At 48.2% G+C, this 121,896-nt stretch overlaps 2 protein-coding genes across 7 annotated transcripts; one reads left to right on the forward strand and one right to left on the reverse strand.

Annotated features, from left to right (window-relative positions):
• Positions 1–15,642: 15,642 nt before the first annotated feature.
• Positions 15,643–92,191, forward strand: Pard6g (par-6 family cell polarity regulator gamma). The gene is made up of 3 exons (XM_070038790.1): positions 15,643–15,799; positions 49,939–50,161; positions 89,569–92,191. Exons 1-3 carry the CDS (start codon positions 15,728–15,730, stop codon positions 90,408–90,410), a joined length of 1,137 nt encoding a protein of 378 aa, XP_069894891.1. The 5' UTR covers positions 15,643–15,727; the 3' UTR covers positions 90,411–92,191.
• Positions 92,192–94,384: 2,193 nt separating this feature from the next.
• Adnp2 (ADNP homeobox 2) lies at positions 94,385–121,642 on the reverse strand. 6 transcript variants are annotated; one of them, XM_070038784.1, is made up of 4 exons: positions 121,565–121,642; positions 112,513–112,633; positions 102,332–102,421; positions 94,385–99,632 (listed from the first exon to the last, which is right to left on the reverse strand). In XM_070038784.1, the coding sequence occupies exons 2-4, from the start codon at positions 112,618–112,620 to the stop codon at positions 96,279–96,281; spliced, it is 3,552 nt and encodes a 1,183-aa protein (XP_069894885.1). In that variant the 5' UTR covers positions 112,621–112,633; positions 121,565–121,642; the 3' UTR covers positions 94,385–96,278. The 6 variants fall into 6 exon arrangements, with proteins under 6 accessions (XP_069894885.1, XP_069894887.1, XP_069894886.1 ...); XM_070038786.1 differs by having other exon boundaries at positions 121,561–121,633; XM_070038785.1 differs by lacking the exon at positions 121,565–121,642 and adding an exon at positions 120,635–120,706.
• Between the last annotated feature and the right edge of the window lie 254 nt (positions 121,643–121,896).

Genomic DNA, 121,896 nt, shown 5'->3' on the forward strand with positions numbered 1-121,896 from the left:
CATCAGATCTAACAGAAAAGATTATTTTTTCCAGTTGGAGCATATGGTACAAGTGAAGTGGGCCTGCAGACCGGTTTATCATGGAGAAAGCACAAAGATTTCCAATTTAAGAGTATGTCATGGTTAACTGGGAGTATCTCTGTCTTGACTAAAAGATATGGCATTTTTTCATGTGGAATTAATAATATGGAAGATAACCACTGGGAATGGGAGAGAAAGATTAACAATACTTTATCACTTACTGAAAGTATCCAAAAAATTTCAAATTACTGGAAAGTAAACTACATTTTTCTATGACCATGTTACTACAAAGCCAACAAAAGTACATTGACTTTCACCATAGATATTAGCACTACACAAATCTGTCTTGCCCCAAACTAAAAGCATTTCCCTTTTGAGAGTCTGAATGTCAAAGAGGGTGCTATTTGGATATTGAGTTTTGAGAGATCAGTGTGTAGACATTATTAAATCAGTGTATAGATAGTAGTAAAAGGTCGCACGGAGTTGAAGGTGTGCCTCAGTATAGAGTATGTACTCACCAAACATGAGACCCTAGGTTCAATTCTCAGGAGACCCAGGACTCAATCCTCAGTTTTAAAAGGGGTGGGGGAGCCGGGCGCTGGTGGCTCACGCCTGTAATCCTAGCTACTCAGGAGGCTGAGATCTGAGGATCGCGGTTCAAAGCCAGCCCGGGCAGGAGAGACCGTGAGACTCCTATCTCCAATAAACCACCAGAAAACCGGAAGTAGCACTGTAGCTCAAGTGGTAGAGCGCTCGCCTAGAGCTGAAGAGCTGAAGGGACAGCACCCAGGCCCAGAGTTCAAGCCCCACGACCGACCAAAAAATAAAAAAAATAAAAATAAAATAAAAATAAAAAGGGGTGTGGGGGGGGACTTCTATGCATCTACCCTGAACAACAGGAACCAATATACAAGAACATGTGCACCTCAATGTTTATTGCAGCACTGTTCACAATAGCTAGGATATGGAAACAACCCAGATGCCCCACCACAGATGAATGGATCCAAAAATTGTGGTATCTATACACAATAGAATATTATGCAGCCATTAGAAATGACAAAATAATGGCATTTGCAGGGAAATGGATGGAGCTAGAAGAAATCATGTTGGGCGAGGTAAACCAAGAGCAAAGAGACAAACGGTACATGGTCTCCCTGATAAGTGGATGCTAAATCCACAATGTTAGGTGATATGACAAAATTAACAGGACTTAAGAAACAAAGAACTTCCACTCATCTGGTAGAACCACTACTAAATATCCCTATGCTGCTGATCACATGTATGGTATATATGTGTACACCGTTATATGTTATAGACCGTGATAGAGAATTTGCTCCAGGAAAGTTAGAATGAACTTGTGACTTTAAATGAGCATCATTATTCCACAATACTGTGAAATTTGGGCAATTATGTAATCAGTTAATCAAAATTTAAAAAAAAGAACCTCAGGGAAGGTAGGCAGGGAAGGGATGGTAGGGGGAAAACAATGGAGGGGGTAACAATGCTCAATAGGAAGTGTACTCATTACCTTGCTCATGTAACTATAACCCTCTGTATAGTATCTTCACAATAAAAAATTTAAAAAAATTAATCACTAAAAAATAAAAAGGGGGAGGCAGAGAATAGTACATGGACATTATTATACTACTGTACAGAGACTATTGTATGAATATTGTGTTAGTATTAGAGGCCACAGTGTGGATACTCCATTAGTGTAAGAGGCAACCATGGGAATATTTATATAAGTGTTAATGGTTACTGAATAGACACGATATTAGGAGCTAGGTCGTGGGTATCCAATCCAAACAGAAATAATGTTGAATTTCACTTTATAAATCATGTCCTTCCTCTGCTGGGCTCTCTGAAGTTGTGATGTGGAGGGAAGATTTCTATACACCACAACACAACAGCTGCAGGTGCCTCCCTGCCGGTGAGGTAGGAATGAATATCTTTTTTCTTTTTGTAAAGAAATTTTATTGTAAAGGTGATGTACAGAGGAGTTATAGTTACATGATTCCGATAATGAGTACATTTCTTTTTGAACAGTGTCACCCCTGTCCTCAGTCTCTCCCAATTTTTATTCTCCTGACTTCCCTCCCCCCCAAAGTTGTATGGTTCATTTCCAACATAGTGTCTAGTGGGTTTCACTGCTTAACTGCTTCACCCTTTGTCTCACTGTTTCTGTGTTTCCCTTCTTCTCCCCAAATCAGATAAACTCATATACAAGACAAAGGGTACAGAGATCAAAACCATCAACAAAAGGGATTACTCCCAAAAGAAAATGGACAGAAGAAAAGACAAAGAACTGCAAGTAGTATAATAAAATACTTCTTACTTCCATTTCTTGGAATTCATTTTGAGAAGCATCGTTCTATATGATCATATGCACATAGCTATTGAGCCCTTGTGATCCTCTCCTAATAATATTCTCTTGTGTTCTCACTGTGTGAATGTTTAGATTGCTGTTAAATTAATCATGTCCAGGTATAATTTTAATCATGTCCAGGTATAATTTTATAATTTTACTGTCCATTGGATTTACCTTTAGATTTATAGGCACATTTTAGTTATTACAAATGATGGAAACCATGCAGCCAGTTTCTTTGGGTCTGGCTTACTTTGCTTATTATAAGTTTCACACCAGCTAGAATGGCCATTATCAAGAAACCTAACAATAACAGATGATGGTGGGGATGTGGCCAAAAGGCAATGCTACTACACTGTTGGTGGGAATGCAAACTTGTTCAACCACTCTAGAAAGCAGTATGGAGGTTCCTCAAAAGAATAAACATAGAGCTTCCCTATGACCAAACAATCCCACTTCTGGGCATCTATCCAATTGACCACAAACCAGGCTACACTAAAGCCACAAGCACAACCATGTTCATTGCAGCATTCTTTACCATAGCCAAGATATGAAATCACCCTGATGTCCTTACGTGGATTAATGGATCAAGAAAATGTGGTATATATGGGGCTGAGAAGTTGGCTCAGTGGTAGATGACTTGCCTTGCATGCATGAGGCCCTGGATTCGATTCCTCGGCACCACATAAGCAGAAAAAGCCAGAAGTGTTGCTGTGGCTCAAGTGATAGGGGGCTAGCCTTGCACTGAATTGCTGAGGAACAGCACCCAGGCCCAGAGTTCAGGCCCCACGATCAACAAAAAAGAAAAAAGAAAACAAAAGGAAAAAAAGAAAATGTGGTATATATGCACAATGGAATTCTATGCTTCCATCAGAAAGGACCTTGTCCTATTCATAATGAAATGGAAGACTAGGAATAAACTTCTGTCCTCTGAACTCTGCTCAGGTACACTAGAGGTTGTGCTGGGTAAAGAAAGTTGAGTGCATCAGGTGTCAATAGCTCATGCCTGTAATCCTACTTACTCAGGAGGCTGAGATCTGAGGATTACGGCTTGAAGCCAGCCCAGGCAGAAAAGTCCCTGTGAGATCCTTATCTCCAATTAACTACTCAAAATCTGGAAGTAGAGCTGAGGCTCAAAGTGGTTGAATGCCAGCCTTGAACAAAAGAGCTCAGAAACAGCACTAAGGCCCTGAGGTTAAGCCCTGCAACTGACAAAAAAAAAAAAAAAGAAAGAAAAGAAAAGAAAAGAAAAGAAAGGCTAGGCACCTGTGGCTCATGCCTGTAATCCTAGCTACTCAGGAGGCAGAGATCTGAGAATCATGGTTCAAAGTCAGCCAAAAATAAATAAATAAAATTACACCCTATGTTGAGAAACCTGCATTGCAAACTTGTGTCCAAACAAAACCCACCCTGTAAGTACATACAATGGCTCCATTTGCTATTCTATACATGAAGTTCTGAGAATCTCCTTCCATAGCTGGATGCATACCAACCTGGAGTGCATCCATGCAATGAAACAATTCAGCAATACTGAGTAGAAAGGACTGAACTGTATGCCCTCACAGAGGCATAGGTGAGCCCCACCTGCACACCCACGGTGCAGTTCCTTACAAGACATGTTAGGAAAGACAGAACTGCCACAGTAATACATAGACCAATGGTTCCATGAGTGGGATTTGAAGGATTCTGGGTGACTCTCCCTTTGTGGCTATTTGGTAATGAACATTTGAGAAGATCATTATCTAATAAAGTTAGACTTAATTATTCAGAATGTGAGAATGCCCAAAGATGGAATCTACAATGTGAGAAAGAATGTAACTCCATTACAAATACATAGAAAAATTCACTGCAGGCAATAGGCTAAAAACACAGACCAAAGTCAGTTACCAGGGGCTCACATCTATAATCCTAGCTACTTTGCAGGCTAAGATCTGAAGATCATGGTTCAAAGCCAGCCCAGGCAGATAAATTCCAGACACTCTTATCCCAAATTAACCAGAAAATGTATGTATATATACCCAACTGGAGGCGTGGCTCAAAAGTTAAAGTGTTAAACATAAATACAAAAGCCAAGACAGGGTACAAGACCCTGAGTGCAAGCTCTGACACAGTCACAAAAAGAAGTGCAGGACGTAGTCACCTAAAAATGAGTTAAATGGAAGAGCCTTAAAAAAGGGATTTTGAAACCAGGCATAGTGGCAAATACCTATGATCCCAGCTATGCCTGAGGCCCAGATTGAAGATCATGGTTTTAGGCTAGCCAGGAAGATCTCATCTGGTGAGGTCTTGATAACCATGTGTGGTTTGCACATTGCAATCCCAGCTTGCAGGAGGCTGACACAAGAGGACTCTGGTTTGAGGCCACCCTGGACAGACAATTCAGACCCTACTTGAAAAGCAAGCTAAAGAAAAGGAGGGCACTGGAGGTGCAGCTCCAGTGGTACAGTGCACAAGAGCCTGAGCTCAAATCTCAGTACTTCCAGGAAACAACGTCTTGGAACAGACGGCCATGTGAGAACATGGCCAAGGGATGCAGTCTCTGAAGAGCAGGCCCTCAGCAACAACTCGGTCTGTGACTCTTCTCACCGCATGCGGACACACGTCTAAGGGTGAGGCCCCCATGCCTCACAGGCAGTGCGCCAGCCAAGTGGCATCAAGAAGCAGGGCCGTGCCTTTCCACCCACGGCAGCTCAGTGGGGCAGACTTCAGGATCCAATGTCCAAAAGTCAGTTGCTTTCTCTATGATCCAGCAAACCCACTCCCAGGGAATTATTTGGTGATCACAGAAAGGGTTGCCCAAAGGGATTCTGAGCCAGGCGCCGGTGGCTCACACCTGTCACCCTAGCTACTCAGGAGGCTGAGGTCTGAGGATCGCGGTTCAAAGCCAGCCCGGGCAGAAGTGGTGCTGTAGCTCAAGCGGTAGAGCGCTCACCTTGAGCTGAAGAGCTGAGGGACAGTGTCCAGGCCCAGAGTTCAAGCCCCACAACCGACCCAAAAAAAAAAAAAAAGCAGGAAACCTAAATAAATGTCTCATAAACAGGAATTTGTTAATCAAATCACAATTTCCTCATTTAATGCTGCCATGAAAAGTGTCATTGAACATTTTACTAGAAAATGTCCAAAACACATCTAGTCCAGAATGAATGGACTTTCCATGCCTTCATTTGGGATTATTGTTTGGGCCAAGAACTCAAAGCCAGAAAATATGAAATTCTCCTTAAAGCCTGTATTTGTCAGCACACAAAAGGATAAAATTCAATGCATTTAATACATCAGACATTATCTTTGGGACAGCCATAAACTACCTCTTACCCAGAATACATGTTGAAGTGGACAAGAGGAAAAGGGTTCCCAGCATCCTCTCCTACAAGACCTACAAGGACTTTGAATCACTGTACCGCCTTGATGGGGCATATCAAGATGATGATGTCAGAGACTAGAACTCACAGCTAAATTAGCCATGCTTTTCTGCCAGGAAATCATATATCATGTGTTCACTAACTCAGCATAGGAAAGCTGGACAAATCAACAACAACAACAAAAATCTGGTATTTTGAACCCATGCTTAGAGTAAGCCTTAGAACTACATCTATTTTTCATGCCCTAGGTTGTATATTGTATGCTGAAAATATGCTTTGTGATTTAAGCGCAAAGCCAGGTTAGTTTGGTTATGCTCACTGCCTTGCAGCTTCCCCCGGGTCACATGTGCAGCATGCGTGGGTCAGCAAGCGAGGTTGAAACACTGATCAGCCTGTGATGGAAGCCCCAGGATGGACAGACGTCCCACAGACCACTGTATGATGTGAACAGATGTGATCAACAACTTCCGCATGACTTTGGAATGAGAGGAATGTACGCCGCTCTGGCTGAGGGCGGTTTCTGTGAGAGGAGCTACTCTAAGTCTTTGCTCACCCAGCCTCCCACGGGCTTCAAAGCTTCTTCACCAAAAAGGCAAGAAAGTCCTTCTGGATCAGGTGGAGAACAAAGCTGGAAAGAAAAGAACGGCATCTTGGGATAAGATTCATGTGATGATGAAATGAAAAGGCTGTATTTTACAGTGCCCTTTGTTTATTTCAGCTGAAATGGTGCCATTTCTCACCTCATCCAGAGAATAGGACAAAAGTCTGCAAATGCAATTTCATACAATCCAAATGTTACCACAATGCTTCCCTATCACCCAAAACTCATACGTTAGAGAGTTTTCTTAGAAAATGTGTTTCCACTACAGATGTTCAACACAAGAGGGACTCCCTAAAAAAGTAAGCCTTAATAAAAACATATTCAACAAGTAGTTGACAGACCTGACTTTTAAAAACAAAACACAATCAACCTAGAAAAACACTAAGTGTTCGGGGGAAGATCAAAGGGGTATTGGATACAAACCTACATGTTTTCTGCAGTGGCCTGAGAAGGGTTCTTAGAGAGGCAGGTCCCTCTTTCCCCTCCCCGGCCACTGCAGCAAGCACTAGGGGAGGTGGCAGGGTCTCCCCACGAATGCCAGGCCTGGCTGCTGGCTAGTGCACCCTCTTCTGTCATGAGGAAGGGGCTCAGGACTCTTGATCTATAAGGTCTGTGTCTCCCCCCGGCCCGTCATCACCCACCTGGAATCCCTTTGCTAAGGGACAACCCTAAAATGCCAGCTGCTGGCCCTCTGATTTTATGTAATCACCATTAGAACCTGTTTATGACTAATGGGACAGTTAATGTGAATTAATCACTATTTGATACTCATGTTATGTAGCCTCTTCCACAGAACATTCCTCCTTTGGGAAGGACCCCAAAACCCTAGAGCCATTGTGTCCTCTGCACTTCGCTGAGGCCATGGGGCACAAGACGGAGCGATCCATAACCGTGTCTTCATCATCTCCCAGACCAGACCTCCTGTGGAAGGACAGCAGCAATAGTCAGTTTGCCTCCCACCAGTCTGCAGGGCGGCTCTGAAAGAAGTCTGATTGAAATGAACACCAGACAAGGACCACGATGAGACGCTGAGGGCACTGGGAGACACCAGGGCACCAGCAGGCCAATGGGAGAACTGGAACTGGGGGAGGTGCCAAAGGCTGTGCATGTGCTAGCGGACTGGTGGGCAGCAGGAGATGCAGAGAAGGGTGAGAGACAGGGGTGTGCACGGGTGATGCGGCACAGCAGGAGGCCCGCAGCACTCGCAGGGCTCCGGCAGGCCACTCCTGGCCTGATGCTCACCCTGTAACAAGTAGGACTCGCTCCTAGCAAAACGGTGGGCAGGGCATCTCTGCCCTTGGTGTCTGGGCTGACTTCAACTCTTGTCCAGGACCCCGTGCTCCAGGGCTGACTGGTGTTCTCAGCTGTCCCTCCTCTCATCCTTCCAGGATACTCTGGCAGCAGATGAGATGCAGTGAAATCAGAATCGAACACTCTGGGCACTTTGCTTTAAGTAATAAGAAAAAGGACTCTACCAATGAAATGGATATTTTATAGTTATAATTTTACTTCAATTTTGTTTCTTAAGAAAACATTTTAGGGATTTTTATACCAAAGTATTATTTTCAAAAATAAAATAACAATATTCTCAGCACAATTTGATTTTATGCACACAGATGAGTCTTACATCATTTACATTTCTTTGAAGTGTTAAGAAACCCCAGGGCCGAGCCCAGACTGCTGTTTGTTTTTGTTGGTTTCACAGCAGGCTGACTTTTCCTGGCCTTTATCTCTACTCAGGGACCAGGAACAAAAGCAACATGAGTCTGCACAACAGAATGTCTACAGAAATCTGCAAATCTGGGTTCTTACAAATCTGCAAGTGGCAGGGAGTTAAGGCAGAGAAAAAAAAACGAAAGTGCACATTAAGCTAGGCATAGTGGACATAGTAGACACATCTGTAACCCCAGTATTCAGGAGAGTAAAGCAGAAGGACCACAAGTTTCAGTACAGCTCCAGCTACAAAGCAAGAACATAAGAAGAAAGAAAGAGAGAAAGAGAAGAAGGAAGGAAGGAAGGAAGCAAGGAAGGAAGGAAGGAAGGAAGGGAGGGAGGGAGGGAGGGAGGGAGGGAGGGAGGGAGGGGAGGGAGGGAGGGAGGGAGGGAGGAAGGAAGGAAGCAAGGAAGGAAGGAAGGAAGGAAAAGAAAGAAAAGAGGGATGGAGGGAGACAAAGAGAAGAAAATAAGGAAGGAAGAAGGAAAAGGAAAAGAAAACATACAAATGTACACTGATTTCTTTAGAAGGTCCACAGATTCTCGGAAGTGCTGAGTCTAAGAGGTGCAGACAAAGAGGAGGAGGCAGTGTTTGTCTCATTCAAGGAAGTTTTGTAAACAGGTGAAATTAGTTCATACCTATAATCCTAGCTATTTAGGAGGCTAAGATCTGAAGATCACAGTTGGATGCCAGCCTGAGCAGAAAAGTCCATGAAACTCTTATTGCCAAGGAACTATCAAAAAACTACAAGTGGGGATGTGTGTCAGGTGGTTGCGTGTCATCCTTGGGTGAAAAAGCTAAGAGACAGCACCCAGGCCCGAAGTTCAAGTCCCAGTACAAAAAGAAAAGACTAAAAATGTAGCCAAGTGCTGTTATCCTCCCTTGGCAGAAGCAGTGCAGCCATAGACTGCCAAGCCCTGTGTCACCAGCTCCTGGATCAAGGCACAAATCACCACTGTGTTTACTTGATTATTTACTCTGTGTCTACCAACAAGCTCAATGGCAGGCATGTTGCTTCTCTTTCGGAGTAAAAACACAGGATTCAGTGTCTACCTGTTTCATTCATATCTCCATGCTGGGACTGCTGGCCCTTGAAGCCTCTTGGCCCAACCACGGCTATGGGTCATTTACACTCTGCTGTGTAAAGATTCACAGGCACACTCAGGGCCCAGAGACCCTTGCTCTATGTGCCTGTTGATGTGGCCTCCTTGCTTCTCGTCTTCTCTTTCCTCTTGAAGAAGGTACTGAGGGAGAAAAGATGACGTCTGACACTGCTACATGGTAACAGCAGATACACAGGTACCTCCTGGTGGGCGGCTACTCTAAGGTCAGAAAGCAGTAAGTGTTCAGTCTTCATAACAAACCTATGTGGTTGGTGAGAAAACCAAGACAGAGGCTGCCCTTAGCTGAGATCCAACCCAGGTATTGCATGTGCACACCTCTTCGGCAAGCTACCTCAGCTTACTCTGACAAAGGACCTCTTACAGGTTTCTCTTTTTGCTTATGTGGTGCTGAGGAATTGAACCCAGGGCCTCATGCATGCAAGACAAGCACTCTACCACTGAGCCATCTTCCCAGCCCCGTCTTACAGATTTCTCTTGAGCTATGAATTCATGAAAAACGGAAGGCAAAATGGGAAGACCTAGACTAGCAGAAGTAGTAACTCAGTCAGGAAAATCAGGACACGGAGGGACTGGGGAAAGGGAAAGTGGAGCAGGGGCTAGAAGGAAAAATGTCTGGGTCTTCGAACCTTCCATAAGCCAGCTCTGCCAGGAACCAGGAAGGAAAGCAGCAAGCCTTTGAGATGAGAAATAAGGAAGTCTCACATTTGGTCTGGTTCCCTAGTACATTTGTACTACCAGCTACTCAGAAGGCAGAGGCAGGGTCGCGAGTTCAAGGCCCGCCCAGGCAAAGCTAGCAAGTCCCTATCCCAAAAGCAAAGATGTACAGCCAGGTACCCATGGCTCATTCTTGTAACTCTAGCTACTTGGGAAGGAGATACCAAGAACATCACATCATGAATCTAGGATAACTCAGACCAAAAAAACAACAAAACAAAACAAAGTGCACAAGACATATCAAGAGTAAAAGTCCAGAGTACAGTGGCCCCTAGCAATGACAGGGAACATACATAGGAGGGTGCCAGTCCATGCCAGTCCAAAACAATTTTAACAAGCAACTCACGGCATGGGGATAGGCAAGGGAGCTCCAAGGCCAAACAAGTAGCACCTGACACAATGTGAGGCTAACAGGCGTTGAGGGGAGGGTCCTTCCCGACGGACAGTTTTGAGTGGCAGGTGTGGTGACACAACTACCTTCCCACGGCACAGTCCATCCCAAGGTGCATCCTGTGGTAATGTTACTAATAATATAATATGCAGCGCCTAGCGTGAAGTCTTAATTAGAGGTTCATCTAAGGACAGAGGAGGACAGGCTGTCCATGTGCAATTTAGAGACTTTATTTTGCTGAGCAAGTGTCCTTGTCATCAGCTTATCTGGCCTGCAGAATACCCATTGGAACTTTAGGGTAGTCGCAGGCAGGGTGTGGTCCTGGCGTCCGTGGACCTGACTCTCTCTGCCTGCTTCGCTCTGACAGTAAGGGTCATAACTGGAGCACACACACACACTGCTACAGTTGGCTCCATTAACAGTTGACAATTTGAGGGATTCTTTTTCTCTACATAGCTTCAATTGAAGGGTTTTTGTTTGGGTTTCGTTTTTATTGCTTATAGGCCTTGAACTCAGGGCCTGGACCTGAGCTCTTTTGTTCAAGGTTAGCTCTCTACTACTTTGAGCCACAGTGCTACTTCTCATTTTCTGGTGGTTAGTTGGAAAATAAGAGTCTCACAGACTGCTCTGCTGGGCTGGCCTTAAACCATGATCTTCAAAACAGCTTCCTGAGTAGCTAGGATTATAGGCATGAGCCTCGGGTGCTTCCCTCAGAGTTTGACCAGATACAAGGCAGCCTACTCCACATCAGTCACAGCTGCTATAAGTAGATACTGGGTATACACACTCCAGACCAATCACAGATACTATGACTAGATACAGGATATCCCTGCTCCAGACCAGTCACAGCTGCTATAAGTAGATACAGGATATCCACACTCCAGACCAATCACAGATACTATGACTAGATACAGGATATCCATACCAAACCAGATACTCTGAGTAGATTCAGGGTATCCACACTCTAGACCAGTCACAGCTAGTATGAGTAGTTGAGAACCTCTCTCAAGTTCACCTACGATTTCCTGCTCTGAGTTGCTGTGGGCATTACCCCAGTCTGCCATATGCTCACACCACAGGGAGACTCCTGAAGGGCCATCTGGACATGAGCAGCGGTACCCTCCGCTCCCTTCCCAGGCCGGGACTTGGGAGTCAGCCGCCTCAGGCACAGGGATTTGGGTCACTATGCCACAGGCTGCTCAGATGAGGTCATTTTGTGCTTCTGTGCTTCCTTTTCACACAGCCTGATTACAGGAATCCATATTCATGGCAGGCTTTTGAAGGTATATGGAATCAGGAGAAGGCCCCTGTCATCCCACCCATGAGTGGGGCCTTACAAATGACCACCTCATATTCCTGGGCATGCGGGCAGGGTGCTCAGGGTCTGGGTTCTGGGTCCTAGATGGCAGGAAGTGTAGCTGAGAGGGCATGGCTTCCTTGGCCTCCTCAGGAAGGGGGTGGCTCTACGCAGCTCTCGGCACGCAGTGTCCAGAGAACGAGGCGTCCTCACCCTTCCTACCTTCTGAACTTGTGTAGCCAGGGGTGCAAGGAGACAACAGCCTCTGGGTCATTTGTCTAATTTATCCCTTTCTGCCCACAGATGCAACCCTAATGCCTGATAGTATAAAACCCATGAAACAGGATGAGGCTCTGACTTCCCAGATGTGAGCAAAGGCCAGTAACCATCTGCCTGGGCCTCTGACTTCTGCCACATGTGTGAGGAGGGCAAGTAAGAGAGCTGTTGAGGACTCTCCCGGCTGCCGAGGCCCAGGCCCAGGCCATCCAGGAGTGGGTAACAGAAGGCCCTCAAGCCTGACCAATCAAGCAGAAGGGAGTATCCTCCTAGGAGACAGGAAAGAGCCAGGCCCCAGAGCTTTAGGAGGCCAGCACTATCATGGTACAACTTCTTGGCTGGGTCCCTCTTCATGATGGGAGCTGTCCTGTGCATTGTCCCAGCTTCAGCAGCATCTCTGGCCTCCTCTAGCCAGTAGCACACCCTCCCTTCCTGACAGTGGGTGCTTCCAGACGTTGCTAAGTATCTTCTGCTGGAGTGGAGTGCATAAGAACCGTTGTGCATGCCAGATATGGGCACTCTTGTGGCTTCCTGTGGCCTGCCACTGGTGTCACCACACGTGCACACCAGCTCGCTTGCTAGCCAGGCTTCCCTGGCTGGCAACTTCTCTGTCACAAGGAGCTCCACAAAGCTCTGAGGACTGGCTTCAGCAACTACTCTTAAGTCTGATTTCTCCTGCAACAGATGAAGTTTCTTAAAAAAAAATTATTTTAAACTTCTTTGTGTGTTTCGCAGTTTGAAAATCTGGAAACTTTTCAGATTGCCAATCTCCTTTCTTTTTGATGAGAATTTTCCCAGTTACCATCTATCTAGAAATTTGAGATTTTGAGGTCTACTGTTATTTATTTTTTGGAGACTCAGGACCTAAGAAATGTATTCTACAGGGTGTTAATCATTTAGCAGAGATTGCTTTCTTGCTGTGACAAAATCACACTCAAAATCCTGCTTCAGCCTCCTGAGGGGTTGAAAGTACAGATCGGTACTACTATGCCCAGCTATGGCTTCCAGTTTTGGGACAGATTCTTTGAGTCAGAGTTGAGGAAGATTAGGACCCCCGGTGAGGTGTCTGCCTCAGTCTGAGGGAGGGGCTTCCAGCCCTGCGGCTAGATTGTAAACAGGTTTTCTCCGGCATACTGTGGCTGCTCACTGAGAACTGGCTCAGGCACATCAGCTTCCTCCTGCTTCCGACTGCTCCCCAGCCCAAGCAGGACCCAGGCATACCCTTCTGGAATGTCACTGTGCTCCAGTCACCTTGGAGGCTGGTTCAAATGCCACTGTGACTCGGGGCCTCAGTAAAGGGCCGCTGAGGAGCTTAGTGAGCATGTTGGCCCCAGACCTCACGCAGACCTCCCATCAGGCTGCCTGAGAAGCCGGTTGGGAGCTGCTTGAAACTTACAGAGTCTCCCCACTGCAGAACCCTGAGCCTGCTTGGTCTCTCATTTCTAGCCCTCCCCAGAAAGCTACCATTACTCGATTTTTTAAAGGTTTGGGGTGGAGCTCATCCTCCAATGGGATGCCCCCAAACATCTTCCATCTGCAAAACAAAGTTCCCTTGGAGTAGGCAGCTTGCCCTTAGGCGGCGGCCTATGACTTCACAAGCCTAAAGGCTGTGTTTGGTTTAGACTGCTTTCCTTCAAAGAAAGTCAGCACTTTATCCAGGCTGCTTGCCAAATGTGCACCGCTTGGCATTTCTGCTTGCTGGCTTACTTCACGTGTGCCTGTTTGGGACTCAGTCTACCTGTCTGGTTCTGGGTAGTTGAGTGTTTCTTAAGAGCAGAAACTTTGTGACCATAGGCTTTGGCACGTAACTGTATGAATATGTACCAAAATTACATGAAAATCACACTGGGGGATATAAATTGGCAAACTATCAAAGGCTTTAGAGATACATGTACTTTATGGCCTAATAACTCCATTAAGAGTTGATTTTTAAAGAAATGACCAGAAATCAGTTTAAAAACAATGTGTAAACTTTGGAGATAGCTTTTACTCTCCAGTAGCACAGGATAATCGTTCGTTGTGCTCGTATTCACACACTCGACTTTCCAAACATGTTTCCTACGAACATGTAAAGAAAACGTCCACTGTCCGTCTCGTGGTGACAGCCGCAGGAAAAGCGTGGCCATACTTTATAAAGGACAGGATGCCGGGGCGAAGCTCCGCCGAAGGCTGGTGGGGTTGGTGCTGAGGGCTTGATGGAGGTCATTTCACTCCCAATTCCCTTATGCTGAAAACTAGTGCCGCCCAGCTCCGCAGGAGGCTGAGGGCCGAGGACCGCGGTTCGAAGCCAGCCCCGGCGGCAAGGGCTGCATGAACCACCCGAGAACCGGAGGGGGCGCCAGGCCCCGAGTTCAAGCCCCACGACCGACGGACACACATGACTTAGCCATCAACCGCAAAGGCCGACACAAAGCCCCGCGGCCGATTCTACTTCGCACGGCCGCCCGGGGTGTCTGGCGGGCCCGGTTCCCGGCGGCCCCACGGGGTCCCGGGCCGCGCGTTCCGGCGCCAGGCCCCGGCTTCCGCGGCGCTCCCCACCGGACCAAGGCCGACCGCGGGCGCGGGGTGCCAGACCCTGGGGAACGGGTGTGGGGCAGGTAGGTCAGCGGGGCAGGGGTCACCGGAACGCGCGCGGCGAGCGCAGGGTGGCCGGGCGCGGGACGGGGCGGGGCGCGGGACGGGGCGGGGCGCCGGGGGCGGGGCGCGGGACGGGGTGGGCGCGGGACGGGGCGGGGCGCCAGAGGCCGGGGTGCCGGGGGGGCGGGACGGGGTGGGCGCGGGACGGGGCGGGGCGCCGGAGGCCGGGGCGCCGGGGGGCGGGCGCGGGACGGGGCGGGGCGCCGGAGGCCGGGGAGGGGCGCCAGGGCGCGGGACGGGGCGGGGCGCCGGAGGCCGGGGCGCCGGGGGGCGGGGCGGGGCGCCGGGGGGCGGGCGCGGGACGGGGCGGGGCGCCAGAGGACGGGGCGGGGCGCCGGGGGGCGGGGCGCCAGAGGACGCGGCAGGGCTCCGGGGGCGGGGCGCGGGCCGGAGCGGCGTGCGGGGCGGCGGCGAGGGGCGGCGGGAGGCGGGCCGGGGCGGCGTGCGGAGCGGCGGCGAGGGGCTGCGAGGGGCGGCGGGAGGCGGGCCGGGGCAGGACGCGGGCGGCCGGGCGCAGGCGGGGCGGGGCGGGGGCGGCAGGGGACGGGGCGGGGCGCAGGCGGGGCGGGGCGCGAGCGGGGCGGGGCGCGGGCGCAAGCGGGGCGGGGCGCGAGCGGGGCGGGGCGCGGGCGCAAGCGGGGCGGGGCGCGGGCTGGGCGGGGCGCGAGCGAGGCGGGGCGGGGCGCGGGCGCAAGCGGGGCGGGGCGGGGCGCGAGCGGGGCGGGGCGCGGGCGGGGCGGGGCGCGGGCGGGGCGGGGCGGGGCGCGGGCGGGGCGGGGCGCGAGCGAGGCGGGGCGCGAGCGAGGCGGGGCGGGGCGGGGCGGGGCGCGGGCGGGGCGGGGCGCGGGCGGGGCGGGGCGCGGGCGGGGCGGGGCGCGAGCGGGGCGGGGCGCGAGCGAGGCGGGGCGGGGCGCGGGCGGGGCGCGGGCGCGGGCGGGGCGGGGCGCGAGCGAGGCGGGGCGCGGGCGGGGCGGGGCGCGAGCGAGGCGGGGCGGGGCGCGGGCGGGGCGCGGGCGGGGCGCGGGCGGGGCGCGGGCGCGGGCGGGGCGGGCGCGCTCCGCCCAGGCGCGGCCCCTGGAGAGCCGGAGGCGCGCGGCCAGCTCAGCTCCGGCCCGCCGCACGCAGAGCCGCCGCGCACCCGGGAGAGCGCGGGCCGGGGGCTGGCGCCCGGGGCCGTTCCGGGGCCGCTGCGCGGCGAGGGCGGCGGTGAGGCCGAGGGGCCGACATCATGAACCGCAGTTTCCACAAGTCTCAGACCCTGCGCTTCTACGACTGCAGCGCGGTGGAAGTCAAGAGCAAGGTGAGCCCGCGCCGCCCGCCCGAGCCCGAGCCGGGGCCCGGACAACTTTCGAACTCGGGCGCCCCGCGCCGCCGCTCGGGTCCCCGCCGTGCTTCCCGCGCCCCGCGCCCACACAAAGCCCGGCCGGCCGGGGGCTCCGGGGAGGCCGGGCGCTCGCGCGGGACTCGCTCCCGGAGCTGCTCTTTTGTTCCACGAGCGGGAGGCGCCCCGGGCGCGCCACGCGCCGGAGGGGAGGGCGGCGTTTCCGGGGCGTTCGGGCCGGGGGCTGCTCCGACTCGAGGCCGCGGCGGAGCCTCGAGGGGCCCGGGACCAGGGAGGGCCCCGGCCGCGCCAGCTCCTTGTCTCGGGGCGGCCGCCGCTCCCCGAGCCGGGCCCCAGTCCCGCCCCCAGCCTCACCCTGGCGCTGGGCTCCAGGCCCCTGCGCCCCCGGCCCGGAGCCCCGGCCTCGGTCCGCCCCCAGCCCCTGCTGCCCTCCCGCAGTCCCTGCGCCCCGGCCTCGGTCCGCGCCCCCCCCCCCCCCGCACATCTCCGGGGCCCCGGCTCGGCCTCCCAGACGCGCGCCCCGGCCCAGGCGCGGCGCGTCCTCACCCGACCACGACCCACTCGTGGGCGCGCGGCCCAGACCCGGGCGCCTGGCCCCTCCCGCGCCGGCGCCCGCGGAGCGTGCCCGGACTCGCGGGTCTCGTGGGGCTGGGTTGCCGCCGGGATCTGGCCTCCGGCCCTCGGCGCGCGGCCCCTCCGCGGACGCCGGGTCTGGGCCGGTGGAGGTGCGGGCCGGCGTCCCGGGGGCCTCCGGCCTCGGAGGTCCTGGGGAGGCCTGAGCCCCTTCTGACCGCCTGGCGCCACGGGCCGGGGCGGAGCGGCCCCGACACGGCCCACCGGCCCGTCCGAGCACGGGGCGCCCGCCGGCCCGCAAGCCGACCTGCACCCTCCCCGCAGCGGCCAGCCGCGGACCGCACGGAGACCTGCAGCACGGCGGGTCCACAGCAGCCGCTAGGCACCGGAGTTAACTCCGTCCCACTTCTGTTTTGAGGTTGCTGGGCTCGCACGCTGTGGCGAGAGGAATGTGGGGTTCCGGGGTCCTTGGCTAAACCTGCCCGATGGTGACACCTGTGCGACCATCCCGGGCAGAAGGACGCGGCCATGTGCTGCACACGCTCTGCGCGCAGGTGCGAGTCTGGGTCTGTGCGCTGTGTGAGCACTAGCACGGCCAAGGTCCAGAGCCATTCACACTTCACTGTGTGAGCACTGGCACGGCCAAGGTCCAGAGCCATTCACACTTCACTGTGTGAGCACTGGCACGGCCAAGGTCCAGAGCCATTCACACTTCACTGTGTGAGCACTAGCACGGCCAAGGTCCAGAGCCATTCACACTTCACTGTGTGAGCACTGGCACGGCCAAGGTCCAGAGCCATTCACGCTGCACAGCCAAGGTCCAGAGCCATTCACGCTGCACAGCCAAGGTCCAGAGCCATTCACGCTGCACAGCCAAGGTCCAGAGCCATTCACGCTGCACAGCCAAGGTCCAGAAACCTTCATTGGAAGGGTCCCTCCTGGTCCGTGGCAAAAGTGACTTCAAGTGTGGGTTGGTTAGTAGTAAACATGCTCCTCTGTTGTGTGTAGCAGGTGCAGCACTGTGCCTTATAAGACACACAGCCAGGACAGGTCTGGAGGAAATGGCCTCACCAGACCTCACCCTGAAGTTCAGGGCTGAAACTCTGCAAGCTACTGGGGCTGAGAGTAGGAGTCTGACTTTACCTCCTGAACTTTATTGTACCTACCTCCTTCAGCTTCATTCAACAGAGAGGTGCCACCACACATGTCCATAGCTTCAACTTCAGGTGTAGTGAATGCTGTCCTGGAGGTAAATGGCAGAGCAGAATTTTGCCTAGACCTAGTAAGGTCACAGGAACCTAAACACTGCTGGATTGGTTGTCACATACACCCCTCACGATAGGGTCTGACTTACTGCTTGTCCAAAGGTCCACATGACTTTTCGTTGCACACACCCTCCCACTCACTCCCTTTGTGGTTTCTTTGTGTTACCATGGAGTCCATGTCTGCAGAGGGGTTGTTGTCATAATGCAGGAGGCAACTTTCATGACAGTGAGGACTTCATGCAACATAAACGTAGCACAACAGCACTGTGGGTTTGCTTGTGGGGAAACGGCCGTCTGGGAACTGAGTGCTTTCAGGAAAATCATGTAACTTTTTGGGACTCAGTTGGCTCATCTGTAAAATGGCATTATAGCTGATCTGTTTACCTCCAAAGATGAAGTGAGGCAAAAGCAAAGTGCCATAGCCAAGGGAGTTCAGGGCGTGAGATGAGGATCCGGTGGCATTTTCAGATACTTGATCTGAAAGCTGCCTTAGGCCTCTCAGAACAGTCATTACCCATCTACCATAGACAGTCAGTGCCTGAGCCACTGTGTGTGCAGAGAGGACAGGAATGTGGGAGTTTACCCCTCACACTGCTCCAGCAACTCATTTCTCCCTGAGCACTTCTGATTACCTGGTTCTGGCTGCTCTTCCCATTTACCTTTGGCTCTGCCCCTCTCCTCATAAGACCTCCAGCCAGGACTGTGCAGGTGTGTAAAGGAGGGTGTTACAGGTTGGGGAAGAAGAAAATATGCGTAGGCCACCATGAAATGATAGCAGGAAGGCCAGTGCTGGGGGAGGACATAGGGGCAGAGTGATGGGGATGAGTTTTCATTTGACAAGATGGAAAGCATTGCCATCAGGAGCTCAGTAAGATCTTTCACTCAATATCACCAGCCCTACAATGATCTGTTTGTGCTTAGGAGACCTAAAGCAACACCAGCCTCCCCTCTCAATCGCCTTGCAACCCAGGCCAAATGCATTATTGCTTCAAGTTGTTTTCCATACCCTTGGTGCCATTCTACACCTGGCTTGGCTTCTGTCCCCTAAACCAGGGTTTGATCTCTCTAAGACTCAGCCTCCAAGCCAAGGTCTCTGCCCAGTTCGCCTCTGCTCCCTCTGGCACCTGTCTCGATGCTTGTGCGGGATTCCTGTTTCAGGCAAGGTCAGGGGCACTGCTGACACTACACAGGGCTCTGTGTGCCCATAGCATCTATGAGAATAGCATACTAAAGGTTTTCATCCTGCTGTGTCTCACGGTTTAGAAAGTATTGGGGCACAGAGAGGGCAATTCCCCTGATATTTCTCCTATTCCCAGGTGAGCCACCATTAAATGTTGCTTTGTGGACTTCTGATGGTTTTGTATCCTATTATTGTCTATAGAAGTAGAACTATATACCACATTATTATGCAGCCTGCTTCCCATCTCTAATTTGACATTATGTTGTGAATGTTTCTCCATGTCAATATTTTAGAAGACACTTTCTTTGCCAGTCCTGGGGCTTGAACTCAGGGCCTAGGTGCTGTTCTTGAGCTTCTGCACCCAAGGCCAGTACTCTCTCACTTGAGTCACGGCTCCACTTCCAGCTTTTTTGGTAGTTAATTGGAAATAAGAGTCTCATGGACTTTCCTATCAAACTGCAGTCCTCAGACCCGAGCAACTGGCTCTCAGATTTTTAAAAATGATTACATAGTATTCCATCTCATGTTCCAAGTCAGCCCAGGCAGGAAAGTCAGAGAGACTACATTTCACTGGAAGAAGCTGAGCATGGTGGCACATGGCTGTCTTCCCAGCTATGCAGAAAGCATAAAATAAGCAGGTTATGGTCCAGGCCCATTCCTAGTCAGGAAGCAAGACATATCTTAAAAATAACCAGTGCCAGGGCTGGGAAGGTGGCTCAGTGGTAGAGCGCTTGCCTTGCATGCATGAGGCCCTGGGTTTGATTCCTTAGCACCACATAAACAAAAAGAAAAAAGCCGGAAGTGGCGCTGTGGCTCAAGTGGTAGAGTGCTAGCCTTGAGCTGAAGAGCTGAGGGACAGCACCCAGGCCCAGGGTTCAGGCCCCATGACCGGACCCCCAAAAAAAAAAATTACCAGTGCCAACTGGGAGAGAGCAAGGGAAGGGTGACACTGTCCAGAAAGAAATGTATTCATTACCTGATTTATGCAATGTAACCCCCTGTACATCAACGTTATAATAACAATTAAAAATGAAAAAAATAACCAGTGCAAAAAAAGCAGGAGTGGAGGGGAGGCGAAGGCATGGCTTTGTAGTCAGGTGCCAGCCTAGCAAGTGCAAATCTAGGCTCAAATCTAGGTACCAAAAACAAACAAACAAAAGCATTACTTTTATCAGGGTATATTAGTTACGGAGGGTGCCTTCACAATGACATTTCCTTGCACATTTGCAATGCATTTCAACCTGTCTGGCTCCCTCTATCACTGTCCCAACACAGTCTCAACACATTTCATTACTCTCTTTTCATGAATGCAAATGTCTAACTATATTTGTTAGACTTCATTCTTGTTAGCCCAAATCCCACCCACTAGTAACCATAACCACTAGATCTTATTTTTATTTCCCTGCCATTCAACCCCTGCATTAACATTTTTCATTAAGGTTCTTCATGCTGTTTTCATATATTGTTTTATGTATTTCTGTTTCTCCTTCCTTCCTTCCTTCCTTCCTTCCTTCCTTCCTTCCCTTTTTTTGCTGGTCCTGCGGCTTGAATGTAGGGCCTGAGCACTATCCCTGAGCCTCTTTGTGCTCAAGGCTATCACTCTACCACTTGAGCCACGGCACCACTTCTGGCTTTTTCTGAGTAGTTTTTAGAGATAAGAGTCTCACAGACTTTCCTGCCCAGGCTGGTTTCGAACCTCAGTCCTTAGATCTCAGCCTCCCTGTTAGCTAGGATTACAGGCATGAGTCACCAGTGCCTGGCAGTTTTATGTATTTCAAAATTATTTACCACCCCCCCGTCTTTCTATTTCCCTTTCCTCATCTCCTAAGTAGGCCCTTAGACTATGTTCTGTGTTTATCCATATGTATAAATATGTACACAGGTATGTATGCATTTGAGTATGTACATGTCTTTCAGGTCTAGCTTCCAGATATGATCACAAACATATATTTTGAGCTTAGTTTGTTTCCTCAATATGTTGTCCTTCAATTCCAGTCACTTTCCTGCAAATGATACTATTTCATTTTTTCCTTTATGGCTGTGGAATAGTCATACACATGTACATAATTTCACATCTTCTTTATCTTTATCTTCTTTATGTTGTTGGGCATCTCAGCTGATTCCATTGTTCGGCTGTAGTGAATATTTTGTATGTAGACTATATACGTTTGTGGCGTACGCAGATTCCTTGTTCTAGCTGGACATTGTGTCACCTTGTTGTAATCCCAGCACTTAGGAGTCCAGGCAGGAGGACCACAGATTCATAGGCAGCGTTGTCTCCATACTGAGTGCAGGTTAGACATGATTACATAATGAGAACCTGTTGCAAAAAATAAAACATAGAGCTAGGTACCACAGCTCGTGCCTGCAGTCATAAGTACTTAGGAAGTAGAGATCTGAAGATCACGGTTCAAAGTCAGCTGGGGCAGGTAAGTCTATGAGACTCTTATTGCCAGTTAACCATGAAAAAAGAAGTGGAGTTGTGGTTCAAGTGATAGAGTGTTAGCCTTGAGCTAAAAGAAAAATGTTCAGGAACAACATTCGGGCCCTGAGTTCATGCAGTAGGAGAAAAAAATTAAGGATTATTGGTTTTAAACTCATTATTTAGGACAAATCCTTAGAAGTAACTTGGTTGGGAGAAAGGTATATACATATTTTTTTTTGGGGGGGGGGTCGGTCGTGGGGCTTGAACTCTGGGCCTGAGCGCTGTCCCTGCACTTTTCAGCTCAAGGCGAGTGGTCTACCTCTTGAGCCACAGCACCACTTCTGGTTTTCTAGTGGTTTATTGGAGATCAGAGTCTCACAGACTTTTCTGCCTGGGCTGGCTTTGAACCGAGATCCTCAGATCTCAGCCTTCTGAGTAGCTAGGATTACAGGCGTGAGCCACCGGTGCCCAGCTTAGGTATATATATTTTTTAAGGCTTTGAATGCATGTTGCTAAGGATCCTCCCAGAAAATCTTTTACTAGTTTATGTCTTTTATTTGAATCTATCCTTCTGTTTCTCTTTCTACCCATCTCTCCTAACACTGCACATTTTTTCTCATTTCTTCCCAATTATGTAAGTAAAGTGGTGTTCTACTGCTTTGATTTATATTTCTAGAGCTGTTTCTGAATTGCCGGTTTATGTGCATTGGCCATTTGTGTATTTACTTTTAGCTACCTGCTTTATAGAAGGCTCAGGAAGGTTCCCACCAATATGGGCCTTGTGGAGCAGGGGTGCGGCTGTGGGACCCCTTCCCCGGAGAGGCTTGTCCCAGGCATTAAAGCAGGTCCTCCATGGTGAGTCACGCGTCAGGACCACCTTGGTGTCCTGGCTGTTCACGTTTAGCGTACAGTGTTCTGTGTCAGCATGTCTCCTCTGGTCGCCAAGATCTTATCTCCTCTGGTCTCCAAGATCTTATCTCTGACTGAGCTTACTTTTTGCCACCACAGTGCTCCAGGGACACACCTTTCTACCTGGCATGAGGCACCTGTGGGATGGAGCCTAGACCAGGCCAGGGCCTCCCTGTGGGTGCCTGGGGACCTGCCTCCTGTGGGCCAGTTGAGATCTGCCTGGGCATGGTTTGACTCACCTGCGCATCAGCCACGCCCTTTTGAGAGTCTGGTTTGTTGTATTTGTGAACATATTTATTTAAACAGGTTTGGGGACTTGGTTTGGGAACATCATATCTAGAGGAGACTTGTCAGGGTGGCATGGATAGTGTCACTGTCCCCAGATGGCTACTTATCTCTCTAGCTGTTAAGCCTACACTGACAAAACACCCTGAAACACTGCAGCTCACCAGGGCTCAGGACATTTTAGATGTAGGGCTGAAATTCTCTCCACTTTCAGAAAGGGAATGGCTATGCAGCCATTCGAGGTCTTGGAAATGCTAACAAATCTGCAAATCACAGAATTAACACAAAGGGAAGAGGCATGTCCTGACTTTTCTTAAAGGGGTACCCTAGATCTTTAGAGGCAAGGAGGAGGGAGCTTGGAGTGGCAGCAGCAGAACCTGACATTAGATTTGTCCAGTTTTCTGTGTCCATGTCATAGTAACATGTTTACTGGTTTGACACTTCCTCTCAAGAGATCTCAATTTTGTGATGAACCTGAGGCCCAGGGAGGAGCTCTGCTCCTTCACAGCCCTCCAGCGTCTCCCGGCATCCATCGGAGTTCTGCTCTCAGGGTAACCCTGGACACGTTGGGGAGGTAGTGCAGGGTTCAGGTTGGACACTGCCCATTGAACAGAGGTTGAATTCTGGAGCATTTCTTAACATCTGTTTAATTCCCCACCATATCTGATAGGTGTGCCAGACACCATTCCAAATACATTGTGGTTCATCCATCCCTGTCATGACCTGTGAGATGAGCTGGCTTATTTTCCCCACTGTGTACAAGGGATGTTGAGCAGTGGTAGCTTCTTTGACTTCCCCCAGGTCATACAGAGGGCCTGAAACTAAGGTAAGTCCTGCTTCAGTCCATAGTAACTACCATAACTGTCGGTGGTTGCTGGTTGGGGAGAGCTCATGGCTTTTCATAGGAGCAGTCAAGTCACAAAATCCAGACCAGGATGTAGACAGAAGTGTCCCAGCCCCACAGATGATCCTGGCCACCCAGGTCTCAAGAGCATGGGGACATGAGGGCAAGTCTTGTACTTCTGGTAAGAAACTTCCTTCCTTCCTTCCTTCCTTCCTTCCTTCCTTCCTTCCTTCCTTCCTTCCTTCCTTCCTTCCTTCCTTCCTGTCTTCCTTTTTCTCTCTTTCTCTCTTCCTCTTTCCCTCCCTCCCCCTCCCCTCTCTGTCTTGTTTTCTTGCTTTCTTGCTCTCCCTCTCCCTCTCCCTCTCCCCCCCCCCCTCACAACAGAATTTTTGCTACAAAATCTCAAGAGAAGCCCTCTCGTACCTGTCACCCATCCAGGTGTTTGTTCACTCTCTTATTGAGTGACTGTGCTGTGTTAGGCATGAAGTCTATGTGGGGTACAAGGCAGGTACTGTCTTCACCTTCATCAGGTGAGCAGATTTGGATGGAGTGCTGGGGTCCTTTGCCTTGATATATGTGTTACCCAGTCCCCAGAGTCACATGTCTACAAATCCAGAGGTCCAGACCATCCAGCAGAACTAAGCAATGTGTGTGGCCTCTTGGGTTACCCTTGTCTGGCTCTGCATTTATAGAGTCAGGGGTACCTGTCATGATGTCTTCTGGACAAGGTCTCAGATTGGTTCTTCTACAAGTGGCTGTGGTTTTATCAAGTTTGTGCTTTTCCTCATTTCGGGCTTTTTAACCCTTCACTCACATGTGTGTCAGGTTGAGAATACTCAATATGTGTATCATTTCTTGTGCATATCAGTGATATGCTTCAAGAAAAAAACTAAACCTCTAACATCTAAGTTCTCAATAAGTGTTCGCTGAGTTAAATTTGAGTAAGATATACCTAGGTTTTCCTGGTAGTTACTACTTTAGAAAGGGTCTGTTAGGGCACTTTTAAAAATACTTTTTTTGGGCTGGGAAGGTGGCTCAATGGTAGAGTGCTTGCCTTGCATGCATGAGGCCCTGGGTTCGATTACTTAGCACCACATAAGCAAAAAGAAAAAAGCCGGAAGTGGCGATGTGGCTCAAGTGGTAGAGCACTGGCCTTGAGCTAAAGAGCTGAGGGACAGCGCCCAGGCCCAGAGTTCAGGCCCCATGACCGGACCAAAAAATAAATAAATAATACCTTCTTTTTTGAAGAATCTTTAATATTTATTACAAAGGGGCTCAATCCACCTTGTTAGTTTATGAGCATAGTGCAAAACCTCTTGGTCAGGGTCATTCTACCCCATCGCTCTCAACCCTATCAATTGCCTTAATTTTCTTTTTCTTTCTTTTTTTTTTTTTTTGGTTTCTTGGAGATGAATCTCATGGGCTTCCCTTCCCAGGCTGTCTTCGAACCACGATCCTCAGATCTCAGCCTCCTGAGTAGCTAGGATTACAGGCGTGAGCCACCAGTGCCCAGCGGAGAAAATACCTTTCTGAAAAAGGTAGCAAACCCTTGATTTGCACTAGATTAAGGCATCACTGAGAGAGGCCACTAGGCTTGCCCACCCTGTGTCTGGGAAAGCAGCTAACCCATGGGGAAGTGGCGGGGGCTGGGAGAAGAGGAGCCAAACAAACTAGAAACATGAGATAGTAAAATTCATGTTACTATTTCCGCTGATGTCGCTGTCCCCTGGTTTCCTTACTGTTCCGCTTGTGGCAGCTCTGCATCTCTAAATTTGATGTGGCCTACTTGCCTCACCACCTGGCACCACCCGGTGAGCCACCCGGTCACCCTGGAAACAAGAGGGACCCGACAACTCCCCGGGATAGGGTGGCTTTCCTTCCTGGCACTCACAGGCTCCCGGGCAGTGTGGCTGTCCTGCAGCCCATCCAGCCTCCTTCCCTTGTCTGCCATCCTTAGACATCCTTTAGACCTAGGTCTGAATGTGGACCCCTCAGCCTCAGCATATCTGATGTCCTTTAGTGTTGTGTGTTACAAAAGGCCTTTGGATGCTTAAAGAGTTTAGAAGGATCATTAGCGTAGGGTGGACGCAGCCTACACACCAAGCCCTCCTGTGTGGCTCAGCCCAGATTCAATGACTACTTTGTTTCCGTCCCCAGTCCATTCAGTGACCTTCCAGCAAGCCAGATTGTGGTGGCTGCAGCAGAGGTGGCCGAATGTGTGTGATTTACTGTGTGGTAGGTCACTGCATCTTATCTCTGTTGAGTTCCCTCCTCTGAGGAAGGGGTGTGTGTTGCTCCGGCACTTGGCCTGGGTGAGAGTGGTTGTCTTGAACATCACTGTCCACACCCTTGATGGCACATGTTGTTAGGAACCTCACAGAATGGCCTTCACCAGTTCTATGGTGCTGTCTTCTGGTTGTAAATGGCACAAGGCGGCCGGTAGAGTCATCTTAATCATCGGCCATTTGGCACTAAGACTGTTCCTTCCCCATTGTACACAGACGGTGACTTGCCTGAATTTAGGATGAAGCAGGGCAGAAGCAGATCTGAGGGCTTGGGAGTCCTGGAGGATGTGAACCACAAATTATTAAGTATGTGTTGAGATTATTAATAGAGTAAATTAGTTTCTTACTGTGCATTAGCATACTGCTAATGTATGAAGGGGCTTGATCATATGATTGAATGGTTGCTTTTTCACATTTTATTGGCTGTCCATTAGTCCACAGCAACATGGTCTTTCTAGGGGCCCTGTGCTGGGCTGGGTGTTGTAGGGCCAACTGGGACAGAGATGAATGAGGGCCAGGCTGAGCATGGCTCACAGGTCAATGAACATCTCCTTGGTGCAGAGCCTCTGTATATGAGGAAGAGTGGACAACCTTCACTTGCACAGAGAACCTGAGCTTCTCAGCTGCCTCACACATGAAGCATCATAGAATCCTGTAGAGCCAAGAGCTTCTACTCAGCCTTCCCCACAGAGCTAAGCCTGGCTGCAGCAGGCCGCTCCTTGCACACAGGCTGCAAGGTGTTGCGTTTCCATGTCTTGTGAGTATAGAAGAACACTGTGAGAATTTCTCAGCTCCTCCTCAGAATCCCACCAATTTTCTATTTTATCACATCAGTATGCTTATCAGAGGTAGATCACGAATCAGGCAGTCCTTAGAGACAGGTACTCGCTGCCTCCGCTTCTGAGACAAGACAGAACTACAGTACCTGGGAATAGAATGCTGCCTTCAGGTGGCTTTCAGGTGTGCAGTTGTGGAAAGACCCTCACAAGAGCTGTGACAGAAATCTGGGGGCTGTCAGTGCTATTGTTTTTAGGTGATCAGTGGTAGAGGAATTTGGCAACGGAACTAGTGTTTGTATCCTGTTCTCCATGGCTAAAGGGCCTGTGCCACTAGTTTCCCCCTCCATCTGCTATCCTGGTCCCACCCCCTTGCGGTCTGAAGTAGAAGGGTATTGCCATGGGTCAAAACAAACTGCTCTGCCTGCAAGCTAGTCCCTCATGAGGCAGAGGAGGTGCATCCATCCCTGTGACATTAGGCCAGGCCCCATCAGCACTGTACATGTGCAGGAAGGAGAAGGGAGTAGATCCACTGTGGGAAGAGATTATCTGGGTCTCCCCTGGACCTGAGAGGTTGGTACTGAGGGTTGGAATCCTGATCACATCAGGCACTGGGTTTAATATAGAAACAGCACAAATGTGCTCTGTTTGCCGGAAGGTGACTTGTGAGTCTGGGCGGACAATAGCCATAGATGTCAAGGTGCTGCTGTGGTAAGAAGCAGTCTGCTGAAGAAACCTCACCCTCTTCTCAGGAGATGGACTCCCCTGGAACCTTGCATGGGGGGGTCTTGCCATGACCTCACAGTTGTCTGACCCACTGCTGTTTCCTAAATGTATGGCCTTGTTGGCCGCATAGCTCATTGGGATGAGGCTGGGTGGGGCCTCGGGTGCAGTGACCACTGACTAGCTCAGAAACAGCACTTTGTGCTTAGTGGGTATGATATTCTTCTTCCTGGAACTCCCCCTGGCAGGCCAGGCCCGTGAGAACCCGGCACCAGCAACGGCATGTGGAGGAGTATGTTGGGGTGTGGCGTCTTCTCGGAAGTGCAGATGAAGTCTGGGGTTATATAGTCTTGGGCAGCATTTGTACCAGGCCTCATGCTTAACAATCCGCATGTTTGTTACTGTTTCTGCTCTTGACACCTGACAGCATAAACAGTTTTCCTGCTGTGGAGACGAGGACCCGGAGTTCAACCAGGCCATAAATTCATGACAGAGGCACCAAGCTGTGTGTGTGTGCGCGGGCCCAGATTTTGAGTTACAACATCATCCTGCACCATCTAGTCTATGACCCATGCTTTTACCTCAGAGAAACAGGCAACACCTGCCTGTCCTGAGGTCAGTGTCCATCGACTCCCTCCACTCTACCTCCGGATGTGGGCTTTGGGGCTGGGCTACTTCCTAAATGGCCTCCTGCATCCTGTGAGATTCCCTCTCTCACAGCCTGGAACTGTGATCCTTTCCATGACCATGTTGTCAACTCTTTGTGTTTTGGCCCTGGGCGCGGTGTATCTATCTACGGGATGCAGGGAGTGCGGACCACGCACGCAGGCTTGGCACCTCACCCACTTCCTTCTGCAACACCACAGCAGCTCCCGAGTGGACCCACGGCATCAGCAGGCCCTGCCGGGGCGATTTGAACAACTATGGGGGAGCACAGGACAGCACACAGAGCTTCAGGCTCTCGTCTCTCATGGATTATAAAAGATTATTTTACTTCTTATGTGGCCCTGAAGAATAGCCTTCTTCCAGCAATGCTAGAGACAAGCAGGCCTCAGACTCAGGCTTCTCTGAAGTTAGGGAGTGTGGCTCGACTGACAGAGGGCCACGCCTGGCCCTGGCATGAGCAAGAACAAGTGTGTGAGGTCATAAGTGCCCGTGGAAGTTTTCAAGTCTGGCTGTCCAAGGGCTGAGCAGCAGCTGTGGGAGCCCCTGAGGCCACTCCTCTGGGCCCAGAGGTGCTGTCACCTTCTCGGCACTGGAGCGAGTCCCCTTCCCGCTGGCCCTGTGTGGGGACACACACCCCCTCCCACCAGCACCGTGTGAGCATCGACACATCATCGTGTCCTTCCTCAGCATTTCCAGAATGGCCCGTGAGGAGCGTCTTCATCCCAGAGTATCCAGGAGGCTCAGAGATGTTTAGTACACTCCTCAGAGTTACAGTACTCAGCCAATGAAGGGAACAAGACTGGAGCCTGGTACTGACTCTCAAGGCTGATGGTTCCTGACATGGCCGGGTCGTTTGAACCTGTGTCTGTAAGTCACCCTGACCCAGCCTCCAGCCTTCAGCAGTTCCCAGCCTGGCAGCCGCCTACTAGACTCTTCCACATACCATGAACACAGGCTGGAATGTTGCCTTTGCTTTGCAAACCAGGGTTCCAGCTGTGTAAAAGCCCCGGGGAGGTAGGGACAGATGAGTAGCTGCGTTCACACCCCATGCCTACATCCAGGCCATTCCCCAGCTCTGGAGTCTTTCTGTGCCCCGTATACACTTCCTGAGCAACTCTGCTTTGTTCATGCCATTCCCTCACCATCCACCCCTGTTGTCCCTACCTGTCATTGCTTCAGAACTCTCTTCATACCCATGTCTTAAAGGCTCCCTGACAGTCACTTTGTCATATCTGCTGGTTCTCCATTCTCAGTCCCATCCAGGCCTGCTGGGGTCAGGTCTGATTCCTCAGCATGGAGCGCATGTATGAGCTTGGGTCAGGTCTGATGCCACAGCATGGAGCGCATGTATGACCTGGGGTCAGGTCTGATTCCTCAGCACAGGGCATGTGTATGAGCTGGGCTCAGGTCTGAGTCCACAGCACGGGGTGGAATCGTGTATGAGCTGGGCTCAGGTCTAACTGTAGGGTTACATGAGCCCTCTCACAGGGAACCTGAGCGCAGGTGGTGCTCTGCCCAGCAATCACTCCGGGAAGTTGTGTCCCATGTCCTGCCCTTCCAAGCAGGACTACAGGTGTGACAGCTAAGCCATCATCACATGGGATTTCAGTGGGTGGATGGGGGACAGGAAGGGGTCAGGCTCCACCCTATCTGACTCATGGCTGGTGGCCCAATTTTAAATTGGATTCCAGTATGCTAGCCAGGAAGTCATCCTGCAGCCCTCCCAAGCTCCAGCCCATACCTTGCTGGGAAGGCAGCCCATGTTTCTTTTTAGACTCATTACATCATCTTTTCCTACGTAGAGTTCCTTCCAGGTGAGTGCACGTTCTTTGGCTTTGTCCCTCAAAGGTCTGAGGAAGCTTTTCTGCCACCCACCCCACTTCAAAAGCCGGGAGACATGTGGCCGTGGCTGTGGTCCACACCCCACCATCTTCTCGACAGTGACTGTGTCCTGGGCAGTCCTGTCCTGCGTGTGCCCAGTGAGAGCTGGAGAGTGAGATCCGGAAGGAGAGCTACTTCCACGGGTAGTGGGAGTGCCAGCCCCACCCTAGGGTCTCGGCACCTGTTGATATCTACTTTGCTGTGTCTCCCTGCGTCGCCTCTACGTGACAGTGTCTTCTGTGTCCAGCTTGATTTGCTTTTGGCCCAGGGTTGTCCCAGCTCCCTCGGCTTGTACATGGACAAAATACTCCTTGGCCTTCCTCCTCATCTCATCTGATTACTTCTTAGAGAGAGAGATTTTTTTTGGGGGGGGGGTCTGGTCGTGGGGCCTGAACTCTGGGCCTGGGCGCTGTCCCTCAGCTCTTCAGCTCAAGGCTAGCGCTCTACCACTTGAGCCACAGCGCCACTTCGGCTTCTTTCTTTTTGCTTATGTGGTGCTGAGGAATCGAACACAGGGTCTTGAGCATGCAAGGCAAGCACTCTACCACTGAGCCACCTTCCCAGCCCCTCATCTGATTACTTCTTTTTCTTACACACCCACTTTAAATTAGGACCTGTGTTCTTCAGTCCTTTGTTAGCATTCCACAGTTTGTAATTACACTTTTGCATGTGTGATTGCTGCTGCTAGACTTCCTGCTGGCCAGAAGACTTTAGTCCTCTGAAGAGAGGTTGTTTATTCAGCACCATCTAGTCCTCCAGCTCATAGATAGCCAGGTGTGGCTATAATTTTTCTGAGATAAATACCCAAAGCCAGCCCATATGTCTATCACTAACAGGGTACTTACTAGGCTGTTACAGTCTTGTTTTCAGTCTTGAAAGGACAGCGATTTATAAATCTTGCAAGGAGGCAGATTAGTCTCCTAAGGCCTGGAGACTGAGGCCCTGCTTCTCCCTTGGCTCCCTGGACTACAGATGCTGCTGGCTCTAGGACATCTCCAGGAGTAGAAGCGAGCAGACCCTAACACGACTTCAGCCCAGCAGGCTCTGATTGTTGTGGTCTGTTACACTTCTGCCTCAGAGCTCCAGCCTCGGCCTTACATCTTTCTGCTGTGTCGTGCCAAAGCAATTTTTGACTACGCAGGATCACAAACAAAATTAAGCATTATCAACTGTCTCTCTCACATTTGGTAGAGACTTCCCTGAGACCTTAACCCTGTTTAAAACATCACTTCTTTTGTCCTCGTAATGTTCTGCCTATGACCATGCTGTTTCTATTTGACGTTCTCTTACGGATCCCCTTTTTCATTATGATAAGTCATTGAGCATCTGTTGGTGCTTCTGATGACCTGAGATTGTCCTCCCCTTGTGGGGTGGGACCTGAGCGAGGGCCGGGGCCTTGCAGGCTGAGGCAGGAGCTGGGTGCGCCTGGCAAGGTGGGATTATGCAGGGTGGGGCCTGGCAGGGGTGGAGTGGCAGTCTGGAAGCCCTGTGGTAGCACAGATTTTGTTTAGTCTGTAGGATCATCGATGTGGGGGGGGGGGGAATTTACTTCAAGGTAAATTCATTTCACGGTAGTAACCCCTCTACTCTGCAGAGCGGGCTAGATGGAGGGGGGTGGGCATCCAGGATAAGAATGAGCACCCCTTGAGGGGTTTAAGAGTAGGGTAGAGTGTAGAATAGAGAAGGTAGGTAGAGTGCTGCTTCAGAGCAGAGGAGGAGCGGGGAAGGAGGCCCTCACTGACTGCCTTTCCCAGTGTATGGTAGAGGTCCTAGCAGGCTGGGGGCCCACCAGGGTGCTTGCAATCCTCACAACTAGGTAGTTGGCTTGATAGAGTTCAGCTTTCATGTCCTGCATGTTAAAGAAGAAAAAGACTCCCGTGGGTCCTTCTGGGCCTCACGCCCCTTTACATGCAGGAGCGGATACGCCGAGGCCCCGATCCTGAACGTTTCTGCCACCTGTCCACCCGCAGAGCTACCTCTGTGTTCTTGTTCTTCCTCTTGGGTGCTTTCCTTGACATACAAGGCAGCAAATGCCATTCCAACAGTGTTGGTTTATCTCCTGCTCCATGTTGGGACTAGAAATAACAGGAGAGGAAGAATTCACTGGCTGGAGCCTCTCTAGGACTCGGGTGGGCCTCATCCTAGGTGGAATGAAGAAAGCCGCCTGTCAAGGAGGTGTCCTCAAGCAGGCCTAGCCAGCAGGCCGTGGGTCCTTCCCAGAAGCAGGCTGGGAGTGCTGGCAGCCCAGACCCACCAGTCTGGCCCGACTGTAGGAGGCTGGATGACAAGGTGGCTATGGTGCTGTCCCTGTCTGTGACTCCACAGCCCCTTCCCTTGCTCTTCCCCTGGCTCTGAAATACTCTCCTACTGCATTTTGTCTTGATTGCTTACACTGCCTCTGCTGGAGGGCACAGGTTTCCTAAGGTTTCTAGGGTGCCCTATACTCCCTCCAGCACTCTGGGTGGCTCTGGGCACAGAGGTGTCTGAGACAGGTTTGTTGGGTGGATGAAAATGGAGTCACGTAGCACACTGTCCACTCACTTGCTCATGGAGTAAATGTACACTAGGCTCTTGTATACAGGTGTACACCATACTCTGTGAGTGAGAATGGAGCCCACATTTTCCTCTTAGGACTCTAAATTACACTTTTGCATGTGTGAAAGTTAGTTCTTGGGAAAAAGTTCAGAGACTAAGTGCCTACTTGTTGTTTGAAAAAATTCAAATGGAGACGTGTCACTCTAAGGGACACCTCTGTGAACGTGTCTTGGGCCTCTTAGCTCTGGTGGTTTGGGGTTCCTGGATGGCTCTCTTTCCAGTGGTATTTCTCAGCAGCTGTCTTCCTAGTGTCTGACCTGTTGAAGGTCAGGGTGTGGCAGGAAGCCTGGTATTCTCAGGACAGTGCCTGCCTGTAGCTTGCATGTAGTATAGGACTCAGCTTGTTGTTGTAGCCCTAGGTCCCCACTGAAGTTTAGCCAAAAACAGAAGTGAGTTGGCCACAGTGATTCACAATATTTCCTCTTTGGGTGATTTGGAAAGCCCCCCCATACCTTCAGTCAGCCGCTAGGTATGGCCTTGTTGTTTGCTCACCCAGTTTTGGACTTGGAAACATTGCGGCTTTGTTTTTGCAGGCACATGGGCCAGTTAGGGATCCAGAAGGGTTGAGGGTGTGGCACATACATGTGTACAGGACAGGGCTGGTGGGACCCGCAGCCCTTGTGTTTCCTGACATCCTCAGGCAATTTGCTTAGAAAGTTGCAGAGTTTTAATTTTAAGCTGGTTGGCAGGTTTAATTTATTAGATCGGAGAAGATTTGAGCACCTACTGTGTACTTGCAATCAGTGGTGAGCTCAACCCTGCCATTTGTGACATGGATTAAAAAGTTTGAATTTGTGGTTGCTTGGAGTTTACTTGGCCACTAAGCCAACTCAGGCTGGTGAAGACTACTCACTCATCTCTGGCTCTTCCGCAGGGCTTTCCTGACCAGCATGATACGGAGGGCCCAGATGGTCTCTGTTTTTGTGTGCCGCTTAGAGGGCAGGAGTGACTTCATCTTTCTCAAGAAGTAATTCAACCCTTCTCGAGTTTGAGAAGTACCACAACTTGTGGTACTTCTCCCTCAGCACCATTATGACCAAAAAAAGGAATGGTTTCACAATATACGAGTCAGTGAGGAAAGTACGGGGTGTGCCTTTGTGGATAGTTTGATACCATGGTTAGACAAAAGGGAAGATGGACAGTGCACATGTGTTTGCCTTTCTGTGCAGAAAATACCTTGGAAGACACATCAAAACTGTCAGGGAAAGGTTCATGGATACCCTTTGAGTTTGAGGCTATGTGGTTATAGCCGTATTCAAACCATAGAGAAAAGTGAACTGCACAGTATGGTTCATCACTAGTTCCAGTTTGTTCTGTAGACAGAGCTGTGAAATAATAGGACATATAGACTTTATTTCAGCCTGGAATTGAGTGACTCTGTGGCTCTGGAAATTATCTCATTCTTTTCAGTATAGGGACTTAGAAGAAATCTCCAGCTGGAAAGCTTATGATTGAAATGAGGGCATGAACATGGCCAAGTGCACACCCACCACCAGTGGACCCAGGTCTGCTGACAGTTTGCCAGGACTGAATCAGGACTCAGGACATCCCAAGCAAGCAGAAGGATTTTGCATTTCTGTTTCTTTTTTTGGGGGTCCAGTCGTGGGTCCTGAACTCTGGGCCTGGGCGCTGTCCCTCAGCTCTTCAGCTCAAGGCTAGCACTCTACCACCTGAACCACAGCGCCACTTCTGGCTTTTTTTTTCTTTTTGCTTATGTGGTGCTGAGGAATCAAACCCAGGGCCTCAGGCATGCAAGGCAAGCGCTCTACCACTGAGCCACCTTCCCAGCCCTGCATTTCTGTTTCTTTAGACAAATAAAGGATTTTATTCTTTTTAGAGCCATTTGTGCTCTATATCGAGTGTATTTTACTACACAGAATTAACTTTTAATGTGTGTTAAATTTAGATGTCCCTTTGGAGGTCTAAAGAAAAAGCAGATTTAACATGTAATATCTTTTAGTCCTGAAAATAAGACATAACCATAATACTGGTAATAAACTTCCCCTGGTGCTAGATTGCTATGATAAAAAGAGATTGCCAGAGTCCTGCAACTCCAGAGATACCATTCAGATAAACTGAGTTTCTGGATTGGAGAAGGAAGCCGGAGGAACTCCAGGTGAGGGAGGGCAAGTTCTACCTTGTTTGGAGGCCCTGCCCTCTGCCCTCCTTGCTGCCTACTCCGTGGTACCCATTCAAACTGGAAAAGCTTGCCCTACCAGCCGGGTTGGCTCAAGCCTCACCTCCTGTGCCTCCTCCGGAAGGCCTAGCGTTATGGAGTGCAGCCTGCCCGGGGCTCTTTTGTCTCCTCTTCTGCTGGACAGTATGCTAATAACAGGGGCCAGACCCCCGGTCCTGTGGGGTTTAAAGCCTCCTGAAGCACTTTCCTTTAGTGTGAACATGGCTTCCAATCAGCCTTCCGTTGACTTTTTATTTTGAGATAAACTCCTTTTTAAAATGACAGTCTACAAGGTATAATTAACATGGAATAAAATTCACACCTTTACATTGTAATCCAGTGGTTTCTAGTAGAGTCACAGAGATGTGTAGTCATTGACACTATCTAATTTTAGCACATTTTCTTCAGAAAGAAACCTGGGACCATATCCAGTAGCAGCTCCTCTTAATGTCTTCCTTTCTTAAGCCCAGTTATACTTAAGTACAGTTATACTTTCTGTACTGATTTGCCTACTCTGGGCACTTCATGTGAGTAGAACCATGTGGTATAAGGTCTTTTACATCTTGTATCTTTCACTTAGAATAGTTTATATGGTAAAATTTCTTCTTTGGTATAACATGGATCAGTGCTTCATTCCCTTGCATGGCTGAATAATATCTGGATATAAACATAGACACACATATGAGTTTTTTGTGTGGACCCCTGAACTCATTCCCTTGGTTATATACCTAGGAGGGAAATAGTTGGGTCGTCTGATAACTCTGACTAGCATTTTAAAGAAACTGCCAAAGTACCAAGATATTGTACCATTTTACATTCCTGCGAACATGTATGAAAGTGAAGATTACTCCACATTCTTACCAACATTTTCTTACCATTTTTAGTAGCCATCCTAGTCCATGTGAAATGACAATTTTGTGAGTCAGTTTTCTATCACTGTAACAAAATATAACTTGTAAAGAAAAAGGTGTATCTTGTCTTGTGGTCCCAGATGTTCCATGGAGGACCATACTCTGGTCAGCACCACATCATGGAGCATGGAGCCAAGCAGACCGCTCACCTGATAAGCCAGAAGACAAAAAAGGTCCCACTTGAGGGACCTCCGAACTCCCATTAGGTCCTACCTCCTGAAGGTCCACAGTACATCGCTTTAGCCCTGCCCTGGGACCACGCCTTCAACATATAGGCATCCAACTATAGCAGGATTGAGACGCACTTGATCTGCATTTTCCTCATCAGGATGCTGAGCATCTGTCCATGTGTTTATTGGCCACCTGTATGTCTCCTTTGAAGAAATGCCTATTCAAGTTTTTTGCCTATTTTTAATGGGTAGCTTGTTCTTATATTATTGCCTTTAAGGGTTCTTTATGTATTCTTGGTGTGCGTCCCTTATCAGATACCTGATTTGCAACTACTTTCTCTCACCTTAAGGAGAATCTTCTCACTATCTTGATGCTATCCTTTGAAGTGTACTAAGTTTTAAGTTTTAATGAAGTCTAATATATGGGTGGTTTTTTGTTTGTTTGTTTGTTTGCCAGTCCTAGGGCTTGAACTCGGGCCTGGTCCCTGTCCCTGAGCCTCTCTGTGCTCTAGGCTAGTGCTCTACCACTTGAGCCACAGCACCACTTCCAGCTTTTTTTGTTTATGTGGTACTGAGAATTGAACCCAGGGCTTCATGCATGCTAGGCAAGCACTCTACCATTGAGCCACATTCCCAGCCCATGGGGTTTTTTTTGTTATGTTTTAGAGATCATATCTAAATAATAATTACCTAACCTAAATATGGAAATTGATTTCTATGTATTCTTCTAAGAATTTTTTTAACTTTACCTCTCACATTTAATCTCTGATCTAAATTAACTTTTGCATGTGGTATGAAATTAAGTGTGCAACTCATTATATTGTACATGCATATTACTTGTCCCAACACAGTTCATTGAAAATATTTTTTCTTCCCCCTACTTCATGGTCTTGACATTCTTATCAAACATCACCTGATCATAAATTAAGAGGTTGGGGCTGGGGGTTTAGCCGAGCAGAAGGGCACCCTCCCGGCACGCGCAAGGCCCTGGGTTCAGTCCTCAGCCCTGGAAAAAAAAATTAATTAATTAAGAGGTTTTGTTTGTTGTCTTATTTTGTGCCAGTGCTGGGTACAAATCAAGAACTCAGAGTTTAGACTCTGTCCCTGAGCTTTTTTGCTCAAAGTAGCACTCTATGACTTGAGCCACAGCTCCACTCCTGGCTTTGGGGAGGTTAACTTTAGAAAAGGAATCTCACAGACTTGACTACCTGGACTGCTTCAAACTATGATTCTCAGATCTCAGCCTCCAGAGTAAGTAAGATTGCAGACAGGAACCACCAGGCCCGGCAAGAGGCTTTGTCTTGTTTTTCCATTTGTTTGGTGGTTTGTTTGTGGTACTGGAGTTTAAACTCAGGGCTTAGAGCTTGAGCCATATCCCCACCCTTTTTAATAACTTCTCCACATTTTGCCCACAGAAGGATCTTGAACCATGACCCTTCTCCCTATCTCTCCCGCATAGCGGGGGTTCTAGGGATGGACCACCGTGACCCAGTTCTTTCGTTGTGGAGGCAGGCTCCCCACTAACTGCTTGTCAGGACACTTGGTTTTGTTTTGTTGTTGTTTTTTTTTGCCGGTCCTGGGGCCTGAACTCTGGGCCTGGGCACTGTCCCTCAGCTCTGCAGCTCAAGGCTAGCGCTCTACCACTGGAACCACGGCACCACTTCCGGCTTTTTCTGTGTATGTGGTGCTGAGGAATCGAACCCAGGGCCTCATGCTTGCAAGGCATGCACTCTACCGCTGAGCCACCTTCCCAGCCCAGGACACCTGGTTTTGTCTGGCTTTGTTTTACTTTTTATTGTAAAGGTGATGTACAGAGGGTTGCAGTTACATGAGTCAGGTGTTGATACATTTCTTTTTGAGCAGGGTCACCCCTCCCTCATTTTCTCCCAGTTCAAGGCAGACTTTGAGCCACAACTCTCCCAGTACCCACCTCCCAAATAACTGGAATTATCAATGTGAGCCTCTGCTGCCACATTCTGGAGCTGTTATCTTAGTTTCACTTGAACATTGTTCATTGCTACTATATAGAAATAAAATTTGTTTTGTGTATGGATATTGTATCCTACAACCATTACATTCTGAGCTCTTTTCCATGTATTAGGATGTATTGTCCACCAATAAAAATGTTGTAACTTCTTCCTTCCTACTCTGATTCTCTTATTTTCTTGCTTAATTGTTCTCAGTAGAGCCTTCGGACAATGTGAAGGAGAAGATGTGAAAGTAAATGTTCATATTTTGTTCCAGATCTCAAGGGAAAATTAGTCATTTTTACCCATTAAATACGTTATTTGCTATGCATTTTAGTTGAAGCCCTCTGTTAGGATAAGGATATTTTCTTCTATTCCTAGTTAGTTTGCTGCGTGGTTGGGCTTTGTTTTGTCATAAAAGGTTGTTGTACCTATTTGGATCTTTTTGCGTCTATTGTGATGATCACATAGCTTTTGTCTTTTTGATATTGTATACCACACTGACAGATTTTTCAGATGTTCAACGTGTTCCTATATCTCTTTGGTTGTAGATATGTTTTGCTGGTATTTTTCTTTGAGAATTTTTGTGACTCTCCACAATGGATATTCATCTGTACTTAGATTTTTCTGTGATATTAGTATCAAGGTAAAACTGGCCTTGTTATTTTTGAAGTTTGTAAAGGATTGATACTAATTTTGTAAACATTTGGTAGAGGACACCAGGGAGGCTATCAGGGCCTGGACTCTTCTTTGTGGGATTTTTTTTTTTTTATTTCTAATTTTATCTCCTTATTTGTTTTAATCAGTTGTGGTCGTTTGTGTCTTTCTGGGCATTCATCCATGTCATTTAGGTCATATTCAGGTATTAATAGTATTCTCAAATGATCTTTTAAAAAAAAATGTATCTTATAATGGTTTTAGACCTGGGAGCTAGTTGCTCATACCTGAAATCCTAATCTCTCAGGAGGCTGAATCTGACTTTTCTGTCCTGGACAGAAAAAGTGACAAGACTCTTACCTGCAGTTAGCCAGGGGGGAAACAAAGCCAGAGGTGGAGATGTGTCCCAAGTGGCACAGAACCAGACAAGCAAAAAAGCCAAGTAAGAGTGCAAGACTCTGAGTTCAATCCCCAGTAATGGTAAAGACAAAACAAAACAAAAAATGTTTATAGAAAAATTGAAAAGATAATACAGAGACTTCCCATATACACTACATTCATTTTCTGTTACTGGTATCTAATGTTAATATGGGATACCTTGTAATTAATCTACCAAGACTGACACATTTTTAACTGAGGCCAATACTTTATTGGTACTTATTTTTTTACTTAATGTCCTTTTTAACCTAAATGTTTGAAGCTCTCATCCAGGAAATCACACTGCATTTAGTTGTTATATCTCTTTATGATCTTTTTGGCTTTGATTATTTCTCAAATTCTTATTTTTTGATTGCCTTACTAGTGTTAAATAGTACTGGTCAGATATTTTTGTAGAATGTCCCTCATTTGGTATTTGTCTGTTGTGTTTTCTATGATTGGATTGGGATTGTGGATTTGAATGAGGCCACAATAGTAATGAGCCATTTATATCACATCAGATCAAGTGTAAAAATTATCAACATGATTTATCACTGTTGATCTTGATCTTTTGGCTAAGAATATTTTCCAGGTGTCTCCGTTATAAAGTTATTTTTTCTTACCCTTTCAACTTCTGGGCACAAACTTACAATGTGCAGCCTACACTCAAGAGAATCATGTTTTCCCTCCTGAGAGTGGCTTACTGACATAATTTACTTAATCTTATTCATGGGATATGTCTACTCTACTACATTTATTTATTCAGCCTTTTTTTTTTTTTTTTGGTCGGTCGGGGCTTGAACTCTGGGCTTGGGCGCTGTCCCTCAGCTCTTCAGCTCAAGGCGATCACTCTACCACTTGAGCTACAGCGCCACTTCCGGTTTTCTGGTGGTTTTATTGGAGATAGGAGTCTCACGGTCTCTCCTGCCTGGGCTGGCTTTGAACCGGGATCCTCAGATCTCAGCCTCCTGAGTAGCTAGGATTACAGGTGTGAGCCACCAGTGCCCGGCTCAGCCATTTATTTTTATCAGTGTATACTCACGGAAATGTATTTTATGCTTTCTATTATTATTCAATACTATTTTATTTTGTTACTCAAATTGCTCCTGTGTGATTTTACATTTGGTTCCTGTTTCTTCTTTTTTTTTTTGGGTCCGGTCGTGAGGCCTGAACTCTGGGCTTGGGCACTGTCCCTCAGCTCTTCAGCTCAAGGCTAGCGCTCTACCACTTGAGCCACAGCACCACTTCTGCCTTTTTGCTTTTTGCTTATGTGGTGCTGAGGAATCAAACCCAAGGCCTCTGGCTTGCAAGGCAAGCGCTCTACCACTGAGCCACCTTCCCAGCCCTGGTTCCTGTTTCTATCCAACGTTCTCCCAAGTTTCTGGGTTTGGTTTTGCTTTTACTACTTCTTCACTTTCTGATCATATAAATTGGCCCAGAATCAATTTCTGTATTTTCTGTGCTATATGCTAGAGTTATACATTGTCTTCAAAGTCCTGGACACTGTTACTGGCTCACTTAAAATCACTAGTTCCCAAACATGAATGGTAATGTCCCTCTTTCATTCTGAATTTTAATAATTGGGATTGTTTATCTTTTTTTTTCACAACCAATCTGTTAAAATATTTGTCAGTTTTGTTGACTTCTTTTCAAAGATACAACTTAAAAAAAATTTCTTCACTTTTTATTCTTATTACTTTTGTGTGTGTGTGTGTGCCTCAGGCTTGAACTCCGGGCTTGGGCTCTGTCCCTGAGCTTCTGTTGCTTAAGGCCAGCACTCTACCACCTAAGCCACAGCTCTACTTCTGGCTTTTTGTTAGTTTACTAGAGATAAGAGTCTTATGAAGCCGGGCACCAGTAGCTCACACCTGTAATCCTGGCTACTGAGGAGACTGAGGTCTGAGGATTGCCGTTCAAAGCCAGCCCAGGCAGGAACATCTGTGAGACTCTTATCTCCAATAAACCACTCAGAAAAATAGAAATGGCACTGTGGCTCAAGTGGTAGAGCGCTAGCCTTGAGCTGAAGAGCTGAGGGACAGCACCCAGGCCCAGAGTTCAAGGCCCATGACCGACCAAAAAAAAAAAGTCTCATGAGCTTTCCTGCCTGGGCTGGCTTTGAACCACCATCTTCAGATCTCAGCTTTCTAAGATCAGATCAGCTCACAGGTGTGAGCCACCAGAGCCCAGCTTGAGCAAGGTGTTTTACAGTCTTTTGGGTCCACATGTGGTATTGTTCACACTGTATTTTTTTTGTCTTCTGCTTGGGTCTGTTCATTATTCCACACGGGATATTAAAATCTCCATTTACTATTTGTCTACTTCTTCAAGTTTGTCAGTTTTTGCTTCATTGTTTGGGACTTCATTGTTAGGTACATATATACTTATAGTTATTATGTCTTCTGAAAGATTAATCCTTTTATTTTTATAAAGTATCTCTAGCAACAATTTTTATACTAAAGTCTGTTTTGCATACTATTTGCAGGGTATATTTCATCCTCTTTCTTTCAATCTGTTTGTGTCTAGAGCACATCTCCTAAACACTTTCTATTGCTGGAACATGGCTATTGTTTTCTTTATGTATGTTGTGTTTAGTCCATTTTGCCTGTTTCTTTCTTAGGACTGAAATATTAAACTATTACATAAGTAGTTATTAATAAGGTAAGGCTATGCCTGTCATTTAATTTTTATGTATTTATTTTATTTTTGTTCCTGTCTTCCTCCATTGCAGCTTCTTTTATATAAAATAGATGTTTTTGTTGGCCACCAGTGGCTCACGCCTGTCATCCTAGCTACTCAGGAGGCTGAGATCTGAGGATTGAGGCTCAAAGCCAGCCTAGGCAGGAAAGTCTGTGAGACTCTTATCTCCAATTAATCACCAGAAAACTGGAAGTGGCACTGTGGCTCAAGTGGTAGAGTGCTCGACTTGAGCTGAAGAGGCCAGGGACAGCGCCCAGGCCCAGAGTTCAAGCCCCACGACCGACAATAAAAAAAAGATTTTTATGTACCACTCTTTTTTGTTATTTCTTTTACACTATTTTTTTCTAAAGTATTTTCTTGAAGCCAGCTCTAGGCTGGCTTCAAACTACAGTCCTCAGAGCTCAGCCTCCTGAGTAGCTAGGATTACTGGTGTGAGCCATCACAGCCAGCTTCTTGCCTCATTTTTGAAAGGCACTTTTACCATCCAGCTTGAAGTAGGTCATCCCATAGCAGTTGGGTCTCCATGGTTTCCCACAAGGCAGTTGTTTATCTTTGCAATTGTCCCTTCGTCAGGAAAGTGAACTCGGTGATCGAGTACATGCCTTAGCTAACTTGAGAGATGAGTTGGGAGAGGGCGATATTGATCAAGATGGATTGTACTCATAAATGGATGTTGAGTCAACACTTTCATACAACTACTTAAAGAAAACAAAAAATTATAGAACAAGAAAGAATAGACTAGATGCTTAACATAGATGAGTCCCCAGGTTTAATTCCTAGAATGTGCTTATGTGTGCTCTCTCTCTCTCTCTCTCTCTCTCTCTCTCTCTCTCTCTCTCTCTCTCTCTCCCCCTCTCCCTTCCCCGCCCTCCCCATATACACACAGATTCCTTTATTTTTTGGTGTTTTGATTATAATGTGAATAGGCATGAACCTTCTTAAAATTATCCTCCTTGCAGTTTGTTGAACTTTTTGGATACATAGGCTAAAGTTTTCAGTCAGATTTGGGGAGTTTGGGCTACAGTTTCTTCGGATATCCTTTCTGCCATTTTCTTCCTCTCCTGGGATTCCATGAGTGCTTGGTGATCAACCACAGATCTCTAAGATTGTGTTGATTTTTCTTTATTTTTTCTGTGTGCTTCTAAAGTTGGGTAATCTCAATTTATATATTCTCAAGAGTGCTGATTTTCTTTTTGTTGTTGTTGTTGTTGTTTTGGGGGGGTTGTCAGTTGTGGGCCTGTACTCTGGGCCTGGGCACTGTCCCTCAGCTCTTCAGCTCAAGGTTAGCCCTCTACCACTTGAGCCACAGCGCCACTTCCGGCTTTTTCTGCTTATGTGGTGCTGAAGAATCGAACCCAGGGCCTCATGCAGGCAAGGCAAGCACTCTACCACTGAGCCACCTTCCCAGACGTCAAGAGTGCTGATTTTCTTATCCCATCTCCAAAATTAGTTGTTGAATGCCTGTAGTGAATTTTTCAAGTTAGTTATTGTAACTTTCAAATCTAGAATTTGTTTGGTTCTTATGATCTTTACCTCCTTTTAAAAAGAAATTGGTTACTTTGGCTAAATACCTAATGGAAGTAATTTAAAAGAGAAGAAAGAATTATATTGCTTATGGTATTAGTTTGTGGTTCTTGGACAGAGTACCATGGCAGAAGAAGCCGGTGGAGGAAGAGGTTATATTCATCTCATGCTTACAGGAAGCAGGTGGGGGACTGACCAGGGGCCGGGTGTGACTTCAGAGGCACACCGCCAGGGACCGTCTTCCTCCATCCAGGCCCCGCCTTTAGTTTCCAGAGCCTCCCTGATTGCACTGCCAGATGAAGACTAAGCTCTCAACATACCAGCCTGTGGAGGGCACTTCATAGTCAAGCCGTAGCAATTGATACTCTCTCTTGGCAAGACCATTCTTAGACATTCCTTTAGTTTTTGAAAATGGTTTCTTCCATTCTTTCAAGTTAATTTAATAGTTAATCTTACATTTTATCTAGCAAGTGCAACAGCTAGGCCGCCTTATTAATACTTTTCCTTGACTGTGGCATGGGACACTTTTTCCCCTGATAATCTCATGATTTTGCTCAAAACTAAGTGTTTTAAATAATAAACTGTGTTAACTGGAAATCAAGCCCTCCTTCTCTTTGTTGCTACTGCTGTTGGATTATTAAATGTTGTTAAATGACTTTACTGAACTAGTTCTATAGAGTCTGTAGTCTCTGTCCTGTGTGACCTCAGGTCACTGCTCACTCACTTTTTTCTTTTATTTTTTGGGTCTGGTTGTGGGGCCTGAACTCTGGGCCTAGGCGCTGTCCCTCAGCTCTTCAGCTCGAGGCTAGCGCTCTACCACTTGAGCCACAGCGCCACTTCCGGCTTTTTTCTTATGTGGTGCTGAGGAATCGAACCCAGAGCCTCATACATAGAAGACAAGCGCTCTACCACTGAGCCATCCCAGCCCCAGGTCACTGCTAAATGAGCTGAATGTTTAGGTTGTGACTGGACAATGATTTCTTAAATGTTCTGAACCTCTGAGTCTCCTAGCCTTTGCTGAGGTACTGTATATGTTGGAGCATATCTCGAATATCACTGTGTTAGTCTCCTCTCCTCTCTCTCCTCTCCTCTCCTCTCCTCTCCTCTCCTCTCCTCTCCTCTCCTCTCCTCTCCTCTCCTCTCTCCTCTCCTTTCCTTGTCTTCTTTCTTTCTTTCTTTCTTTCTTTCTTTCTTTCTTTCTTTCTTTCCTTCTTTCTTTCTCTTTCTCTCTTTCTTTCTTTCTTTCTCTTTCTCTCTTTCTTCTTTCTCTCTTTCTCTCTCTACCTCCTTCCCTCCCTCTCTCTCTTTTTCTTTTTTCTTTTTTTGTTGTGGGGCTTGAACTCTGGGCCTGGGCGCTGTCCCTGTGCTTTTCTATTCAAGGCAAGCACTCTACCACTTGAGCCACAGCACCACTTCGCTTTTCTGGTGGTTAATTGGAGATAAGAGTCTCATGGGCTTTCCAGTCTGGGCTGGCTTTGAACCTCAATCCTCAGATCTCAGCCTCCTGAGTAGCTAGGATTGATTACAGGTGTGAGCCAAAAGCGCCTGGCTTCCTTCCTTCCTTCCTTCCTTCCTTCCTTCCTTCCTTCCTTCCTTCCTTCCTTCCTTCCTGCCTTCCTGCCTTCCTTCCTTCCTTCCTTCCTTTCTTCCTGCCTTCTCTTTCCTTCCCTCTTTTCCCCTCTCTCCCTCTCTCCCTCCCTCCCCCCCACCTCTCTCTCTCTCTCTTTCTTTCTTTCTTGTCCTGGGGCTTGAACTTGAACTCAGGTGTTGTCCCTGATCCCCTTTGTGCTCAAGACTAGCACTCTAGGGGCTGGGAAGGTGGCTCAGTGGTAGAGTGCTTGCCTTGCATGCATGAGGCCCTAGGTATGATTCCTCAACACCACATAAACAAAAGTCAGAAGTAGTGGTGTGGCTCAAGTGGTAGAGTGCTAGCCTTGAGCTGAAGAGCTGAGGGACAGCGCCCAGGCCCAGAGTTCAGGCCCCACAACTGACTAAAAAAACAAAAGGAAAGAAGACAAGACTAGCACTCTTACCACTTGAGCCATAGTGCCACTTCCAGCTTTTTCTCAGTAGTTTATTGAAGATAAGAGTCTCAGACTTGGGCTGGGAAGGTGGCTCAGTGGTAGAGCGCTTGCCTTGCATGCATGAGGCCCTGGGTTCGATTCCTCAGCACCACATAAGCAAATAGAAAAAAGCCGGAAGTGGTGCTGTGGCTCAAGTGGTAGAGCGCTAGCCTTGAGCTGAAGAGCTGAGGAGCTGAGGGACAGCGCCCAGGCCCAGAGTTCAGGCCCCACGACCAGCCCCCCCCCCAAAAAAAAAAGAGTCTCAGACTTTTCTGCTTGGACTGGCTTCAAACCATGGTCCTCAGATCTGAGCCTCCTGAGTAGCTAAGATTACAGGTGTGAGCTCTTGTGACAATCCACCTGGAAAGATGAAGACCTCCTGGACCCATGTGTGCACCAAAGCCTACAAGTCTGTGACTGTCTAGGTCTACAGGGATGTATAACAACTCTTCAGGGTCTCCTTAAACATCTCATTTCCCAGTAATTTTCTTTTTTTCATTTTTTGCTTTTTACATACCACATAAAATTAACATATTACCCAAATTAAGTGTATAAGTCAGTAGTGTTAACTATATCCATATTAGTGTTCAACCACCACCCATCTTCAGAGCTTTTTATGACTAGCAAAACTGAGACTGCCCCCACTAACAATGAACCCCATTCTTTTGCCAATCTCTGGCAACTAGCATTCTAATTTGTGATTTGACACCACCACCAGACATTGAAATTTAGAGTTTTCTTTTTACTGAGTTTTCTGTGCCGTTATTCTTGTAAGACTTTTGCTCTGTTATTTTGTTCTAACAATTTATAGTTGATACCTATCATTTTCTCTGCAATAAAATGCTTATAGAAGTTGGATGTTGAAGAGATTTTCATATGGTTGTACTTACTAAAATTATTTCCCAAACAATTGTCTAATGGCATAAAGTTTTAGTTTGCTGGGTGAAATTAATTCTAAAGACTAAGTACATTAATATGCAGCTACGATCCTAGCACTTGAGAGGCTGAGGCAAGAAAATCACTTATGTTCAAGATTGCAAGATGGGCCTGGGAAATACCAAGAGACTTTCTTAAAAAACGCAGAGGGGAGGGCTGGCCTAGATACACTGTAATTAACACTCCTCAACTATTTACTTAAAAATGGCTAGGATGGTAAATTAGAAATTACACTAAAAAGTCTAAATGGATTGTTTTATTAATCAATTTATAATAGAAGAACAGATGAAAAATTTATAATTACACTTTAAAAATTGTTTATTCCACAGAAAGTCTTTATTGCTAAATGACTAGAGCAGCATCAGTTCAGCAGCTATTTTTCATTGTGTGGATGTCAACGCCAGCGTAGACTTTGCTTAAATAAACAAACCAAATGCTCACAGAGTAATCCTGTGAGGGCAGATGAAGGGAGGGTTTCTGTATGTGCATGTCCTGGTGAGCAGGTGGGCAAAAGTAAATACTTATGGAGTTGTTTGTCACCAAAATTAGTTAGACAATCTATTCAATGACAGTTTAAGTAAAACAACTTAATTTTGTTGAAGAAAAATAATTGGAAATCACTTGACTTGCAAGATTGATTTCCTGATCATTAAAGCCATGTACTGTTCAAATTTCACTGAAGTAAGCAAAAAGGGCTTTGCCCAGAAGTGTGTATCAGTGAGTTGTGCTTACTGGTTCCTTCATTTGGAAACCCCTTGTTTAATATGATGCTATGTGGAAAGTAAAATACGATTGTTTACAATAAACTTCTTGTTGCTGTTTTGAGGAGCTGCAAATTGATTGAGCTTAAGGCTTCTGTTGGCTAGATAGGTGCTCTACAGCTGAGCCAGTCCTCCAGCCCAATAAAATGCATTTATCATAGTACATTTCATACTTTTTGTGAAAATTGTGGAGCTCATTAGATATGAAGAGGCCTACCTACTGCATGCACAGCTACAAAGCAAACTTGTTTTGTCTCAGGAAAGGACAAATGAGGAAGATTTACCCTGTAAAGGTACAATTTTGAGGGAAAACAGTTAAAATACTGAGAAGTAAGTTGTGGTGCATCGTGGGTGGCTGCCAAGTGCAGCTGAGGTAGAAATGTGCTAGAACGGGTGTGTGAGGTGTGCCCGTTAGTGAGTATGCTTCCTTCCGGGGACATCCAGTAGGAACTATACACATCGGAGTCAGAGCTGCACTTCAGATTTCATTACACATGGTTTCATTCATTTTTATTCTTTGCAAAAACAAGAGTGTGTGCTGATGCAGAAGTTGGTGGTAATAGAAGTGGTTCTGTAGCTCAAGTGGTAGAGCGCTCGCCTTGAGCTGAAGAGCTGAGGGACAGCGCCCAAGCCCAGAGTTCAAGCCCCACAACCAACCAAAAAAAAAAAACAGAAGTTGGAAGTAAGAAATGGGAAAGATGGCAGTTGCCCATTCATGAAAGAAATGTTTTGTGATTTGATTGGATAGCTGATACGACCTAAGATTACATTGTAGGCTTTATTCCCTTGTATCTGGAAGCTGTGTGGTCCCTTTGTCTGAAGGACCCTGCATGGTCTATACCCTTGCCTGAAGACCAGATCTGTCCGTATTCAGTATTTGAGTATCCAGTATGGAGAGGTGATGCGCTGGTCTGTGGGTGGTGGGTGCTGCGGTTCTGAGGGTTTGCTTTGCACCTCTAGTAAGCAGACCTCTAGTAAGCTCTTCCTTCTGATACTTCCAGGGCATAACACGTTCAGAGCTATGAATACTTCTTCTTCTGCAACTACTTCTTTCCCTACTGAGTAGGTAGAGGAGACTGCCTTTGTTTTATTTTATTATAGTGGCTTTAAGTAGTTGCACGAAGGAGTTGCTGTGTAACTGAGCATCTTGACCAATGTTACGCCTTCAGCTCTCCACACTTCCCTCCTAGCCCACGCCTCCCCTCACTTTTCTCAGTTTTGTAGGGCATACATTGAATTCTTTTTTTTTGGGGGGGGTCCAGTCGTGGGGCCTGAACTCTGGGCCTGGGCGCTGTCCCTCAGCTCTTCAGCTCAAGGCTAGCGCTCTACCACTTGAGCCACAGCACCACTTCCGGCTTTTTTCTTTTTGCTTATGTGGTGCTGAGGAATCGAACCCAGGGCCTCATGCATGCAAGGCAAGCGCTCTACCACTGAGCCACCTTCCCAGCCCCTACATTGAATTCGTGACTGCGTTCTTCCCCCGTTCCTCCTCACTCATCCATCCCTCTCCCCTCGACCCCACCCCACCCCTTATTAAGTAGCCATTGAAGGTAGTTCTCCCCAAACTAGCGTTGTGAGTTGTCCCATTGCCGGGTGCCTGCGGGATCCCGTACAGATGGGCGAGAGGCAGCCGAGGAGGAGGCGGCGGCGGTGGGAGCTGCTTAGGCATGCCGCAGCCTTCACATGTGATCCTCAACAGCTGGTGGCTTATCCCTTAACCCAGTGGCTTTCTGTGTGGTCTCTGGCCACTAACATCAGTTTCTGGGCAACTTACTAAGAACTGAAAGTCTGGGGCCACACCCCAAACTCTGCGAGCCTTGCGGGTGATTTGATGCAGCTCCCAATAGTTAGAGATGGTTTTGTCTGTTATATAATGACTAGTTTTATGTAATATTTGACACCTAATTCTTGTACATTTGGAACCCGTTTAATTAGTTTTCAGTTATACTGAAGACTGTCTGGAGCCAAGACTCAGGTCTTGCGTATTTCAAGAGATGACCCATGGGAGCTGTTCTAAGGTCCTCTTGGTGGCTGTTAAGCTCTGAAAAGTTGAGTTGGGACCAGGGTATGCAAGAAAAGAGATTTGCCCCTGGGCATTTCTCAGTTGAGACCATTGAATTACAATCCAGAAAAGAGCGTTTGAGAGAATGGCTCTTTTTTTCCTTTTTTTTCCTTTTTTTGTCCGTTGTAGGTCTTGAACTCTGGGCCTGGCCGCTGTCCCTCAGCTCTTCAGCTCAAGGCTAGCGCTCTACCACTTGAGCCTCAGCCACTTCGGCTTTTTCTGCTTATGTGGTGCTGAGGAATCAAACCCAGGGCCTCATGCATGCAAGGCAAGCACTGTACCACTGAGCCACCTTCCAGCTCGAGAGACTGGCTCTTTTTGCCAGTACCAAAATCCACCATATTTTCTCCTTTGATGTGGGAAGCAAGCTTTATATCTTGGTCCTCCATGTTTCCAGATTTCCTTCCACTTCTGATCCTTTTGAAGTATGAACATTAGATCCTGTTAAAAAAAATTATAAAGTGGTGCTGTGACTCAAAGTGGTAGAGCTCTAGCCTTGAGCAAAAGAACTCAGGGACAGCGCCCGGGCTCTGAGTTCAAGCCCCAAGACTGACAAAAAAAAATCAATTCAGGGTGTTTCTTATTTGCCCTTATTAAAACATACAGAAGGATACTTTCTGTCCGATTTGAGTTTTCTGAGCCCTGCTACAAGGCTATTCGGACCTTCCTCAGTGGACTGAGGAATTGCTCATGTGGACTGGGGTCCACATGGACCCCAGTTCTTCCACATCTGGAGAGAGAGAGAGACAGAGACAGAGACAGAGAGAGTGTGTGTGCATGCTGTTTCTGGGGCTTGAGCTAAGGGCTTGGTCAGGGTCTCTTAACGTTTTCACTCGGGTTGCAATCTAACTCTTGAGCCACAGCTCCACTTCTGTCTTTTTGGTTAATTAGAAATAGGAGTCTCATAGACTTTCCTGCCTAGGCTGGCTTCAAATAAGGAGCCTCAGATCTTGGCCTCCTCTAGTTTTACTGGTATGACCCATCGGTCATCCATTGTAGCACATCTGGATTTATAATAGGCCGTGGCACTGCTTTTCCAACAAGCTGAGCCCACAGGGCTGCTCGGCCTTCACTTAGGGCCTTGCCCATGTGGACAAAGAGCCATCCCTGGCCAGTGGAGTCAAGGCATCTGCTCCTTGATCAGGACCTGTCCATTTCTCAATGCCCCGCTTCCTGCCTAATAATTTATTGTTTGCTCCCTGTAGTTATAAGAGCACAACATACCGAGGCCTCTGTCTCCAGCGCCTCGTAGAGACTTGGTAACAATTGGTTTATTCTGTGAACAAACTGCACTTTTACCTGGCTGACTCCTTCTGATTTTATACATGTTCCCATGTCTTGCTTTGCAGTTTGGGGCTGAATTCCGAAGGTTCTCCTTAGACCGCCATAAGCCTGGGAAGTTTGAAGATTTCTACCAGCTGGTTGTGCACACCCATCACATCTCCAACACTGAAGTGACGCTCGGCTACGCAGATGTGCATGGGGATCTGCTGCCTATCAACAACGATGACAATTTCTGCAAAGCGGTCTCGAGTGCGAATCCTCTGCTCAGAGTCTTCATCCAGAAACGAGGTACTGAGCTGAGCTACCCTGCATGTTTAACAGTCATTTAAGAAAAAAATACAGTTTCTAATTTTGTGTGGCATTATGGGACAAGCTTTTGATTTTTGGCCTGTAGTAGATCTGTGTGTGTATACACATACATGCGTGTATGCGTGCTGATGCTAGGGCTTGAACAATGTCCCTTAGATTTTTCTCTTAAGGCTGGTGATCTACCACTTGAGCCATACCTCTATATCCAGGTTTTTGATGGTTAACTGGAGATAAGAGTTTCATGGACTTTTCTGCCCAGGCTGGATTCAAACCAGGATCCTTAGATCTCAGCTTCCTGAATAGCTAGGATCATATGCATTAGGCACCAGAGACTGACTACATTTGTTTTTGTTTTTTGGTACTAGTCCTTGGGCTTAAACTTAGGGCCTGGGCACTATCCTTATGCTTTTTTTGTTCAATGGTAGCAGCTACCACTTGAACCATGGCTCTACTTCTGGCTTTTTGCTGATTAATTGGAGATAAGAGTCTCATGGACTTTCCTAATGTTCTGTAAATGAATCACGATCCTCAGGTCTCAACCAACTGAGTAGCTAAGATTACAGGCATGAGCCACCAGAGCCTGGCCTAGGTAGATTTTTTAAATTCATATTTTGGTAAACATTATATTTTATTTATTTATTTACTTACTTATTTATTTTTGTCAGTTGTGGGGCTTGAACTCTGGACCTGAGCACTGTCCCTCAGTTCTTCAGCTCAAGGCTAGCGCTCTATCACTTGAGCCCACAGCACCACTTCTGGTTTTCTGGTGATTTATTGGAGATAAGAGTTTCATGGCTTTTCCTGCCAGGGCTGGCTCTAAACTGCGACCCTCAGATCTCAGCCTTCTGAGTAGCTAGGTTACAGGCGTGAGCCACCAGCACCTGGCTTACATTTTTTAATAAGTTCAAGATTAGTTAAACTGCATTTCTACCTTAAATCGTGTTGACTTCTGCCTTTTAAATATGGAGTAAAGAGTACTGAGGAAGTGGCCCTGTTGCTCAAAGTGGTAGAGCGCTAGCCTTGATTGAAAGAGTTCAGCAATAGCGCCCAGGCCCTGAGTTCAAGCCCCACGACCAACAACAAAAACAACAACAAAAAGTACTGATACTTCTAGTATTTTAACCAGGAGCAAGGGAATTCAGTAATGAAGAAGACCATCACACATCAGTAGCCTAAGAATGAAACTTGTGGTCTCTAGTCTATATTTTCCACATCTCTTGGGATGGGGGGTGGGGAATGTGAGTTTTAGATTATATCTTTAGTAAATGTTTAGCTGTGAAGGCCTAGTTCTGCTAGAGGCTATCACGCTATAATTTCATGTGAAAGTGAATGACTAACTTAGGCTGGAGGCTGGAGTGGCTGGAGCTGGTGTGGGGCTTGTGGTAGGACTCATGCTGCTCACGTCTCAGAAGTGCTTGTCTCAAAAGTTAGGAGAACCTTGTTATTTTAAACAAAAATAATATAAAATAAGATGAAGATCGAGCTATAGTGAGGCTTGAAATTCAGAAATGACATTTTTGTAATTGATTTGGTCATGATGATTCCTCCCTCTTGTGGCAGACCTGCACGCACAGTGCAGCCGACTTGGAAAGGTGCGGCTTCCTGGGGAGAACCTACTGTGTGCACAGAGTTTCTCAGGGTGGAGAAACCAGAGGGGACTCTTGCAGAATCACTACAACACGTTGTAGTGTGTTTCCTCTTCTTTGGGTGGGTCTTGGAAGGGCTTTGTAGGGGAATCTGCTCAGAGGCCAGAGAAAGCAGTAGTAGTGTTCTAAGTGAGAGGACCCGAGAACCGAGGTGGGGAGCTGGCTGCTGGGGTTGCATATATAGCCCTTGCCCTCTGTGCCCTCTTTAGTGCCCTTGTTTACAAAATGCACATGCCAGGCTACTACCCACCGTGAGGAGAAATGCTGAGTAGTGTGCCAGCTTACAGTCTGTGCCCTGTGGTGAGTGTCTGTTCTTCTTGTGGCGATGGCAAGCAGCAGGAGACTCCTGACCTTCCGTCAGGCAGGTTCTCTGCTCTGCAGCTGCATGCTGGCCCAGCTTGTGTGTGCTGGTGGTGCTGAGAAGCCCGCACAGCCGGTCCTTCCCAGCAGCTGGGTGGCTGAGGGCTCAGCACTCCTGCGGTCTCTGCAGCTCCGCACATCCCCCAGTGTCCCTGTCCTCTGTTCTCTGACTGCTGCCCACTGCGGTAGCCATCGGCTGGCTCCGGCCCTGTGGAACTGCCTGCCACGTCACTGTGGACTCACCACCTTCCCAGGGAGTCTGGCCTCTGTCTTCTCTAATTAGCTCACAGTTCCCTCTGCCCCATTCTGCATCCTCAGTTCTCAGTGCCTCTCAGGCAGCTTGCTGTCTGTCTCCACCGGACTCTGAGGACCATAGGCCTTGCTCCTGGCTGTGCAGCAGCGGCTCCAGAGCAGAGCTCTGCAAAGTGAAGAAGCGAACGCTCTAAGCAGACAGCCTGTGCACCCATGGCCTAGGAAGCAGTAGAGTTGGGGCTTGACGTCCCAGACTGTGCCTGGGGGAGGCACAGTCTGTCACCGTGAAGCTACTGAAGCTAAAGGAAGACAGGGACCTGTGTGTGGAAGGTAGAACGCGTCAGTCTCCCCTGCGGCTCAGCTGACGTGGCCTCTGTTAGCTCGCAGGCTGACACCTGCGCCCTGTCTGTATTATACGTATGTTTCCTTCTAGGGCTCCACGGTCCCTTCTGTAAGACGCAAGGGCAGCACTTGCCTCCTAAACGTTTGTATGTTCCGTCTCCTTGAATCCTTGGCTAGGCGCCTTGCCCTGTCACTGGGGACCTCCGGGCCTCCTCACCCTCCTCATGGAGTTCTGGCCAGAATCTGTGTCCACGAGGAGAGTTAGGGCACCCGTACACCTATGGACACTGAGACACACTTACCTGTCACGGTGAAGACCCAATGTCTCCTGTTAGTGGGGTCTCCAGGGCCCACCCCAGTCCACAGCCTGTCCACAGCGTCTGGTCTCCGAAGCCCACACTGGTGTTGTCACCTGCTTCACGCACTGTGTCCAGAGTAGCGTTCCACAGTGACGTCGACTTTAATGAAAACTGTACTGCTAGCACAGGAGAAAAAGTCAGCATTCTTTATACATTCTGAAATAAATCCAAGCTACATGTAGAAAACTTAATCTGCCACTCAGTCATCTCTTCTCCCAAATGACACAAGAACAAGACAGTGAAATGACAGAAAAGTATACTGAAAAGAGCCCCAAAGATAAGGACACAAAGGACTTCTTAATTTGTCCTATTGTTTTTAGATGACTCATTCTTGACCTCATATATGGTCTATACATGTGCACATCTGAGGAAAGCTGGAAGGAGGGCACTGAATCAAGAGAACACGGACGAAAAAATACAGCAGAGGGGCCCATCAGCTGCCTAGACATGGGTGAAAGTGAACGAAGCAACTCAAAGGCAGTGATGGAAGGGGGGGTTGAGACAGGAAGAGGGAACAGCTGATGATCCTCAGCGAAAGGAAAGAAATTTCTGTATCACCCGATTTTTTAAAAAATAGTTTTATTGGGGCTGGGAAGGTGGCTCAGTGGTAGAGCGCTTGCCTTGCATGCCTGAGGCCCTGGGTTTGATTCCTCAGCACCACATAAGCAAAAAGCCGGAAGTGGGGCTGTGGCTCAAGTGGTAGAGCGCTCGCCTTGAGCTGAAGAGCTGAGGGACAGCGCCCAGGCCCAGAGTTCAGGCCCCACGACCGGACCCCCCCCAAAAATAGTTTTATTGTTAAAGGTCATAGAGTTCATAAGCAATGTAGATTAAGATAATGATGACTATCATTGTGAAGATTAAAAGGTATTTGTGACTTTAAAATTTAAATAATTTACCTAGCTACTCAGGAGGCTGAGATCTGAGGATCATGGTTCAAAGCCAGGGCGGGCAGGAAAGTCCATTAGACTCTTATTTCCAATTAACCACCAGAAAACCAGAAATGGCGCTGTGGCTTAAGTGGTAGAGCACTCACCTTGAGCTGAAGAGCGCAGGGACAGTGCCCAGGCCCAGAGTTCAAGTCCCATGACCGAGGGGGAAAAAAAATTTAAAAATGACAGGCCAGTATTCTTTGCAAGGATAGATGTAAACCCACCAACAGAATCCATGCTGTGTAGATAATGTGTGTCCATGTGAAGACTGGACGTGAGTGTGCACAGCAGCACTGCTCACTAACACAACCCCAGATACCCACTAGCTGATGAGTGGCTAACAGAACACACATCTTCATACAAGGGCATGTCCCCTGGCCATAAGGAATGAAGTGCTGACACATGCCACGGTGTGAAGCTGACCTTAGAAACACTATGCTAGACACCCAAGGCCCTCATTATTCAAAGGTCCTATATTTGCAACTTGTCTATTTGCTGAATTTTACTTGTAACCCCAAATCAGCACTCACCATAATTTTGGGGTCATTTGAGGACATGGATGGAATACTAGAAAATCAGAGTCACCCGATGTGCGCCTTCTTAGCTGAGGTAGAACACAATGAGGCTCTGTTTTCTTCTTAGCTCCTGTGATAAGCCAACATCATTGTTACAGTTTGTTCAGTGCCGTTGTTTGCACAAGTTTTTTTGTGTGTCTGGTTGATGATTTTGCTGTTTCAAGTTGCCCCAAGCAAAGGGATGAAGTCTGTCTGGTACCCTCAGCACAGGAGATATGCCTCATGATGTAGAGGTGGTGCGAGAGAAGCGTTGTTAAGACATGCAGACCATGAGTTCAACATTTATGACTCAACAGTGCTTAGCAACTAAGGTGTCTTTAGAAAACAAGATGACGTATCAACTAGTTGTTGAAAATGTTATGGCCAGAATCTCACAATCACCTGACCCTGTCTTTCCCCATGAGCCATGACTCTATATTCACTAGATCAGTGTTTGCAGTGTTTGCTGTGTGTGAAAAGTAGACTAGGCAAATCTTAAGGACAAAACTTTAATTCACAGCTGCCAGAATGAGGAAAGGGAGAGATAGAAGTTTGGAATTTCTTTGGGAAATGGTAGAAATGTTCTAGAACCAGAGATCTTTCCTTTTTTGGGGGTGGGGGGGGCGCGGGAGACTGGTCATGGGCCTGAACTCTGGGCCTGGCTGCTGTCCCTCAGCTCTTCAGCCCAAGGCTAGCGCTCTACCATTTGAGCCACAGCGCCACTTGCGGCTTTTTTCTTTTTGCTTATGTGGTGCTGAGGAATTGAACCCAGGGCCTCATGCATGCAAGGCAAGTGCTCTACCACTGAGCCACCTTCCCAGCCCCCCAGAGATCTTTCTAAGTATGAACTTGTGTACTTGAATGAGAAAACTATATCCCAGTAAAGTTGTTCAAGAGAAGAGCAAGGCACTAGGATGGGCTGTTGCAGCAGGCTTAGAGCACTTTCCTAGTCTAAAGCCACGCCCTTAGAGCAGGTTCTAAGCCTGTCTTCAGATTTTATTTCCAGAATTTAGCCATATTTAACATGTGTGAATACTTTGACTTTAAAATGTTTTCTTAAACAAATCATCTCTTGGGGCTGGGAAGGTGGCTCAGTGGTAGAGTGCTTGCCTTGCATGCATGAGGCCCTGAGTTCGATTCCTTAGGACCACATAAGCAGAAAAAACCAGAAGTGGTGATGCAGCTCAAGTGGTAGAGCGCTAGCCTTGAGCTGAAGAGCTGAAGGACAGCGCCCAGGCCCCAAGTTCAGGGTCCACAACCAACAAAAAGAAAGAAAGAAAGAAAAATCATCTCTTCCCCTGGTAGTAAAGAATTTCCTGTATCCTCTGCTAGGCCCCAGTTATGAGACGTGACCGTGTGAGTTGTGCCCAGGTGTGAGCTGTATCTAGGTGTGAGTCGTATCCAGGTGTGAGCCTGTATCCTGTGTGTGCAAGGCTTATGCAGGTGAGAGCCATAGCTAGGTATGCGTGCTGCCCTGAATGTGTGCTGTGCCCATCCTCAGCAGAAATGAAGCTAGCAGAATTGAATGGATTTTCTGTACATTGTATTTTATCATGAGTAGAGATCACAGATATTTTTCTATCACAAGAGACTTTTATGGGTGTTTTGTATGAATTATCCCCTGTGAAATATTATTTTTAAATAATGACATGATGCGTAAACAAGAAAGACAGCACCTGTAGCGTTGTATCAGACCTTAGCACTCTGGTAGCTATGGTCAAAATAATTTAGTTCCAATACAATGCCCTGTATTTTATTCTGTGTTCTGAGAGTGTGTTCCCAAGTTCCATCACTACAGGGCAAAAGGAGACAGTATTTGGGGCCCAGACAAAAGGCTAGAAGTGACCTGGCTTTATTCTCCTGGGACAAAAATGTCCTTGCCTGGTCAAGAGACATTTTCTTAAGGACTGTGTGGCCTTTGTGTCCTCTGGGAGAGAGGGTGGGACCAAGAGCCCGGCCTTTGGCTTCACTCCCACAGGCTTCTTTCCTCTGTGTTTGAGGCTTCTTCTGTCATCTTTCCAGGCAGTTGTTAAAATCTCTGGGCCTTTCCCTCCAGTAGATAGCAGCTGCCATTCTACCTTTCATGTTAATGCATTGCCTGTGTAGAAAAGAAGAGCAGTAGCCCTAGGGTGAAGTAGTCCTGATGGAGTCTGGAATGGCATTCGCCTGTCTGAGTTGCAGGACTGGTGAGTGGTAGGGAACACCTCTCTGATAATTATCCCTAAAATCATTTGTTCCCTGTGTTTTATTTCTTTACCTCTCCTCCAGTATCCCAAAGGTTCAAGAACATTTGTGAAGTTGACCCAGCTAGAGAGCACAAGACTAAAACCAGAAAAGGATGTTCAGTGTCTCTTCCTAATTTTAGCTGAATAAACAGGAAATGAAAGCACTAACATCAAATGTATTAAATAAAATTCCTTCAACCCCTAGTGGAAGTAGGTCCTGCCTATCTCCAGACCTCACCCAGGATGACAAACCTGGGGCAGACTCTTGAAGTAAACAGGTTTGTTGTACCCATGCAACCGTGCTGTGTGTTGTTCTGGGCATTCAGGCTCTTGTTTCTCTAGACTGAAGAGACCAACATCTGTAAATGCTAATGAGGGCTATCAGAAGCTGTGTGATCTCACTTAAGCAGGCTGCTATGAAAAGTAGTAAGTGATGTTCTTCAGAGTAAAATGTGTAGGAGGGTTGACACTGGTCACAGGCCTTGGCGGGTGACGGATTTGCCCACTGTGTTTTTCACAGAGTCTTATGTGGCTGGTCTTAGGTCGGGGGCTCACTCACTCCTTAGCAGGAATTTAACTGTCAACACTCCCATTTTACCCTTTCCTCAGAGGCAGTGTCATTTCAAGGTATGGTTGCTGAACGCCGTGTTTGTGTCTCTGTGCTTACAGAGATGGGTGAGGTCAGGCTCTCACCGTCTGGCGCAGGGGCTCCTCACAAAACATGACATTCTGCACTGCCTCTGATTCCTGGAAGCCTTTATGTTTAGAAGCTTTCTATATTCCTCCTCCTCCTCCTCCTCCTCCTCCCCCTCCTCCTCCTCCTCCTCTTCTTCCTTAGTGTGTGTGTGTGTGTGTGTGTGTGTGTGTGTGTGTGTGTGTGTGCAGGAAGCCACATGCCTGGAGGGCTTTTGTGGAGTGGGCGCAGGGAGAATGTGCTGATGCAGCTGTGAGATGCCATGCAGCCAGAGGCACCCACCACCCAGAGGAACGCAGCCGCCGGGGAGCCCACGTGGGCCGCTCCTCGGGCGTCTGCCTGGCTGCTGCCTATTCCCTTCCAGTGGTGTTCATGGGGGAAACACGCCTGGTGGCTACATTCCCTAGCAGCCCCAGCAGGGTGTCTGTGCGGAAACGGTGAGTGTGCACACTCACTGAACTATGTTTTCCCTAGTCGTTTACTCTCACATGTTCAATGCATCATTTTTGTTTTGTTGTGTTGTGTGTTTTTGTTGGTGGTGGTGGTGGTCATGAGGCTTGATCTCTGGGCCTGGGCGCTGTCCCTCAGCTCTTCAGCTCAAGGCGAGCGCTCTACTACTTGAGCACAGCACCACTTCTGGTTTTCTGGTGGTTTATTGGAGATAAGAGTCTCACGGCCTTTCCTGCCCGGGCTGGCTTTGAACCGTGATCCTCAGATCTCAGCCTCCTGAGGAGCTAGGGTGACAGGCGTGAGCCACCCGCACCCGTCACCCGGTGCACCATGTGTTTATAACTTGTGGTATAAACATTTCCTATCACCAAACACTTCTTACAACTACTTGTTTTGGAGTGTTGTTGCTGGTAGTGTGTTTGTGAAAAGGAAGTCTAATCCCTTACCCTGAGGTGACACAGCATTGATACAGCTGTTCCAGCCCCTGACAGTGCTTGCAGTTGGATGTAGTGTCACACAAACAGATGGCTGTTGTATTCATGCCATGGAGAGTGCTTTGAGCTGGTTTTATATTTTTGTGTGTCTTTCCATAGATGTGTATAGATGAGCATCACTCTGTCATGATGGACATGTCAGTTGTGTGAATCCAACAGAGTATCACCAGTCCTTATTGATTAAGTTATGTTGAACATGTTTATGTAGTTCTCAGGTTGTCTGTCTGTAGGGTAAATTAGTAGAGATGGTCTTGCCAGGTCAGGTTGCACATCTGAGTGGAGATGACTTCCAGTGTTCCTCTCAACAGAGCCTCAGGGTGTCATTCAAATTGAAATAAAGTGTGTCTTTGAAGACAGACACTATTTGATGTACCAACTCATAGTCTTTGAATTTGTCTCTTGGATATGATCATGAAAGCACGCCCTCCTGCCAGCTGAGGCTGGCTACCAGGCCATTACGTTGTGAGTTGCTGGTCATTCTGACTGTGGACCACGACAATGCTGGGAGAGAGCTAGGCAGATGCCGGCCCTGCCGCAGCATGCTGTAGGGGTGGACAGTGTCTGAGAAGCACGTCCAGCCCTGTTTAAGGGGCTTACAATGCCAAAGGCTGCCCAGGGCCCCCAGCTGGGCTGAGCTGACCTCCTGCCTGGCCCTCTTCAGCTCAGGGGAGCCCTTGGACCACTTCTCCATCAAAGTGAAGGCTGGCCACTGAGCCACCACATTGCCCACAGAACCCCCCTTCCTCCATTCCTCCACTCCATCCGTGCCACTCCCAACCCTGACTCTTCAGCAGGCATCAGCTCCCAGAGTTCTCTGTCACCATCCTGGCTTCCGGATTCCTCAAACCTCATTTCCTGTGCCTGGTTGGGTATTTCCAACCCCAAGGGTTGGGCTCACCTCAGCCCTGGGGACCAGGGGCCCAGGATGAAGGGTGTAGCTCGACTTTGCGACGCCTCAACATGCCCAGGCTCTGACAGCCTGCATACTGTTGACCAAGGATTGATGTGATGTTCACAACTCGCCAGTCGCATGCTTCTCCTTTGGCACCAGGAGGCCAAACTGTAAGCGAGTTTGTCTCGTGTTGTGTGGCACGTGCGTGGTGGCATGCTGCCTGCCACAGAGAGGGCGGCTGCGCCGGGCTCCGGGAGGCCGGCAGCCGGCCGAGGGGCTGGAGCCTCATGAAGAGCACGGCCTCTTCCGGGCCAGAGAGGGCTGTGCTGGGCTCCGGGAGGCCGGCAGCCGGCCGAGGGGCTGAAGCCTCATGAAGAGCACGGCCGAGGGACTGGAGCCTCATGAAGAGCACGGCCTCTTCCGGGCCAGGAACCCTTTGGTGTCAGTGTTGGGGTGAAGAGATTTGTTGCAGAAATGAGAAGCCTCTGCAGGTTTGATGGCAAGAGGTAAAAATTTCCACAGTGAACTCTTCTTTTCCAGAAATATGAGGCTTCGATTTCCTCTCTCACAGCAGTTTTTTTTCCTGTTTGCCCCGTCACCACATGTCCATCCCTGGTGGGAAAGTGCTCGGCCCAGGGTCAGGGGTTGACACCTGTGCCCTCTCGTTCCCTCCAGCCATTCTGCTGCACTCCACAAACACACACATTAGGGTGAGAGCCCCCGTCGCGTATTTCCTCCTGTTCTGTGGAGCGGTCTTACTGGGTGTGGCCCTCCTGGCCCTGCCTGAGCACTCAGCGTTCCCACATGGAATCTGTGGGTGGAAGCAAGGAGGAGCAACTTTATCACATGGTAAACATGAACACTAATCCATATTAGCTAATGATAGAGATTTGGCTTTCTAATGGTAAAATAGACATAGCATAAACCTTACCACCCTTGCTATTTTCAGGTGTGTATTTCAGTGACATTATGCATATCCACATTGCTGTCCAACCTCCACCTCGCTCCTCCAGAACTTTCAGTCTTTAGTACCTCCCGGTACTAAAAAACCCCAGGGATATTTCACTGATATGTCTCCAGTCTTGGTCTTGAATATGTCGTATCAAATAGGACAAGCATTTTTTTCAAAGACTTAGCCACTAGAGGATAATTGGCCCTTGCAGAAGAATCGCCGAGCTCCTGCAGGACCCCGGGCCCTTCCCCACGGTGGTGAGTCTGACCTTGGGTTCCTCACCTCTGGCTCCTCTGTGCAGGTGGACCAGACCTCAGAGCACAGGGGAGCAGGGACTTCATGTCTGGACTGAGGCTGTCAATGCTCGGAGGACGCTTCCTAGCTTTTGTCAATGCCAGCCACCAGGGCCTATTGAGCCAGAAAAAGTCCTGGCCGGGAAGAGAGTTCCCAAGATGCCAGTGCTGTGTGCTGAATTTCTTGGAAGCAGGGTCCAGAACTGAGGTACTGACGGTGCTAGTCCTTCCGGCTCCAGAAAGCTGTAGAACTTTCTCTCCACACAACTTCCCTCCACTCCCAGGTAGTTAAAGAGAGACCCTAACCTACAGGATGGAGGCTCAAGAAGTTCCCTTCCAGGAGGTTTGCAGGACAGGGGCAGCTGGGTGTACTGATGGCTTACTTTGGGGAATAGGCAAAGTGCCCCTCAGATGGTGAGCCTCCTCGACAGCCTTGTTACTCAACACCTCCCAAGATTTTTAATGACTCATTTAACTCCAAATGAAAACAATTTGTATTATACTTACCTTTCACATTGAAGCCAAAATGAAGATGACTGTGTTGAGGGTACAGCTAGACACTAGTAACAACTTTTAGACAGGAACAGGAGACTGAGATGTCTGTGCTGGGAAATGAACCCTATCTTAGATCATCAAGCATCTATGCCTAAGCATATTTAGTTAATAGATACCCAGTCTCTTGTTAGTCAGAACCACAGAATTGTGCAAATGCTGGAGGGTTGCAGTTCATACAATCCAGCCCTTTTGTTTACAACCTGGCCTTTCCTTGTATCCATGTCTCTCCATGTAGAACTACTTGGTGAAGGAGTTAGTGCCTCCTGATACGAGACAAAGCTGTATATTTCCTGTAGCTGCATGGAATCAGCTCTGCCTCCAAAACCCTGTGTCCTCCATGTTCTTCTCCATATTGGAGTTGTAAATGCAACTGTCGTGCCTCTCTGGGTGGTTGGTGGTAGAATCTAGGTGTGTGCAAATGTGGCCTGCGGGCTAAGAGTTCCATTGGCCCCAGTGTCCTGGTCTGCATAATTCCCCTTGATGATCAACTTGTCGCCGTGCCCGGCCCTGCCAGAGCTTGCCTTCCCTGGAGGCTGCCACTCGGCCCCCCCTTGCCCGTGGGCTGAGGTGGCTGTGGTGCCTGGGGAGGCTGCCTTGTTATGTTCTTAAGGTCTAGCGTCTTCACGTTACTAAGTGAGAAACACAGAGTGTGCTGCCCTTGTAACAAAAGAATAAAGCAGATCTACATCCCCTGGCTCCTACGTGTGTAAATAGACTCGAATGATTCATAAACTAGAGGAAGTTCCAGCCCGGAGTGGTGAGCTTAAAGATGGAGAATAGTGTTCATGGGTTTGGGGTTTCTTTGGGGGGTGATGTAAACATGCTGGAATTAGACTGTGGTGGATGCACACTTCTGAATATGCAGAAAACCACGGATTGAATTCTGTGCTTCAAGCAAGTGAACTTTATGGTAGGTAATCATGTACTGAGTAAAATGCTGGTGTCAGCGGTATTTCGGAGCCTTCATCCCCGCAGCTCTGCCTTCCCTGCTTCCTCCTAGTAAGGTCTAGTCTGGTGGGAGATGAGGGGGTCGCCCGGGACAGAGGAGACCACAGGCATCTTTCTAGAGGATCTGTGAGCCAGAGGGAGCTTCCCACAGAAGGCCCAGAGGTTAGGGGTTATTTGCATGTCCCATAGGTTTCTGGTGTGGTGTTGGTAGTATATAAGTAAAGGCCACTGAGGAAAATGAGTGCCTGTCCATTGCCTTCTCCTCCTGGCCTTCTAGAGAACGTGCACCTTCTACCAGAGTCCCCAGCAGACAAGAGCTGGCTGCCGTGTTTTCTGGCCATCGTATCTGGGAGCTGTCCCTCTGGCCGAAGGCCCCTGGCCTATCCCATGAGGACCCCAGTGGTCTTCTGCTGCCCTTTGTGGCGTCTCTAATCTCCTGTGAAAGAAAGACAGTGAGGACACTGGAGGAGACCCGCTCTAAATATGGGCTTCTCTGCCAACAGTTATTTTTGGTTGTTTCAATTACAGTGGTACTCTCTGGTAACCAGTGCAGTGTCTTGTACATACAGGCTGAATCAGCGCTGGTTTGCAGAGCTAGCTCTAGGGTGGGGACAACACACAGACAGCCCTGAGTGGTGCTCTGCCCCCCAGCCTGGGAGGGTCAGGAAGTCTAGGGGGGCTGAGTGCTGTCCACAGCCATATTGTGACCAGGGTGATCTTCTCTTGTGTCTCCCATCCACACCTAAGCTTCTCCGTGTTGTGTTCAGGAAGATGGCAGATCCATCCCCCTGGATGGGCACGGAGTTTCCTATCGGGTGTCATGCCCTGCTCCACCATGCCAGGAGGACACAGTCAAGGCCATGCTCACCTCTACACTTTATCTCTGTGAGAAATGGGGAAACTGTGATTCCTTTCTTTCTTCTGCATGGGAAAAATTCAAGGGTGAGAGGAAGGGAAATAGCCATCTTGCTCTGGAAAAACAAATGAGAGCAGGACATGTCCTGAGCAGGGTATGCTGGACACAGGCTGGTGAACTCTACTAGTAGCCAAGCATTTGCCGTATGCTCACGGTCTGCACACGGCTCTGTTGGAGGTACACCAGCCAGCATCTCTTGTAGAAGTTGTGAGCTTTGGCTTCCACAGCTTCCCTTCTTCGTGTACCGGGAACTGCTTTGTCTGCAGGGAGCAGAGTCTCACCTGCTCCACGCGCTCCCTGGTTTGTGTTTCCAGGGGCAGCAAGTATCCAACCCTTGGGATGACTTCTGAATGTATCGAAGAAGGGAGGAACTAGTATGGCTCTTCTGACACCAGGGAAAGATGAGATGGCATGAGGAAGTACCCCAGCCCAAGAGCTGCCAGCACTGGGGCTCTTTAGTTCTGAGTTCAAAGAAAGGTCCTTGTGGGATGGAAGCATCCACCATTTGACTGCGATTGAGACAAGCCAAAAGAAGGGAGAGGGCATCCAAAATCGTGGAAGAGGCCGCAGATGGCAGGAAAGACAACAAAGAATGCAGGTTCTAAGCCTGGCCCTGGCTTGACAGGGAGAGAAAGAGGAGAGCTGAAGATTCCTGTCACCCCTGGCGACACACAGCAGGGCTTGCTGCGAGTAAACCCATGCCTCCTTCAGGTCTTCAGCCCAGTAACAGGACCTGTTGATTCAGTGACTGTACTGGTGTGGGAGGCTGGTATCTTAGGGGTCATAGCCAGACGCCATCTTGAGGCCTGTTGCTTGAAACTCTCTGGGCCTGCAAGCAAGGAGCACCCACAGCCCAGGGAGTCTGCTACACCCTGCGCAGAGCGAGACGAAGGAGGGTTTGAGGAGAGGGGGTGGCTGACCTGGTCCCTCAGAAATTAAAGGGTGAGAGGAGGAAATAGTGGAGACTCCAGCAGCTAGCTCTTCTAGCAGCTATAATGGCCCTCTGTTGTCGGAGGCCCCACCCTCCTGAGCCCTGAGGCCTGGGAAACAGAGCTCCTGGCCTGAGCTGTGTTGACTGCTCTGTGGGTCAGAGCTCTGTGACCCAACCCTCTGAACCGCGTGATACTTGATAACCTCTCCTACCCTGCAAGGAGGTGAATTGTCAGGCCAGTCCTGAAGCACTAGGACATGTCCCTGGGAACTGCATCCCTGCTTGTGCTTGCTGACAGTTGAAACTGAGGGCCCAGAATCCAGACCCTCAGAATCACAGAAACTCCCTCCTCCTCACAAAGAGAGGCACTGTGAGATTGCGGGGGGGGGGGGGGGGGACAGTGTCTGTAATTACTCAGATCAACTGGAGAGCTCCCCCCAACCCATGCAGAATTCAGTCTCTCCACTCTAAGGGTCATTCCAAAACACTTGCTGCCCCTGGAAACACAAACCAGGGAGCGCGTGGAGCAAGTGAGACTCTGCTCCCTGCAGCCAACAGCAGCTCCTGGTACACAAAGAAGGGAAGCTGCGGGAGCGAAAGCTCACAACTTCTACAAGAGACCTAGCAGTATACTAGGTCTCACACAGCGGTGCTGGGGCCAGGCTCAGGCCCTGAGCACGCAGGTGAATGTCTGCTAGAGAGTCATACCACCCAGTCTAGTGGTGGAAAATAGCACTGCAACTCAGCTGCAACTCCTACCATGCCTGAACATTTGAGACTAGTTCAACTGAAAGCCTTCAGATGATTACAACTTCCAATTAATGCCTTGGCCTCAGATGCATACATCTCAAGGTATAAACACAAATAATATAGTCAGGCACTGGTGGCTTATGTCTATAATCCAGCTACTCAGAAGGCTGAGCTCTGAGGATCACGGTTCAAAGCCATCCCAGGCAGGAAAGTCCATGAGGCTCTTATCGCCAATAAACTACTCAGAAAAAGCCGGATATGGATTGTGACTCAAGTGGTGGAGTGAAAGAAGCCTGGGGACAGTGCCTAGGCCCTGGGTTCAAGCCCCAGTACAGACAAAAAAATCCCCACAAGTAATATGAAAATACAAGACAACGTGTTTCCTCCAAAAGTCAATAAAAACCCATAAGAAGAAACTGGAACAATGAATAGTGAAGCAGATGAAATTTCAAACAAAGAACTCAAAAGAACGTTGATAAGATTCCGTGACATTAAAGAGGACATTTATAAGCACTTGAATGATTTCATAGAAAATCCAAATGAACAGCTAAGTGAAATAGTTATGGAGATGGTGATGCTAGTATACACATCCCTCCAGTGGTGCACCTAGTTTCATTAAATAAACACTACTACAGATAGACTTCAATGCAATAAAATCGGGAGACTTTACCAAAATCAATCAGAAGCAATAATGGTCATTTCAAGCTGAGCACCGGTAGCTCATGCCTGTGATCCTAGCAACTCAGGAGACTGAGATTTGGAGAATCAGAGTTTGAACCTAGCCCTGCAGAAAAGTCTACAAAACTCCATCTCCAAAATAACCAGCAAAAAGCTGAACTGGAGGCATGACTTGTATGGTGGTGTCAGCTGAAAAAGTAATTTACCAAGCATGGAGACCCTGATACTCTGGTTCAAACAAAAAAATGCCATTTTAGGACCAGGAAAGTGGCTCAGTGGTAGAGTACTTGCCTAGCATGCATGAATCCCTGAGTTCAATTCCTCAGTACCACATACACAGAAAAAGCAAGAAGTGGTACTGTAGCTCAAGCAGTAGAGTGCTAGCCTTGAGCAAAAGAAGCTCAGGGACAGTGCCCAGGCCCTGAATTCAAGCCCCAGGACTGGCAAAAAAAAAAAAAATCATTGTATATTATAAGTAGAACAACCCACTGAAGAGACAGCAGTTATTAACACTAAGCACTAAATATTTGTGCACCTAGTTCCATTCAGCAAATACTACTGGACTTAGGGCACAGAGACCCTTGTACAATGATGGTGAGAGAGGTCAGTTCTCTAGTCTCACTGGTTGATAAGGACATCATTCAAAAATATCAACAAAAAGCTGGGTGCTGGTGGCTCACGTCTGTAATCCTAGCTGCTCAAGAGGCTGAGATCTGAGGATCGCAGTTCAAAGCCAGCCCAGGCAGGAAAAGCCATGAAACTCTTACCTCCAATAAACCACCAGAAAACCGCAAGTGGCGCTGTTGCTCAAGTGGTAGAGAGCTTGCCTTGAGCTGAAGAGCTGAGGGACAATGCCCAGGCCCAGAGTTCAAGCCCCACAACCGACAAAAAAAAAAAAAAATCAACAAAGAAAGTTAATAACATCCCAGATCTAATGGACTATAGTGATATCTACAGAATATTTCATCCAGCAGCTACACAATACACATTCTCAGTAGCTCATAGAATTACCTCCAAAGTAAACAGGACATGAAGCAAGTCTTAACAAATATAAGAAAACTGTAGTAACTTTGTGTATTCTATCAGACCAAAATGAAATAAAACTAGAAATCAACAAAAGAAACTACAAAAATATTCAAACATATGAAAAATGAACAGTAATTTTGTTGAAGAACCAATGGGTCATCAAAGAAAGATAAAAGGAAATAAAAATTTTCTAGAATCTAATGAAAATGAAAACAACTTACTAAAACCTCTGGGATATAGCAAAGGCTATTAAGTAGAAAGTTTGTAGCTATGATCATCTACCTTAAAATAAATAAATAAAAGGTTAAGACAAATCAGTACCACATGCCAGTGACTCACTCCTGTCATCCTAACTTCAGGAAGCTGAGATCTGAGGACCAAATTCAAAGCCTGTTCTGGACAGTAAAACCATGATACGTACCGGGTGCTGGTGGCTCACCCCTTGTAATCCTAGCTACTCAGGAGGCTGAGATCTGAGGACCAAGGTACAAAGCCAGCCTGGGCAGGAAAGTTCAGACTCTTATCTCCAGTTAACCACCAGAAAACCAGAAGTGGTGCTGTGGCTCAAGTGGTAGATTACTAGCCTTGAGCTGAAGAGCTGAAGGATAGCGCCCAGGCCCAGAGTTCAAGCCCCAGATCTCAGCCTCCTGAGAAGCTAGGATTACAGGTGTAAGCCACCGTTACCCTGCTTCAAAGATTCTTAATAAAATATTTGTTGACCAATTTCACCAACAAACTTAAATCAACCACCATCATCAAGTTGGTTTCATCCTAGAGGTACAAGGATGGTTCAGCATATAACAGAATAAATGACAAAAATCACATTATCATCTCAATAGATGCAGAAAAGGCTTTTAAACAAAATTCAACATCCCTTTATAATTAATAAAAGCTCTGAAAAAAAAAAAGAAGGAACATACCTCACCATATAAAGACTATATTATAGCAAACCTACAGCCAAGGAATGAGACAGGGTGTCTACTGTCCCCACTCTTTTATTCAGTATAACACTAGAATTCCTGGCCAGAGCAATCAGGCAAGAGAAAGAAACAAAAAAGAATTACAAGAGAGGAAGAAGTCAACTTATCCCTATCTGAAAATGGGATGGTCTTACTTGAAAAGACTCTAAAGATTTCACATAAAAACAATTCCTGCAAAGCTGGGCACCAGTGGCTCACACCTGTAATCCTAGCTACTTAGGAGTCTGAGATCTGAGGATCACAGGTCAAAACCAGCTCAAGCAGGAAAGTCTGTAAGACTCGTCTCCAATAAACCACTAGAAAACCAGAAGTGGTGCTGTGGCTCAAGTGGTAGAGCACTTGCCTTGAGATGAAGAGCTAAGAGACAGTGCTCAGGCCTAGAGTGCAAGCCCCACAACCAACAACAACAACAAAAAATCTGTAGTTTTTCTATACACCAGCAGTGAACAGGCTAAGAAATATATTAGGAAGAAATTCCATTTACGATAGCCTCAAAAAAATTTTAAAAAACAACTAGAAATAAACTAAGGAGGTGAAAGAACCTTACAGTTAAAACTGTAAAACATGGAAGAGAGAAGGAAAAGAAGACATGAGAACATGGAAAGAACTTGCCATGGTCATGGAATTAAGATTGTGAAATTGACTAAACTACTAGAAGCATTCTACAGATTTCAGTACAATTCTCATCAGAAATCCAGTGTCATGCCTCACACAAAAAGAAAACCAGTCCTGAAATTCATATGGAAATATAAAAGACCCTGAATAGCAAAAGTAATCCTAACAAAAAGAAGAACTCTAGAAATATCACAATACTGGGTTTCATCGTACACTACAGAGCTATGGTAACAAAATCAGCATGAAACAAGCACACAAAATCAGACATAAAGATCAATGAAGCAAACTGGAAGACCAGAAATAAGCCTACACAGCCATAGCTATCTGATTTTTGATGACGCAGCCCAAAATATATTGAAGAAAAGATAGCCTCTTCTACAAATGATGCTGGAAAACTGATTATCCTCATGTAGAAGACTCAGACTGGACCCCTGTCTCTTACCCTGCACAACAATCAATTCAGAAAGTGAATCCCAGATTTTAGCGTAAGATTGGAAACTTGTCAACTGCTACGGCAAAACATATGAGGAAAGCCTTGAATGTAGTCATGGGGAGTGACATTCTGAATAGGACTCCAGTAGCCCAGAAAATAAGAACAAGATGGGAATTAAAAGTTTTGCTCCTTCATATCAAAGGACCAAGAGAAACCTGTGAAATGAAAGAAATTTGTCTATTATCCAATGAATAAAGAATTAATATCCAGGGCTGGGAAGGTGGCTCAGTGGTAGAGCGCTTGCCTTGCATGCATGAGGCCCTGGGTTCGATTCCTCAGCACCACATAAGCAGAAAAAGCCAGAGAAGTGGCACTGTGGCTCAAGTGGTAGAGCGCTCACCTTGAGCTGAAGAGCTCAGGGGCAGCGCCCAGGCCCAGAGTTCAAGCCCAGGACTGGCAGAAAAAAAAAGAATATCCAAGATATACAGAGAACTCCAAAAATTAAACATCAGAAAAGCAATAATTCAGAAAATGTACAAGTGAATTGAACCGACAGTTCTCGGAAGAAGTACAAATAGTTAATAAATGCATAAAGAAACGTTCATTATCCTTAGACATAAAGGGAATGTAAATTAAAATTATTTCAGTCAGAATGGCAGCCATCGAGAAGGAAAGCAAAGCGCAAGTGCTGACCAGAGTGCAGGCAGGAAGGGGCTGGTGCCGCCATCACAGACCGTCAAAAACAAAGGTAGGCCTCCCTTCTGCTTCTGTCTGCTATACCATCCTTGAATGTTACACCAAGCAATGTAAGTCAGCATACGAGAGAGATCCCTACACACCACGTTTATCACAGCACTATTCATAAAAGCCAAGTGGTAGAACCTTCCCAACATCTATGAATGGCTAAAGAAAATCTGGTATGAATACGTAACAGGAGATAATCCAGCCATATAGAATGAAATTATTGTTTGAAGGGAAATGAATGGAACTGGAGATCATGTTGGGTGAGATGACTAAATTTTCCCTTATATGTGTTTAGACCTAAAATGATAATAATAACAATCACAAAAATAAGGAGGCTTGAACATAAAAAGGGGTCTGGGGAGATCAGCAGAGCAGGGAGAAAGGAGGTGGTGGATATCCAAACAGTAACAATGCCGCCAGGATGCGGGGGAGAGGAACCCCATCGCACTGGTGGTGCAGTAAGCTAAGCTAGTGCAAACACTCCGGATTCCTCAGAAAACGAACCCTCGCTACTCAGGAGGCTGAGCCAAAAAAGTCTCCAATGAACCACTCAAAAACTGGAAGTGGAGCAGTGGAAGTAGAATGCTAGCCTTGACACGGCATCCAGACCCTGCCTCAAGATGACCAAAGCAAAAGAGAGGAAGAGAGAGAGTGTGGACTCAGAGCCCTGCGAATGCGCCATGCGGCACGGCGCAGGCTGGGAGGCCCCGGCCTCAGGCTCCAGTCACCTCCGCGCATGCGGCACGGCGCAGGCTGGGAGGCCCCGGCCTCAGGCTCCAGTCACCTCCGCGCATGCGGCACGGCGCAGGCTGGGAGGCCCCTGCCTCAAGGCTCCAGTCACCTCCGCGCATGCGGTGCTGCGCAGGCTGGGAGGCCCCGGCCTCAGGCTCCAGTCACCTCCGCGCATGCGGCACGGCGCAGGCTGGGAGGCCCCTGCCTCAAGGCTCCAGTCACCTCCGCGCATGCGGTGCTGCGCAGGCTGGGAGGCCCCGGCCTCAGGCTCCAGTCACCTCCGCGCAGTGAAGGAGCTGGGTTAGTGCCTGCTTCCCTTGTTTGTTTTGTTTTGTTTTTTTTTGTCGGTCGTGGGGCTTGAACTCTGGGCCTGGGCGCTGTCCCTCAGCTCTTCAGCTCAAGGCGAGCGCTCTACCACTTGAGCCACAGCGCCACTTCCGGTTTTCTGGTGGTTTATTGGAGATAGGAGTCTCACGGTCTCTCCTGCCCGGGCTGGCTTTGAACCGCGATCCTCAGATCTCAGCCTCCTGAGTAGCTAGGATTACAGGCCTGGGCCACCGGCGCATGCGCGGAGGTGACTGAAGCCTGAGGCAGGGGCTCCTGCTTCCCTTGTGAAAGCTGTTTTTGTGCAGTTTTATATTTTCCAGACAGGCCAAAATTACAACCTGAAAGTGGGAATTGGTTTTTGGTATGTATTTCAGATATCATAGGAAAAAAATTTAGAGTTGAGATATCAGAACAAAGGAAGATTCATTTCTTAGCTGCTAATAAGCAGATAAGTAGATGTGTTCTTTGCACCAATGGGAGCCCACATGTTCTTAGTGTGTTTCCAAGATCTTAGTGACCTGCCACCCTCAGTTTGTCCCCTGAGACTTCTCGAGGAGGAGGAGGATGGAGGAGGGATGGCCCTGGTGCAGGGCCCTGCCCACCCACCATTGTCACACGCAGGCCCTGGCTGCTCTGTGAACTAGACAGGGATCTTGGAGCGGCTGGGCTCCTCTTTCGGCACCCAGGAGTGGCTCACCACCAGCAGGTTGCCAGGTCCCATGCCCGCGGGCGGCTCCCACCCCACCCTGCCCCAGCCTCCAGTGATAGGTTTGTGGACCACTGCATTCCCCGTCAAAAAGATAACCCAGGTGAAGACTACTTGGCCATCGCCCAGCCATTTGTTCCTGATGATCAGCCTCTATTCCTTGGCAGATGTCTCACTGAACACTCGGGGGGCGTGGCCAGGCCTGCCACATCCCTAAGAAGAGACATTTGCCGCTGTGCTCTTCTGTCTCCTGAGGATACACACACCCAGAAGACCTGGACGGGCCTGCTTGCCTCCAGACCTGCAGTCTGGAGAAGGGCTAGTCTCAGGGAAGTCTGGAACTGTGGGCTGTGGCAGGGCCAGTGGTATGTCCTGGGGACTTGGTTCGGGGGCTTTGGCCTCTGGAGACTGAGCAACTGGCAAGCCAGCACATGTGGGCAGGAGAGCATGCCGCTGCCCTGGGGCAGCCGTGCTGAGCATTGAGGCTTGTTTGGTGACATCAGCTCCTGAGGTTGACTGACTGAAGAGATCCTGCTCTAGTTCACACGTGCGCTCACACACAGCCTCAGCCACCTCAGGCTGCTCCTTTAAGGATGCCGGAAAGCCATGGGGCCAGGCTGTGTCACCGTGACCACGTCGGGCTTTCCCCAGAGGGTCGGCCAGTTCCCCTTGGGGCTTGTGACCAGCTTCTCCCCTTTCTGTGGGCCTCCATAAGAATATCTCACAGAAGAACTTGTCTCCTGTGACTTGTCCCCCCCGTGGACCCTGTCTGTGTCTCCTGTGACTTGTCCCCCCCGTGGACCCTGTGTCTCCTGTGACTTGTCCCCCCCGTGGACCCTGTCTGTGTCTCTGGTGACTTGTCCCCCCCGTGGACCCTGTCTGTGTCTCCTGTGACTTGTCCCCCCCCCGTGGACCCTGTCTGTGTCTCTGGTGACTTGTCCCCCCCCCGTGGACCCTGTCTGTGTCTCCTGTGACTTGTCCCCCCCGTGGACCCTGTCTGTGTCTCCTGTGACTTGTCCCCCCCGTGGACCCTGTCTGTGTCTCCTGTGACTTGTCCCCCCCGTGGACCCTGTCTGTGTCTCCTGTGACTTGTCCCCCCCCGTGGACCCTGTCTGTGTCTCCTGTGACTTGTCCCCCCCGTGGACCCTGTCTGTGTCTCCTGTGACTTGTCCCCCCCGTGGACCCTGTCTGTGTCTCTGGTGACTTGTCCCCCCCCGTGGACCCTGTCTGTGTCTCTGGTGACTTGTCCCCCCCCGTGGACCCTGTCTGTGTCTCCTGTGACTTGTCCCCCCCGTGGACCCTGTCTGTGTCTCTGGTGACTTGTCCCCCCCGTGGACCCTGTCTGTGTCTCTGGTGACTTGTCCCCCCCGTGGATCCTGTCTGTGTCTCCGGTGACTTGTCCCCCCCCCGTGGACCCTGTCTGTGTCTCCGATGACTTGTCCCCCCCCCCGTGGACCCTGTCTGTGTCTCCTGTGACTTGTCCCCCCCGTGGACCCTGTGTCTCCGGTGACTTGTCCCCCCCGTGGACCCTGTCTGTGTCTCTGGTGACTTGTCCCCCCCGTGGACCCTGTCTGTGTCTCCTGTGACTTGTCCCCCCCGTGGACCCTGTCTGTGTCTCTGGTGACTTGTCCCCCCCCGTGGACCCTGTCTGTGTCTCCTGTGACTTGTCCCCCCCGTGGACCCTGTCTGTGTCTCCTGTGACTTGTCCCCCCCGTGGACCCTGTCTGTGTCTCCTGTGACTTGTCCCCCCCGTGGACCCTGTCTGTGTCTCCTGTGACTTGTCCCCCCCGTGGACCCTGTCTGTGTCTCTGGTGACTTGTCCCCCCCCGTGGACCCTGTCTGTGTCTCTGGTGACTTGTCCCCCCCCGTGGACCCTGTCTGTGTCTCCTGTGACTTGTCCCCCCCGTGGACCCTGTCTGTGTCTCCTGTGACTTGTCCCCCCCGTGGACCCTGTCTGTGTCTCCTGTGACTTGTCCCCCCCGTGGACCCTGTCTGTGTCTCTGGTGACTTGTCCCCCCCCGTGGACCCTGTCTGTGTCTCTGGTGACTTGTCCCCCCCCGTGGACCCTGTCTGTGTCTCCTGTGACTTGTCCCCCCCGTGGACCCTGTCTGTGTCTCTGGTGACTTGTCCCCCCCGTGGACCCTGTCTGTGTCTCTGGTGACTTGTCCCCCCCCCCGTGGACCCTGTCTGTGTCTCCTGTGACTTGTCCCCCCCCGTGGACCCTGTCTGTGTCTCTGGTGACTTGTCCCCCCCGTGGACCCTGTCTGTGTCTCTGGTGACTTGTCCCCCCCGTGGACCCTGTCTGTGTCTCCGGTGACTTGTCCCCCCCCGTGGACCCTGTCTGTGTCTCCGATGACTTGTCCCCCCCCCCGTGGACCCTGTCTGTGTCTCCTGTGACTTGTCCCCCCCGTGGACCCTGTGTCTCCGGTGACTTGTCCCCCCCCCGTGGACCCTGTCTGTGTCTCCGATGACTTGTCCCCCCCCCCCGTGGACCCTGTCTGTGTCTCCTGTGACTTGTCCCCCCCGTGGACCCTGTCTGTGTCTCTGGTGACTTGTCCCCCCCGTGGACCCTGTCTGTGTCTCTGGTGACTTGTCCCCCCCCGTGGACCCTGTCTGTGTCTCCTGTGACTTGTCCCCCCCGTGGACCCTGTCTGTGTCTCCGATGACTTGTCCCCCCCCCGTGGACCCTGTCTGTGTCTCCGATGACTTGTCCCCCCCCCCGTGGACCCTGTCTGTGTCTCCTGTGACTTGTCCCCCCCGTGGACCCTGTGTCTCCGGTGACTTGTCCCCCCCGTGGACCCTGTCTGTGTCTCTGGTGACTTGTCCCCCCCGTGGACCCTGTCTGTGTCTCCTGTGACTTGTCCCCCCCGTGGACCCTGTCTGTGTCTCTGGTGACTTGTCCCCCCCGTGGACCCTGTCTGTGTCTCTGGTGACTTGTCCCCCCCCGTGGACCCTGTCTGTGTCTCCTGTGACTTGTCCCCCCCGTGGACCCTGTCTGTGTCTCCTGTGACTTGTCCCCCCCGTGGACCCTGTCTGTGTCTCTGGTGACTTGTCCCCCCTGTGGACCCTGTCTGTGTCTCTGGTGACTTGTCCCCCCCCGTGGACCCTGTCTGTGTCTCCTGTGACTTGTCCCCCCCGTGGACCCTGTCTGTGTCTCCGATGACTTGTCCCCCCCCCGTGGACCCTGTCTGTGTCTCCGATGACTTGTCCCCCCCCCGTGGACCCTGTCTGTGTCTCCTGTGACTTGTCCCCCCCGTGGACCCTGTCTGTGTCTCCGATGACTTGTCCCCCCCCCGTGGACCCTGTCTGTGTCTCCGATGACTTGTCCCCCCCCCGTGGACCCTGTCTGTGTCTCCGATGACTTGTCCCCCCCCGTGGACCCTGTCTGTGTCTCCGATGACTTGTCCCCCCCGTGGACCCTGTCTGTGTCTCCGGTGACTTGTCCCCCCCGTGGACCCTGTCTGTGTCTCTGGTGACTTGTCCCCCCCCCCGTGGACCCTGTCTGTGTCTCTGGTGACTTGTCCCCCCCCGTGGACCCTGTCTGTGTCTCCGGTGACTTGTCCCCCCCGTGGACCCTGTCTGTGTCTCCGGTGACTTGTCCCCCCCGTGGACCCTGTCTGTGTCTCCGATGACTTGTCCCCCCCGTGGACCCTGTCTGTGTCTCCTGTGACTTGTCCCCCCCGTGGACCCTGTCTGTGTCTCTGGTGACTTGTCCCCCCCGTGGACCCTGTCTGTGTCTCTGGTGACTTGTCCCCCCCGTGGACCCTGTCTGTGTCTCTGGTGACTTGTCCCCCCCCGTGGACCCTGTCTGTGTCTCTGGTGACTTGTCCCCCCCGTGGACCCTGTCTGTGTCTCCTGTGACTTGTCCCCCCCCCGTGGACCCTGTCTGTGTCTCTGGTGACTTGTCCCCCCCGTGGACCCTGTCTGTGTCTCCGGTGACTTGTCCTCCAGGCTTTGCTGGGTGTCTAAGCAGCTCTTCTGCCTCCTGGTCCTCTCCCCTAGGAGGAATGGCAGTGACCTGAGCCCCCAGGGCTGATTTGGAGTGGGCAGATAAAGGAGTTGGACATTCAAGGAGGCCCCAGTTTCTCCCAAAGCACTTCCTTCCCTGTGTTAAATTCATGTCCATCCAGTACCTGCCTCTCATTGGCTCTCGTGCCTGTCTCTCCAGCCCACTTCTGTGACTCTGTTCTGCTGTGTGCTGCGGGTAAAGTGCTCTTTGGTGTTTAAGTGCTGTACTAACAGGGCATCTTCAGCTTCCAGGAGGTGCTACCCCGCCAGTCCTGTAGTGACCGCAGTGTAATGACAGCTCCAGCAAAGCCACTGCTAGGTTGGCCAGGGGCTGACTGTGTCTTAGGAAGTGCTGTGGCCAGGGGTATCTAAAGACAGCTAAAAGGTCAGGCTGGACATCTAGGTGTGTCTCCCTGTGCTCCAGGGCTCAGCAGCAGCCCCAGATTCTTCAGGTTCACACCTCCTGTGTCCTTCTGAGAACTCTGGAGGGTTTCTGCCTTTCCTGAGAGGAACAGCGTGGATGGCGTTGGACCCTACTGCAAGCAGAAGCCGCAGGCACTGCGGAGGGCAGGGGAGCGTGGGGAAGGGGCGTGCCGGCTGCAGCAGTGACCATGGGCACCCTTCACACGGTCATGTGGTACGGCTGCAGACAGCAGGCCCTGGAGGAGTTGGGCCAAGAGGCAGCAAGTTTGCAGGCCAGAGCCCTGGTGTCATTCTGGCCAGCCAGGCTGTGAGTTCCCATGGCCTCAGGACTGACCGTCCCCAGTGAGGGTGTTTACAGGGTGAGTGTTGTTGTGAGGAACACATGGTTTGTGGAGTGTTACCGTGTTGTATGGTGTGCTCTCGTTGTAGACTATCAGGAAAGGGTAAGGTTTTGTGTCTCGTTTACCTAATCCTGTCTGGTTTCTATTTCGTATCACCATGCAGGCAAGCCAAGGCCCTGTGTTCCTCTGTCACCTCACAGCTTCCCCCTGTAAAAGGTGTGGGGCTGGGAAGGCGGCTCAGTGGTAGCGTGCTTGCCTCGCATGCATGAAGCCCCAGTTCCATTCCTCAGTACCACATACACAGAAAAAGCCGGAAGTGTGAGGACTTAGGAGGAAATGGACAGTCAGCTCTCCCTGGGTCTCTGCGGTTCCCTTCAGGACATATGGCTGTAAACCTGCTGAAGCACAAGAGATACAGGCACCCGGACAGGTGGAGGCCCTGTGGGTGGTGTGGCTGTGCGTTGCAGATGTGGAGCTGGGCTCTGAAATGGCAACCAGCTCCCCAGGATTGATGGACTCTGTTCAGCACACAGGACGTTGGACAGGCGGGATGCCGCCTGGCATGACCTGGGAGTTTCAGCTCCGTGGAGAACTTGGGATCTTGATAGCACCGTGGCTTCTATGTGTATGGCTGCCTTGGTTTTCTTTTTGGTAGAGGAAGTTTTGTCAGTGTTTTTTACTTAGACACTTTCAGGAAAGAGCAGTTGTTTGAAGAACTTTAGCAACAACAACAAAATCAGCCATCTATTTCTGCCTTCCTCCTTCTTATCCAAGTGGGTGTCCCTGTGGTAAGCGGCCTTTCCCGATGGCCGTGGCCTTCTAGCAGATTGGTTTGGTACCAGTCACAACCCACCCCACCCGAGCAATGCTGTATCTTCTCCTGCCCGAGAGACCTTTCCACTGCCCACAGCAATAAGATTCCTGCTGTCCATCACTCATGCCTCCTATCAGTGTGAAGTTAGACGCACTGGTGGTTGAATGTGATAGTGCATTAACCTCTTAAGTTGCTTTATTCCTTTTGTTTTGTTTTGTTTTGTTGTTTTGGTTTTTTTGTCAGTTGTGGGGCTTGAACTCCAGGCCTGGGCGCTGTCCCTGAGCTTTTCAGCTCAAGGCTAGCGCTCTGCCACTTGAGCCACAATGCTTCTTCCGGTTTTCTGGTGGTTTATTGGAGATAAGAATCTCACAGACTTTGCTGCTTGGGCTGGCTTTGAACTGTGATCCTCAGATCTCACGCTCCTTAGTAGCTGTGAGCCACCAGTACCAGGGCTTTGTTCCTTTTTGTATCATGCTAGGGCCAAACAACTTCTATTACTACCTAGTATTCAGGGTGGGACCACTCCTCCAAAGCAACAGGTATTGGTATTTGCTACTAAGAAATGTACAGAGAGGTGACTTTTAATTAGGTAGTGAATTTTTTAATACAACACCAGGTGTACAGGCAGCAAACAAAAAACAGACAAGTTGTATTTCATCAAAATTTGTAACTCCTATGTGTAAAAGAACATATTGAGAAAATGTAAAAACATCCACAGAAGCCCGGCGCTGGTGGCTCACGCCTGTAATCCTAGCTACTCAGGAGGCTGAGATCTGAGGATCTCGGTTCAAAGCCAGCCCGGGCAGGAGAGACCGTGAGACTCCTATCTCCAATAAACCACCAGAAAACCGGAAGTGGCGCTGTAGCTCAAGTGGTAGAGCGCTTGCCTTGAGCTGAAGAGCTGAGGGACAGCGCTCAGGCCCAGAGTTCAAGCCCCACGACCGACAAAAAAAAAAAAAAAAAAAAAACATCCACAGAATGGAACTTATTTACAAATTAAATAAAGGGTATGTAAAGAAAACTCATCAGTGTAAAAAACACACAAAAAAATGCAGTGGAAAATGGGCCAAGAATCTGAAGACATTTGTTTCAAGAAGATACAGAAATGGCCAATAAGCGCAAAACAGATGCTTGACATAACTGGCCCTGAGGGAAACAAGGAAAACCACGTTACAACTACTAGGAAGACTTTAGTCAAAGAGAGAAAAAGTAATATTGTCAAGAATGTGGAGGGAAAAAGTGTGGAGAAACAATTGGAGCCTCATAAACCACTAGTGGAATATAAAATGACAGTCACTGGCAAAGTCTGGCAGCTGGGACGGTGGCTCAGTGGGAGAGTGCTCGCCTGGCATGCATGAAGCCCTGGGTTCGATTCCTCAGTCCCACACACACAGAAAAGGCCAGACGTGGCGTTGTGGCTCAAGAGGTAAGAGCAGTAGCCTCGAGCAAAAGAAGCTCAGGGACAGTGCCCAGGTTCAAGCCCCAGGACTTGCAAAAAATAAGTTAACAAAATAAAATATGAAACTAGAACTGGGGTGCAGCTCAGTGGAAGAGCACATTCTTGGGCTCGATCCCCAGCACTGCACACACAAATAGAAAGGCAGCTACTAATGGCCATACAACCTGTGCATGTTACAGCAGCCGTCTTCTCAATAGGCAGAAAGAAACAACCAAACGCAAATCGGTGGGCAAATGAATATACAAGTGTCTGTACAAGACAACAGTGTTCAGCCATAGGAGGAAATGAGGAACTTACACAACACACATGGACCTGTGAAGCTTTGGAACATGCATGGCACAAAAGAAGTTAAACACAGAAGGCCACGAGTTACCTGATTCTATGGGAAACATCCACAGCAGAAAATGCATAGAAGGCAGGAGAAGCTGGCAGGGGCAGAGAGGGCCCTGCAGGATTAGGCTTCCTTGTGGGTTTGTGGCTGGCTCAGCTGCATACTAACGCCACTCAATTGTGCACTTTAAATGTGACTAAAATGGTAAGCTTTCTTCCAAAATTTATACATGGAGCAATGAGGCCCACGGTCCATGGACGCCCTTCTGACCCTTCTTGTTTTCGGTTATAGAGATTCTTATGGACAGGGTAAATGTCCGAAAGAGTTGTTTTTCAGAGGCAAGCCTATGGTGGGGAGAGGACCCTGCCTGGCTTCTTTCCAGAAATGACTCCAGTTTGTCAGGAGAGATGCACCAACATGCCCACAGACTAACCTAGGGGAACAAGGACAGTGTGGCTTTTAAATGATCACTTTAGTACTTCAACTTTTTTCTCCCAAGAATGGGGATGACTTGGCTTTATTTATGTGTTTGTTTGTTTGTTTGTCATTCTGGGAACCGTGCCCAGCTCTCACATGCTGCTTCCCTGCCTTTGAGTGACTTGGGTTGGTATATTTAATGGAAGGAAACAACCAAGAGCCAGAGCTAGCTGTTCCAGGAAGACTTGTACTGTGTCACACAGTCCCTTTCCTGCTCTCCTCTTGTGTCAGGGCCTGGACTTGTCCCTCCTGCTCACAGCTCTGTGCTGGGAACGCAGGGCCTGGTGTTTCAGGGCAAGTGGACAGGCTGGACTGTTAGGTCCAGAAAGGAAACCATTTGCCCAGGGTTTCTCCCTTGTTCATGAGAACAAAGTTTTGCTTAAAACTTTGCTTAAAACCAGCCAGACGCTGGTGGCTCACACCTGTAATCCTAACTACTCAGGAGGCTGAGATCTGAGGATCACAGTTCAAACCCTGGGCAGGAAAGTCTGCAAGACTCTTATCTCCAGTAAACCACTCAGAAAACCGGAAGTGGAGCTGTGGCTTAAGTGATGGAGAGCTAGCCTTGAGCTGAAGGGACAGCGCCCAGGCCCAGAGTTCAAGTCCCACAACCGACAAAAAAAAAAAAAAAAAAGGGTTATAGAGCCAAAGTATATTGTACCTAAAACTGATTTGTTGAATTGGAAAAAAAATTAAAAAGTTACAGAAAATACTTATTAGGTAAAAACTAATTTGGGGTTTTGTCAGCAGTGTCAGAAGAAAGTGTTTTTTTTTTTTTTTTACCCATGTGGCTTTCTCAGGGCATAGATTTCTCCTAAAATCCCATGTGAAAGAATTTATTTTAGGGGCTGGGAAGGTGGCTCAGTGGTAGAGCGCTTGCCTTGCATGCATGAGGCCCTGGGTTCGATTCCTCAGCACCACATAAGCAGAAAAAGAAAAAGCCGGAAGTGGCGCTGTGGCTCAAGTGGTAGAGCGCTAGCCTTGAGCTGAAGAGCTGAGGGACAGCACCCAGGCCCCACAACTGGACCCCCCCCCAAAAAAAAAAAAGTATTTTAGGAGTCGCATTTCAAAATTGAGGGTTCTTGATGTCCTTGTTAGTTTTTCTCCCAGAATGAACCGTTGTGCCGTGCCCTGGACTCCCCCTCTCTCTCCACGCCATGACAGAGTTGCTGTCCTTGCTGTGTGCCATTTATGTATTCTGTGTGATTCTTTTTTTTTTGCTGGGGGGAGGGGTCCGGTCGTGGGCCTGGGTGCTGGCTGTCCCTCAGCTCTTCAGCTCAAGGCTAGTGCTCTACCACTTGAGCCACAGCGCCACTTGCGGCTTTTTTATTTTTTCTGGTTATGTGGTGCTGAGGAATCGAACCCAGGGCCTCATGCATGCAAGGCAAGCGCTCTACCACTGAGCCACCTTCCCAGACCCTTTTGTGTGATTCTTTTAGCTAGGAATGAGCAAGTGACTCTAAGACCCCCAAGTGCCCTGCTCCCCAAGTGTGGCCTCTGTGCTTCTAGAAGTTACCCTGCTGCCTGTCAGGGGTTTAGCCTCAGACGCAGGCACGCATTCCCTATCTGCCGCTCATTGGGCCACAAATACTAGATTACTGATGAGGAAGACCTACGGGTTGTTACTCATTTTACAGTCACAGGCGCATGCCCGCTCTCACCAGCTTTCAACAGATTTGACCTCGGGCAGCTGCTGGTGGCTACCGGGTGCAACACTGAACTAGAGACCTGCTAGGAATAGAGGTGTAAGCCAGACATTCAGAAGCTCTTCCCAGGCCAGGATACCTCAGGGTCAGAGCCCTGCTAACCACTACCTCAACTGCAGGATCATGTCCTGAAAAAGCCCGCGATGTCACCTTAGAACTTGTGGAGCAGAGGCAGGAGGGGACTGGGGACACCATTTGGGAAAGGGGAGGTGACCACGGCCAAGCAACACAGAAATCCCCTGAGTCACATTGGAGTGGCAGGAGCCCCCAGGAGCTGTCTGCAGCGCCTGACGCTGCCGGGAAAGGCCCCCTGGGACCTGGGACACCTCAGCCTGGAGGGCAGCACCTTCTTGAGAGCTTCTGGGAAACTGTCTGTGGCCCAGGCTCAGAGCCACCACACAGCTGTGTGTGGAGCCCAGCGCCTACCGTCTACCGTCCCGGCAGGCCCCGCCCCCCTTGTCAGAATGCGCCCTTCTCCACCAGCACGGGCAGTCATGGTGACTGGAGGGCACCGGTCCCAGGAAGGAGACACACCAGCAGACCAGCAGTGGGACTCTCCTTTTCAGTGGTCACCAGCAGCCCAGAACCACCCCACAGGCCAGCACAGGCCGCCAGGAGACACAGCGTGACAGGCCAGACAGTGTCCGGCCTCCGAGGTCATACCCTGAGCGCATGGCATAGCTCCCTTCCCAGGAAAGAGATAAGACTAAAGCAAGCACCTGCAGGCAGGGCCTGGGCAGTGTATGCCAGCCTCAGACCCGGGCAGTAGAGCAGCACAGTGGTGAGGCTGCTCCCAAGGAGGCCCCAAGCTTGTGGAGATGGGTTTGGGGGAGCAGGCACTGGTGCTGGGCTGACCTCCAGCCCAGCCTTTCCCTTCCATGGGCTATGAGCACGCTACCAGGGGGTCTTCACAGCAGTACAGACATAGCCTACTCTGCTGGCTTTGTGCTGGATGATTGTTATTTTGTTGTGGTTGTTTTGTTTTGGGGGAGGGGGTTGCCAGTCCTGGGACTTGAACTCAGGACCTGAGAGCTGTCCCTAAGCCTCTTTGTGCTCAAGGTGAGTGCTCTACCACTTGAGCCACAGTGCTACTTCCAGCTGTTAATGAGTAGTTTTGGGAGATAAGAGTCTGACAGACTTTCCTGCCTGGGCTGGCTTTGAACCATGATCCTTAGATCTCAGCCTCCTGAGTAGCTAGGATTATAGGCATGAGCCACCGGTGCCCAGCCTGTGCTGCTCCTTTAAATCTTACTAAACTTTCTGACTCTAGAGCACCCCTGGCAACGCGACAGCAGCTCTGGGATACTTGTGCAGGGCATGCCCTGTGTGCCCTGTGCCTAATACCAAAGATGATAGAAGCCTTATGCCAGAGTGATGCACCTCTGACTGTTTCCTCTTCCAGTGAGAGGGCAGAGCATCTGTGAAGACAGCCTTCATGATTCCAAATGCAGTACTAAAAAATCATAGGGATGGCATCTTCTGATACTCAACATCTCTGCTTAGCTGGGAGTAAGAGCAACTCTGGCCCTCCTGGCGGCCTGGGCCAGGGCTTTCAGGGCCAGCGCTTTTTCGGGTTCCTATCACTTGGGGCACTAGGGGCTGGGAATTTAGAGGACAGGAGAAAAGGACACAAATCTTAAAATTTTCAAGACAAAGTTGGAAGGAAGGATAAGACTCCTGAGAAATTAGGGATTCCATCTTCATATATGGAGCATTTTATTTTTCAGTTTTCGTAGCAGGCTTTTAAAAGTCTGTCTCTGTTATCTTTAGGAATAAAATCTTGTTCCAGCTTGTTGGGGATGCGTGGAGTACTCCCTCTGGAATGCTTCCCGTATGTTTGCCTGTGGGTTATTGTGGAGAAGGAGGCTGGTCTTGGCTGCTAATGGACAAGCTGGGGCAAGGCGGACATACTTGCATAGGCCTGCCTGCCAGGCAACTTAAGTCTTCCATGCAGCAGTCGTTGTAATGATTACGAGAGTGAAAAGCATTCTACTTTCTGCGTCCTCCATCTTTCCTTTCCGTGTTCACATATTAAACCAGTGGACCTTCTGCGGATCAGTAAGGAAAGCTGCTGCTGCTGGAGCTGGTTGCTATGGCAACAGGACACCTAAGGTGGCTGAGCACTCCAGAGGGAGTTTAACTTCGTTTTGGGTTCTATTGGGAGGACAGCTGCTACCGATCATTTTACAGTACACCCCGAGTCCTTTCAGCGGGCTCACCGTCAGACCTGGGCAGTCAGCTTCAGGAAATACTGGGAAATTGACACAGACTGAGGTGTGGTCCTCCTCATCACCGTGCAGTCAAAAGTAAAGTCAAGCTGAATGACCAGAAATAAGGAGTAAAGAAATTTAGGATTTTGTGTAACCATTAAAAAAGTACCTCAAGGTGGAATATTTGTTGAACAAATACTCTTAATCTGTAGTATTATTGAAAAAAGTATCAGGCACACTATGTGAGCCTCATACAGAAATGCTACTACAGGTCAGCATCCGTTGTGGACTGTTGGGTGATGGCCATGAAGCCAGGCTAAGTGTGTGTAAGTACTGCAGTAAGCACGCATCAGTTATGTAATCAGAGGAATCACTGCGCTACCTGAACCAACCAGACTTGGGAAGGGCCTGGTCTGGAAGAGCACCTGTCTCCCCCACACCGCTTATGCAAAGGCTGCGTGTGCCCAGGATGTGGCCAAGAGCACTGGGCACACCAGGCAAGAGCCTCACCTCTGTGGTTCTCACACTTCCTCTGCCCCAGGACAAACCCACACTTGCTTCTAGACGCCTTGCAGGTGAAGTGTCGGACACACCTGGTTGCGTAGTGCATGTGGTAAGAACTTCTGAACTCATTGTAAAACTGGGAGGGGATCTGCTGCCTTTCTCACAAATGTGCTATGGAGAGGCCATGGCTTTGGCTCTGTTTTGACTGCCATTTCACCTGAAAACATCTCTGGGCTCACAGGTTAAACCAAGACTCCACCTGTATCGTCTTTTTTTTTTTTAATTGTGAAAATACCGTATAGAGGGGTTACAATTCCATGGGCAAGATGGTGAGTACATTTCTTACCAAGCTGTTGCCTCCTCCTTGGTTTCCCCTTCCCATCCCTTCCCATCTCCCACCCCCCCCCCACTCCTCTTTCTGTATTCTTGAACAGGAATTTTTGTTGTTGTTCCCCCAGATCTGGGGCTTGAACTGTGGGCCTGGGCTCTGTCCCTGAGCTCCTTTTGCTCAAGGCTAGCTCACTCTATCACTTGAGCCACAGTGCCACTTCCGGCTTTTTCTCTGATTCACTGGAGATAAGAGTCTCATGGACTTTCCTGCCAGGCTAGCTTTAAACTGCAATCCTCCAGCTAGGCACCCATGGCCCACGCCTGTAATCCTAGCTACTCAGGAGGCTGAGATCTGAGGATCACAGTTCAAAGCCAGCCTCGGCAGAAAAATCTGTGGAACCTTCTCTCCAATAAACCACCAGAAAAACGGAAGTGGTGCTGTGCTCAAGTGGTAGAGCGCTCGCCTTGAGCTAAAGAGCCGAGGGACAGTGCCCAAGCCCAGAGTTCAAGCCCTACAACTGACAAAAACAAAAACAAAAAACAAAAAAAACCTGCAATCCTCAGATCTTAGCCTCCTGTGTAGCTAGGATTACAGGTGTGAGCCACTAGCACCCAGCTGAATAGGAATTCTTGAATAGGAATGAAGGCAGTTGTGGCAGTTGGCAGAATATAAGGCTTATAAATTATAAATGGAGCTACTGGGAATAGATGTAGAATCCAGGAGATGCTTAGTGAGGATGAGTGGCTGGGTGCTGCTAGAACTCATGAGAGGTTATGGGGGGAAAAATGAGGGAAAGAAGGTAGGAAGGGAGGGAGGGAGGGAAGGAAGGCAGAAAGGAAGGGAGGAAGGAAGGGAGGGAGGGAAGGAAGGAGGGAAGGAAGAGAGGGAGGGAAGGAAGGTAGGAAGGAAGAAAGGGAAGGAAGGTAGGAAGGAAGAAAGGGAAGGAAGGAAGGAAGGAAGGAAGGAAGGAAGGAAGGAAGGAAGGAAGGAAGGAAGAAAGGGAAGGAAGGAAGGAAGGAAGGAAGGAAGAAAGGGAAGGAAGGAAGGAAGGAAGGAAGAAAGGGAAGGAAGGAAGGAAGAAAGGGAAGGAAGGTAGGAAGGAAGAAAGGGAAGGAAGGAAGGAAGGAAGAAAGGGAAGGAAGGAAGGAAGGAAGGAAGGAAGGAAGGGGCGGGCAGCAGTAAGTTTACCTTATTTTAGCCCACTGTAGGAAGCACAGCCCCCAGAATTCCCTCTTCAGAAGACTGACGCTTCTTGCTGGGAGGGCTTGGACTTGCTACACCTTCTTCTGGGCATCTTCTTTCACCTGCTAAGTGTATGAGCTGCTCCTCTGGGGCTCAGATCCTTGGATGCCAGAATCCCTTCCTTATTTTTGTTGGCGTGTGCAATTCCAGGAGGCATGCAGAACAGCCATGGCTGAGCGGCTGCACAGCCTCCAGGCAGACCCAGCTCTTACTGGAGAGTACATAAGGGTTCGACTAACAGTCACTATTCTGAAGGAAGGCCTCCAGGACTTAGAGTGGAGGGCATACAGAGCCCGGGCTGCCACTGTCTGGTAAGACCACCACTTCTAGTGTGTGTGTGTGTGTGTGTGTGTGTGTGTGTGTGTGTGTGTGTGTGTGTGTGTGTGTGTGTGTGTGTGTGTGTGTGTGTGTGTGTGTGTGTGTGTGTGTGTGTGTGTGTGTGCGCGCGCGCGTGCGCTTGCGTGTGCGTGTGTGCACGTACACACGTGCATGCCTGTGCATGTACATGCGTGCGTGCACGCACACATGCCAGTACAAGCGCTTGAACTCAGGACCTAGGCATTGTCCCTGAAAGATGGGGCTCTACCATTGTGTTATCTATGCATTAACACTAGCACTCTGTCACTCGAGCCATGCCTCCACTTCCAGCTTTTTGACACTTAATTGGCCATAGGAGTCTGGTGGACTTTCCTCCCTGGGCTGACATTGAGTCACAGTTCTCTTGAGTAGCTGGAATTGCTGGTGTGAGCCGCGAGCACCGCGTACCACCACTCCTGATCGAGGAGCAGCGCCTCCTTGGTGTGTGTGTTTTCCATGGGACAGAGACATGAGCGATGCCGTCATCTACCACGAGGCAGCATTAGAAAACAGCCCAGAAATGCATGACCTTGTGGTCACTGAGCTCTGCCAGGCATGAAAGAAACTACAGTAGATCATGGCTGCAGTCCTGTAGCCTGTGTGCTGAGCTGAAGCATCTCCAGTCACATAGAAATAGCCTGTGCAGACAAGGTCCAGGTCAGGACCCCAGGGCACCAGAGGCCAAGATAGTCAGGTCAGCGTGTGTCAAGTTGATTAGGTGCCAGGATGCAGAATGATGCTCAGCAAGAGCTGAGTCCACGGAAGGTGCCACCTGGAGCCAGAAGAGCTCCTGAAGGTTGACTGGATCCATGGCGGGGTCATCACACATACAACCCTTGCAAGCCAGTCGCTCTGCGGTTCCCATCTGCACACAGGGTATGCAGCAATAACCAGAGTGGATGCACATTCAGAGCCAGCCCGGACAGGAAAGTCTGTGAGACTCTGCCATGGGGCCTGAACTCTGGGCCTGGGCGCTGTCCCTCAGCTTTTCAGCTCAAGGTTAGCACTCTACCGCTTGAGTCACAGCGCCACTTCCAGCTTTTTCTGCTTATGTGGTGCTGATGAATGGAACCCAGGGCCTCATGCATGCAAGGCAAGCGCTCTACCACTGAGCCACCTTCCCAGCCCAGTCCATGAGACTCTTATCTCCAATATAACACCAGAAAACCCGAAGTGGCACAGTGGCTCAAGTAGTAGAGCGCTAGCCTTGAGCTGAAGAGCTCAGGGACAGTGCCCCAGTAGTTCAAGCCCCACAACCAAAAAAGAAAAAACAATTTCTAGTCTGATGGGGCTGGGAAGGTGGCTTCGTGGTAGACTGCTTGCCTAGCATGCGTAAAGCCCTGGGTTCTGTTCCTCAGTATCATATACACAGAAAAAATCGGAAGTAGCGCTGTGGCTCAAGTGGTAGAGCACTAGCCTTGAGCTAAAGAGCTCAAGGACAGTGCCCAAACCCAGAATTCAAGCCCCGTGCTGGACAAAAATAAAATTTCTAGTCTGAGCCATGTGCTGGTGGCTCACAACTGTAATCGTGACTACTCAGGAGGCTGAGATGTGAGGATTGCAGTTTGGAGCCAACCCAGGAAGAAAAGTCCATGAGACTCTTCTAATTAGCCTGCAAAGTCCAAAAGTAGAGCTATGGCCCAAGTGGTAGAGCACCAGCCTTAAGCATAAAACGTAAAGGGCAGCGCTTAGACCTTGAGTTCACACCCTAGTACCAGCATACACACTAAGAGTTAACATCTTGCTTGATGAAGAAGCCATGACAAGTTTGCTCTCATAAGAAATATATTCCAGAAACCAAACTTGGAATCTTAGGAATGGGGCATTCTTTAAAACAATTTTTTAAAGATAGTTTAGAATTTTTCACTAATAAAGTCCATGTGTGGTGGTTTATATTTAAGAGATAAACAGATTGCTGTCTAAACTTCCAAGTCCTGTGGCCCCAGCCCTCCTGTCTGCAGACAGGCAGGCTTTCTTCTCATCAGGAAGGCAGGCCGGATGGCTGAAGCCACAAACCACACCCTTTGGGGGCTGGGAAAGAAGGGCCAAGTAAAGCCCAAAGTCAGCCCATCTCTTCAACAACCTGGGAATTTACCCTCCAGACACCTCCTCTCTGAACTCAGATTCCAGGCTATTTACTATTTATTACAAGAACATAAACCTGCATACCCACATAAAACAGGAGAGGGTGCACCCCATGGGAGAGAAGAGTACTGACTGCTACAGCGTTGTGTGGTTGCAGTAAAGGAAGACCTGCCCTCCTCCTTTCCTGTGAATACTCAGACAGCACAGATAACGCAATGGTAGTACCTGTCACAGTGTGGGAAGAAAATGGATGTTCATTAATTCAGGGAGAGAAAATGCGGTCTGAGGAGTTCTAGCGTTGCTCATCCCTGTGCAGTTTAATATCAGCTTGTTGGGGGATGACCGGAAAAAACAAACACCTGTTTTATACTTGATGAGGGTTAGTGAAAAACTAAGCTGTGAGACCAGAGCCAGGAGCACGTCTCCAGCATACCTGCAGCCCCACTTCGTGGCAAAAGTCTGCCTCCGGGCAGTCAAGACCTTTTTAAAAGACAGAAGTACCCGTTTATTAGGCTCCTGTGTCTGAGTGTGCCAGTCCTAGGGCTTGAGCGTTTTTGCTCAAGACAAGTGCACTATCATTTGAGCCACGGCTCAGCTTCCGGCCTTTTGGTGGTTTATTGGAGATCAGAGTCTTGTGGATGTTCCTGCCTGGGCTGACTTCAAACAGTGATCCCCAGATCTCCACCTTCTGAGTAGCCAGGAGAAAAGGTGTGAGCCACTGGTACCTGGCTTTATTAGGTTCTTAGTAAGAAATTCAGAACACCAACTTATTCTTGCGTACTTCCATTTGTTAGAGCAAAACCAGGTTGCGCCTAGCCCTGGAGCTGAGAATTTGCTCTTTGGTTAAAGCTTGCAGTGCCACAGCTTTCTGCTCCCTGCTCACCCCTGCTGTGCCCTGAGTTCGTCTAGAGTCTCACCTTCCTGGAGTCTGGGCTTCCACAGCAGCTGCTGTGGAAATAACTGTGAGGTGTTTGGGAATCTTCACATCACATACCAGTTTCTGCAGAGTATCAGTGGCAGATTCCTGGTGGGCTGTGTGCTGGCCACCTCTCAGTACCACCTGGGAGAAGGGGTTCAGTCACTAGCAGCAAACTGCTGCTCAGATGCTTCTAGAAGCGTGCACACACACACACACCAGCACTAGGGCTTGAGCTCGGGGGCCTTTTGTGCTTGCTTGGCTTTTTTGCTCATGGCTGATGCTCAACTACTTAAGCCATGCCTCCAGTTTCTGCTTTTTGCTGGTTAGTTGGGAATAGGAGTCTCTCAGATTTGTCTGTCCAGACTGACTTTGAACTTTGATCCTCAAATCTCAGCCTTCTGAATAGCTAGGATTACAGGTGTGAGTCACTGGTGTTCAGCTATGAAAGGTTTGAGAGTTTTCCTGTGGTTACTGCCAACTTGCCTTCCCTTTCCTCCTTTTCTCTTACCCATACTTGCCCCACAAACTTCCTATGGTCTTACTTGTCTTTATTCCACCCTGCTTTTGTCTTCTGCAGCCAAGGTTTTGGACAGATGATTTTGAGGGTGCCTGTGAGCTGGCTCTCAACTTCAAGTGAGGCCCAGCCCCTCCGTACCTCCCTGGCATTAGTTTGTCTAACATGTTTTGTCTTGCTGTAGCCCCACACCCGGGCAGTGTTCACACCTCTCGTGTTAAGAGTGCCATGTCTCACTCTGCCAGTCACTGACCCCAAACAGACCTCGCTGATTCTCTAAGAAATACCTTACGTGCAAGCTGTTGAGACTAGTTACATCAGTATGTGCAGAGAAATCTAGACAGGCTGGCTTCCTGGGAATGAACCCAAAACAGAACTCCTTCTCCATCTTACAGTGGGAAGGAAGAACAAAGGAGAGTCTGTGTAAGGGACCCAGTTGGGTCTGTTCCAACCCAAACCTCTATGACATCTTCCCAGGTCTTGGGCCTGGTGAAGGTTAGCCCACATCTTTGGTACTAACTATCCCTCTGGGTACCTAAACCTTCCTCATATCGCTAATTCTCCTTGTTGCAGGGTCTTTCTTCCACCTCTTACCCTCTGAGTCCTTTAGTTTTGATTGTGTGCCAGTCTGAAGATCTCTAAACAGAGTTCATTTTAGGGAGGTGCTCACGCTTTGCCTTGGCTTTGAGTAAAGTACGTGGCACATGCTTTGCTCGGACAGGGCTGGAACTGGTGCAGCAATGGGTCTGTGTGTCAGGGAGGCGGTCTGGGGGCGGGCGGTGCCCGGCTCTCCCACCTTGCAGTACCTGGTTGCCCCGGCTCCTCTCTGGCTGCCTGTGTGTGATGTCCTCTTCTCGTTACTCTCGTTCTGGACTGTTTCAGAGGAGGCGGACCACTACAGCTTCGGGGCGGGCACGCTGTCGCGGAAGAAGAGAGTGCTGGTGACTCTGCGGGACGAGGGTCTCCGCCGGCGCGCCCACCTGGACATCGGCATGCCACATGACTTCCGCCCGGTGTCCTCCATCATCGACGTGGACATCCTCCCCGAGACTCACCGCCGGGTGCGCCTCTACAGACACGGCTGCGAGAAGCCACTGGGCTTCTACATCCGAGACGGGACCAGTGTGCGGGTAACGCCCCAGGGGCTGGAGAAGGTCCCGGGCATCTTCATTTCCCGCATGGTGCCCGGGGGCCTGGCGGAGAGCACCGGGCTCCTCGCTGTGAATGACGAGGTGCTGGAGGTCAACGGGATCGAGGTGGCCGGGAAGACGCTGGATCAGGTCACAGACATGATGATCGCCAACAGCCACAACCTCATCGTCACCGTCAAGCCTGCCAACCAGAGGAACAACGTGGTCCGCAGCAGCCGCACGTCGGCCAGCTCTGGCCAGTCCACGGACAGCACCGCCAGCCACCACAGCCTGCAGGCCGCCCACGTCCTGCACAACTTCCACCTGGAGGAGATGGAAAGTGATGAGGAAGCCGACATTGTCATCGAAGGGGCTCTGGAGTCTCAACACGTCCCCAAGGCTCAGGGCCTCGTGCGGGCCAACGGCGCGGGGCTGGCCCACAGTCTGCAGCGGGACCTGGGCCTGCACAACTCCGGGAGGGAGAGCAATGGCAGCATTCACAAACTGCTCAGCTCCCTGAAGCCAGACCCTCGCCACACGCTGGTCCTCCCACAGGGAGGGGTAGAGGAGCACGGGCCGGCCGTCACGCTGTAGGAGCCGGCCTCCGGCCTTGGACGGGCGGACGTCCCAGACCGGGTTGCCTCAGACCTGTGGTGGAGGGGAGCTGGCGACACTCAGATACACAGGGATTACAGCAGTAAGTTTTCAAAGGGAAGCCTTTCAAATGTTACCAATTCTTAAATAATTGTGTACGGTGCCCCCTCCTTTGCTATCATTCCCACAACCTTATTTCAGCTTTTAGACAGGAACTGAAAATACCATATTTTTATAGGATTTCTCCAAAGAATCTAAAATGCACAAACATGCACAAGCCTAAGTACATGCCCCAGAAAGGCAGAAGGTATTTTAAAACTGTAAAAATTCATGCTTTTAAACTTGTGTGAAAACACCATGCTGCTGGAGCTCTGCTGACCTCAGCACGGCTTGGACAAGACAGACTCTCTGAGGGCAGACACGGCCCTGCCGGGACAGGCGAGGCCACAGCAGGAGGACTCAATGCTCAGAAAGGCCACTGGGCATCCGTCGAGAATCGCCGTTGGCCCAGCACCTGCCTGCGTCTGCAGCGCCGTCCTACCACTATACCGTCACGCAGCCGTCTCCAGTGCAGGAAGCCAGGGCCACTGCTCGCTGGAAGCGTGATTAAAAACCAGTGTCTACTCTGAAGCTGTCCAGTTGTCCTTGGGTCAGCTGGCTCTGGGGCACTTTTTAAGCCAAAATGAGAGAGGACAGTGTGAAGCCTCTGTGTTCACTCACGTAGATGTATGCTTTGTTATCTTACTTTTAGAACATCTAGTTCTTTTTAAGAGTCACTGCTATGCTACACTCGCTTCCATTCCTAGCATAGTGCTCAGTGGGCATGAGTTCTTTGAACTATAAAATCACATGGAACTTGATAGATTTGACAAGACGTTAGATTCATTGTCATTTTTATTTGACCTTTGAAGTTTATTCTTGACTCAACTAGCTGTGTGTTTTCCTCCTGAATACAATGTTAGAAAGAAAATGTCACATTAATTCTTTGAGAACAAACTAGCTGAAAGAATCCTTGGTGTAAATACAGGTAAGAGTATTTTCCAGGTTTTTCTGGCAGGTAGACCTACCTGTTGCTCTTATGCTCCAGCACCACCTGCTGGTCAGTGCCAGAAATGTCCTGCTCTCATGTCAGCCATAAACTGCACATCTCATCATCATTTGTCTTCAATTCATTAAGTAAAAAGAACATGATTTTCCTTTTATGAATTATTGATCAGAAGTAGCTTTTGCTGAGAAGTGTTCCCTGGGCCTGGGTCTGAGTTCCTTATTAGCGTACTAAGGATTCCTGACTGCTTGTTCATGGGAACAAGATGCTCCCTATGAAGTCTCAGTATGGGTCCAGACCTCCAAATACATGGTCTCTGAAGCACTTCAAAAGCACAGCATTTGTTCTTGGGACAGTTATAAGCAAGTTTTTACTAAGTAAGCAAGCATTACAGAATTTGAACTCTGACATTCACCTACTATTAGAAATGTTCCAATATAAATTATTGCTGGTTGAATATGTTTTATTAACTGGGTTTGCTACCAAGACAAAAAGTTACATTTCTTACCATGTTTTAAAGTTGTTCAGCAACTGTGAATCTTTTTTTAAGGAGAAAAAGAGGCTTTATATGCTGTTGCTTTAATTGTAGGAATTGTGAGCTGCTTGGAGTGGCTGCTTGAGTGTATTTTTCTACCAAGATTTATAATGATCTGCCATTTTCTCATTTAAAAAATGTCAATATATATTAAAGTTTCTTTGGTTTTATATGTCAGAGAATAAACTCTTTTGCCTTTGAGTTAACAAAATGCAATGCTGATATATTTCAGTTGTGTTTTGAATAAGGGTAGTGTTTATATCAATGGCAGAAAAAAAAACTCAGAAAAGACTGAATCCTATTTTTCAAGATATGTGCCATATTTATCACGTATACTCACACATTGGCTGAGGTGTTCATTGTTACCATTTTACAGTTGAAAAACTGGATCCAAGCTCAGATTGATAGGTCCTCTTGGAAAACCTTTTTCTATTGTAGAGTCCTCTGTAAATACAATCTGGTTTGCAAAGTTTCCACTAATGTTGTTTTATGTGTGGTGTGCCAGTCCTGGGACATGAATGAGCTCAGGGCCTGGGCGCTGTCCCTGAGCTTTATTGCTCAAGGCTAGCTCTCTACCACTTGAGCCACAGCTCCACTTCCAGTTTTTTTTTTTTTAAATTCAGTGGCTAGCTAAAGTACATGTTCATCTAATGGTTCTATGGGTTTTATTAAAAATGGATTTCTGCTGGCTACCTAAAACCATTACCGTTTGAAAGCATCCAAAACTAAGCAGAAACAATGCACTGCAGCAATGCACTGTTTAGATAACAGACATAATGGAGCTGGTCCAATGCTTACAGCAAGGACGGCACATAAGGACCTGCGCTTCCCACAGCACAATGCCCCTCAGTAAGATGAACCCAGAAAAACAAAAACATAATCCTAGCCAATCAGGATTCTGAGAACCATTCTAGAGCCAGCCTCGTCAGACAAGCCCGTGTGATACTTTTGCCTCCAATTAACCAGCAAAAAGCCAGACATGGGGGTGTGGCTCAAGTAGTAGAATGCTAGTTGTGAAAGAAAAAAGCCAAACAAGAGGGAGAAGCCCTGAGTTCAAACTCCAGTACCATCATACACACACATCACCACCACCCCAAAAAAAAAATATAGCAATAACACATGGTACCAACGGGGCGTTCAAATCCCACCTCAGGATCGTTCTAGCTTAACAAGTTACTCAACCTCTCATATCTCAATTTCCTATGTGAAATAAAAAGGCAGGCATGCTGAAGACAACGGCCTTCAGAATAAGCAACCATGATGACATTACTCAGCTTACTTCCTAACAGAGAATAAGCAGCTGGTAAATGTTTCTAGTAAGACCTTAAGCCTTAGCAAGTGTTCGTCAGTTACTTTCAAGTTTATTTGTATTGACAACTCCACTTACAGGCTTTCAGAACGTCAGTTTTCATCCATTTTGATCTATACTCCTAAAAATGTAGTAATGAGCAACTATTAATCAACATATGGCATCGAGTGCCTTCCTCAGAGTGGTGCTCAGGGCTTTACCCCAACTAGGGGCACTTAATGGTGAGTTTTTGATGGGCACAACTGGAACACCCTAGTGCACAAATACAGGCCCAGCCAAAACCTATCTGTCCCAAGACCTTGGTGGTAGGAGATTGAGAAGGTCTAAGGTGCACAACAAAGGACAGGCCAGATGGCAGCCTGCCCTTGCTGGCACCTAAATGAGTCTGACCATGGCAAAACTAGTAGCACACAACCACTGTAAAGCATGAAACTGGCATCCAATTCATCTTCTTGGTACCTTAGGGGCTACAATTATTAAAGCATCAGGAACCTCTGGCCATGCTACAGCCCTACGGTATGAAGGCCACACACTGAAATTGAGGGGGAAAACTGAGCCAGCCAGTGATACGCATCTATATCATCTCAGCACTTGAGAGTTGAAGCAGCCTGTGCTACATAGTAAATCTCAGGCTAGCCTGAACTATACTGAAAAGTCTCATTTAAAAAAAAATGTGAAGGGGGTAAGATTGTTTCATTGTATGTGTGAAAATATAACCTTGGAATTCCCCTCTGTATCATTAATGTAAGCTAATTTTAAAAGTCATTAATTTTTAAAAAGAACTGGTGAAAAAAAGGAATGAAAACTGGTATTTAAAGATAAAGTGACTAGTATTAGGCAAGGTCATAAGGTGGCTTTGAATCCTGGTGACCCTGCAAAAGATATCACAAGAGTCACACAAATACTGGCTCTGGCTGTATGACAAGATGCCTTGGGACTCTTCTAGCAAGAAGCTATCACCAAAGATAGCCCCTGTATCTTAGACTACCAGAAAGCCAAAAAGACTTATCTTTCATAAAATTGTTCCCATTTTAGCTATTTTGTTACCACAGGGGAGAAAACAAGCCAGCAGACTAACACAAGTCACATCTATTGTTAGCACTCTGCATCACGCTGCTTTATTTTACACGGTGACAAGCTTTCAGAACATAAAAGCGATTATCTATAGCCGTATCTAGATTCTGTCAGTCATTATTTTTCTTAGCTGGTGCTGAGGCTTGAACTCAGGGCCTAGGTGCTATTCCTTAGTACTTCCCCATCAAGGCTGGCACTCTACCACTTCAGCTATAGCTCCACTTGTGGCTTTTTGGCAATTTAATTGGTGTTGAGTCTCACGGACTTTCCTGCTTGGACTGGCTTCAATCCTTAATCCTCAGATCTGAAACTCCTAAGTAGCTAGGATCACAGGGATGAGCTACCTGTGCCTAGCTGCTAATTTTTTTTTGTTGTTGTTTTTAATGAGACATGTCTCGCTGTGTTACCTGGGCACTCTTCAAACTCCAGGGTTCGATCGATCCTCTTGCCTCAGCCTCCCAAACCGATGGGGCACAGATCCGTGCCGCCACCCCTGGCTCACAGAAATGTAAAGTGAAAAGAATTAATCTGTTCTATTTGCAGTGGTGTAATAATTTTTAATTCAAAATAGACACTCTGAAAACAATAGGTAAAATAAAGTCCAACAAGCTCTGAATTTACAACAGAGTACACCAACAGTTACAACCGCCTCGAAATGCACATTACAGCCATCACATGCAAGTGTTGTATTTGTAAAAATACAGCAACACTGTAGCACTTCATAGAAGCTGTCAGACTCTGCACGAGTGGGACAGGCTCCTCTCAGCAGGATGACACCGGTACCAGACAGCGGTCCACATTACTACTTCTGGTGCTTCGTTTTACAGTGTATGGTTAAAGAAGGTTTGGCTTCCATACAATAGTGATATAATGGAGATTCTTCAGCAATACCCTGTGTCTCATTCCTTTGGACACCTAGGCCAGAGGAAAAAGCCTTTTATCCAACTCTATCTACCGTACTATCCCAAGCTACTCCAACCACAAAGATGAGCTCTTGGTTTACACCCCTTCACTCTGTACCTAAATCTCATCTCCATTTCAGGTCATGTCCACAAGCAGTGGCAGGCATGAAATGCTTGAATGTCATGACCCCTCCTTTCTGCTAGTTTATGAGCATTCAAGTAAGAGTTCTGGATGTGTTTTCTTAACTTTTATTCTAAAGGCACTAAAGATTTACTGTCATGTCTTTGAATGGAGAAGTGACTTGTCACTGTATCAATAGAGAATATTTACACTGCAAAGTATTTCTGCTCCTACAAAGATTTTATTTATAAAATAACACTTGATTATAAGCTGTACACCACATATCAGGCTCAGAACATTTGGTTTTCTATGAGTTACCATAAAAAAAAAAAAACCCTCCACACAGCTTTCTGAGACAAACTTGAAAAAGTGCAAATGAAAATTACAACCTTGTAAGCAAATAGCATTCAGACTCATCAGTAAAAGTTAATGCTTAGAAGTGTGTTCTTAGCCATACACACCACAATGCTCTAAACAGGAACTGTGCTGTTAGTGCTGCCCATAAAGCTGAGGGAGAGCAATGCTGTAATTCTCAATTAATCAAGTATTCTCAAACCAGCAGAAATTTCCTAAAACGAAAATAAAAATAAGTATTTGTAGACTTCAGGTTTTTTAAGATTTGATACTGACACTACTAGGAAAACAAGGCGTGCATGGAATACCAAAAGATTTAGTTTATATGACAGAGGGAGAAAAAGAAAAAGAATAACTGTTACAAATAGAACTTCAGGAAAGAGTAAATCTGGGAACTATTTGCTTCCTTAACAGAAGTCTTTCTGAGCACCTGGAACCCCTGAAGAGCTGCAGACACTGGCACATCAGCAGAGCACAGGAGTGTGTCAAAGTCAGCCAGAACCAATCACTCCCTAGGCCTTCACTTTTTTATAGATTTTGTGGCTCACAATCAAAGTTCAACCTGTGTTTGACATTTTTAAGTTCAGACATATCAAAGCCTAGAAGTACAGAGGGCTTTCGAGTTTTTATTGCTTTCATGCAAATATATCTCCTTTTTCCAAAAAATGAAGCCACGTCAATTTTCCACACCCACAGCAATGAAGACAAGAGTTCCATTTCTTTTCTGCTAGGATACGGTCTCTTATGGAAATAATCTCTAAGAAACTGTTTCTTGTCCTCATACGAACGGCCTTCATACTTTTTCGGATCTAATGCTAAGACCTGAAGTGCGTCATCGTTGGCTACCTGTCCCTCTGTCCTGCTTTCATTCCTCTGTCTCTTCAAAGGCACAGCACTCACCCCTTTCTCAGGACCTGGAGCTGACTCTGCATTTAGGATGAGTGGAGCCTCCTCCCCATCCCTCTGGTCCTCTGTCCCCACATGGCTGTCTGGCAGTTTTCTCTTTACAGGAAAGGTGGAGTCAGGAATCACTTCCCCATTGACTAACAGCAGTTCACTGCTCTCAATCAAACCCGGCTGGACTTGCAGGTCTGAGCTGCTGTCTTTGGGAGCGCTTCTACAACGCAGCAGATGGACAGCAATGGCTGCCAGAGTCATATTTCCAGTGTAGACCCCGCAGCAGTGGATGCACTTGAAGGCTGGAGACCTGAGCGTCGTATGGACCGTCGGCATGACGTGGTGCCGCTCCTTCAGGTGCAGCTCATAGGCATCGGCCGTTGCAAATGCACCAAAACAGAAGGGGCAGGTCAGCTTCTGTTTGCTGGGAACCTTGGGCAGAACCTCGGGCTGGGGCCTCACCTTCACATACACAGGCACCAAGGACTTGGAGTGTATCCCAGCTAGAATGGCCAGATAGACCTCGCGCTCACCAAGCTTCTCTCTCGGCAGAATGGTGGTGAAGTCGAGGTGAGGGAACAGCAGGTTGCCGTTGGCATCCAAGTCCAGCTGGAAGCCTCTGTTGCTGTAGTCGACGGACAGCCTCTGGCTCCCCAGGTGCTTAGTCCTGCTGTGCTCCAGGAGGCCTCGGACATCATGGAAAGTACCTGGGCAGAAGAGACACCCCAGGCCGTGCGTGAGTAAGTGGTGCATCAGCTCCTCCTCTGAGACCAGGCACTTGCAGGAGAGGCAGCGCACCGTCTTCTCCTTCATCCACTTCAGAAACGGGGCGCATGCTGCCAGCTTTTCAGGCTCAAGCTTCTCATTGGACTTGGACTCACTCTGCTTGTGAGCCACCTCCATGTGAACCTGGTAGACGTTGGAGGGGAAGAGCTCATTGCACACCCGACAGAGCTGGGTCTCAGTGTGCTTGTGAGCCACCTCCATGTGAACCTGGTAGACGTTGGAGGGGAAGAGCTCGTTGCAAACTGGGCAGGTCTTCCATTGCTTGGCTTGTTTGAGCACCTGACTGGTATCTGCAGTAGGTGAGGTAGCCTGGACAAACACGCTTGGGGCAGCACTCACCAGCACCTGCGGGGAAGGCAAGCTGGGCAAAGAATTGGCCATCTGTGTGCCTGTGCCTGAGGGCATAAACTGGACCGGCACCTGGGGAGGTGCGACGGTCGTGAGGCCACTTACAGGAGGTACAGGCAGAGTGACAGACACAGGGGCCAGTGTATAGGTGGGGATTCCATTCACCTGTTTCCCCGTAGGGATGAGCTGCCGGAGAATAGAGCCTGATGTGAGAAAGGTGGTGTTCTGTGAAGTTCCAGCTCTCACTGGCTGGTTCACAGGCAGGATGCTGGTGCCAACAGACTGGCTGAGCTGCAGCATGCCAGGCCTGACCGGTGGGCCCACAGGCAGTACCCCTGATGCAACAGGCTGACTGAGCTGAAGAACACCAGAGCTGACACTCTGGTTCACGGGAACGACAGCTGAGGGGACCGTCTGGGTGGACGACAGCAGCCCAGAAGGGACCACCTGGTTAGCAGGGAGAACTCTCAAAGGAACTGTTTGGCCAGGAGGGAGGACCCGTGTTGGGGCTGTCTGGCCAACTGGAAGAACCCCTGACTGGACAACTTGACCAGTGGGCAAGACCCCAGAAGTCGCTGTCTGTCCAGGGATGACCCCTGAAGGGGCCACCTGGCCCGCAGGAAGGATACCTGTTGGGACTGCCCGACCCACCGAGATCACTCCTGGTGAAGTGGCCTGCAGAACCCCTGGGGGGACAGGGGGACCAGCAGGAAGTACACCAGGCCCTATAGGTCTGCTTACAGGCCCCACAGGTCTTACAGGGCCCCCAGGTCTGCTTACAGGGCCTGCAGGTCTGCTCACAGGGCCCCCAGGTCTGCTTACAGGGCCCGCAGGCTGGGTCAGGGGTAAAACCCCAGGGCGTACAGTCTGACTCATGGGGCAGACACTTGCTCCAACAGACTTATTCCCAGACCCGGCTGGCTGACTCAGGGACCTCCCGGGAGGGTTCACAGGCTGGTTAAGTGGAACCCCATGGGAGAGAAAGACAGGTGGGGGACCTGAGGGCTGTAGGGTGATACTGTTCTGACACACAGGCAGAGGGTTGGAGACTAGAGTCACATGGGATGGGGTAGCAGCAGGGGGAGAATGAGTGAGGCTCCCTGAAGTGCCGGGGGCCACAGTCACTGGCTGCACTGTGGCTGTGCTTTGACTGTTCTGTGGCAACGTGAGGTGGAAGCAAGGTGGGGGAGCTGCAATGCCTGGCGCACTGCTGTTCGGTGGTATGGCCAAGCGGGCCACTGGCTTGGGGGCAATATTCATTTGCTTCAGAAGCCCCGCCCTCTTGATATGTTCTGAAATCACAGACCTCAGCTTATTCTCCAAGTCCCTGTGAACATCTGAGGTCAGAATATGGTACATCAGAGCGTCCTGGCTGCCAGCACTGGCGCTGCATTTCTTACAGTAGTATCTGTCAGACGAGGGACTCTTGTCCACAGAAACAGTATCATTAGATTTAGGTTGCTCCCCCGATTCCTCAGTTCTCAGGCCAAAGTAGGAGTTAATTAAGTAATGAAAATGGGCTACTAACACATGCTTTTTCATGCTATAGTACAAAGTGTTCGAAAAGTTACATTTTAAACATGTGAAGCTGATCACATCACTCCTAGAGGATTTTGTCTCACCCAAAATGTTTACGGTGTAGTTCTGGACCTTCCGAACAGGTGCATGGAACATCCTAAAGTGCTTCCCCACCACCTTGGGCTGAGAGGCAAACGTGCAGTTGGGGCAGGGGATCACCAACTCCTGGTCAGCCTCATCTTCATGGTAACGATGCAAATGATTTTTGAGCGAAGTAAGCACCTTCGTTGAGTACTTGCAGAGACTACAACAGTATGGTTTTGTTCTGTACCTCTGTTGAAAAAACAACAACAAAGTCTTAGGCAGGGTAAAAAGCTTCTAGGGACCACCTTCTGCACAATATTTCATGTTTCTTTTGCTCATCTGGTGGGACACCAACATGAACTGCAGAACAGAAATTCTGATCTGACCCTTTGTAGGCCTAGGTAAAGGTAAAGAGAGTGAGAGAGGAAGGAAAGGAAGAAGGGAAAAGAGAGGGAGAGAGGAGGAAGAGAGAGGAAAGAGGGAGAAGAGGGACAGAAGGAGGGAGAGGAGGAAAGGAAGACAGGGAAAGAAGGAGAGAGGGAAGGAGAGGGGAAGAGGAAGAAAAGGACGGAGAGAAGGAGGGTAAGAGAAGAAGAGAGGGAGGGAGGAAAGGAAAGAAGAGATAGAGAGGGAAGGAGTGAGAACAAGAAGAGAACAAGGGAAAGAGGGAGGGAGCAAGTGATATGCCCTAGCTTACAGGATGTTGAAAATGAACTATACAACTTATAGTGGAGACAAGAAGAAAAAACTGCAAGAGAGAGGGAAGCGGGGATAACAAAACTTTAAATAGAGCCAGGCACGGGGGCTCATGCCCATAATCCTAGCTATTCAGGAGGCTGAGATCTAAGGATCATAGTTCAAAGCCAGGCCAGGCAGGAAAGTCTATGAGACCCTTATCTCCAACTAATCATCAGAAAACCAGAAGTGGAGCTGTGGCTCAAGTGTAGAGAGCTAGCCTTGAGCTGAAGAGCTGAGGGACAGCGCCCAGCCTCAGAGTCCAACACCCATGACCCACAACAACAACAAATTTAAATAGGTAAATAAATGTACATAAAGAAGAAATATTTCAGCCAGGTGCTGGTGGCTCACACCTGTAATCATACTCAGGAGGCTGACATCTAAGGATTGCAGTTCAGTCAGCCCAGGTGGGAAAGTCCGTGAGACTCTTATCTCCAATGAACTACCAGGAAACTGGAAGTAGAACTGTGGCTCAAATGGTAGAGCACTAGCCTTGAACAGAATTCAGGGACAGTGCCCAGGCCCAGAATTCAAGCCTCATAACCGACAAAAAAAATTCCACGAGACAATTGTTTTAAGCTAGCTATTATTACAAAAGTTAAAAATGTATAAAGTGAGGGCTGGGAAGGTGGCTCAGTGATAGAGTGCTCGCCTCGTATGTGTGAGGCCCTGGGTTCGATTCCTCAGCACCACATAAGCAGAAAAAGCCGGAAGTGGCGCTGTGGGTCAAGTGGTAGAGCGCTCGCCTTGAGCTGAAGAGCTGAGGGACAGCGCCTGGCCCAGAGTTCAAGCCCCACGACCAACAACAACAACAAAACATTATAAAGTGAAAATATAATAGTAAGCTAAAACTGACTTATTATTGAAAAAAGGATAAACACATAAAATAAGCAGTGTAGCCTACATGCAATGCAGCACAGAGCTGTGCCCTGGGCATTAGCATCTGCTTACAACTACCCTTCCCAGAACAGCACAGGTTCTGCAAGTTCTATGCATGGTCAGAGCCCTAGGTAGGTACATTCTTTTACCTTTTTTTCCGCAGCATTTTTAACTGTGCCTTTTCTAGGTGCAGATGTGTCCAATAGACAGATACCACTATATTACAGCTGCCTGGGTTTTCAGTTACAGTACCATGCTGTATAGGTCTGGAATGAGGTGTTCAATAGGCTCTCCCATGTAAGTTTGGGTAAGGAATACTCTATGATATTCTCATGTCACAGCAATAAAATCTTCTAGCAACCCATTTCTCAGAACCTATCACCATCATTAAGCAATGTGTGACTGTATATAAACCAGTAACAGGGGCTGGGAAGGTGGCTCAGTGGTAGAGCGCTTGCCTTGTATGCATGAAGCCCTGGGTTCGATTCCTCAGTACCACATAAGCAGAAAAAGCTGGAAGTGGTGCTGTGGCTCAAGTAGCTAGAGTGCTAGCCTTGAGCTGAAGAGCTGAGGGACAGCGCCTCAGAGTTCAGGCCCCACAACCAGCAAAAAAAACAAAAAACAAAACCAGCAATAGTCATTAACAACACTTAGCGAGTTATTATGTAATCTATGTACTTCTGTACACTTGCAGTGCAGGTTTACTCACACCATCACTGTGGCAAGCATCAGTGGTGAACCATCCGAGACCGTATAGGTACCACTGGGTGACGTCAACTTTCCACAGGGCCATGGTCACATGCACAGCCCAACTATCTAGAAAGTTAGTAACACCGCGTGTCTGTGAACCTAACGCTATGGCACTCTACTGCATTCGGAACAGTTACAGAGAAGGACAAACAATAACTTTGTCTCATCACTATACCAATTCTGTATTCAGAAAACTCTGAAAGCGGAGCTGGGAAGGTGGCTTGGTGGCAGAGCGCTTGCTTCGCATGCATGAGGCCCTGGGTTTGATTCCTCAGCACCACATAAGCAGAAAAAGCTGGAAGTGGCACTGTGGCTCAAGTGATAGTGCTTGAGAGCCTTGAGCTGAAGAGCTAAAGAGCTGAAGAGCTGAGAGGCAGTGCCCAGGCCCAGAGTTCAGGCCCCACAACCAAGGAAAAAATAAAACTTCAACACTCCTCTTAGATTATCGATTCTAGCTATGCTTTCTTATCAACTTCCTGAGCAGCGACTCCCACTAATTCACCAGCTGCCCCATTATCTGTGACCATCCCCCAGTCTAAATTCACTTGCGCCTAATGGAAAACAATTACAAAATCGCATACCACTTTCTTTCCAGATGGTTCCCAGAGAGAAACATCTCCCCATGATGTGTTATAAAAGTACTTCTCTCCTGGATCAAAGTCTTCAAGGTCCTTTTAAAAAAATGAAGAGACAAAAAGATTATACAAATTCAAGAGATACAGAAGTGTTTATAGTATTTATTTATAGGACATGGTAATGTGTAGCATTAAGCTGTGGCAGTTAGACCCCAGGTCTAAAAACTAGCCAAGGCAACTTGGCCAGACTGTTTTCAAAATAAAAACCACAAGGCTAGTGGCTGTAGAGGGCTTGCCTAGCATCCATGAGGTCCTGGATTTGATCCTCAGCCTGACAAAACATTTATTTATACCTAAAAAACAACAACAACACACTTAGTGTCTGCTGGGAGTCAGAGGCTCATATCTGTAATCCTAACTACTACTCAGGAGGCTGAGATCTGAGGATAATGGTTGAAAGCCAATCCAGGCAGGAAAGTCCATGAGACTATTACCTCCAATTAGCCAGAACTGGAGGCATGAATGAGCAGAATACAAGCCCAAGTAATTAAACACATAATAAATTAAAATACTTGCTATCTAAGAAATCTACATGGGCAAATTGACAACAGTATTCACGGCATTTGAGAGCTGAGGAAATGCTGAACTGGTCCAAGTTAAAATTATTTTTGTTAAGAAATAGATTACACTTTATAATAATCATGTATGTTTTTATATACAAAGCTTAAGTGTATATAAGGATTATAAAACTCATGTGGCTTTGTGAATGTATACAAAGCACTTCAAAGTAAAAGACTTTTTAACCTTCAACAGTTCTTTTCTTTGAGATTAATTACATAAATTTCACAGTATTGTGCATAGTGATACTTAGTTAAAGTCACCAACACATTTTTAGCCTTCACAATGCTAATTGTCACTGTCTTGATTAACAAAGCTTATGAACTCTACAGACTTTAACAATGAAACTATGTCTTCCAAATTGGATGATTTGTACATTTCTTTCCTTTTGCTTCATGTCAGCTGTTTCCTCTTTCTCTCTCATTCCCTCCCTCACATCACCACTCTTGAGTTGCTTAGTTCACTTTCATCAATGTCCAGTGTAGCTGATGGGACCCTCTGCTGTATTTTTCACCCATTTTCCTCTAGTTCTGTACCCCCTTCTAGCTTCCCTCAGATGTGCCCATGTATACACCATATATGGGATCAAGAACATAAGAGTCATCTAGAAACTATATGACAAAAAAAAAATTAAGAAGTCCTTTGTTTCTTGGGTCCTATTTACTTTGTCATTTAAACAGCATTGTGCCACTTCTATTCAATGTGTTTGTCCTAAGAGCATGAGAGCAAAGTGTGTTATCTTTTGAATATCTTTCAGGGTAGATATTTCAACTGAGATCTAGAATACAGAGGTTTGTTTCAGATAAAATAAGTTTTTTCTCACTCAAAACAGATGCTTGCTCCTTTAAGAGAGTGCAAAAAAAGCCAGACATAGGTGGCTGTAATTTTAACTACTTAGGAGACTGAGATTTAAGGATCAAGGTTCTAAGTTAGCCAGGACATGTTAATCTGTGAGACTCTTATTTCCAATTAACTACTAACAAGCTGGAAATGGCAGTATGGTTCACAAAAGCTCAAGAACAGTACCGAGGCCCTGAGTTCAAGCCCCAGGACTGATGCACGCCCACACTCAAACACATGCGTGTGTGTGTGTGTACACACGCACGTGCACAGTGCAAAAAATGATGCAAGTAAAACCTTACCACTAAGCTGGGAAAACAGTCATACTATGAATTAAAACAATAAACAATTTTATTGCTAACACTACTTCAAAAGGAACCAATAAAAGCCAAGCATGACTGTAATCTCAGTATTCTACTCTGAGGTAAAGGCAGAAGAATTAGGAGTTCAAGGTCAGCCTCAGCTACATAGCAAGATCTTATCTCAAAAAAATTAAGGGCTGGGGGCTGGGAAGGTGGCTCAGTGGTAGAGTGCTTGCCTTGCATGCTCAAGGCCCTGGGTTCGATTCCTCAGCACCACATAAGAAAAAAGCCGGAAGTGGCGCTGTGGCTCAAGTGGTAGAGTGCTAGCCTTGAGCTGAAGAGCTGAGGGACAGCGCCCAGGCCCAGAGTTCAGGCTCCACGACCGGACCCAAAAAAAAAAAAAAAAATTAAGGGCTGGAGATATAGCTAAGATATCAAGCATTTGTTTAATGTGTTCCAGATACTGGGTTTTAAACACCCCCCCCCCAGCATAAAAAAAAAAAAGACAAGCAAATTTAAAAATAAACAAAAACATTGGCCACACCAGGAGGTAAAGGTATGGTTCAAGTGGTAGAGCACCAGCCTTGAGTGGAAAAAGCCAAGTAATAGCATAAGGCCCCGATTTCAAGCACCAGTGTCACCAGTGTCAGTTCAAAAACAAACAAACAAACAAAACAATAACAGGGGCTGGGAAGGTGACTCAGTGGTAGTGCACTTGCCTTGCATGCATGAGGCCCTGGGTTCAATTCCTCAGCACCACATAAGCAAAAAGAAAAAAGCCAGAAGTGGTGCTGTGGCTCAAGGGGTAGAGTGCCAGCCTTGAACTGAAGAGCTAAGGGACAGCTCCCAGGCCCAGAGTTCAGGCCCCACGACTGGACAAAAAAAAAAAAAAAAAAAACACAAAACACAAAACAACAACCACCACAAACCAGAAAGGAAAGCCAGGCACTGGTGGCTCATGCCTGCAACCCTAGCTTCTCAGGAGGCTGAGATCTGAGGATCACGGTTCAAAGCCAGCCTGGGCAGGAAAGTTCATGAGTTCACTCTTATCTCCAATAACCACCAGAAAACCAGAAGTGGCGCTGTGGGTCAGGTGGTAGAGCACTAGCCTTGAGCTGAAAAGCTGAGGGACAGTGCCCAGGCCCAGAGTTCACACTCCACAACCGACAAACAAACACACACACACACACACACAAACTAATGGAAAAAGGCTCACAAAGCCTTTCTAGGATATATACAACGTGCAACGTGCATACATTAAAAATCAGTTGCTTAACAACTAATCAAAAGTAAAATGTATGGATGCTTGCAAGTTTCTTTGAAATGCATTGAAAAATATGCCGGGAATCGGTGGCTCACGCCTGTAATCCTAGCTACTCAGGAGGCTGAGATCTGAGGATCACAGTTCAAAGGCAGCCCAGGCAGGAAAGTCTGTGAGACTCTTATCTCCAATAAACCACTAGAAAACTGGAAGTGGTGCTGTGGCTCAAGCCTTGAGCTGAAGAGCCGAGGAACAGCACCCAGGCCCAGAGTTCAAGCCCCAAGACCGATGGTGAAACAATGGAGAAATAGGGAAACAGGGAACAAAACCATTAAACTTCAACAATTCTGTAGGATTTAGGTGGCTGGTGACAGATTTTTCACCCATGTATTTCACATTTGAAATAATTCTTTCAAATTATTGTATTTGAAAATACAACAAAAGAAGGAAACCAAAACACCATATTGCAAGATAAAGGTAGAAAAGCTTAAGAAATGCTTCTCACGGTCACAGGGAGCCAGCAGTAAGAAACTAAGATTTACCAAAAAATAAATGGAAAGTATACATATGTTGACACATGGTTGAACAAATTTGAGTATCTACTTATACATGTAGGTGTCTAAAGAGTTAATGAAAAAGGGCTCAGGGTATCTTTTTGGGGGGGGAGGGGGAGGGGGCGCCAGTTGTAGGGCTTGAACTCTGGGCCTGGGCGTTGTCCCTTAGCTCTTCAGGTCAAGACTAATGCTCTACCACTTGAGCCACAGCACCACTTCCAGTTTTCTGGTGGTTTATTGGAGATAAGAGTCTCACAAACCTTGCCCATGTAATTGTAACCCCTCTGTATAGTATTTTCACAATAAAAAAAATAAATTTTTTTTTTAAAAAAGTCTCACAAACTTTCCTGCCCGGGCTGGCTTTGAACCGTGATCCTCAGATCTCAGCCTCCTGAGTAGCTAGGATTACAGGCGTGACCACTGGTGCCCAGCAGGGCATCCAAATTTTAAAGCCCTCCAAGCAGTTCAAAGTGGCAGCAACCCAGCCTTAGGAATATTAGCTTACGTGTCTTACTCTAACCTATGACACTCTGCACCTGAACTGGGGTTAGAGGCCCCCTCAGATAAAACAACCAGGAAGAAGAGGATGACACGGAGAAAGTCATACCCTGGAAGGAGACCTTTCCTAGGAAGTAGTCAGAAAAAGTACAGTTAGTAATCCCTGCAAGGTGAGGGTAGAAGCAATGAGGGACTTATACTTCTATGAGATGGTCACATGAATTCCCTTAGCTCAATAAGCCTGGGATGTTAACTCTCCAAAGACTTCTCCTGTCTTTCTAGTAGTTGTTAATTAAGAACTTACAAAATGACAAAAGCTTCTAGTAATAATAATACTTTTTAATAAATTCAGGTATCATTTATCATAATTATCTATTAACAGTTAAATATGGCAGTAACTTAAGAGAGTACAATTTAATCATCAGACAAATGTACCTGGTAGTCTCTAGGTAATACACACACATACACACAGAAGTATCACTCATCCCTTCCACTTCTGTGTTATGACCACTTGTGGCTCTTGGTTATTAGGCAATCAATACCCTCATTTCTCCTACATTTGTTTTGTATTGTTAGTGTTTACTGAGGCAAGGGCCCACTATGTAGCCCTGGCTAGCCTTGAACTTAGCATCCTTCTGCCCCCAAGACATCCATTTTACAGTTGTACACCACCCTGACTATATAGTATATGCATATATATGTGTATATATATACATGTACGTACATGTATATATATACACATATATATGCATATATACGTGTGTATTATATATATTACATATATGTACACAGATATAGAACATTTTGAAATAATGGCACATAAACCTTTACTTTCATCTCTGTGTATATTTTCTTTTTTTTTTTTTTTTTTTTTTTTTTTTTTTGATCAGTCATGGGGCTTGAACTCTGGGCTTGGGCGCTGTCCCTCAGCTCTTCAGCTCAAGGCGAGCGCTCTACCACTTGAGCTACAGCGCCACTTCCGGTTTTCTGGTGGTTTATTGGAGATAGGAGTCTCACGGTCTCTCTTGCCCGGGCTGGCTTTGAACCGCGATCGTCAGATCTCAGCCTCCTGAGTAGCTAGGATTACAGGCGTGAGCCACCAGCGCCCGGCCGTGTATATTTTCTTTATTTTTATTTTTTTTGGTGTCCGGTCGTGGGGCCTGAACTCTGGGCCTGGGCGCTGTCCCTCAGCTCTTCAGCTCAAGGCTAGTGCTCTACCACTTGAGCCACAGCGCCACTTCCGGCTTTTTTTCTTTTTGCTTATATGGTGCTGAGGAATCGAACCCAGGGCCTCAGGCATGCAAGGCAAGCGCTCTACCACTGAGCCACCTTCCCAGCCCCTCTGTGTATATTTTTTAAGAGGAATTTTCACACTGTTTAAACTTTCAAAACTTTCTCCCAAAAGAATGTTTAACCCAATCAATAATTACTAACTAGAGCTTAATAATATTAAATCTTTCATTTTCCCCTCTAAAATGCTCCCATATCTCTGTCAGTAAACAGTCTTAAAACATTTCTAGATGACAAAAAAAAATTAATATTTAAGAGCACATTCAACTCCACTCAAAAACTAAGGATCTGAGTCAGGTGTGGTAGCATATGCCTATTATCTTAGCAAAGAGGACTGGGCTACATAGGATTTTATGTTAAAAACAACAGTTAAAACACACACACACAGACACACACACACACCATAGAACAAAAAGCCTAAGAACTCAAGAATAAAAAAACTCCAGCCGTTGATTTTTTTTTATCTAAAAGACAAAACCAAACCAAACCAGGCAGTGACAGAAACTTGTAATTCCCTGGCTTGGGAGGCTAAAGAAGGAAGATGGCCAAGTTGTGGCCAGCATGGGTTACACAGTAAGAGCCTCTTCTCAAAAGGGAAGAAAAGCCAGGTGCTGGTGGCTTATGCCTATGATCCTAGTTGCTAAGGAGGCTGAGAACCAAGAAATATGGTTTGAAGCCAGATTCCTATCTCCAATGAACCACCTGAAAACTAGAAGTAGAGCTGTGGCTCAAAGTGGTAGAACATTAGCCTTGAGCAAAAGAGCTCAGGGATAGCACCCAGGCCCGGGGTTCAAGCCCCACAGCTGTCCAAAAAAAAAAAGGGGGGGGGGAGAATCATGTAACATAATTGTACTTTTAAGATCTTAATTCAAAGCTGGGCATCAGTGGCTCATGCCTGTAATCCTAGCTACTCAGGAGATCGAGATCTGAGGATTGCGGTTCAAAGCCAGACCTGGCAGGAAAGGCTGTGAGACTTATCTCTAATAAACCACCAGAAAACCAGAAGGGGCACTGTGGCTCTAGTGGTAGAGCACTCGCTTTGGGCTGAAGAGCTCAGGGACAGCGCCCAGAGTTCAAGCCCTACGACCGACATAAAAATATATATATAAATAAATAAAATCTTAATTCACATTAAAAATTCAAATCATATGACTAAAGAGACAAATACAGCACCTGACCCTAGACTGGATCCAGCATCGAAGGAATAGAGCTAACACGATTAAGACAAATACCCTAGCAATGTTCCACTCTCCAGCCTGATACACCCTGTAATAATGTCAGAATGGAGTTTTTTTAAGTAAAAAGAGCCATGAGGTATATCATATGTTAAGTGTGTACTATACTTCCAAGAGAAAACATTAAAACAAATGGGATAAAAGGTTCACCAAATTGTGAATCTAGACAAAGATTAATGAATGTTGTCATACTAAACTTTATTCTTATACCTTTTTTTATAAATTTCAACTAATATCCCCACACACAAATATTTTTTAAATTCTAATTCCCTCAGCCTGGTATGATGAGAAGCCATCAACCTGGTCATGGTGGCTTTTGTTTTAAGTTATCTTTAAGTAGCCATGCAAAAGGGTTTCAATTTAACTTGTCAGTTTATTACAATCAATGCATCTTGATCAATGTTACCCCTGTCATAATTCTCTTCTCTCAACCCCACCTGACCAGTCATCATTCTAAATTCATGGTACCCATCCTTTACAAAAACAAACTTTAAACAAAGCATTTCCACAAAGGCTGTATGCTCACTAACCCTCCCCGCCTCCTCTGCGCTACAGATGCCCCTCAACTGTCCTAACACCTGCAGACTGTCGGCACCCTAAAAGGGCACAAACCCTGGCTCAACCTGTCTGTGTACTTCTGCCTATGAAGACGCTGAGGGGCCAAACATGAACTCTTTGCCCAAGCTTCACCATTCGTCAAGAGCCAAAAATACAAAGATTTCTGTTTACTGGCTAGCAACTAAACTATGTTCAGTCTATTTGGGAAGTGCACCACCATCACCACCATTCTGGCAGAGTACCCTCCATGTGCAAATTACCTGTGTGACTTTCTACTTACATTCTCTGCAAGTTCTCCCAGTCATATGACTTTCCATTCTCGATCTGCTCAGCAAATACACTGTAATCAGTCTTCTCTACAAATAATTACCTTGGCTTTCCCTCCATGTGCCTAAAACATGATTTCTAGGCAAACCTTCAAAGAACTTTAAATCTCATTTAGAACTATTCCTGAACAATATGATCTACCCAAGGCAATTCCATTTTTGCTGTCTCTTCTATCCTTACACTTGCAAGATGACGTTTGGATATGCCACTTTTTAAAGTGTTTCTCTAACTTGGGTTTTACTTTTATTCATTCCAAAAATGGCTATGAAAGCCAGGCGCTGGTGGCTCACACCTATAATCCTAGCTACTCAGGAGGCTGATATCTGAGGATCGAGGTTCAAAGCCAGCCCAGGCAGGAAAGCCTGTGAAACTCTTTATCTCCAATAAGCCACCAGAAAATGGAAGTGGCACTGTAGCTCAAGTGGTAGAGCGCTAGCCTTGAGCTGAAGAGCTGAGGGACAGCGCCCAGGCCCAGAGTTCAAGCCCCACAACCAACAACAACAACAACAAAAAGCTACGAAGTATCCGACTGAGTAGCAGGACAGTGAGGCCTCTGCCTTCTTACGTCCCGGGCAGGGGAGGGCAGACAAACAGTGAATACCAAGTATTGCACAACAAGTGCTCTGAAGAAAACAGGAAGGGCTCGAAGGTGAAGATCTCTCTGAAAACATGTGAGCAGATTCACTTGAGGCATTTCAGAAATTAATACAAATTATCTACTTGAGAGCAAAGTTAATTCTGGCCAATGATAGGAACCCTGGAACAGACTGTTATGTATAAGTAAAGTCTGCTTCAACTCTGAAATCCAAATATTAAGAAACCAAATAGGGTAGGATACTGGTAGCTCACACCTGTAAGACTCGCTACTCCAGAGGCTGAGACAGAGAGGACTGTTGTTTGAGGACCGCTCAGTCTGAAAGGTCTATCCAGACTCCATCTCCAAAATAACCAGCAAAAAGCAAGGTTAAAGGTTCAAGTGGGAGAGCAACAGCCTAGCAAGCTTGAGGCCCTGAATTCAAACTCTAGTACCACAGAAACAAGCAAAAAGAAAAGAAAGAAAACTGAGCTCTTCCCAGGCCATAGTACTCTAAACCAAAATTGTAAAAATTCAAAGCAGAGGGCTGGGAAGGTGGCTCAGTGGTAGAGCGCTTGCCTTGCATGCATGAGGCCCTGGGTTCGATTCCTCAGCACCACATAAGCAAAAAGAAAAAAGCCGGAAGTGGCACTGTGGCTCAAGTGGTAGAGTGCTAGCCTTGAGCTGAAGAGCTGAGGGACAGCACCCAGGCCCAGAGTTCAGGCCCCACTATCGGACCAAAAAAAAAAAACACAAACAGAAAATTCAAAGCAGACACCCCTAATTTCTAGAGCTATGCACAAAACATGTCTAGAATTCTCAGTAACTTTAAGAATAGACAGCAAACCTTTCCTAATTTTTTAAAATTACAAATGCCAACCATATATGTTAATGTTGTAAGAAAGGGTAAAAATATAGCATAACAAACAAAGTTTGACTATGATTTTAACTTTGAAACTTTCATGACTGCTCACAAGTTCACACATCTAGGGAAAAAGACAAGAAAAAGAAATCTTAGCCGGGCACCAGTGGCTCACACCTGTCATCCTAGCTACTCAGGAGGCTGAGATCTGAGGATCTCGGTTCAAAGCCAGCCCAGGCAGGAAAGTCCATGAAACTCCAATAAACCATCAGAAAACCAGAAGCGGCGCTATGGCTCAAGTGGTAGAGTGCTCGCCTTGAGCTGAAGAGCTGAGGGACAGTGCTAAGGCCGAGTTGAAGCCCCACAATGGACAAAAAAAAAAAAAAAAAGAAAAAAAAAATCTTATTATCTCATGTGAGCCTGCCCATTTATTGATCAGCATTTGTTGACATCATCAAAATTGAGAAGCGAATTGTCTTCTTTTGCTAAAACATTAAATAATGCAACATATTAACATCAACAAAAATTATAACCAAGGACTATGAAAATTCCCCCTACATCATAGTGGCACATACTGTATTCCCAGAATTTATGAGGCTAAAAACTCTGGATCCTCTTGTATCCAGACCTGAAGGTCAGTATGGGCTACACAGTAAGATCCCATCTTAAAATCCCTCCTAAGCCGGAAGCCAGGGGCTCATACCTGTAATCCTAGCTACTCAGGAGGCTGAGATCTGAGGATCACTGTTCAAAGCCAGCCCTGGCAGGAAAGGCTGTGAGATTCTTGTCTCTCCAACTAACCACCAGAAAACCAGAAGTGGAAGTATGGTGGAGCGCTGCTTTCGAGCTGAAGAGCTCAGGGACAGCACCCAGGCCCAGAGTTCAAGCCCCATGATCAAAAAAAAAAAAAAAAAAATCCCTCCTAAAAGCTTTTAAAACCTGACTTACTTAAATAGCTTAAATAGTTCACTAAAGGAAGTGGCGCTGTAGCTCAAGTGGTAGAGCGCTAGGCTTGAGCTGAAGAGCTGAGGGACAGTGCCCAGGCCCAGAGTTCAAGCCCCATGACCGACAAAAAAAAAAAAAAAAAGTTCACTAAATCGTAAATACGAAAATAAGCTTAAGGATGCTTTCACACAGATATCTGAGAGGTTAACCAGGAGGACTCAACCATTGTTCAGAAACTCCTAAGAAAAAAAAAGAAAAATCTCCTTACCTCCAGAGACCACCTCTAGTGCCTGTAGTCCTGACTGTTAGTTGCAGCCACTTACCTTCAGCAAGCCCCTGCAGTTATCAAGGCCAATATCCACAAGAATGCCTTTCACTCTCTTCCGAACTTTTCTGATGTTATCAAGATTCTCCACAGGAATTTGAAACATTTTTGAAATTTTCCTTAAAAGAAAACAAAATCATATCATGTATTCTATTTAAATATATACATATAAAAAACACAATAATACCATTTTTAACAGGGCTGCTAAAGCACTAGAAGTAGGGAATTAGTTTAAGCAAATGATACTGGGAAAATTAGGATAGTCACATGCAAAAGAATGAAGCTGGACTATTTCATTATAGCACACACACAAAAGGATACTAGATACCTACATGTAAAAATGAGAAAAAACTACAAATTATTACAAGAAAACAATCTTTATGGATTTAAGACTTGGCAACAGTCATACCAAAAAGTATCAGCAACAAAAATATAAAAATTCAACAACAACAACAAAAAACAGAAGGGTGACAGTGGCTCCTACTATTATCCTAGTTACTCAGGAAGCTGAGGTATGAGGATCATGGTTTGAAATCTGTGAGACCATCTCCAATTAAACAGCAAAAAAGCCTAAAATGGAGTTCCAAGAATGCTAGAAGCACAAAAGCTCAGGAACAATGAGTGTCCAGGCCCTGAATTCAAGCCCCAGGATACGCATGAATAAACAAATGATGAAAGGAAGGAAGGAAGGAAGGAAAACAAAAACAGAATTTAAATTTCTAGTGCCTCTGTCCATCAAGAAAGCAAAAAATTTCATAAAATGGGAAACATTTTCATATTTCTGATATAGAACATATCCATAATATATGTAAAGAATTCTTATATAACAATTGAAATACAAATAATCCAATTTTTAAGTGGAAAAACATTCTAAAAACAGATTTGCTTTTTCCAAAGCAAATATACAGCTGGCCATTAAACACATGAGAAGATGCTCAAAATCACTACCACTGGGGAAATACAAACCAAAACCAGGTAGATGTCTTGTACTAGGTATGGTATCTCTATTTTTTTAATAAGGACAACAGCATGTATTATTAGCAAGAATATGAAGAAAATGGAACTCTTATACATGCCAAAATACATACTGCAGCCTGTTTGCAAGTCTGTCAGTACTTCAAAAAGGACAAAGTATGTAAGGTATCATCTAAATTTCCACTGGAGGGAAATGAAACGTCTATACAAAAACTTGTCAAGTGTTCAAGCAGCATTATTCAGAATGATCAAAAGTGCAGACAACTCAAATATTAACAAATACCATTTATACATGTCTTTTCTGGGCCATACAAAGAAAAGCAGCACAAATACATGCTACTGTGTGAATGTACCTTGAAGACATTTTGAGGGAGAGAAGCCAGATAGCAAAACCCACATGTGTATGATGGTGTTCACAGGAAGTGCACAGAATAGATCTACACATACAATACACCAAGTACAACAGTGGTTACCTGGGGCTACAGGTGTTGGCTAAGGGAGCAAGGTTTCTTTTCTTTTTTTTTTTTTTGTCGGTCATGATACTTGAACTCTGGCCTGGGCACTGGCCCTCAGCTCTTCAGCTCAATGTGAGCACTCTACCACTTGAGCCACTGCTCCACTTGCAGTTTTCTGAGTCCTTTATTGGAGATAAGAGTCTCATGGGGCTGGGAAGGTGGCTCAGTGGTAGAGCACTTGCCTTGCATGCCTGAGGCCCTGGGTTCGATTCCTCAGCACCACATAAGCAAAAAGAAAAAAGCCAGAAGTGGCACTGTGGCTCAAGTGGTAGAGCGCTAGCCTTGAGCTGAAGAGCTGAGGGACAGCGCCCAGGCCCAGAGTGCAGGCCCCACAACTGGACCCCCCCCCAAAAAAAAGTCTCATGGACTTTGCTGCCCACGCTGGTTTTGAACTGTGATCCTCAGATCTCAGCCTCCTAAGTAGCTAGGATTACAGGTATGAGCCACCGGTGCCAGGTTTCTTTTTTACACAATGACCATATTCCAGATGCTGGGGGAAATGTTCCAATGCTGCAGCCAGCAATAGCTGTGCTATGCTCCTTGTACAGCAGCCCACTGTATCTCTCTTGTACCATGGCCTAATCTTTGCTTTCTCTTATTTTCCTATCTCAATAAACTCTTTTACCAAATAAATTCTTTTACCAAAAATTCATCACAAAATAGTAGCCCACATGGGGGAGACTTAGAAGAAATTCTTCCTATTCATATCAGCAACTTCAGAGACCCAAAGGCCTCCTCCTCTCAGGTGTCTGGGGGGTTCAGGGACCTGAGACACAGAATCTGGGATGGAATTATCTATTTCCCCTTTGGCTAGGAGAGCTCTTTACAGAAGCCAAAGGAAAAAAAGTCAAATGGAAAGAATCCACAAGGGTGGACAGCTTATCTATCCTATGTCAAACCCTCATTTGCAGTACACATGAGGACTCTGCCTCTCTCCTCATACTTTATTTTCTACTACTCCTCTCATGGAGGACATCATCTATTCTTGGCAGGAGTCTCCAAGATGGCGATTATAAAAGTTACAGATGATGCAGTCTGGTTCTATTTTCTACTGTCTGACCTTCAGTGATTTTCTTTTTTGGGGGGGATGGAGAGGGAGAGAGGGTACTGGGCCTCACTTGCTTGGCTGATACTCTACAACTTGAGCCAATCTTCCAGACTGCCATCCAGTGACTCAGTCCCCTGGACCAGCGCTTCCATACAATTCTATTCTACTATTCAATTAGACTCAAGGAGCCTTAGTCTCCTTGGACTGCCCCATAATCCTCAGCCACAGCAACACACAAACAGGGACATTTCTACACTCCTATCCAGCAGGAAGCAGTTTCGAAGAGACTGTGCCCCACTAAACCAGGGTCTGGTTCTGCCACTCTGTCAGAGGGGAATGTGAAGAAAAGACTCCCTTTAAAGCCTCAAAGAGAGGTAATGGGACAAGAAAATACCCAGAGCCAGATGGAATGTGGAGGCAAACAAAGTGCCTGAAATGGGGAACATGGATATGGTGTGATTTTCCCATACAATCTACTGAAACCATACTTGAAAAAAAATTATCAATCAGCAAGTCCCAAAGAGAGAAGCAAAATCCCTAGTAGTTTCATAAGTCTCTTCCCAACCCCATATATAACAGCAGTGCTACATTTCTTTGTATAGCAGCCCACTGTGTCTCTCTTGTACTAGTATTCTAATCTGTTTTCTCTTTAAAAAAAAAAGTAAGTAAACCCCATGTGGTGGCACATGCCTGTAATCTCAGAACTTGGGAGGTGGAGGCAGGTGGATAATGAGTTAAAGGCCAGCGTAGGTTACAAAACCAAACTTTGAAAAAAGGAATCAACCAACTTGATGAAATATTACCAACACCATGTAGCTAAAAGCCTCTAACTGCACATTTTAAACAGATGAACAGTCAAGCAAAGTGGTACAGCTGTGTAATTCCTGAAGCAAAAGAATCTCAAGTTTGAAGCCATAGCAGCTTCCAAAACAGCCTGGGCTACAAGGTTCTGTCTCAAAAAAGTCAAATACAGCTTGGCACCAGTGGCTCAACCTGTAATCCTAGCCACTTAGTAGGCTGAGATCTGAGGATTGTGGTTCAAAGCCAGCCTGGGCAGGAAAGTCTGTGAGACTCTTACCTTCCAGAAAACCTGAAGTGATGCTGTGGCTCAAAGTTGTACAACAGTAGCCTTGAGCTGAAGAGCTCAGGATCAGGGCCCAGGCCCAGAGTTCAAGCTCCACAACTGACCTCCCCCCAAAAAAAAAGTCAAATACCTACATCATACACAAAACAAACAGGTCCTCTATGGTATGTAATGTACATACATACATATGAATATAAAGAAAAGTAATATAGGGGCTGGGAAGGTGGCTCAGTGGTAGAGCGCTTGCTTGCATGCATGAGGCCCTGGGTTTGATTCCTCAGCACCACATAAGCAAAAAGAAAAAAAGCCGGAAGGAGCGCTGTGGCTCAAGTGGTAGAGCACTAGCCTTGAGCTGAAGGGCTGAGGGACAGCGCCCAGGCCGAGTTCAGGCCCCACGACTGGACCCAAAAAAAAAAAGAAAAAGAAAAAGAAAATATATATAGAAATAGACAGATGTATCAATAAAACTGTGTATGTATGAGACAGAAGAAAGAGAGGATGGGGAATGCTCTACCACTTGGGTCACACCTCTACATCTGGCTTTGGGGTGGTTAAGAGTCATATGGACTTTCATGCCTGGGCTGGTTTTGAACCGTGATCTTCAGACCTCAACCTCCTGAATGTAGCTAGGAATATAGATATGAGCCAATGCCCAACTAATAAAGCTACTTCTTAAATATCTGAAAAAAACCCTGGGGCACTTGAACACACTACAAGGCACTGATATAACTTCACATTTGGAACATACAGATTATAGATATAATGTCAAAATGTGCGTACATATATACTTTTATTCCACAGCTCTATCCAGAAGGAAGCTTGGAGGAAGCCAGACTCCAGTTAGTGGGTATATCTGAAGCCTCAATCTTAATATTCAAACAGCACCTTCTATCAAAAATAAAAACTAGAACTCCTTGGGAAAATGGTCCATTCTAGGCTGCAGCAAAGACAAGACCAGCCCAGTATTCTAGGCCAGAAAGTTATAGTTGCTCAGAAAATGATGAGTCATGTCTGTAAAACACAGAAGAAACCAGCTTGGTGGTTCCCAGAGACCAAAGCCAGGACAAAATCTGCACCAAGCAAATGAGAGTATTCCACTATAGTCTGCACAAAGTTGCCTGAGGGTAGATACAACTCTACCTTCCAGCCCAGACACTCTTCTTACAAGACAGTGATGCTCTTCTTACAAGACAGTGATGCCCTCCAAGGCAGTGATGCCCTTCTTACAAGACAGTGATGCCCTCCAAGACAGTGATGCTCTTCTTACAAGACAGTGATGCCCTCCAAGACAGTGATGCCCTTCTTACAAGACAGTGATGCCCTCCAACAGTGATGCCCTTCTTACAAGACAGTGATGCTCTTCTTACAAGACAGTGATGCCCTCCAAGACAGTGATGCTCTTCTTACAAGACAGTGATGCCCTCCAAGGCAGTGATGCCCTCCAAGACAGTGATGCCCTTCTTACAAGACAGTGATGCCCTTCTTACAAGACAGTGATGCCCTCCAAGGCAGTGATGCCCTCCAAGACAGTGATGCCCTTCTTACAAGACAGTGATGCCCTCCAAGAGAGTGATGCCCTCCAAGGCAGTGATGCCCTCCAAGACAGTGATGCCCTCCAAGGCAGTGATGCCCTTCTTACAAGACAGTGATGCCCTTCTTACAAGACAGTGATGCCCTTCTTACAAGACAGTGATGCCCTCCAAGGCAGTGATGCCCTTCTTACAAGACAGTGATGCCCTCCAAGACAGTGATGCCCTTCTTACAAGACAGTGATGCCCTTCTTACAAGACAGTGATGCCCTCCAAGAGAGTGATGCCCTCCAAGGCAGTGATGCCCTCCAAGGCAGTGATGCCCTCCAAGACAGTGATGCCCTCCAAGGCAGTGATGCCCTCCAAGACAGTGATGCCCTCCAAGGCAGTGATGCCCTTCTTACAAGACAGTGATGCCCTTCTTACAAGACAGTGATGCTCTTCTTACAAGACAGTGATGCCCTTCTTACAAGACAGTGATGCCCTTCTTACAAGACAGTGATGTTCTTCTTACAAGACAGTGATGTTCTTCTTACAAGACAGTGATGCTCTTCTTACAAGACAGTGATGCCCTCCAAGGCAGTGATGCCCTCCAAGACAGTGATGCCCTCCAAGGCAGTGATGCCCTCCAAGACAGTGATGCCCTTCTTACAAGACAGTGATGCCCTCCAAGGCAGTGATGCCCTCCAAGACAGTGATGCCCTCCAAGACAGTGATGCCCTTCTTACAAGACAGTGATGCTCTTCTTACAAGACAGTGATGCCCTCCAACAGTGATGCCCTTCTTACAAGACAGTGATGCCCTTCTTACAAGACAGTGATGCCCTCCAAGACAGTGATGCCCTTCTTACAAGACAGTGATGCTCTTCTTACAAGACAGTGATGCCCTTCTTACAAGACAGTGATGCCCTCCAAGTGATGCCCTTCTTACAAGACAGTGATGTTCTTCTTACAAGACAGTGATGCCCTTCTTACAAGACAGTGATGCCCTTCTTACAAGACAGTGATGCCCTCCAACAGTGATGCCCTTCTTACAAGACAGTGATGCCCTTCTTACAAGACAGTGATGCCCTTCTTACAAGACAGTGATGCCCTTCTTACAAGACAGTGATGCCCTCCAAGACAGTGATGCCCTCTAAGGCTGGGCAGAATTTTGTGGCTGCCTCAATCAGTCAAGAATGGAAAAGCAATGCCTTGAGAATCAACTCCAAGACTACGACATTTACAAAAATGCCACACTTTCTAGTTCCAAGCTCATCCATGCAAACACTCCACAGAGGCTCATCTCCCCCACAGAACCTCTGGAAGGTTCTGGCCCCAGATGCTACCTTCCAGACATCCTCACACTGCAGCAAGGTAAGCAATCTCCCCAGTCCCTGTCTAAATTCCTAACCCCCAGAATTAGTAAGCCTTTTTTGGTGATTGTTGTTTTTGTGCCATTCCTAGGGCTTAAAGTCAGGGGCTTGGGCATTATCCCTGATGTTTTTTTGCTCAAGGGTAGTGTTCTACCACTTGAACCACAGCACTACTGGCTGTTTTGGTGCCTAGACCCTGAGTTCAAAGTGATAATTATTTAACATAATGTACAGAGGGGTTTATCGGTTTGTGAGGTTATTAATACATTTCTTTTTGAAAATGAACCCCTTTCTTCACTCTCCCAGTTTTTCCCTGCATGTGCCTGTCCTTGCCATAAGTTGTTAGCTCATAGTCAACATAGTGTCTACTATCACTACTGCATTTGTCAAAATGACTTTTAAAATGCAAAGTCTGTGCTTTAAAAGACACATTAACATTGAGTAGGTCTGTGTTCAAATCACTGAAGAGCCCTTTCATTCACACAACCTTCACCAGACTGTCTTCTATGTTCCCACAAAAATGGAACAGGGCAGTAACAGCCAAAGGGTGATGGCAGGATGGAAAGCTAGGATTTACCTCCTTAAAGTTAAGGGTGGATGGGGCTGGGAATGTGGCTCAGTGGTAGAGTGTTTGCCTTGCATGCATGAGGCCTTGGGTTTGCTTCCTCAGCACCACAAAAGTAGAAAAAGCCGGAAGTGGTGCTGTGGCTCAAGTAGCTAAAGTGCTAGCCTTGAGCTGAAGAGCTGACAGGCAGCACCCAGGCCCAGAGTTCAGGCCTCACAACTGACAAAAAAAAAAGGTAAGGGCAGTCACAAATGTACCAGTAACACAGTCTATGTTTGGGTTTCAAATTAAAAGTGTACCTCAAACCCCAGAACATCTTCATGTGAAAATATTATCTATTATCACTCCCCACCATGACCAAGGATCCATTCCTATCATACATGTCCTAATTTAGCCTTTCCCTCCTTCCACTTCAATATATATAATGGGGGAGAAAAGGGAGACAGGGCACTGGTTGCTCATGCCTGTAAACCTAGCTACTCAGGAGGCTGTAACTTAGGATTGCGGTTCAAATCCAGCCCAGGAAAGTCCATAAAACTCTTATTTCCAATAAACCACCAAAAAAGACATGAGTGGAGGTGTGGCTCAAGTGGTGGAGGGATAGCCTTGAATAAAAAAATCTCAGGGATGGGCTGGGAAGGCAGCTCAGTGGTAGAGCGCTTGCCTTGCATGCCTGGGGCCCTGGGTTCGATTCCTCAGCACCACATAAACAGAAAAAGCCGGAAGTGGTGCTGTGGCTCAAGTGGTAGAGGGCTAACCTTGAGCTGAAGAGCTGAGGGACAGTGCCCAGGCCCAGAGTTCAGGCCCCACAACCAACAAAAAAATAAAAAAATAAATAAATACCTCAGGGACCAGACCCTGAGCTCAAGCGCCGGGACCAGCACCAAAATATTAGTGTGTACACACACGCACACGCGCGCGCGCCATTGTGTCACTGGTACTTACACACAGGTACAAAAGATACTTGGACCAAACTCGCCCAATCGGCATTGCTCTTTAGCCCTCCTCTTCCCGCCCCTCTCCACACACACCCGAGAGGACCGAAATTACCCGATCCCCGACGCTGCCGACGCCCACTTCCAACCCAGACCCGGCGCACCGCACCGGGAGACCGCGGGCCGCGGTGCGGGTCGGCCTGAGGCGCCCGCGGGCGGCGCGGCGCTCGGGGCGCAGGGCGGGAGCCGCGCCCGGCCGCCGTGAGGCCGTCCGCGCCCCGCGGGCCCCGGCACCGGGCGCTGCGCCCGGCCGCGGCCTCGCCTCAGGCCCGGCCGCCGGCAGCCCATTCATTCAGCGGCGCTCGGTCCCCGCCGCTCGCCACAGACGCGTCCGGGGCCGAGGCGATTGTTCTGGAACAATGCGCCGCTGAAACTTGCGTTCCCACACCAAACGTTTGTGGGCGCCGTGCGAACGGCGTCCGCCGGGAAGCGGGGCCGCGGGTGGCCGGCGCGGGCGTCGCGGGAGCCGCTCCCGGCCGCCCTTCCACCGGCCCGCGCGGCGGGGCGGCTGCGGGCGCGGCCCGGACCCCGCCGCCCGGACCCCGCCGCCGCCGCCGCGTCCCACCGCGCGGGGCGCCCGGCCCGGCGCCGGGTCGCCGCGGAGGGGCGTCCGGCCCGGCGCCCGCGACGCCGCCCCGCCCTCCCTCCGGCCGTTGCCCGCCCGCCCCGCGGCCCGCCCGCCCGCCCCGCCCCTCCGGCGTCGCCCCGGCCGCCCGCGGCCCCGCCGCCGCGGCCCGGCCCCCCGCACGCCCTCCCCACGGCCGGGGTCCCCGTCCCCGCCCTCCCCCCGGGGCGGCCCCGCTCCCACGTGACCGGCGGGCGGGCGGGGCGGGCGCGTCGGGACCCGGAGCCGCGCACTGCGAGCGTCCCCGACGCCCGAGGCGGCACCGCGGGGACGGCGCGGCGGACCGCGGCGGGGACGGCGGGCGGGCCGCGGGGGTCGGGGAGGGAACGTCGCGGCGCAGGCCGGGCCGGCCGTACCTACCGCCGGGCGCGAGGAGCGCCGCGTCCCGCCGCCGTCGCAGCGCCGCCGCGTCCTCCGCCCACGCGGCGGACCCCCGCCCGCGCCCACCCGCGCCCGTCCCTCCTCCCGCGCGCCAGAAAGAGAAGATGGCGCTCAGCAGCCTCCGGAAGTGACGTCGCCTCATTTGCATGCCGGCACGAGCAGCCAATGGGAGCAGAGTGTGCTTGGGGACCCCTGGGTACTTCCCACGGGCCCCTGGGCCCCTAAAGCCTCGAGGCCCTGGAAGGGGGTGGGGCCTGCCAGAGCCCCCGCCCCCTGGTCCCCCTGGTCCAGTGAGAAGGCCTGCCAACCTC

The sequence above is a fragment of the Dipodomys merriami genome, unplaced genomic scaffold, assembly GCF_024711535.1.
Source record: "Dipodomys merriami isolate MVZ:Mamm:240054 unplaced genomic scaffold, mDipMer1.0.p SCAF_297, whole genome shotgun sequence".
Lineage (NCBI taxonomy): Eukaryota > Metazoa > Chordata > Mammalia > Rodentia > Heteromyidae > Dipodomys > Dipodomys merriami.

Excerpts from the sequence above, each read along its gene's own strand:
- Pard6g (XM_070038790.1), top strand. The coding sequence starts at position 15,728 with ATGAACCGCAGTTTCCACAAGTCTCAGACCCTGCGCTTCTACGACTGC. Across the intron at positions 15,800-49,938 it reads CGGTGGAAGTCAAGAGCAAG|TTTGGGGCTGAATTCCGAAG; the intron begins GTGAGCCCGCGC and ends CTTGCTTTGCAG. Across the intron at positions 50,162-89,568 it reads AGTCTTCATCCAGAAACGAG|AGGAGGCGGACCACTACAGC; the intron begins GTACTGAGCTGA and ends GGACTGTTTCAG.
- Adnp2 (XM_070038783.1), bottom strand. The coding sequence starts at position 114,027 with ATGACCGACAAAAAAAAAAAAAAGAAAAGAAACCTTGCTCCCTTAGCC. Across the intron at positions 112,634-113,962 it reads GCCAACACCTGTAGCCCCAG|GAAAATTTCAAAAATGTTTC; the intron begins GTAACCACTGTT and ends TTTTCTTTTAAG. Across the intron at positions 99,633-102,331 it reads AACCATCTGGAAAGAAAGTG|AGGTACAGAACAAAACCATA; the intron begins GTATGCGATTTT and ends TTTTTTCAACAG.